The sequence below is a fragment of the Azolla caroliniana genome, unplaced genomic scaffold (assembly GCF_043228905.1).
Source record: "Azolla caroliniana isolate FFs.n. ecotype wild unplaced genomic scaffold, voAzoCaro1.0.p SCAF_7, whole genome shotgun sequence".
Lineage (NCBI taxonomy): Eukaryota > Viridiplantae > Streptophyta > Polypodiopsida > Salviniales > Salviniaceae > Azolla > Azolla caroliniana.
Window position 1 is genome coordinate 5,699,612 of NW_028230442.1, and position 114,709 is coordinate 5,814,320.

Consider the following 114,709-nt stretch of genomic DNA (forward strand, 5'->3'; position numbering starts at 1 on the left):
TTTTTTACAATATTGATATACCTAAATAAGAAAGCTTATCGATTACAGTATGGCAATATATATGTGGTATTCTTTATATTACCCTTCAATTCAATTATCAAATGATTATGAAAAGTATTATGAAGTCTTTTTATTTTTTTCCCAAAAAGAAGCTACTTTCCCATTAGTTAGGATAGATTATTATAGAAAGAAAAATTCGGGAATCACCCTCCGATCGAGTTCAAGAATATGAGACTACGTACATATCCTTTCAAGTTGATTACTTAATGTAAATAGGTACCTATAGCTAAAAATGTGAACCATTTCTCGATTTGTGTGTGTCATCCTTGCGCAGGGGCCATGCTAATCTTCTCTGTATCATTCCAATTTTATCAGATGTCCTGATGGGACTATTATGAAGTTTTTTGTTTGATTGACCCACTCCAAATAGATGGCAAAGAAAAATAATACCTATACGTATGATTCTATGAAATGGCTTCTCTATTTTTTTCCAAAAAAAAGGAGCTACTTTCCCATTAGTTAGGAGAAATGGCTTCTCTATTTTTTTCCAAAAAAAAGGAGCTACTTTCCCATTAGTTAGGAGAAATGGCTTGTCTATTTATTATTAAGGTTTATCATGTCATATCGGTAAATATATACATATAAATATCAATGGATATTCATGTGAACAAGGCAGTGACCTTTAAGTAGGATTGCCTCATGGTTATATAAGCTAACAATGCATATTGATGTAATTATATGTTGTATTGAATTATCTCAAGGAATTCGGTAGGAAATGATAATCGGTACTTTAGTGCAATGCATGTGCCTCAAAAATGTGGTACGTGAACAACTTGATTAGTTTATATTTTGGTGGATGGGTGAGGGTATGGGGAAGTTGAAGTGATGAAGCTACTTCATTGAGAAAGAAATAGTAACTTGTAAGTTAATTTTATAGTAGAGAGAAATGGAGATTACTCATTATAATGTTGTTTTGATTTTAATTCCTAATTATCAAGCTCTCAAGAGACACCTAATGTCTTTGTGTCTTGACCATGTAGATGGATATCAACCTTGCCCTTGAGAATGCAAGATCATGTCAATTTCGGTGACATCAATACTTCGTATGAGTTAGAAATATAGCCATAGTTTGACTTTTATTAAGATGGAGCTCATTCTTCATCAATATATGTCTCTAATGATACAATATAACTAGGGCCTTCCTAACATAGAATGGCATGTATGTACCTTAGCATGACCATGATTGGAACATTTGATACTATTGCACCTTAGTATGAACATGATTAGAACACATGATACTATTTGTTCATGATACAATTCATCAATAATTAATAAATGTGCAATTGTGTGTACTAAGATGATGATCGAGTATAAAACATTTCTATTGTGGGGAGATGGTAATACGATCCTTATCGTGGTCTTCATCTAATGAATATCTAATAATATTCATCTGGCATAATGCTACTATATCATGATATGTATGTACATGATATTGTGATAGGGAAATGATCATTAATTGTAAGAGTGGAATAAATAAGGGTATCTCTATTAGAGCATCCAACTTCATGGTTAGAGAATGACCTATATTAATCAATGTGGTATATAACTTTACATCTTCAACGATGTCAATTGATCACTAGAGTGAGCAATGTTCATGAGTTTGAGCCCTGTCATGGTGCAACACTGAAAGCATTCTTCACTTTTAAATATAACAAATCTTGTAAAATATGACTAATTTAATACATATACAATCCATCATTAGCACTTCCAAAACTATTATGGTTGCATGTTGGCCTACATTATTTCCTCTTTGGTTTGTTCTATCCCCCTTTTTCCTAAGTTTGGTTGAGCTCGGTGTCTCTTGTTAGCGCCACAATCTCCACAATTGGTGTGCCGAGTGCTGGATTCTTAACAATGGGGAAAAGACAATTAATTGATTAAAAAACACTTACAAGATTCATTTGCCAAAAGCTACTTTGCAAGAATTGAACTTGCATCCTTTCTTTCAAATGAAGGGCTTTTGTGGTAAACCACTTACTTTTCTTTGGGAAGGATTGCACAAATCATCTTCACAACTTTCCTTTTTTTGCAGCCTCCTTGACGCCACACCTTCTTCACACTTGCGAGCTCCTCCGTTCTCTCTTTCCATGCCTTCTCCCACAATGGGAGAGGGGCTTTTATGGGGGGCCAAACCACCTCTTCTCCCTTTCCCACCCTCCTTAAGGTGGCTTGCACATGCAGTTGCAGTTTAAAAAAAATTGAAGTTACAAAATTATATTTTCCTCAAATTACAAAATTGACCTTATTTAATCTTGACCTCCCCCTCTCTGACATAACTACATTTTTATCCCTAACAATGTCGAACCTAACACTATCCTTCTAGAGATTGTATCTTGGGTTTTCGGTGTCCGATTCACGAATCGTAAAATCCTACACACTCCTTGACACAAGCTCCAGTTTCACATTGTTTTGATATCCTGAAGCCTCAACTTCATGATACCTTGTCCAATCAATGCAATGTTATTTGGTCATTTTTGGAAAAGCGAAAAGTTTTCAATCGAGGGTAAACCTATTTCACAATTGGGCAACCTAGGGATGCTAATTAAAGGGGTTCCCATTTCACTTGAGCCAAGCACGAATGTTGGCAAAACAAAAATCTTTTGTTACGAGGACATATATCGTATGTACATACATATCTTGGTGAACCATTTGAATTTTTTTCCCCCAGAAAAGATACTACATTAGTATTAGAAAATGCCATAAGGCTAAACATACATGATATACCACTGATCCCCTATGTTTTTCTAAATTCTAACCATCGGCTTAAATAAATACTTTGGTGTTGAGTAAAACCACTCCACCTTATCAAAAAGCTGTCTATAAAATATACCTATGTCCCAAATGGCATGAAACTCCAAACGCTTAAGCGTTGCTTGATGCGTATTACCTTTTATACTATCCAACAACCCTCTGAGATTATGCACAATCTCTATCCAAATTCCCGAAATTATTTGGCAAGTCTTTCAATCACATTTTGAAATACCTTCAAACATCGAGCCTTCCAAATATACCAAATTGTAATACTACTTACCAATTGCCATATTTGAGGTTTATCAGTTTGTATTTGTGGATTCAAAGGGATCAAATTTTTTACCATCAAACCATGTCTCATCACAATAGCATCTGCAACCTCCTCCTGTTCATATACCATAGGTTTATCATGTACAACTGCCCATAATATTGCATCCCATGTATAGACCACTCTAGGATATACTAGAGTTAATAATTTTATGATTCGTTTCCTTATGTCCAGATCAAAACCACAACTTCACAAACAATGTTTAGCAGTCTCTATTACATCTGTACAGAAAGGGCACATCTTGTCTACATTTCCTTTTCGCCACCCATTAGTTGGTATAGCATTATGAACCAACAACCATCGAAAACAAACAATTTTCCTACTCATCTTTATACCCCATGGCCATTTCCAAAAGTGTTTGAGATGTTGTGGAGAAAGTCCATTTCGTCTCCAAACAACATTTGCAGTTGGTTCTTTCCATGATCTAGCACCTAATATTTTCCTAACCAATCTTCACATAATATTGAAAGAAAGGTACGTATTTGATGTGATCTTGCACCCACACCTTCCAATATAGTTCTCCAAGATCCCAAGTTAATCTAGATATTGGTTTCCTTTCCATAATCCAAATCCTCTAAAAACAATTCACCTTTTGAGGATCTGGGTCTAAGACCCAATTTGATCCATCATTTGCAATCACCCGCACTTCTTTATGCAAACAAAACCTAAACAAATCATTTTCCTTAGGTGTAAAGATTAACCTACCATCATCTTGTACATCAAAACTCATACACGCTTGTTCCCCAATATAGGCTTTAACTCTAATTAAAACATCCAATGGAGGGAACCATTTGATTTTTCTCCAAATAGTTTCACAAATATAGTGATACCCTATTCAAATTTGGTTGGTCTCTCTTACATGTCCATTATGATATAATACTTGACTTTTTTCGAACATGTTTCACAATATTCTTGGTCGGAATTCGAGGTTACAATCACATGGTCTTAAACCATGGTAAAAAATGGGAACATGCCTTTGACTTATCTCGTTCATCAATATACAAGGTTCTTAGATCGCCATATTACTCATCTAAAGAGAGACCAAATACGTCATGATGTGTAGTTAGTATGTCACAAATAACCCATACCAAATACGTCATGATGTGTGAAGCTTTATAAGAGAGATAAGAGGGAAGAACAACAAAAGCTTTTAACACTTGGCTTTGCTAGATGTGAGTCTCATTTCAAGCATAGTCCATATTTTGATAGTTCTAAAATTGCATTCAAACTTGGACTTTAATTGCGTTGTGCACAATAAGGATCTTAAAAAACCTTAATAACGAAGTTGAGATTTGACTTCTTATAAACATACTTTGAGAATGTGGCGTAAGAGCCCTTGGCTTATATTCCTAATCAAACACAGTTAATTGGGAAATACAAGATACCCAATGATTCTTTTACGCGGCTCTAAATGATTTACCAACTTCCTTCAACATTTATAAAAGAAGGGGCACACATTCTGTCTTTGTGGAAGAAGAATTGTAACTCGAGGGAATAGGTTGCCTATTCGTATATTATGGAAGAAAGATAAAAAATGGATATTGAACCCACATCCAAATGATGTTAACAATCTCTATGATTTATGGGTCTATGAGACTAAGCCCATTGATCGCCTTTTGTGGCATCCTTGTGGGTGGAAATGGCAAATCAGATCAGCGCAAGGAATGTTAGGTAAACAGATCCCATTTTTTTAGTATTCGGTAAAAATGGGTAGAGGAATGCTAAGGAGAGGTGTGACTGTTACACCAATAGCTAGTAATTTTTGGAGATTTTGTAATGTAATAGATTCTTGGTTGAATGCTTATTGGAAATGGTTATGGGCCATGCAAATTCCTAAAAAGGTTGTGTTATTTATATGGTTGTTGACAAATTATGGCATTCATGTGAAGTCATGGATGCGAGGACATTGTCAGGATTTTAAAATGTGACAGTTATGGTTCTCCCATTGAATCGGTTTACCATGTTTTATGAATATGTCCTATTGCTGGAGCAGCTTGGAAAAGAATGTTGAGAATGTTATATCCTATTTATGGTAGGTAGGTGTACACATGGGGTTTTGTGAGATGGGGAAGATTGGCTAAAGAAATTCAAAACTATGAAAAGGAGTATGGTGATTTCTTTCTCCTCTCCGATGGAAGACATGTATTGGAGGTCTTTGATATTACATCAGTCTGTTGTTTGGAAGAGGATATGGTCTGTTTGGTCTACGATATCTTTTCAAGTCATTTGGATATTGTGGAAGGCTAGATGTAATTGTGTATTTCAGAAAGTTAAACAGAATGCAGTTGAGTTAGTCAAAGAGGTATGGTTAATGCCGTACACATTTTAAGAGGTCAATATGATGCAATAATTGGTGAGCCTGAGGTTGTGATTCGGAGACAACAACAATTTAGAGAAATTTGGAAAAACGATGAGGTCTTTGTCTCTTTTGGAGAAAGAATAAAGTGGAGATATGCTCCACCAAGATGGCTTTTTCCACCCCCCATCTTGGAACAACCTTCATGAGGGCTTTTGATACTTGACATGCTGGTTGATGTGGATATGAGGGTTGTAACATATTGTATGAACTCATTGTAGCCTTTCGACATCTTTCCATTAATACCAAGGTGAACCTTCTTTCAAAAAAAAAAAAGAGCAATGGCAGAAGCTCCAACAAAAGCATTAAGAGCAAAAGGCTATGCCTCTAGACCTTTGTCCAATCTTGAATTCTTGAGGTTTATAATGGACATCTAAGTAACTTCCTAATCTTGCCAACCTCATTTGATTTGCTTCCTTTGCACAAAATTATCAATTGATCTAAATTAGTATAATTCTTGTTTGACTTTGGAAGTACTATATTCAATGTGTTATAGGTCATCTATTTCAACTCCTAATGTACATTTTTTTCGTGAGCATTCTAGCTCCCAAGAAACAAAGATTCTTTAGTACTCTTATAAGAGTCTTGAGATGTTTTTTAGACAACTGCCACCTACGACACATAATGTTGTTCATTATGATGATCTCATACATGGTGTTATACATGTTTTTATTCCTTCGTATTAATCCAAACATGAGAAGATTGACCCTCAATATGAGGATTGTTAAGAATGGATACATTCATTACACTATGGCATTCTAGAGTAAGTCAGTCCCATTAGACATGAGTATGATGGACCATGGTGACTATGTATCAACTGTCACCGTTTGGATAAAGGCTTGGCATACCATCAAATTAGAATTTTTGGCAAATGATGTTTTGACATTAGTTACTTAGTCTGGGCATAGGAGTGATGGGTACAAATTCATCTTTCTCATATAGAGAAAGTGAAATTCTAGTATATCCTTTTTCACATTCAAAACTTTCTGCATTCCTTAGTTATATTGAATCATTCTAGAAATCTATTTGCAATAACTCACAATTGACTACGTTGTTTGGTAATTTCCTACAAGTCAACAAGACTTAATCTTACCTCAAAAACATCTGTCACAATCTCCTTCATCTAAATTTTCATATCCATTTGAGAGTAGGAAGTTTTCTTCTACTCATTATCCTTATTTAGTTCATGAATAAAACTATTTGAGACTTAGAATGCACAAGGATATAGGGAGATACTACCTTTATGGAAATCATTTTCGAGTAACTACGAACCAGTAGTCCTTTAAATATTATGTGTCCAATGGAACCTTGTGGGTTTTATGACCCAATGGGAACCCTCCACAATGATAACAGTCTGCTCAATTGTATTGAAAAGGTTTGTGTTCCAAATTTGTTTGAGGTCAAAAACATGATTTCGTTTTACACTCACAAACACATCTTGGAATACATCATAAACTTGACATTACTTATTAATGTGGCTAAATGTCACCATTGTCAAGTTATCAACAAGTTATGACGCTATTATTGATACTAGTGAGAGGTTCATAGAGATGAAGTTGAAAGGATCTTATTTCTGTTTAGTTATGTTGAGTGCAAACAATTAGAAATGTAATGGTTAAAAACTACGAGGTAGTTTGAGCTGCTTCGGTTTAGTATGTTGAGTGTGGTGTTGAAAACTTCATTACTGGCCAGTTGGATGGACTGTCTCTAGAAAACTCATTCTTAAATTCCAACGAAAATATTGCAGGAATTGATTGTCTTCATGACATAATTAGAAACTTTGATCGTGTTCCTTCAAACTTTTTTAATTGTGTTTAGAGTAAAAACTAACCGTTTACTAAAAACACTCCATGGATGATTGATCAAATTGGATAGGTAACCTGATGAACTTTTTATTTGTAATAAGACTCCTCACAAAGTCTTAATAGTTTTATGCAAGGCTTTAATTACCGTGATGTTCCCATGTGGAGAGTAGATTTTGAGTTGCAATCTCCTCAGTTGACTGCAATTCTGCTACACTTTTTCTTATGATAACCAAATTTGGCTCTTCATTGCACAGAATCTTGAGAGCCCATTATCACATACTCTCTTCGATCTTTATATAGGATATTGGGTGCTTGGGGATGATGCCTTATATATGTTTGATAACGTTGTGTTGATTTCCATCCCTTTTGAGAAATAACTAGGAAATCGACATGCTTTAAAGTTCTTTTTTGCAGACAAAGGTTTATCCATAAACCATGATAGAATGTTGATTATTCAATACCTCCATGGTACCATGGTACATGTATACGGAAGTATACCAGAGGAGCAACGACAGTTGCATTCAATTGTATATATAATATTGCATCCAAAGTGACTCTATAAATGTATTTGAGTATGGAGAACCATCCACAAACATTGGAACACAACATCTTTGAATTCCAAAGTGAAATGATGCCCTTTCAAATTAGACGAATCTGACATACTATTTACTTACTACAACATAATGAGATGAATCAACACATTTGAGATGAAAATGAACATGTATTTCAAACACATGTAGTGGAGGATAGGTTGAAAAATGGGAGGAAATCATGTACAACAAATTATCTCAGCATGAAAAAGGCACAAAAAGATGATGAGAATAGACAATAATAAATCATGAGGCATGCATATGACATTATCTTGCATTATTACCTTGCATTTGTATTGTCATCTTGTTTTAATATATACCCTAATTTTTTTGGGTTGAAAAATGCACAACAAATTATCTCAGCACTAAATGATGATAAGAATAGCCAAGAATAAATCACAAGGAGGCATGTATATTGCATTAACTTGCATTTGTATTCTCATATTGTTTTAATATATACGCGACTTTTTTTCTCTTGATCTTTTCCTTCAATATTGTTTGCAATATATTTGTTCCCTCAATTTCTTTTACATTTACATACATGGATTTGCATGTGCATGTTGTAAGCTAATGTGAGCCTTCCTCTTTCTTCTTTATTTTTTGATAGGTTTGATACATGGATTTGATCTAATATGTTGCTAATGCGAGTTTACAATGTTTAGAAAAGTGAATTTTGTTGACAAAGTTAGTAAACGTTTTTTGAAATATATTTATTTGGATCCAAAATTTTGCAATTTATTTGATTTGGTAATATGCTAAAAATAATAATTTAACATGTTCTGGTTGACATTATCGATTGTAGGAAAGTGGCTGGTTAAAGTTTTTAAATTCTGGTTAAGATCATAAGGAGTAGGAAAATTTCCGCTAGGGGCTACTAGGTAGAGACATTGCCCAACACTACGTATAATCCCCCTCTTTTTATAGCCCACCGCCACTTTATTACTTATAATACACATACTTATATAACCCCCCCATAGCCAACCTCCACTTCTTACTTATCAATCCTTTCCCAATCACTATTCCCCTCTTCGCTCTCCCCTCAGTAACTCTTATTCTCTCTCTCTCTCTTTTTATCGTAATTAGCTTACCCTAGTGGTAAGTCGATAACACTACAAGCATTGTGTCTTGGGTTCGAAACCCAATTTCCTCACCTCTCTATTATATACTTCATATCTCTATTTCACTAGATGCCACTGTGAAATGTAAGGGTTGAACCCATGACCACCTGGTCTCCATTGGGCAACCTTACCAACTGAGCTACATCCATCTGGGCTCTCTTTCTCTCTCTCTCTCTCTCTCTCTCTCTCTCTCTCTATATATATATATATATATATATGTATGTATGTATGTATGTATAGGAATGGGCTATTTGCCCCCCTAAAAAAAAAGAAAAAAAAAACTTTTTGGCCCCCTAAAAAAGAGAAAAACTTTTTGGCCACCCTATTTTGGCTTGATATTTTCCCCCACAGTAGCACTTGAAAGTGACTTTTCTATTGTCACTATGCTTATCCACCACAACAATTATATTTTGAGCACGGAAATGGTCCTTGATAAAACTGATTAGAGCCCCTCTCTCACTGAAGGTTCTATTGATAATTGAAGCCGAAGACAGTTGGGGAGACATGTTGTGAAGCCAAAATGGGGGGCAAAATAGCCAAAATGTTGAGAAGTACCAGAAATTTGGGGGGCAAAATAACCAAAATGTTGAGGACTACCAGAAATTTGGGGGCCAAAATAGCCAAATTGTTGAGAACGACCAAAAAATTGAGGGGCAAAATAGCCAAAATGTTGAGAACTACTAGAAATTTGGGGGGGGCAAATAGCAAAAATGGGGGGGCAAATAGCCCATTCCTATATATATATAATATATATATATATATATATATATACACTCATATTGTAAATGACCTTGGAAGTTGGCATTGTTGAGGTCTACCTAGAGCGAAACTAGTTTGCACGAGGTCTTTCTAATGAAAATTGCTTGAGCCATTTTCTAACTCGCTCTTCTCTTCTCCTTTCATCCGATTCTCTCCTTCTCTTTTACACTTGTTCACCTCTACTCTTACTCACCTTAGTTTCACGTTTACGCCATTTCTTTATTTCTTTTCTTACTCGTCGAACATCATCTCAATCGTCGTGCTAGTTCGCTTGCGCTCCTTGTCACGACCCGTCGGTCACTACAAGAAAACGTTTCCTTGGCATATACATACTACAATGGTACCCTTGTTGGGGGGTGGGGGGTAATCTTGAGAAATATGCAAAACATGAAAGCTTTAGAAAGAAAGAAAGAAAGATATATTAACGTCTTCTAAGGCCAAAATTAGAGTATTATGTAATTGGGGGAGGGGTATCTTCGGAAAAATATGGAAAACTTCTCTGTCTCTGTCTCTGTCTCTCTGTCTCTGTGTTTTCAGGAACAAAAGCCTGACAGAACAGACCAGCGCAGATCTCTCTTCTTTCTTCGATCTTCGGTTTTCTCTTTCTTTTTCTTTTTGCAGTCATGGAGGTGGAAGCCAGAGCTCCAGGTAAAGTAATCCTCACCGGGGAGCACGCTGTCGTCCATGGATATGCTGCCGTCGCTGCATCCCTTGCTCTGCACACTCGATGCCACATCAAGCGGAATGCCTTCAACTCCTCAGGTTTCTTTTCTTTCGCGATCTTCATTTCAGTTATTCTTCTTCGTTACCATCATCATCGTTAACATCAAGCTTTTCCTTTTCCTTTTCCTCTTTCTTTTCACCATCTCTTAACATCATTTTCATCTCATTGAAATGCGTTGTAACCTCAGGTTTCTTTTCTTTCGCGATCTTCATTTCAGTTATTCTTCTTCGTTACCATCATCATCGTTAACATCAAGCTTTTCCTTTTCCTTTTCCTCTTTCTTTTCACCATCTCTTAACATCATTTTCATCTCATTGAAATGCGTTGTAATAATCGTCAAGATTTTCGTTCTTTTTTTCACGTAATAATAATCTTCTTCATAATCATCACATCCTTAATATCATATTCATCTCATAAGCCTTCTTCGTGCCTTCTTCTGATTTCAGCTTTTTCTCTGTAATAAGCCTGCTTTATAATTTTCAGTTAATAGTTTCTGTTTTGTCTTAATCTAACGAGAAAACTTGATCCTATCCAAACTTCCGATCCTAACCAGTATTTTTTCCAAAGATGATGGGATTAGCTTGAACTTGCTGGATTTGAACCTAAATTTACATTGGTCACTGGAAGAAATTAAAGACCTGGCAGCAGTTATGCAGTCTCATGCATCAATTCCAAATGCAAATTCTGAAAATATCATTTCCAAGCTAAAATGCCTTGTGGATGAGAAGCTCCTACCTGAAGCGAAGATTGGAACCGCGTCTGGTGTCATGGCATTCTTATTTATGTATAGTTCCATTATAGGGTGAGTCTTTGTTACAATGTTGGTTTAATTCCATTCATAGGAAATGATCCCATATTCATGTACTTTCTCACTGGATGTATATGTTTAGTTTATTTCCTTCTGCAGTAACCATATCCTCCAATCTTCCGATCGGCGCAGGGCTTGGATCTTCTGCTTCTTTTTGTGTTTCATTGGCAGCTGCAATGCTCAGTATGGCAAAACTTTATGCTAATGGTGAGGGAGATAGCATTGATGACATTACTGATAGTGTGCATAAGTCACTAAACATAGATGAGGACAATCTAGAGCTCATCAACAAGTGGGCATTTGAAGGCGAGAAGATCATACATGGTAGACCTTCAGGAATCGATAATAATGTCAGCACTTTTGGTTAGTCCATTTCCTATTTGTGTAGTACTAAAATCTCACTAAAGTAAACCTGGATTACGTATACACATGTATGCCTGGTTAGAGACTCTTGAGGAAGAGAGAGATTAGTGATCCAGAGCTTAGTACTAGGTAGGGTGCGACTCTAATATGAAAAGAAAATGTCATATTATTAATCCTCTAAAGAGGCAATCTATTTTGTCAAGACGTTATTGAAGTGTTTTTAGGAAAGTCACATGTTATTTATAGACTACTCCTAAGGAATATATTTAGGGACTAGCTAATTCCTCCACGTAATGACTTGTTCAGGCTATATTGTCAAACTCAAGAATGGTAACTTGACACGCCTTCAAAAGAGCATACCACTCAAAATATTACTTACAAACACTAAAGTTGGAAGAAACACAAAAGCTTTGGTTGCCGGAGTTGGAGAACGTGCTATTCGGCATCCAAAACCTATGACTTCAGTATTCGAAGCTATTGATGCTGTAACTGTAGAAGCAATAGGAATCCTACAATCAATTTCTGAATGGGAAACAAATAGATGTGATCAAGAAGGAAAGTTGGAGGAACTCGTGGAGATTAATCAAGGTTTACTCCAATCAATTGGAGTGAGCCATCCATCAATTGATGCTATTTGCAAAACAACATTGAAATACCAGCTTCGATCCAAACTTACTGGTGCCGGTGGTGGTGGATGTGTTTTGACTATCATACCTGATCGTATCCTCTGAGAAAAAAAACATTGTTATTATCATTTTTCCCTCAGTTTGTGGATTTCATGAATTTGAAAATGTATGTAGACTGTAGATATTATCATTATCATACCGTAACAAATTCCCTTAGAGATAACTTCTAAAACCTTGAATAAGATCAAGTTTGATCTTGAAGCGCAAGGTTTTGATTGTTTTGAGGCTGCTATTGGAGGACCAGGGGTGCAAGTGACTGCTGGGTTCTCACAATAACTTTTTATTTGTAAGTGTGAGTCCTTCGATATTGTTTTTAGGCATATTGATACATGCTACTCATTCATAGCAGTGTGCTAGCTTAAAAGAGAAATGTGAGTTTATTTATTTGAGTCTTTCATGTATCGATTGCTTGTTGTATGCTCCACCAGTATGGAACCAAAACTTGTAAAGCCAAATAATTGCTCATTCAATTGTTTCCTGTTTCTTCTTTATATTTTAGTTTTTTTTATTTTATCTAGTTATTTTGCTTTTATATAGTTTTCTCAACCTCTAAAATCTTATGAAGAACTTCCTCTGATTGTAAACCTATATTCGAGTTACTGACACCAGTCTAATCTAACTTTTTGCGGCTCTTTCCAATGAACAGAGATGCAAATAGAAGACATATCCGAGGGAAACTTCACAAACTAGTAGTCAATGAGGTGATAATGTCATTTATCAATATGCCACTGATTACTATCAATGTGGTCATTCCATGATCTCTCGAAGATTCCTGTAGCACGATCAGGATGTGGTGCCGAGAATTACAGGAGAGCAGAAACTGAAGCTGTGACTACAACAATAATGAGATATTCCAGAGCACCGGCTTGCATTGAATCTTAACCAATTATGCCATGGTTGAATGTTTTTATCCATTCACTATGTACACATGAAACAAATTTGTACTATTGAAAGTGCCATATGCATTGATGGGTTTCTAGTTCAGATTCCAGAATGGTATCGATAGCTGTAGCAGTCTTTCCAATTTGTGGGAAAGTGCCATATGCATTATTGATTGGTTTCTCGTTCAGAATGGTATTGATAGCTGTAGCAGTCTTTCCAATTTGTGTGTCGTTAATTATCAGTTCCTGTTGACCACAACCTCTAGGGACATCTGCATTTGAATATTGTGATTCTTATGCACGCATTAAGGTATGAACTCTCTTTGGAGGCTTTTCCCAATGTTCAGAAAATGTACTATAATTTATTCAAATTCCTGTTGAATGTTGAATGTTGTCATCTATAATTGTTTTACGCATAGAAGGTACCATAATTTGCGCAAATTCCCACCAATTGTTTAAAATTGCAATCAACAAATATTTTAAAGGTAACTGAATGTGAATGGCATTCCTACCATCATTATTTGCCCGTGTGAACTGATGTATTTGAACAGAACTATTCATTTCCACGCACATGGTTTGTGTTCCCATAGAACTCTTGAGTAAACTTGCTTTTACATAAGTCTAAAGAACTTCAAAAGTGTCGTTTGGAACCAAACATGATGAATTATGTTAACCATGAGTAACGGTTAAAACCAAGGAAAGTAAATTACTTCTCAGGTGGATGTATACTTTAAGTTTTAAACCAAGTTTTTGATTTGCTGTATATATATATATGTATATCTATATTTGACTATTGTGGGAATTTGGGAAGAGTATCAGATTATTCTGGGTTTAAACAAGTGAAGATATATTGGAGGAAAAATAGTGCATAGTTATTGATAACATAGGTGTATGATGTAAGTGCTCTCTGTCCCCTCTCTCTTTCCATTAATTAGTCAGCAGTTGCTTTGCTGTGATATACTGCTGTTAATCCATCTCATTCAACTAGAACTGGTCTCCCATGTATGCATGCTAGTATCTCTGATCTTTCATGCAAGGCTCTTGGTCTTTATTGGTATATACAACGTAAATTCTGATACTTAAGAAGCTATATTCTGGCATCACAATTAGGTTTTCGTTACTCTGGGCTTATGTAGGCGAACGACCATCAACGCTAAATTCTTCGCGGCTACTATAGTATCTCTGTATATGCAAGTATATGCTGCTTCATTGTTTTCCTTCTCTGATTTTCCTAGTGAGATCTTAGCTTATTGACTAATTTAGATTATTAGGATGAGACAAAGTTCTAACTACCTAATTGACAAAGAATCTTTAACTATTAGGATCATCGCGAGCTTATATGGGGAGGAAATATGCGTCTATGTTCTTCACTTTCGCTACATACTTATGGACTCTCATACTAGGCCCTCTAGTTTGATATTTGAGGAACATCACCCATGATCTACCTTTACACATGTGACGAGAAATGGATGTCACTTAAAATGCTCAACCTTTTTTCATCATCTTTAAAGGCACTACATTTTGATTCAAATATGTACGTGGCAACTTTGTCCACATGTTTCAGTAGACTTTTTATGCACGTACCCCGATTATGATTGGCAAGAATGTTAATGCTTAAGTATTTGAAATATCTCATAAATTTGGTTATTTCATCCATCTAAAGCATGAACAAACACATGATTGCTTGGCCGTGACTATCATTTATGTATTTTTGTCAACATATTTCAAAAAAAGGTCTATACATGTGCCCCAATTATGATTGTTGAGAACTTTAAATGCTTAATTGTTTGATAGATCTGACAATATTTGTAGCTTCGTCCTTATAAATCACGAATAAACATATAATTGCTAAGCTAACCTCATTACAAAAAAACTTTTTAAGTGTTCTATGCTTTGGCCATTTAAAGCATGAAACCTTGCTTTACCATGGCATATGTGGTTTTTAACACACCATTTGCTCATATATCGATGCTACAATAAATTTGTATTTGTTAGGATACAAAACATACACAATGTTCTTCAAGTACTCCTTAACGTACTATATCAAAAGATTTTTGAAATACATAAAGAAATAACAAAGAATTTCTTTCCTTATGACCTAGAGGATAATGAAATGGTATGTTGTGGATTGTTTATGTTGCAAGGCCGCTTGCCCAATGAATATTTTTGTGCATTGGTTAACTACTCAATGTTTTCTTTCAATATCATATTGTTTGGTATTTGTAAAGGCATCGGTTAAGTGAGGTTTGTTAAAAACTTGATGCTAGTTAGAATTCGGCACAACAAAATGTTATAATTGGGTGTTTGGAATTGTTTGTGTTGTAAAATTAGATCTTGTGACCGACCTTCCTTTACATGATATGCAAGAAGATCCAAGCAAAGAAGACAAACTTGCAGGTAAAGATGTTTCATGGGGCTCATTTATAATGAAGTATGTTAAGTTTAGGGTGTGACCAGGGCATGTTCCACTGTATGGAGCGAATGCCTGCCATATGCATGGGGGTATGTTCCCAAATGGCTGACATGTGCTGATAAATCCAAAGCATTTGGTAACATGAGCGCCATAGACATGGCCAGAGAGGCACATGCTCCCATTGCTTGCAGGAGGGTTTGAGATTGAACCTCGTGTTGTGTTGCAAATGCATGGGTTCATTGATCTGTACAGTGCGCCTCGCTTTTTGCCTCGTGCTACATCGTTGACGTATGGCTTCGATCGGATAGTGTTGGCTTTGTGGAATATGCTGATTTCCGGATATGGCTTCCATGAGTTTGTTTGGGAGGCCCTCTGCTGATCGAAGGAAATGAGATGTAAGGGTGTCCCGCCAAATGCCGTCACTTTCATTTCGAGTTTGAAAGCATGCCGTGATAGGGGAGCCGTGGACCAAGGAAGGGAAATACATGCCGAGGTCTGTATGAATGGAGCTCTTGATGGTCATGGTCATGGTGATGACAATGATGATTTACTTGGCAATACATTGCTTGATATGTACACCAAATTCGGCCTGCTTCAGGATGCACGATATGTGTTTGTTAAGCTTCCTGTAAAGAATACAATCTCATTTAATACATTAATTGTGGGATATATCAGGTGTGGTCATGGTGAAGAGGCATTAAAATGCTTTGAATCCATGGAATCCAATGGCCTATGCCCTTCTACGGTTTCATATGCATGTACATTAAAGGCTTGTGGCATGGCAGAATTGGCTGACAACGGTCGGAAACTGCACTCTGAAATTTGCATAAAAGGTTTAGAGACAGATATTTTCGTTGGAAATTCATTGGTCTTTATGTATGGGGATTGTGGAATGCTCATGGATGCACAAAAGGTATTTGACACACTTAAACTTCAAGATGTAGTCTCTTGGAATGCATTGATGGGCGGATATGCAAAACATGGGCACGCCAAAGATGCATTAGAGTGCTTTAGAAAGGTGCAATGTAATGGCATCATCCCCGATTTCGTCACATTTTTATGTGCCTTGAAAGCCTGTAGGGAGATGGTCACTAGCATCAAAGGCATTGGAATACACATGGAGATTCTTAAGAGGGCTTTGGACAACGATATTTCAATCGGAAGCACTTTGATCGATTTGTATGTGAGTCATGGGCTGTTTGTTGAAGCAAATCAAGTGTTTGAAAAGCTTCCTCATCGGAACGTTGTCACATGGAATGTGATAATTGCAGGTTATACTAAGCATGAACTTGGTGAACAAGCAATTGATTGTTTCAACCAAATGCAGCGTGATGGAATTCATCCAACTAGAGCAACATTTATTTTCGTATTGAAAGCTTGTATTTGTGTAGCATCCATTGACAAAGGCATTGAGATGCATGGAGATGTCGCCAGAAGGGGGTTCGAAGGAGACCTTCTCTTAGGAAGCACTTTAATTGATATGTATGCCAACTCTAAAAGTCTTGCTAAAGCACATGAAGTGTTCGAGAGACTACCAATCAAAAGCATTATCTCATGGACATCTCTGATTTCCGGTTATGCCGAAAATGGATTCGGGCTTGAAGCACTCAAATGCTTTGAAAATATGCGATTGCATGGTGTTGCCCCAAATAATGTAACATTTATTTGCAGCTTAAAAGCTTGTGGCAACATAGGGTCTATAGAGAAAGTAAAAGAAATGCATGCTGAAATAGCTAAATGTGGATGGTTGGAGAGAGATGTTGTGGTTGGAAATGCATTGGTCGATGCATATGCTAAATGTGGCTTCTTATGGACAGCTCGACAAATATTCAAGAAACTTTTAACTAAAGATGAAGTATTGTGGAATATGCTACTTCTTGGATATGTCAACCATGGATACACTGAAGATGTGTTGGTTCTTTTTGAGCAAATGCAACTAGAAAAGGTTCTCCCAAGTACTATTACATTTTCCTGCTGCCTTAAAGTCTGTGGCACTTTGGGAGCTATACAGAAAGGTCAAGAAATGCACCACGATATTTCCAAAAATGGATTGTTGGATGGAGACCCTTTACTTGGGAATGCATTAATTGAGATGTATGTTAGATGTGGTTTTCTTGTAAAAGCACAAGAAGTGTTTGACAATCTTTTCCTTAAAGATTGCATTGTCTCTTGGAATGCATTAATCTTTGGATATGCTGAGCAAGGAGATTGGGACAAGGTTCACTCTTTGTTTGACATGATGGTTTACGAAGAAAGAATATCACCAGACACAGTCACATTCCTTAGCTTACTTGGTGCATGTAGTCATACAGGTTTGATAGACAAAAGCTACATATATTTGAGGGCTATGTCTGATGACTATGGCATTACTCCAACACTCGAGCACTATGCTTGTTTTATTGATATTCTTAGCCGAGCAAGCCAAATAGATATGGTTGTAATTTTCGTTGAGAAAATTCCGTTTCAACCTAATTGTGTGTTATGGCATATTGTATTGAATGCTTGTAGAAAGTTGGGCCATATGGAGCTCGGAAAGGAAACATTTGAGCACGTAATGGAACTCAATGAAATGGATGATGCAGCTCATGTTTCTCTCAGTAATATTTATGCGGATCTTCAGATGCATAACAATGCAATTGAGGTTCAAGCAATGAGAGTTAAAAAAGCAAGCAAATGAAAACAAATTGATCTGAGTGTAATAGTTTTGGATCTTGAAATTCTCATTTGAAGGGCAAGCAAATTTATGTGCAAATCCATTGGCGTTTGGGAGAGGAAGAATGAAAGAAAATACTCCCTAGTGGACAGAATCATGATCTGGAGGGTGGAAAAAGCTTGACATCCAGATTGCATGAGAATGTGTGACCAGTGAGTACCACAGTACACCTTGCCCCAAAAGAAAAGAAATGAGATTAAATGAATTGTCAATTCAGCATCTTCAAATGGCCAAAACCAGTTAGTTGTGACCAAAGAAATTAAATCCAGAGTGAGATTTGATACAATCTGATAGTGAAATGAACATAAAGTGGAAATAGGTGTAGCACGTACGAATTCAGCAGAAGTCTCCTGGCATATTACTATGGCTATTCATACAAAGACAATGGGAACTCATCTCATGAGATCCTGTAACATAGGTCTCTACTCTACAACAAGATCAAATGTACTCCACAGTAGATCTGTTTTTGGTTGGTACATTCAGATATGGTGACCGTCTCTCAGAGTCCTTGTAGATATGAGCCACAATTATCTTTCATCACAATTCGATCTAAAGCTCCATAACATTCTCCAACCCACTCTAGAAAGGACAATGAAAACACCTTCGAATCAATGTAAGAGTGAGTGCATCCAACAAGTACTGGACAGGTCTATAGTAAGTCCACGCAGCCCAAAGCATGAACCTTCCCATCCATATGGTCAGCTCATTTGGAACTGTCAAATCCAAAAGTCTAAATGTCAATCTGGCTCAGACAACCGCATTGAAACCTTTGGAGAAAACTTCAAGGCTACAATATTTACTTCGAATGACCTCCTAGTATGACCACTTAAATGATTGTCGAAATGTTTGACGACAATACAGTCCATGGTAAAGAAGCTTCTCCTGAAACCAGCTTGGGTGCCTTCTCTCTCACCACATTCCTGAAGGACCAATCATGATATTTTTTTTCCCATAAAAAATATCCTCCATTGGTATTAAAATAGTCCACTATTACAATGAATATTGCATGTGAATGTGGTTGCATCAGGTCTTAGACCTGATTTCAGCATACATTTGAGACATTGGACAGCCATATATCCATCGTGGTTTATTCCAAGGACCAATCATGATCTTGTGTAAGCTAGTCAGTAGATGTGTGTCTTCTAACACAGGCAAAATGTTGGCATTTGTCCACATCTCTAGAAATCACTCACACATCAACTATGTTAAACATAACACCGCAAAGAAATCTGGAATGTGATGTCTAACATGCCTAAATGGTGTCCCACAATTCCTTCATGAATAGCCTTCTTGACCAGCCTCTTTGAAAAAAGTACAAGTATGGGGAGGACAAGGCTCAGATGTCTCTCATAAAATGATATGCTCAGGTACAACGTGTAAAGAGACTATGTATGCATGCTACGTATAAAAGGTAGAGATACTGAGGCATGGAGTGTTCTATAGTTGAGAGAGAAAACAAATAAGGAATGTCTTGGACCGATAAAATACACACAAATACATATACATACATGTGTGTGTGTGTGTGTGTGTGTGTGTGTGTGTGTGTGTGTGTGTAGAAATACATATGCGTCTGCATAAGTTAGTTTGTAGGAGTTCAATTACTCAACTTGTCCAAATAAAATCACTTTGCATACCCATCATCTTCCACTTGTCCGCGACAGTGTATAGCCCATGACCACAATTTTCACCTACACATTTTCAATCAGATTTTTTTTTACATTTTTGTATACCAGAACTCTTCCATTCTGCAACTTCTTTCACAAAACACTTATGTAATCCCTTCTGGATGTCCTTTACTATGCTCTTAACATCATCGTTCAGCATTTTTGTGTACATTGGTAACTTTGTAATAAAGTGGGCTACCAGTAGAGGAGCCCATTTTAAATGAAGTATTTTCAGCAGAAATTAGAGCTCATATATATGTTCATGGACTATAGACATACGTAACCATGGAACTCAAGTATCGTCATGTTCAGCATGATGATAACGAAAACCATGATTCCATGATTTGTTAAATCCCATTCAATAATTATGTCACAGAAAATCTAATCTCCACATGGGAATCATCATATTAATCAAAATATGCACTTTGGCTTTTCATATTTTGATAGATCTGCAATAAGATGAGTTTATTCACATTCCAATAGAACAAGAAACAAAGCCTTCCTTGGAAAGAAGAGAAAAATAAACAAAGTTTTTACAATAACAAAGTATCTTCCCCTCCTTTTAGACCTATTTATTGCCTTCAAAAGAATCAATCCTTTCAAGGAATTTGTTTTCTTTCGTCCACAGCTTTGCATAACGTTTTCAGCTCATTATTTATTAGACTCCCCTGAAGTCTAGAGCAAAAAGTTTGGTAATCTCAGATTGATTTTCTACAATTGTTAGTAAAAGACACTTTCTCAGCATATGAACATCCTTTCAGCCCTTATTTAGACGTGTACACTCAAGATCATTTTCTTCGCTTTCATTCTCTTGTTGTTGGAATATCAAATGTATTGGTGCTGCAAAACACTGACAGTTACTCAACTGTCATTCTCTTATTATCAGAATATCAATATACTGCTGGTGCAAAACACTTGATCATCGTCTTGGCCTTCATTCATCACCATCAGAATACCAAATGCTACTCATTCTACTGGTCCTTTTTATACCTAGATCCATGTCTAGTTTTCTTGGCCTTCCCCTTCTTACTATCAAAATCAGATGTTCTTATGATAAAAAGCAAAGTCTCTACAAGCATCCCAATTACCATACCAAGGATACCTCCAGCAGCATGCTGCAGAGTTAACATACTATTAGTAATTGCACCCATATCTCCCCTCTTTTCCAAACAAAAACATTCAAAGGATCATAAGAATTGATACATACCAGAACAGGGCTTCCACCCAATTGAGACCGGAAGAAAGCATGTCCAACCAAGTAGCCAGTAAACATTATAACTATAACATGTAACCCTGCAGCATAAATCCACATTTTAAAATGAAGAATAATAATGATCGATATATGCCGGACTCGTGTATAAACATGATGAGTAAACATTCAATCCCAAGAAACATGCAGCATTAAGTCACATAATGGTAGGCATTATCTTTAAAACTACAACACATTACTGAATGATACAACTATAAGCCTGATATATAGTCCATGGAACACAATATGCATAGTGCTTGTCAAGCATGTCTTTGGCGCCATTGCTCCTAATGCTACAAGTCAATCAAGGGAATAAACTGGAAAAATGGTTTCTTTGTTGATAGTAACTTGTTTAATTCACACAAACGCCTTACATAAAACTATTAAGACTTTGTGAGGGTCTTATTTATAGATAAAAGTTCATCAGGCTACCAGTCCAGTTTGATCAATCATCCATGGAGTGTTTTAGTGAACGATTATTTTTTACTCTAAAACACAATTAAAAATGTTTGCAGGAACACAATCAAAGTTTCTAATTATGTCATCAAGATAATCATTTCCTCCAATATTTTCCTTGGAATTTAAGAATGAGTTTTCTGCAGACAGTTCATCCAATGGCCAGTAATTTTCACAATAAAAAGAAGACCTTTTAAATGGTGCACATTTGACATATCTACACAAAAAGACATGCCATTCTTAGACCCTCTCCAGTAAAATCAGCTATAGCTATATTCTCTCCATCATAAATATGCAGTTTTCAACACCACACTCAACATACCAAACCAAAGCAGTTCAAACTACCTCTTAGTTTTTAACCATTACCTTTCAAATTGTGTGCACTCAACATAACTAAACAGAAATAAGATCCTTTCAACTACATCTCCTTGAGCCTCTCACCAATATCAATAATAGCTTTATTCTTTCCATTATAAAGTGTGGTTTTCAACATAAAAAATTCAACGTACCAAAACCAAGTTGTTCTTTGTATGATGAGAAGTATTCAGGCTCCCCCCGTTGGTTCCATGCAACATCTTTGACGAGTTCATTATAAGTTTTAGCATCTGCTATTTCTTGGAGTTTCGTAAGACGTTCTTTCAGCTCATCACTCTGAAAATAATTGAAATGCCAATATTCAAATCACACAAAGATTATTTCAAGAAAATGAACTTATGCACAGAAAGACTAATCAAATATAATCTCTCCACAGTTGGAACACAAAGATCACCTAAAGAAAGATTAATCTATTGAGGCACAGCACATTGAAAACATGTGTCACAAAAACATGAAAGAGAATGAGCCTTGTTGACAGAGAAAAAATTTCACGTCTATAAGAAAACTATGAGAGGTCACAAGCCTTGTGAGTGTGCTGCAGAAAACAAGCTCAAATCTGCATATAAGAGCAAACGAACATATGGCTGAAGCTAGATCATAGTTGGATAAGAAAATAGCAAGGGAAGGGGCATTAATATAATGCCCCAACTAAGAGTAGTTGCCTCACTATAGCTCTCAATGGATGGACAATCCTTGAGCTGCAAGACTCGAGAAAGGAATTGCTCATGAGGATAATGATACTGCACCTCAATATGTTTGGTATAGGCATGAATGAAAGGATACTGTGCAATGAAGAGCGAAATTTGGTTATCACAAGAAAAAGTGTAGCAGACTGCAGTCAACTGAGGAGATTGCGACTCAACAGGAAGTCAACACAAACCCTAAAATTACATACAGAAATTTACTCCTGTTTCTGGAATAAAGCTCACATGTAGAGATTTCAAGTACTCTCCAATAAACATATAAAAAAGGAGATCAAATCAGCTTGCAGATATGCTGATTTGAACACACTAAAATATCTCACCATTACCTCTAAAGACGGATTTTCTGTTCTACTCAAAACAGGTTTGTTTGGATATCGCAAGTCAAGTCTTATGCTACCAAGTAAGACAAGTTTTGTTGTGCTATGGAGTGTCAAGTCTTCAAAAACAAATCATAGTTCACTCAGCTATCCACTCATTCATAACTTTTCAATGTCCTTATGCACTGCCTAACCTAAACCTTATAAGGCATAATGTTACAATCAGATTCACAAACCTCTAGATACATCAGGAACTAATGCTAACTAAACCAACCACATGTCAATCACGGGACTGATCAAATGGGGCTCCTCCAGTCTGGGGACGATTGGCCCCCGTTCTAAATTGGCCATGTAACATTGGCTTACCTGATTTCCAGAAACTCATGAAAGCAAGTAAAAAAACTAAAAATAAAATTGCTAATGGCCAATGTCATCAAAAAGAGCAAAAAAAGACTTCATATTCAGCCTAATTTAGAGTATTGGACTGGTTGGTCATCATAAATGGGGAAGTTAGTGGGAATAGGCTCTCACCTAGCTACCCAAAACGAGGGTAATTGACTGTTATAGGTCCCTTTTAACTTCATAATTGACAAAAATATGCTGGCAACTAATATGGCAGTAAATACCCCTAATTAGGTGGTGGTTGTAGCACCTGAAGTGTTGGGCTGTAAAGGCCCAACTGTAATCAAAGCACAGAAATTTAAGCATATTGAAATACAAAAGTAATCTAATCATATACATTTTGAAAGACTAATCTAATCTTCTGGATTTTGAAAGAGAAATCAAATATAACATTTTCCATCATATTGGACTCAAAATCCAATCTGACCTTATACACAAAGAGAGAAAATGAACCCCCTTCACAGTTCAAAACGCAATGATGCAGTGATGAAATCTAACCTTTTCACGAGGTCTTGGACTGACGAAGACGATACTTGATCCTGAAAGGAGACGGCGGAAGCTGGGACGAGCAGAAGAAGGGGGGGCATGAATCCACGCATCTCTGAGCAGCTTGTAAGGCACGGCATTGTTCTGATCGAAGTCTCCATAATCAACAGCGTCGGGGATAGGGAGAAGGGTCTGATGGGATCTAAGGAAGTCTCGGATGGTGGGGGTGGATAGGAGGAGCAATCCATGAGCATGAGCATCAGGAACAGGATCAGGAACAGGAACAGGATCAGGATGGCCGTGGCCGTGATCAGCCATAAGCTTTAGGTCTTAATTCTCGTCGTCTGCGCAACACACAGACAGACAGACACGAAAGAACGAACGTACGACACTCCTTAGGGTTTCCTTAGGCTGTGGACAATGAGGCCTTCGGGACTGACACAACAGAATATGACATATACGTTTGGAATAGTACGTAATATACTCGAATGCATTGGCAAACATTCTTTTCCCCATACGAATGCGTATGTTATAAAAAAACATTCTTTATGTGTGTGTTTTTTTTTCCACTTTTTGCCTTAACTTTCTCACTTTAAAAAAAAACAAATTTACCTTATCGTATATAATATATATAATGGATACAAAAGTATGGTATATTTACCATACTCCGTTGGTGTTTACCATTCTCGAATTATTAGAACCATTCTCGAATGCGAATGTACGTATGGTTGATACTATGCATATAACATTATGATGGTTGGTGCTAGCCTTCTAAAGAGAATAAAGAAGAATCTATGTATGGCCAAATTAGTGAGAGCTTTAGCAATACGAAAGCTCATATATACTTTTCGGCTTAATTCCTATGAAAATTGTGGGGTTTTCACACATTACCCCCCCCCCCCCCCCCCAAGAGAAAAGGTGGGAGGCATGATTGCACACTTTGCTACTCTCGCGGAGAGGAGGCTTATCATTAGTTTTACCCCCTGAAGAATGCTTCTTTTGGTTATGTTGAAGAGGATTGGAGAGCTTTTCTTGGAGCTTTGAAAGCCATAAGGGAATGTATTACATGTATGTATGTATCTACATATATAAGAGTTGAAATCAAAGAAGCTCTTAATGTTGTTGGATGGACGATCCAACAACTAGATATGACTTCTACCAAGTTTGACTACTTGAGGCTCATATAGAGGTTGTTCCTATGGGTAAGGCTGAGATGAAAATATCTCTTTTCAAGTATTTGCTCATTAACTACTTACTCTGTGGAACCTCCTCCACCCTAATATGTATTTTCATCATAATTAATTAATTTACGATCATAATATCCCTTTGATGTTCCCTTGCATTTTTGCTACATCATGTTAATGCAACTCTTTCTTTGCATTTATCCATTTGTTAATCGCTCATGATGAGATATGTCTATGGTAGAATTAGTGTAGCAAACTCACAATTTTGGATGCCAGGTCTATGGTGCTTTATTACATGTTTTTTGTGTGCTTGAATTATGCCACCAATTGGTTTTTTTTATCACTAATATATTATATATGGGATATTTTTGTTGAATGATTAGAGTGCAAATTCAGACATTTTCACCTCATGAACCCTCATGTTTGTATAATCAATGTCATCTAACCATTTGAGTGAATGAATGCATATAGTTAAACATAAAATTTTCTACATGCCTTCTTCTTGTTTTCCAAAAAACAAACTACTTCAATTAGTTAAGGCGATGTACATAGGATAATATACAACTCATATCTTACAAGCCAACTTGCATGTTGAAAAGAAAACAACACGTGTAAAGGAAACAACAAAAAAACTCCAAAACACCACATTATTCGATGAGCATAGCATTACTCGATCGCATACCCTCCACGTGAGCCTCATACAACCCAAATTCAACATAGACATCCTCCACTCTCTTCTCATGGCAGCACCCATCTATATGTTAGGTACACTTGGAGGGAACAACCACCGTGGCGGTTGATAATTCCACTTCATTTTGCCATCCACCATCTGCAGCATCGAAGAACCGCTCCATTTCAGAAGGAACCGAGCTCTAGCTTCTTCACTTACGTCTGAGGGCCCTTGAAGGCTTTCAAACTCTCCTTGTAACATAGAAATAAGATTAATTAACCAGATTATCATTAAACTCTCAGCCGGTGGGGTTTGCTTACTTGAGAAAGTCTCCTTGCACCTAGATACCCACACTTGCCAAACTGTAATGCCAACCACTAATAATCATATGTTCACATAGCTCAATTTCCAGGTATACTCGGAGGGAAAATTCACTCTTTTTATGCGTAATATGTAAGTTAATGACATTCTTATGAGCATCCTTCTCTTGTTTCCGAAGCTATTTGTAATGAAGTTCTAGAAAATAGTCATTATATTGAATGTGGACAACTTAACCAAATAAATCCCCAAAGTAGTGATGCCACAAGGTTCTAAAACCTTAGGGATTATTTAAATGGATGTTTTTTGTGGTTTCCTAACAAGCAACAAACTCAAGTTCTTTTTATTGAGCTTCATGCAACCTTGGGATTTCAAAAACAAGTCATTGTTATTTGAACCATATATTGCCATTAGCATAGGTGTACAATGCTTGCTTTAGCAATCCAAAAAGACTGACCTATGTTCAAATAAAATAGAATTATATACTTAAAAGTTAAAGGTATCATCAAGTAGCTTACAAAGACTAGTATGAATGCGACAATTGGTCTACTTTTTTAATATATTAGGATTTAGTTCCAACCGAAACAATATCTTCATTTGGAAGAAGCTTAATATCATTTGCTAAGGATTGAACGATCCCCAAGGGACCCACACTTTTCGGCTAGGAAAGTAAAACCATCAACAAACACGCACGCACGCACAACCAAATTATCCCTTGCATTAACAAACACCAATGGGCGGGTCGGTTCAGTTTGGTTTGAGAATTTCAAACCCAAATCGTTAAAAAAAAATTGAAACTTAAACCAAACCAAATCAAACCATGGAACCGTTTTAACCAAACAATTACAGAAAATCCAAGCTCAAACCAAACAGTTTTAGAGATTTTTAAACCGTTTAAACCACGATTTCATGGTTTGGTTTCAGTTTTCGAGTTAGGTCAACATTACAAATTACAAAATTTAATATTTTAAAGATTTTTCTTAGAATGTCAAAATTAGGCTTAAAAAGAAAAAGGTTGTTCAAAAACATATTTAAGAAGATAATTAAGTGTCAGCCCTAAACCGTTAAATTGGAAACCATTAAGCCGAACCAAACCAAAACCGTTGAAACAGTTAAGCTATTAAGACACAGTTTTGTGGTTCGGTTTAGTTTGCTACCTTGCATCATCTCATCATCCATTATTAAAGCCTAATATTATGTTATGTCAAGCCATGGCATGAAAATGTGTGAAACCCATCAATGTTGTTATACCAAAGGAAACAAATACGAAAATACATAATTATTAAAAAAATATCTAGAAAGTCCATAAAGACTTCATTATCAAGTTTGTGTTAAACGATCAACCCAACCGCAAGAAAACAAATATAAAAACTATATCATTATGTTTTTTTGGAAAAAAAAAACTATAGCATTATAATATAAAGTATAAAAAGTTGGTAACATTCCGACAAAACTAATTGATGACTTTTTACTGAGTTCCATCAAACTTATCAATTCGACAAACTTGATAGGAAAATGTAGAGTCAGCAAAAGATAAACCTTGCGATTGTTGATATGGACATTTTGTATCCATACATACTGTGACAATCATGAAACATTGTGTAACTTAATCCTTTTCTGCTACTTCATGAAATTTGTGTGAGGCTCGTTTGAAGCTAGTATATCTTCGATTCTCGACATGATTTATATTACATTGGATGTAACCGAGAATAAAATATATCAAGCGACTACCCATGACCAATCATCATATGCAAGAGAATTTTCCTTCTCGCAATCTGGCCATTGTCAACGTAAAGGTACATTAATACGGGTGGCAAGATGAGCCGTCCATATATATATATGTACTAAAGCACCACCTCGTCTTCTGAGTGACTCAGATAAGTATATAATTTGATGTGGCCAGAGATGGCATGAAAATTGATATTAGACGGGGGGGGGGGGGGGGGGGGGGGGCATCTATACAAGAAAGAAAATAGGGGATAAAATTAGTCGACCACTGTCGTGTCAAAAACCCTAGAGATCGAAGCAAGTGGTATGCTCAGCTCAGCTCACGAAAATCTCACCAAATCAGCGGCCAGAAAAGAGACAAAATCCGATCCGATTGACGACTACTCTGATGGCTCCTGCTTCGACATATCCATCGCTTGTTAAAATTTGCTGGTCCACGAGATCTCCCACTTTGCAGCATGGCATATGCTTGTTTCATTGTTTCCGACTCACATTGCACTCGTGGAGCCGTGGTGTGCAGTGCGTACGGTCAATAATTTGTCCGGCACGATGGCCCACCAGCATGGACAAGTGTGAAACCGAACACATCTCTAGGCACTAGTGTGAATGAACCCAAGAGATTATCACTCAGACCTCACCATAGCTGAACAACCTCACCTTTTAGGTACACCCCCTAACCCTAACCCTAACCCTAACCCTAATCCTGTAAATTTCTGCATATCCTACCCCCAAATTCTAGCCGTCTCTCTGTCTGCCGTGAGCCCTCGCTAAATACTCTTCTAAACCCTAACTCTCAACCTTACTCCGACCTTCTGCTCCCTAGATCCTAACCCGAAATCTTCGTCAAAAACCCCCAGAGCTCTGTTCAAGAACCCCATTTCTTAGCTCCCTGTCGAAGGCCTGCCCGTCTTAACTCCTGTGTCACACACCTCTAACCCTAATCCTACTAACCCGCGTTTAAAAACCCTAACCTTTGGTCCAGACGATCCTCTGTTTTTGAACCCAAAATCTAACCCTAACTCCATGGATATGCACCCGTCTGGTTTCCCTGGCTTGGTAGGTCCTGAGGGGGGATCAGGGTTCAACCATTTCGATATCTCTTCGCATTTCCGCATCCTCCCAAACACAAGCTCCAGTGATAGCAATCACTCAGCTCAAGACTCCCTGTCTCTGCGATCAATGCTTCAACCTCCACATCTCCAAGCATGTCGTTCGTCCCCACATCCGCCATCTCCATCCTCTTCTTCTCAACCATCTTCTTCTTCTTCGTCCATTTCGTCGTCGACAATTACTTCTTCCTTGACCATGCAACCTCTTCGTCTGGCTGAAGAGATCTGCCATGGAAGTGGTAGTAGGAATGGGAGCCCTCGCTTGTCTTCCCCTCCTTCTCCTTCTCCTTCCCCCTTTCTTCCTTCTTTGCTCACTTCGTCACCTGGTTTTGCAACATCTTCCAAATCCGCGGCTTCTGCAGGTTCTCCCCCATCAGTTCGTCTTCCAAGTCAAGAGCGTGATTCAGATCCCGTCTTCCTCGAGGAAATATAATCGAATTGAGGTCAGAATTCTTGCTTTCGATTCTCTCTTTTCTGTTTTTAAGGTAGCCATTCTCATAGGCATGGTGTATCTTTTTTCGGTGAAACCACACAGATGTATTAATTGTATGTAAAATCCACTTTAGTCTCCTCTACCTGCCTAGTATATGTAGGGAGAGGGACGGACCTGTAAAGCTAATATAAAACCTGGTATAATATGGATTTTCACTCGAGGAAATGATCCCTACATGCTCTTAACATCCAAAAATTCCACATAAGAATGCCTTTCATCGTCCACATAAGAAAAGCATTACGCACATTCCAATTGTCTTGCATGCACTCCCCAATATCGGTAAAGTTGGAATGATATCTCCAGCTCGTCATTTGGACCAACAGATGGTATATCTCTCTTGGGTGGTCTTTGTGCCTATGTGAATGTGTATGGATTTATAGCTGGTATGCTCATATGGATGTATGTCTGTACGGTACGTAGGTCTGCTATATTTAATTTCACACATGTATGGTGGATGTATGTATCTATGTATTGCATACATTTGTTAAGAGTATGTGCATACATACATGAAACTCTCTATGGGAATGGTGGGTATATGAATATGGTGTATGTCTGCTATACATATACATGAATTTACATGATTAATTATGTGCATAACATACATACATACATACATATATGAGCTATCTATGTATGAACCCACATGCCCCATTCACACATGCACATGTGTGTGCTCATGCTAACATTATGTATATAAAACGCAAAATGGTGTCCACACAAACTTCACATATGATCCATTTCATGTAATTCAGTTGGTACTGTAGTGTTTATATGTATCTATGTTTTCTTAATATACATGTGTGCATATATATATCTTTGTTTTATTTTGTTGTGCGCAGTCGATGTTTGTATGCGAATATGTATAATTTTTTGTTACACAGTGAATGAATGCATGTATGAGGTATGTAATCACATGCTATGATGTACTCTAAATCCATCATATTGATGATACAGGTTCCTGTCAATGTTTGATGCTGTTCAGGGGTTGGCGTGTCTCCTCTACAGACACAAATGTGTACATATATTCTCTTTAAATAGGGTCTTTTTTTTATTAGTATTAGTTTGTCATGTGTTTTTTTATTATGGCAGAAAGAGGTGATATCAACACCTTTTACATTATCCTAAATGCATCAAGTTTTTCTTACCACCAAGAAAATGCATCGATTTGTATAGAGTTTTTCATCAACTTCTGTATAGAGATATTTGTCGACAACCAGCAAAAATGCGCTTTGTACAGACCTTATTGTCGCCAGCCCGACTCAACCTATCTTATGTTTTGGATATTTATGATTAAGAGGTTTTTTGTAATAGTAATGTTTGGAAATGTGTCTTTGTTCCTTGACTATCATTTTTTTTATCTGCCTTGCAAAAATGATTGGATTAGTTATGTAGGAATTAACATGAGAAATGGTAGAATGTTTTCACCAAAGCAGGAGATATGCCTAAATGAGCTAGGCCAAAGTGCTAACAAAAGAGGGAGAAAATTTGTGATGGGTGTTGGCAATATTAGTATATGATTTTAGTATAGCCGCAATGGATATACTTCATGTTCTTGCGATTCTCTGTCAATACAATGATGTAAGTCAGTATAGTTGCAATGAATAATTCAATGCCCATGAGTAACGATCATTGGCAACTTTCTTGTCTGTTTCTTTATTTTATTGTACGAATATTCTTACCAATCATCAGCCTTTATGGTTTATTATGGTGCAGGGGCTGATGACTCTTTTCACATGCCTTGGAATTCCCTCTCCCTCTACGTCTCATGTCACGATTGGTCTTTTGTGGATGTTAAGAAGATAAATTATTATGTCGTGAATTGTCAAAGTCTCTGTTTTTTGTTTTGCTCAACATTGGGAAACAATTATTTGATGATATTGCCATATTGTGGCTCAAAAGATCCTGACAGAGTCCATTAATTTGACTTCTGAAGTCTACGTTCTGAATTCTTTCCATTGTCTACTTCATGATGTGAAGTATAATGTAATTTAATATAACCAGTTTGCCAAGTGATTGGATACTTGCTAATCGTATTGCAATTAGAACACAGGATTGAAGGCAGGTTGCAGTTTGATTTACATTAGGTTGAAAACTTATACCAAAGGATGTATACTGTAACTTCTTCATAAGCTGGACATTAATTAATTCAAGAAAAAAATTCAAAACATCTAGAGAATTAAAAATCAATTTTTTAGAAACTTTTGTATAGCTGGAAATGCCTCTTGTTAAGATAATTCATATTCTTGCTATGTTTCTAAGACTTCCCCTCATTTGTATTGTAGAAAATCAGCCAATTCAATGTTCTAAAACTATTTTTGGAATGACTAAAGCATTATGAGTTTGGGCCATGGAGAATTTATGATTGCTAATACTCTTATCAATCAACCGTTTCACATACATGTGCCACGTGAAACGTGGCCTTAATGCACCCTCCAAATGAGCTTTAATCATCTCTATATATGTGCTAAATGCAATGGAGAAGCTTGAACACATTCGTCGTGCCCTTGACAACTTGTATGCAACAAAAGATAGGGAGAATGTGAACACTAAAGGTTATAATTCTATCAATTTGAGTATAACAGATTTTGTACCAGAAAAAGAAGATGATGGCAGCTAATGCGCTGAAAGGGCTGATGGAGGAGTAATATAAACACACAGCAGAAAACTATATGTAGTTTGGGCACATATGCATGAAACGTACCACATATCATTGGATGTTAAATGGGAGAGATAGAAAAAACCAGCACCCCTGCAAACAAATGGGAATTTGGACAATAAAAATCCCTACATTATGAATGAATGAAGCAAATGTAACTGTCGCCAATTAGAGATCTGTACTTATGAAATGAGACACAACAATCTTATAGTACCAGTGCTAAAGGTGGATAGTATCCATGTATGCTTATGTTAATTGATTATGAATGAAATATGAATGATATATATATATATACTTGAACCCAATTCACATGATTAGATACTTGAGTTTGATTCTACACCTCATCTCAAACTTCTCCCTAGTTTGTTTTAGCACTTCAGTCATGGGGAGGCACTCTAAAGGCATCAAGTACTTCTATGCATTTCTTTCTACTTTTACTTTTACTCTCTCACACATGTTTTCCTATTTTAACTTTTACTCTTTCATCGCTCCTTTCTTCTATGGACATGAGATCACAACCATATGTTCCATGATTTCATCTCCCTATCTACAGCTTACATGACAAGAGCTTGAATAGGAAGGACCAGCTATGCACCCTCAATTATAGATTTGATATTTGGACTTTTGATGTATTGCTTTTGTTGAACTCAATCTGATCTCATGATCGATCTCCATAGGTGTCAAACATGGATTCACCTCCAGTTCCAATCTTCTCATAATACAATGTGAACCTAACCTTTGTATAAAGACATGGTATGGCCATCAATCAAGGCATTTCTTTGCATTTAATAATGGGGAAAAACAAGGTGCACCAGAGCCATGGGGGCTCTTACTTTTGGAGCAATGTTATTCAGTCTCATGATTTCAATACTTTTTGCACACTCATGCATGCCAGAAGCTGTGTAAATATTGGCCATACAAATATATGCAGTTATGTTAGTATTATCTAGTTGTATTGCCTTTTCAAAGGCAAATTTCCCGAGTCTCACATTTGCCCATTTTTGGCATGCACCCAACAAAGCACCCCATATTGGAAGATAATCAGAAGATGGCATATTCTTTATGACTTTCATTGCCTTGTCGAAGTGTCCTGCTCGACCAAAAAGATCAACCATACAAGCATGATGCTCAAAGTCTGGTGCAACATTATAGTTTTGGCTTATAATTGCATAGTACATTTGACCTTCAGACACTAAACCAGAGTGACAACATGCATTCAACACACAGAGATAGGTAACTGAATCTGGAGGAAACCCCTTGCCTAACATCCTTTTGAAGCAATCTATTGCTTCTATACCATGACCTTGTTGTGCATATCCCGAGATTAAAGCATTCCAAGTGCCAATAGTCTTAACATGAAGTTCATCAAAGACTTCTTGTGCTTTTGTAAGTACACCACATTTAGCATACATATCCACCAAAGCAGTATGAAGGACCAAATCTTTTGCCAAAAGCCCCTCACTCATAATCTGAACATGAATCTGTTTTCCTTTCTCTATGGCACCTGTGCTTCCACAGGCCTTCAAGAAGCAAGTGAAAGTGATTGCATTCGGAAAGAAACCCTCACCGTTAATGCTTCCAAGGCACTTCAAAGTTTCTTCATCACCTCCTGGTTGACTACATCCTGAGATTAATGAATTCCAAGAGACTATGTCTCGTATGGGAAGATCATCAAAGACTCGTTTTGCTTTTTCAATTGCCCCACACTTGGCGTACATGTCCACCAAAGCATTGCCTAACACAATCTGCTTATTCAGTATTCCCTTACTTAGAATCTCAGTATGGATCAATTTTCCTTTGTCGAGTGACCTGATGCTGGAACAAGCCTTCAAGATCGAGATACATGTGATGGCATTTGCAAAGATGCCCTCATTTTGCATCTGTACATAACAATACAATGCATCTTGACCGTGCCCCTGTTGGGCATATCCTGAGATTACTGTGGACCAAGAAACTATATTCCTCGCAGGCAGTTCGTCAAGGACTTCTTGTGCCTTTGCAAGATCACCACATTTTGCATACATATCCACTAAAGCATTACCAAGCACAATATCTCCTCCCAGAATCCCCTTACTGACAATGTCTTCATGAAATTTTCTTCCCTTTTCAACTTCTCTTATGCTTCCACAAGCTTTCAAGATGCAACTATAAGTGAAAGCATTTGGAGAAAAGCCAGCTTGTTGCATACATGTAAAACAGTCCAATGCTTCCTCACAATACCCATGCTGGACATATCCTGATATTAATGCTGACCAAGAAACTACATTCTTTGTAGACAGCTTTTCATGTACTTGTTGTGCTCTTAGCAACAAACCACATTTAGCATACATATCCACAAGTGCAGCACCAAGCATGACATTTCCTTCCAACAAGTCTTTAGCGATAATCTCTTCATGAATTTTTACACCCTTCTCAACAGCTTGTATACTACCACATGCCTTCAATGCACAAATGTAAGTGATCGTGTTTGGACAGAAGCCTCTCCATTGCATCTCTTCAAAACAACGAAGTGCATCCTCACCATGCCCCTTCTGAGCATAGCCTGAGATTCGTACATTCCAAGAGACTAAATGTACATCTTCAATTGGAAACTCATATAGAATTTTCTGCGTTTTTGCAAGAGCACCAAACCTGGCATACATATTCACTGAATTGCGTCCTACATAAGGGCTCTTCTAAATAAACCGTCTTCTTAGAATATCAACATGGATTCTAGAATCTTTATTCATATATTTTCCTTCAAATATTAGCATGCATTTTAGCAGCTTTACTCACATCCTCTGCTTCGAACATCAGGACGCATTCTAGTACCATTACTCAGATTTTGGTTTCGATACAAACCTTCGGTGAAGCGACAACACTTATAATTTCTCTGGTGGATATGGTGGAAACCCTCTTGTTTTCTAAAAGAGAACTCTCCATGTTTCAATATGATGTCTTGCAAATCTTGAAACAAACTCTTCATGTTTCAAGATAATCCCTTGGAAATCTAGAAACAAACCCTCCTAGCTCCGTCTACATCGTAAAAAGAAACGACCTTCATTGTGGGGATAGTAAAAATCCTTTAGGCCCTTGGAATTGTCGTATGCTTCCATTTCATTTAGAGTAATAGATGAAAATTTACCCTAATTTTTTTTTTTCTGATAATATTTAAATAAGTTAGTGAACCTTTTGTATAGAAAATCATTGAATATCAAAGGGTGAAGACTTCACTAACTTTGCGAATTCAAAATAAATTGAGAAAGCCCACTCAACCACAGCATTTAGCTTTGCCTAACATTTCTAAATAATATCAATAAGAGAAATGTTAGTACCTTAGAGGAAACCTTGTTTCCAACACAATGCTCTCCATAATATCTGGACCCTGAATCATCATAATCTTCATCTACATCTTGAAACAAGAACTCCTAAGCTCCACTTACATTAGTAAATGGCAAGTAACTTCCTTGTTGAGATGGTTAAAAGTCCTTCTTGTTTGCCAACACATGGGTGTCCACATTTCAATAACTCATCTTGGAATCATCATGCTCTTCCATTTAACATCTTGAAACAATCTCTCCATATATTACATGTAAATCATTAAACGAAATAACCTTGGAACTATTTCACCTTGGAATAATCATGATTGATTCATTACTCTTCCACATATTAGAAACAGAGATTACCTCCATATTTCACAGCACATATTTCCATTTGCAGCTTGAAGGAAGCTCTCAAATTCCGTTTTCATAAGGAAAAAGGTATTTTAACTCCCTGGTGGATATATGGTGAAAATTGTTTTGCTTCCAATATCGCACTCTATTCGGAAATCGGCATGATATACATTCATCCATTCACACCACTGAAAAAAATCTATCCAAGTAGTTCAATTTACATCATAAGAAAACGAGAAGAAAGTTACTTCTCTTGCTGATATATACTTCTATTTCCAGTATCTTACATTTGGAATCATCATAACTCATGGAAAGAAAACTTGAAAAAAAGACAAATCTCCGTAAGGCTTCCTTCCTTTTCCTTTTAGTCATTAAAATACCTTGGGAAACATCACATTCTGGACCATATTTACGGTGTAGTTTCTGTGAGGTTTCTGCCATTGGCATCGCCAGTTGTTTTCATCAGGCAGCAGGAGCAGAGCAGCAAGCAGAATATTATTATTTTACTCATTGTTTTTTTTCAGAAAATACCCAGAATACCGCTGAGGTTTCAGTAAATTATGAGAATACCCTTCATATTAACATTTACCACATAACACCATCTCTCATCTGGCATCTTTATTCTCAATAAGTCTATGCTTCTTACCAATGCTAAGTAATAATTGAATTCTTCGAGTGCACAAAGTTAGTATAGACGAAAAGCCGAGCAAATTGATTGTGTTCTTAATCGTGCTTTGATGAAATTGATTAACTTAAATGAGCCCCCATTCGTAGGGGCTCAGTTAAGTTAATCTGTTTAGATGTAACAATACCCCGAGTTACGTGAAACATACCATTCTGACTCATTATGCACTTATACTGTAACAAGGATAACTAGAAAGATTAATCAACATAATATTTTGCTACGAATCGACGCCATTAGTCATGCTTTTAATACTTTGATTAAGAAAATTAATCACATTATGGATTAAAGGAGTTGATTAGAAAGATTACTCTAACTATTGTTATTACTACTATTTGTTATGGGCCACCATTCCCTAATTAGCCATCCGTTACCATTGTTGCTAGTCTTAGTAATGTTGACATGAATTAATGAAATTAGGGTACTTTGGTAAATTAAAAATTTGAAGGTTGTTCTCATAATGTGTTAGAATGTTAATGTTGTTTGGGAGTCTTTTTATTGGTGTTTCAATGGTTAGATGCATAAGCTTGACTTCATGAAACAAAATTTCTCACTTTCACTTTGAAGTAAGATTAGGTGTTAGGTCATTGACGGATGCCTCGTTGACTATATGCATGTTTTTCCCAAAAATGTTCATGAGATGACATTGGAGTATGCTTTCCCCACATTGTGAACAATTATCTATGATCTGTGTTTTGTGCACACACTTCTCTTTTGGTCATGATGTGCACCCTCAATTTAAATTTTCATTACTAAATATTTTGAACATTGAGTCTATTATCAACTCGACACAGACTGCATGAAACTGTTTCACCATGGGCCCATGGGTTATAGTAGACCTGGCAACGGTTCGGTTCGGTTACCGAGTACTACTAGACCTATTAGGATAATGATAATAAAATCAATCCATAAAAGTATGGTGTATAACACCACCATCCCTTTCTCTTTGTTGGAGTTCTATCTCCCTACCAAGGTTGCAATGCAAGACTAGACCATCATATACCCTCTAGTCATGACATGGGTAGGAGTGGTTAGAAATCATGCCCTTACATCACCAATGATGGAAACAACAATTTACAAATTGGTCACCAAGAAGACTAGATGTGATTTTAGCAATGACATCGGTCTCAGAACTAGACATTCAACGGTTGTAAGTACTTCAGTACCTTCATTGATGATTATTCACAACATACCCGTATATGCCTGATGAAGACAAGAACTGAAGTCTTCTCTCACTTTCTCATTTTAAATAGTCATTTGGAAAATGAGATGAATCACAAGGTTCTATGCTTACAATCCGATGGTGGCCAAGAATACTTCTTAGATGAATTCACTTCCTATTTTGAAGAGAAAGGGATTCATCGTAAATTCTCTTGCTGGTACATGCCAAAACAAAATGGTGTTGTCGATTGGAAAATCGCATGATTCTTTAGATGGCCCACGCCACGCTGCAAGAGAAGAACATGCCAAAAATGTATGGATAGAGGCAACTATCATGGTTGTGTATCTTGTTAGTCACTACACAATTTAGGGTGCCCACAACATGACCCCTCATGAGAAGTATTTTGGGAGAAATCCTAACCTTTCATTCATGAAGGTTTTCAACAACATTACATAATATCCACGTACCCAACGAGGAGAGGAAAAAACTTGAACTAAAGTTGGAGAAGGTGATCCTCGTTGGGTGCTCTTTAGAGTGTTTTAACCTTGTCATGATAGTCGTGGATAAGCCGAGATGTAGTATTTGATGAAGCAACATTGTGATATGCCTTCACATTAGTAACCCTTGTTGTGCTTGTGTCAGGAATAGTCCTAAAGCAGAGATGGAATTAGTACTAAGAAGAGTAGTACTATTAGTACTAAGAGGACGGGAGATTCTCGAGAGAGGAAGTGAGAAGAGGAGAGAGAGAGAGATAGCGAGGATGAGAGAGAGAGAGAAAGATGATGACAACAGCTAATAAATTATGTGAAAAGATAAGTACAAAGCGGCTGAGAGGCTTAAGACTGGCGTTGAACCAATTTGGTTCAACATAATGCCTAGTGCCTTCTTTTATAGTGTTGTCAAGAGTAATCATGAAACTTCTAGAATGTTCCAGAGAAATCTGGAATATACATTACTTTCTTATAATAAAACATAAATGAAAATAATATCCTATGAATTACAATAGATGGTGTGATGGTTAAGAGCTCGACCCATATACCATAAGGTCATGGGTTTGAGTCTTGCCATATCATGACAGCTTGAGACTAAGCAAATCTAATGCATTGTTGGATAAGTGATGGTGGTGTTGAGGACTGAAGCAGATTTTTATGAGGGGATGAGGACAACACATTCACTCTATTTTTGTTTGTATAGAATTTTGGTGGTAAACAAAGAGATGGTTGATGTGGAAAATGAAGCACATTTTCTATTTTTGTAAAGGATGAGTGACAATGGTGTCAGGGGAACAAGCAGAATTTAATGAGGGGATCATGAGAGTAGTGTCATTATGTTTTTTGGTATGTACAGAACTTCGCTAGTCTACAACGAGATGGTTCATCATGTGGACTTTGGTGGTAATCGACGACATGTTGGATGGGGAAAAGGAGACATATTCTCTCTGTTTGATAAGGATGAGTGATAACGTTGTCGAGGGCTGAAGCATACTTTCATGAGGGGACAAGGACAATAGAATCATTTTCTTTTCTAGTTTATGAATGTTGGTGTGGAGTTGGAAGCATATTCTTGTCGGTCGACGAAAGTACATGCTTTGAAGATCGGAGATTTTAATGCTATCAACAACCCTTTACAATTGTTTCTTTGAAAACACTTAGTACACACCAACACATTGGAATACATTGTTCGACTCTAGGCATTGGAAGTCATTGGCAAAGTTTTCACACATTCCTGGATTTCTAAAGCTGGTTGATTTTGTAGGCATGTTTGTGTGAAAGGTTGAGGCGTGCTTTTGAAAAGCTGGCTATTTTGCTAGTTTGTTTTTTCTGGAGGTTGGACTATTCATCGTGTTCATTTGGAGAAGGATATGGCTTCATTGTATTTTCTTTGTCTCTAAAGATTGACTACGTGTCTTTCTTACTTATCTTTACCTACAAAGATTGACTACGGTCATATGTAATATTGGACTATTTTGTAGTAAGGCCTTTGGCCACTGTAATTCTAATAACAATGGAGGATATATTTTCAAGAAAAGAGAGAGAGAGAGAGGTCAAGGGCCATTATGGGTAGAGACTCAAAAGAGGGTCTATGCTCACTCCGGCTAACTCGACCTCAAGTAGCTTCAAGCAATAAGACTATTGCTCTACAAGAAGAAACTTTTGATGTTTTTGCATAAATGCACGTCCGTGTGTTACTGAGGGGGAGTAAAAGGGACTTGAACTAAGGAAGATGCAATGTCATTGGAGTGTTCTTGCAGTGGCTTTGTCGTGATGTTATGTGTCCAGGACTTGAACCAAAGAGGATGGGGTGAGAACTTGAATTCTTGTGTTGAGAGGGTTTTTCTTAGTGCTTTTTGACTATGTCATCCATCATACATAAGATTTATCTATGAAAAAATTAATATTCAATAAATGTTACCCTCTATTTGAGACGTTATTAATATAACGTTGATTTCTCTATAGGTGTAAGGTTCAAATCTCGCCTACACACTTATTAGTTTTCTCCTTATCCAGATGTTGGCGAAGGAGAACATTCGAGGTAGAGAATGTTTGAGGATGAGGAGAATGTTCGAGGAGTAGAATGTTGCACGATGAGAATGTTCAACAAGGAGAATATTGGAGAAGGAGAATGTTGGTAGGAGGACAATGTTCGAGGTGGAGAATGTTAGACTAGGAGGAGAATGTTTTAGTTGAAGAATGAAGAATGATTGAGGAGGAGAATGTTGGATGAGGAGAATGTTTGAGGTGGAGAATGTTAGACAAGGAGAATGTTTTAGTTGAAGAATGAAGAATGATTGAGGAGGAGAATGTTGGATGAGGAGAATGTTTGAGGTGGAGAGTGGTGGACGAGGAGATTGTTTGGTGGAGAGTGTTGAACAAGGGGACTGCTCATGGATTAATGGGCGCTCACATAATGAATGGGCACTTGTGTAATGAGTAGTTGCTCATGGAATTCCCTCATTTAATTCCTTCTATGGAATCCCCTTTAACAGTGTTTTCAATATTCTCTCCCGACGACACAACAAGATTAATGAAGTTTAAGACAAACCATTTTCATTATAAAGAATATTAGATTAAGAATAAAATCCTTAGTGTCTTGGTTACAACGAGATAACCAATTTAATATAGGGTTTGAAGAAACAAGATTAGGAAAAAATTAGGGTTAATGACAAAGAAAAGAACAATTTTCTTGAGTTTTGGCAAGGCCGGGCTGGAATCACTGACTACATTGCATTTTGTTGATGTAGGATCCAAATATCTTGTTTTGACTTCCAAGTTGTGGAATTCCACCTCTCTTGCTCCTTTACCCGGAATGAGTTGTCCTAAACCAAACCTAAACTAGAGAAAGAAGAAGTTTGAGAAGAAATGGCCCAATATCCACTCTTCCACTAAACTCTGAGATCCCTAAGAAACATTAGAATAAGAAAAGAGATTACCTAGAGGAGGAAGAAGAGTTCCTCTCTCCACTAAGACGAAACTATCAAAAACTAATAAACTCCAAAAAACTTGAGACCCCCAAAAACCAACCCTCATTTTGTCTCCCGCCCCTCCCATTTTATAACGAGAGGAGAGAGAGGCCCACCTACCACAATAAAAATGCCCACAACGCTACATGTTGAATTTATCATACAAGTTTGCAATGATAATGTGTAAGTCCATCTCAACATCCCTCACTCGAAATATGAAGGTAAGTGCAGACTCGACGAATTAGCTACTTGTTCATCACCCAAGTAGACCTCAACTACTCAATTGAGCTATAGAGGTGAAAGGTTCAAATATTGCTTGTCATAAATATATATTTGTGGCTCTTTTGGCCTATGTATTCATATGCTATGAGTCTCTTTGTCCTCCTTTGGGAAAATATGTAGAATGAGTATTGTTCTCAACCACTTGTTAGTCAAGCTTCAATAACATACATGTATTTCAATTCTTTATTAATTTGATTGTGTAAACAATGTCAATTTGTGGTACTATGTTGGGTTATTATTGACTCATTGCTCTTCTTGTTTTTGCTAGTTAAGGAGGTTGGGATAGCCACAAATCAAGCGATTCAATACACCTAGCTAAAACCCACAATGGTGGTAGAAAATAGTCATTAACATCATTTACCACAACAAAGATGCTCAAAGGGTAGCAAAAGAAGGCCACGTATGTATGACAACTACAAGGAGACAATATTCACTAAGTTGACCCATCTAATGGTGGATAACAAGTGTGGATTGTATCATATGTTTATTTTGCACCCAACTCTTTCATCAATTCAAAAACATCAAGCTTTTTTCGAAACAATGTTTTAGATCATGGAATTCGCTTAAATTCAAAAGAAAAGAGCCGAAAATGGTGCACACAAACAAGCAACAGATATGTATGTATACAAGGGCAAGATATCAAATTCACGGAAGATAAAATAAAGAGTTGTTCACATTCCAAAATTCCAACATAGATAGACGGCATCAAAGGCCATGTGGGCTGGTTATATCATATAATACATCACATATCCAAACTTCGCACAAGAACACAAAAACATCTAAACAGAGGTGACCCATTATATCACATAAAACATTGCAGCAATTTTACACATTCCAGAAGCTCTAACATAAGACAATGTCATTCGTACAAGCTGATTTTGCTTTTCCTATAGATTTGACTTAATAGAGTTATGTTTATTGCAAAGACAAACTAAGATATATTAAGGAACCCTTAGGGTTAACACCCCCTTTAATCCTTGTGATGAGCAACTTATTCGTCAACCATCCTCATGCCACTATCCACTTCTCGGCAACCATCCTCGTTTATAATGAAATAAACCCCCTACAATGATCTGAAACCATAAATCTGTAAGTGCAATTCTCGAAGCTATAAAGATGAGATAAACCAACATCGAGCAACTAAGGTTATGATCTGTTGTTGGATGCTTGCTCATTTTCCCTCAGATCATTATCCTGGATCTTAGCCAAACACTGAAAATTATAGTGCGAAAGAATCCATACCATGTAGTGGGAAAAGCTGCTAGTCGTGGGTAACGTCACATGATTAATTTGTGTGGGAAAAAATTTAGTCCATGATTATTTCTTTGGTCAAGGTAATTTAATTATTGGATTCAACGTGCTTACCTGATTTTCACATGTGATCAGGGGTCCAACTACTCCAACAGGTTGTCTTGTTTAAGCATGATGCTCTCCATAAGGGTAGAGGGGAGGGGTAAAAAGGGGTTGTATCCTTAGAGGGTTCATATATTGATAGTGCACTTTGATTTGTCAGCGCCCTCACAACACAACAAAATTCCCTAAGTATACATTTGGAAACACCTTTTCTTTTCACCAAGATATGTATATCTTTCTTTTTACTTGGTTTTTCAGGATATGAGAAACAAACTGCTATATACACATTGATAAGTGCACATAATGCGAATATATATACAAAAAGAGACTTATAATCTACGGAATTTGAGATAGAGATAACATATTATATCATATAATTGCTTCCACATTCAAATATATTGCTAACGATGCAAAGCATATCGGTATACCAAAGCCGTTCGATACATGGTTGCCAAGTGAAATAACACAAAGAGCATCATCAACAAATCATCAAACAGCCCAATGATGCCAAACATACCTACAAAATATTTGAAAATTAGACGTGGCTCAAAATCAGGCATGAATTTTATTGCAATGAGAATTGGTAATAGAAGAACTTGCAATGGGAAGAAAAACAAAGAAAGCCATCAAATGCCAACGAATCTATATGAACATATTCATGAAACAATTGAAAAGTTCTGGGGAAACTCACAAACTAAGAAATATTTTTTTACAAACAATAGGTACCAACTTTTACTAACCATTGATACCAACAGTAACAATGAAGGTTATTAAAAATTTCCCCTGGCTACAATGTTAAAGCGTAATCTACAAGAATTTCTATGTGGATATTCCAAAGGAATCAGCGGACATTCTCTATTACTATATTAGGTTATATTACTCCATATAATTGCAATGCACTCTACCTTAATCCATTCAGTACAAATGAGATTGAGCCTGTGAGGAAACCTAGAAAAACTACTCGAATCAATAACTGGAATCATTTCGTTTTTACCAGAGTTGCGACGAGTGAATAATTACCTTCAGGCAAGATATCCAAAGGACTGAGGACATAACAAACCAGCAGCAACAACTGCAAAAATATAAAAAGGCATATTTAAAAGGTTTGCTAGCGTGCTATGAGAATATCAAAACAAAAGCATATTTGAAAGACAAGATACATTTGGTAGGCTTGCATGTAAGACTGCAGCAAAGTCCTCTTAAAAAATATCTGAAAAATTAAGTACTTTTCCAACAGTAACTAAGGCTAAACATTTCATAAAAGCTATAACAGGAGCCAAATGGTACAGGATGGTAGTGAAATTAACTACAAATCTCTATGCAATTACAGGGCATTCATTTATTATTTCTAAATAATTACCATTATTCTGACTATACAAATGTCTAATTCTAATGCTTTCTTTATCAAAGCTGCCAACAATGGCATTCCAAATATTAAACCCATTCACAGTTTCATTTAGTGTTCTAGTAGTTCAGTAGAATCACATTCATTTCGGCCTTCAAAGCTCAAAATACTCCAATCTTGTGCCATTTTAGACCGCTATACATTCAGAAATGAAGGCCTTCATCTGGTCATGCTATTTTCAACATAATCTTAGGCACAACCTAGAGTAGAAACCCGTTTATTATCATTAAGCTCACTAAGAAGGGGGAAAGAAGGGAAGAAAGCCACCATGAAGATCTCTCAGTTTGTCCTTTCTCTTCCTTTCCCGTTTCAGAATTTTTATTTCATTTTATGCGCTGGTTCAACCCACACTAACATTGCCATGTTCATCCCATTGTTCTTGTTGCTCATTCCCATCCTGATGAGCTTCTGATTTTTAAATCCTAAGATTTTAATTGCCAACTTAGAAGGTAATGTTTTGTTTTGGCCCTAGCGGACATAATTGTCTGCATTTATTCATGCATAGCACGGACTGGGTACTATCCATGCTCACATTCATGAACTGATCACCACACTAAGCAAGCACTGACATGCTGAATGACCTTCAAGGTGGTACATTATCTTTATAAGACCAAAATGTTGAGGGCTTTAAAATTTTGTGTCCATCCATTCAATGAAAGATAAATAGATTATATTATCATCTTTGAGGTCAAATATGACCTATGAAACCAAAAATATTACATTTCACGTGATATGTGTGAGAGTGAGTACCGACTCTCGATATTCAAGAACTTTACCAATGAATGTTGCAATTGAGACTGCACATTGTGGTTATGAGAGAAATTCGTGCAAGGATTGGGCTTGGTCGAAGTTATGTGGAAAGCATGGTCGAATATAATCAAAGGCAGAGCATTGTATCAAAGTGTGATACTCAAACTCTCAAACTTGTTTAGGGCAAAGAGTGCATAGTCGACCACTCTCATCACTTGTGCCCCAACACCCCGTCTCACATCACAATGCATGTGAGCTAAGTCGCATGGAAGCAATGGTTCGAATGGAAGATAACGGGATGGGCTCTAACATGTATCGATGTGTATGGTTTCCCCGTTCCGTGAAAAATATGGTTTTGTAGTTAGGTGCAACATGTGTAGTATAATGTGTTTAGCGTGAGCCTCCACATTTGTCCCATGTCATGATACATTAGCATTGCAAAAAAGCCTCATTTACAGAGGAATCTAGTTATGCATCATGAAGCAAGTGTATTGCATCCCATCTACCAAACCATTTTTCCATTTGCATCCAACCAAAACACAAAATTTTGCTTTTATGCATCTTTTGGATCTTTTTGCTTGTTTCCCATGCGATTCTAGGAAATCGATGTGAGGGACTTTTTTGAACCTTAAGCATGTATTCAACAACCCTTTCCATGGCCATGATCTCAATGGGAAGTGATCCCGTCTCAAGGAGGGTGTGAGGCATTTGTTTCTTAACTTGCAGAAACTTTGTAAGAAAATGTTTTTGGACATTTTTGAACTCTTTCCACGTAGATTTAGCGATTCTACCGCCCCATATTTCCATTCCATAGAGAAGCACCGTGTCACCAAAGTGTCGAAAAGCTATTTCTTAAGGACCCAACACTTAATATCTCCATGATTGGATGTGTTCTCAAATGCATAATATGCTCCCTTACCTGCCTCTAAGAGAGATGATATGATATTTATTATCGTCAATGGCTGGCCAATTGATCCATTAGACCAGAACAGAACTCGGTCTATGGGAGAAAACAAAAACATGCATTATCCATTACGTTCCGCTTCAGGGTGCCAAATGCCATAGAAAAAAATTTGAATGGGACATTTAATCAACACTCTCCTAAAATTTGGGTATAACGTTTACCAAGGCCAAAGTCATCCTGTGAGATAATTCAGAAGTGCAAGAAGTAGTGTCCAATAAAGGAGAAGTAATGGAGAAAATAAATGAGCAATGACAATACATGTAATACGAAACTATATCATTACCACCATTCAACTTATGGTGGAGTACATTATCAGTGTATCAGGTAGGGCCATTGGACCACTCTGTGTACAAGATCCATGATGTATTAGTCAGAACGAGTCTAAATGTCTCTGGATTGTTTCTGTATAGCCTGGTGCTCAGTAGCCTGGTATTCCTGGCGTACCTGCCAGATCTTCGCTATCCCCATATATGATATAGTCAACCTAATCTCTGGAAGAGATGCTCTTTGGACACTGGATGGAACACTTTGCAGAAGTCCACAAAGCAGCGGTGATCAATCTGGCATCCCAAAGTAACAATCCACTGGTCTATAGTGGAGAAGGTTCATCTGAATCTTGCTTGTTCATGTCCCCAGCATTCCATCTCTTTATATCTGCTCGGTCTACCTCAAGCACAGCTCCGTATAATTGGCAAGCATGTGACCAATATGATTAGTTTGATAGTTTCTTGGCTGAAAGCTTGGAGGGGTTCACCAAATTTGTGAATAGGCAAAATCATGTGCATGGTCCATGAATAGTTGGCAAAACCTTGCTCAATGGTCCTCTTCAACATATGAGCAATGCTGGGAGTTCATGTGCATGCTGCACATATGAGGTGCTCACGCTGCAATTCTGTGGTCTGCTGATCTCTACTGTTGTTGACGGATGGCTTTCTTGACCATGAAGTCAGTGACGAAATGAGATTTAGTAGGTTAGGATTATGGGAGCTTTGATATCAAGGGCTGACATGTATATGGTTCTGTTGTGTCATGTGTGAGAAGCTACTGATAGCCGATGAATATAGGATACTGGATAGTTGTACAGTCAGCATATCAAGGAGGACAGCTGGATCCATGTGGAAGTCTCCCTCCCATACACAATAGAGAGAGAGAGAAGGAAAGATGACAGAAGCATATTATAAAATTATGACAGCTGAATTTCTATAAAAGGAAATGATTCTGTTTTATGGGGGACTGCAACTCTGGATTACATGAAAAGACTCTATCAAGAAGCAATTTTTTATTATTATATTGAAGTTTAGACTTTGCATCAACTTGGCTACTGCAAGCCTAGCATGGATTCATGATATGATCTTCAGAATCAATTACATAGAGAGCCTATGTAGTAAAATAGTATAACCAACATGATACAAGGTATGTAAAGCATATACATACATGCAAATACATGACTTACATAGATTATGATGCGTGTCCGATGCAATAGTGGAAGACCTCGCTGAGGATCCATCAAATCCTCTACCATACGCCGCAACAACAATGGCATGTCTCGCATACGCTGCAGAATAGATTGGGTATAAAATATTCATACATGAAGTGCATTGCAAAAGATGAAACAGAATTGAAGCTTGAGAAAACTCTGTTGGTATCAGCCCTGTCTTTAAACTCCATTTTAGAAGTGCATTTCAATTGCCAATGATATTTTTCACAAACAAATAAATGGTCACCTTATGTCATACAAGTAAATAATTAGAAGTTGAAAAAATGCAAGCAAAAAAATTTGAGTTCCATAAGGTACCATGGTACTAACTTTCTACAGGAAATCATAATGAAAGGTTTATACAGATTTTTAAATGTGGGATTTCATTAAACACTTGAGATCCTCAACAAACTTATGAGCAAATATTGAAATAAGATGGTGATTCACCTGCATAATTCCGACAGAAACTCTACCATGAATACGGTTATAATTTGCAACCTCTTGCAATATTCTTTCAGTTTCTGGTTCTTCATTTTGGCCACAATCGGAAGGTATAAGAAGATTGATAGGTTGCCGACAAATTGGGCATCTGCAGGGCTGTAGGGCTAAGGTATATTGCCAAACCTGAAGTATGCAATCTCCTACAAAAGCCAAATCCATGACATAACAAGAAAGCAAACATATCAATGTTATTCTTCCAGAAGAGGGAGGGTTGCCCCCCAGCTGATAACCTTTGCTCATTTGTCATTTTTTTAATCTTTTTTGCAAATAATGGTACAGTTGTGTGAATTCTTGTTGACCTTCATTATATTTTAATTCGCTGTGTTTGCTACAAAAAAAATTGTTTGAACTCCAATTGTCCAGGGCAATGAAACTGTTTCTCTTTTATGTTGCCTTCATTATTAACCAATTAGGACTGATTTGTCATTTTTTTTCTATACAAACTAATCTCATGCAAAAGAAATCCGCCCAAATATTGCTAGCCTTAATAGTACACATACCACAAAACCAATGGGCGCAATTGGCTTGACAAGGAAGATGGAATGGATCATGACAGATTGGGCAGCAATCATTTTGTGGAGGTGAGACCAAATCTGTATGACTGACCACATTAATTTCAGAGGCTGTCATTGCATTATTTCGACTCCACATCATATTCCAGGCTCTTCCAACCCAGTTTCCAACAGTGAAGAAACCTTGTTTCAAACGATATAAGGTATGTGACCTATCAAAAGAAAAAACTAAACTTGCATTTTAGCATACATTAAAAACTATTTACAAACATCAAATAAAAGCAAACTACACCATGCACTAGAATATACCTCCATGATGACTGGATTATTATAGCAATTGGAGCAGCAGCAAATAATGCTGCATATATTATCTCATTACCAACACCTTCGATGAAGATCATTTGACAGTTATATGCTCTCTGTTCAAGCCTGCAAAGCCAGCAGTAAATTATATATCAATCCTGAAGCGCTCAATCAGAAAAATGTGTCCTTATGTAACAACTCCATTTAAGAAACCCAATTGTTTGAACTTTCACCTCCATTCTTCCCTCTTATGTAATATGTCCTGCTAAACTAAGGATGCGAAGAAATCCCAAGGGAGTATTCAGAGGAATAGTGCATTTGGTAAAGATAATGCACATTCACTAAATGGAATGCCATTGTACATTGTACAAAACCCTTACAACATGGAAAGACATATTCCTATACTGATATATTGTAAGATACAATGGCAGAAATAATTCTTTGAAATTCACATGAAGGATTGATATTTGGTTGATGGTTAGCAGAAAAGAAAACCCAACAGGAAAAATGTCAATAATGACTTTCTGAGTCCAACTTTTATGCATGACAGCCACTCAATATTAAATACATCATGATAACAAAGTACGCAGTGTTATATTGTTAGTGCATGAACAAGAGATGACAGCATATTTATGTTTCTTATTCATCTGCACGTAGGAGCCAGATCATAGCATCACCACAGACAAAATCATTTTAAAATGGACATATACTTTATTGTAAAAAGAGAAATTATTCTTATTATGGGCAAACCAAAAAAGTTGTATTCATAAACAACAAAAAAATGATATATTTTCTTTTCTTCATAATTGCTAGATGAGCAAATGATACTAAGCCTGATAATTATTTACTTCATTTAATTGCATTATGTACAGAGTTAAGCATAACTAGTTTACAAGATTCTAACAAATAATCCAGATAGAGAAACATAGTCAATTAAATGCTTAATGCATGATAGAAACATAGTATATGCCAAATGGGTCTATATGTAACCTTCAATTTAACAGAACCACCTTGGAATGGATGCATAAGTGGGTGGTTATTCACACTATATGCCTAATATAGATTTTATTATATCCACTTAACGAAGCATAATGACTGCAGGAATGGATACATAAAGGTCTACCTGTCCACAATAAATAGCTGATGGGTCTATTTCTAGAGCTTCGTGGAATTGCGTAATGCAATAGATTTTTAATGAACTTTTAAATATCAGAAAATCCTGACCTTGCAGGATTAAGACAGCCAGTTACTAATTAAAATCTAATAATGATTTGGTGATTATCAAAATGAGTTCACTTCCCGTGGTGGGATTCAGATAATTAGTCCTATTAGATTATTGAGAATATTTGATTTACAGAATTTGATGAGCGAGAATGGCAAATTTAGGAATTGCAATAAACTCAAGTGGTATCTGGATAAGTCATTGAAATTGTCGTGAAATTGAGTGGCATTTTACAAAATAGAGTAAACCAGATAGGAATTTCAATAATTTGCCCTCACAATATTTATGCATTAAAAAGCAACATAATATAGCTTTCCCATAAACTCATACATTTCCTTGATGTCGAATTTACTGAGAAAAATATTCACAAAACGGCTTGAATGGCATAGATCTCACCCACACAGAGGCAATTAAGGGAAAGGGCTCTGGAGAAATCAAATCGGGAACAAGGGACGCGTTGACATCATAGCTACAAAAAGAATCTGATCAGGGGTGGATAGGTGGAAGAAGCAAAAATGCAAGAGAAGGCGAAAAAAAAATCAGACAAATAAATAAACATCAAAGAGGATAAGCGGGGGTGTAGAGAGAGAGAGAGAGAGAGAGAGAGAGAGAGAGAGAGAGAGAGAGAGAGAGAGACCGACCTGCGAAACCATGGGTGGGGAGGACGGTGATGCGATCGATGGGAGGGAGGGAAGAAACTAGAGCATTTTCTCCTTCCTTCTGCTGCAGCTTATGTGATAGAATGAATCACTTCAGTCAAATGAATGGATTGGGGAGACAGTATGTATGTATGTATAGTGATTGGAAATAGGAAGGATAGATAGAACTTAGAAGGATAGATATATCATGGTCATAGTTAGTAGTTTGTAGTTTGTAGTTTGTAGTTAGTAGTTAGTGGGGGCTAATCTTTGATAACATTATATATGTATAGAGAAGTGATGGCCACCACATGTGCACCGCTAGGAGAAGGGTGGGGGTTTGCATTTCCATCCACGGGCGGTCCTCGCCCCGTCCTCACATGATACTACTGCACTCCAGAAAGTCCCCGGAAAAGATGGCCAAACAAAGTTAGTTGCCCTAGAGCAGTGAGGAAGAGTGTGTGTTGTCGTTGCCAAAAAAAAGGATAAGTTGGAGAGAGAGAGAGAGATATTATATTATCGTCTTCGGAGGTCAAATATGACCTATGAGACCAAAGAGGGCGGGAGAGAGAGAGAGAGAGAGAGAGAGAGAGAGAGAGAGAGAGAGATGTGTGTGTGTTGGCGAAAGATGTTGGAGAGAGGGAAAAGATGGGGTGGGAGAGGGGGAAGTGTGTGAGAAAAGGATTGTGCACTATTGAGGGATTGGATTCATCACGAAAGACTCCCTGACACATCGGCTCCCATCCATTTGTTAGAATCATGACTTTGCACGCGTCTGAATGTATATTCTTACATGAAACAGTGTGTGCAACTACCATGGTTTGTCTAGTTAATGGTATCTTTACCCTTGATGCTGACATTGTAAGATATTTTTTATTTTTACAATCGCCTCATTATACAAATTGTTTATTATAATTGGAATATCGTAATGTGAAATGTTGTTATAAAGCCTATATTTCGTGATGAAAAGTAGGCTTGCCTTTTCTTACTTTTAAAGGTAGCTCGATGTACAGTAGTTTCTCACCTCTACTTTTCTTCATATATTTTGATCCACCATAATCCATCCCCTCTACCATTAGACCGAAGGACATGCAAGGGTATGTCATGTCATTATTATGGGGAACACATAACTTAAGACTTGTTGACTTAGCAAACTTTAGAGGAGATTTTAATTCTAGAAAAATGGCAATAAACATCACGACCGAATCAGAATCTTTAAAACATGTGATTGGTGTAAATCTTCACAATATTACTTTTCTTCTTCCTTTTTCTCAAAAATAAATAAAACAATGCTTGACCCAAACCCAAAACTTTAAAATCCTTCATTTGTGCTCATTTGGGACCCTTCCTGAGGTAAGCTCGTGAATTGACAATTGATCATTTGGCTAGTTAGATCAAGTTGGATCATGATACTTCATAATTAAGGTATATAATCATCTTCACTCCCTATGGATCCATTGGATAATTGGTATCTATTTTTACTCAAAACTGATAATACAAGCAATATTTTTCAATTCCTATCAAATAGGCGTGCATATATTAACATCTTTGTGTAACCTCTCTATAACCATAAATGGGGGGTTTCAACAAATTACCCATGTATCAACATATCTTAGTTACTACTTACTTATAAATATAAAGCTTTCAGATAGGTCTTGTTGTACTGATTTCTTACATGATGCTCAAATAGGCATATCATGCAATAAGAACATGTAACCAATTAATCAATGGCACATAGAAAGCATGTAGTGATTGAACTTTGGAGGAAAAGAGATGTATAGATAGAGAGGTTGATGGATTAAGAAAAAGAGTGTCCTTCATGTCATGAGTGATATAAATGCGAAGTCATTCTCCCTTCGTCTCACATAATAACTATATGTGACTTATTCAAGAAGTCCTTTATTATTTCACATTCTATTGCAATAATATTTTTTTGATGACGAATTTGATTTCGTTCACTTAATATACTAGGGGTTAGATAATGATTTTCACAAGAGAGGTAAGCTAGCCATTCTTCCTAGCTTGTGTTTGATGCAGTGTACGTTGTGCACACCTTTTCTACTATGGATATTGATCAACAAATAAAAAGGTAATGTTGAGTGTGCCATTAGTAGAGTGCAACTTAATAGCTCAACATAACATTGTGTTCACAACTTATTCAAAGACAAACGTATTGGCTTACGACTCCTCAAAAGTTTCCTAAAGCACTCTAGCAATGTTGGTTGCTTTTAGTATGATTAGTCATCTTGTAGAGTTTAGATCGAGTCGAGAAAAAACAAGATAGATATGTGTATATATACAACAAAATATAACTTAACAAATGTAGCATTAGGGACCCATATTCCACATTAGATCAACCTTTGGGAGTGGTCATTACAAAATATAGATAGGTGATAACTTTTATTATGGTTCTCAAAGGTCATATATGAACAAAAGATCAAAAAGGGAAATGTTTTCAAGTGACATGTGGAGTTGAGTAGTGGTTCCCAATGTTCAAGAATTTAATTATTGCATGTTCCAAATGCGAGTGCACACTTCGACTCATTATAATGTGTAGGTAGGGATTGGACCATCTTGACAAAGTGTGTAGTAGAGCAAACTCAAATGTGATCAAAGGTCTCTTTGCATTGTAACAAAGCATGATACTTAGACTCACAAACTTGTTTAAGTTAAAAAATGTATAGTTGACAAGTCTACTTGCCAATTACTTCAACACCCATTTTAACATTTAAAGAGAATGTGAAATAAGTCGTATGAAGCAAAGGTGTGATGGTGCGCACAGAAATGAGCTCTAACATGTATACATGAGTGGGGATTTTGCATTTGGAGAAGAAGACAATTTTATACTAGTAATCCAAGTGTGGCTCCATATCTCTTCTACTTTTAGTCAATGATATACTCTTCACATACTTTTGGCCTCAAGCTTCTATTGTGGGGTGACCCCAATTCTTGATGCAATATGATGATGATACAAAGACCTTGGATATCGTATGTCGAACTCCAAAGGTCATTTGTCTTGCAAATGGAACTAAGAAAACTAGACCAATCATTTTGTTATCTAGATTCCAAGTTGGTATTTTTATCTCTATAGAGTAGCAAATTGCTCTATTTGTGGATTCCCTTAAGAGGGTTTGCCCATTGGTTTGCAATTCATTTTCCCTCAAAAAAGAGCATTTGTAGTTAATGGTGTTATTTGCAATGGCTTGGAACACAACTTCTTGCTTGTCACTAAATGTTGCAATCATGTCTCAACCATGTGTTTAGTCCATAACTACCTAGGGCTGGAAGCGATGGCTCATACAATGTGATTTTGCTCTTCTTAGTGCATGTCAATGGCTTATCATATTGAGCTCCTAAACTTTCATGTGATTCCAACTAAAAGTTTGGAATTGCTTATGTAGTAAATCGATGCCCCTTCCTTTAATGAGTTTTAAAGCCAACCATTGAATTAGAATAAAAAATTTGAGGGTGCCAACATGGAGAGAGTATGTGAGCTAGTGAAACTATTCTACCATAATCATACTCCCTCAATTCGTAGCTACTAGACATCATTTATTGGGCCTCTTGGGATGTTTGTATTGTGCCTCTTTTGAGCTTTGAACTCTTGTGAGGTGTTTGGAAGTTCACAACAAGTTGATAGACCTCACCTATAGTGTGGATAAGCATGCCATCCTACCCAATGAGCCATTCTTCTCCCTTACAATTCATATAAGGTCGATGTAGAATGATGGAAGCTTTTATAAGAATAGGAAATACTAGCTCATTTGGGTGATTTAATTTTCTCTATTTGGTTACGTCTTCTTCTAGATTATGCCTTCAAGATACTAGTTGGGATTAGAGTGGCTGGAAATCAACAAAGTCTGCCAATTTGATCCTATTATACCTCACTCACAATGTCGCATATTGATTTGTCAAAGCCTCAAATCTTGTTTACTTATGGTTCCCATAGAGAGGTGCCCTTCAACCTATAAGTACCCAAGATGAGACAACCTATGTCAGTGCATCAACATTTTCCATAGGATTTTCTACTTTGTGTTTGATAATTGCACATTTTAAGACAACAGTTGGTCAAACCAGCAGCATTCACTTACCTACCCCTTGCAATTGTCCAACTATGTATTAGACACTCAGCCGCTTCTTCATATGCATGTAGTACCAACATAAAAGGTTTATGCACAATGCTTTGTATATCCTCTCCATCATACTTGTTAGCGGTGCTAGTACCTCAAAACTTTTTGTAAAAATAAATACAATTGGTGCTTTGACACCCAAGGTTGAATAAACTCATTTCAGAATAAAGATCCATGGAGTTTTTGCCATAGTTTCTGCATCTAATACAAACCCCACATCGCAACTTTGCTAATTGGAAGTTTGTATTGTCTCCACCAATGGGATATAAAAGCAATCTCCCTCATTCAAGGTGGGGATGCATCTAACACTTGGGACATTCAGTTCAAATACTTACCCTTTGTTGGCATATGTGAAATAATTTGTGCAACCCAAGTTCACATTGACCATCCCCCTTCTTGTCTATAGTATATCCAAAGCTAAGCGTTGACATATTACCACAATAACATGTTATTGCATCCCTACAATAGCTTTCTACAGTGGAGTGAAAACAAAAACATCTGAGCCCCGCCCTGTTTTAAGTTACTGGTTTATCAAAAATACACAAAACGATTTCCAAATATACAAGGGTGTAGCATTCTGTAAAACTGAGTTTGGAAAAACAAAGAGGTACATCCAACAAATGTTGCATTGGATACAGCCATTTATCACATTCTCTATCTATCTCTATCTCTCAAGTAAATTGAGAGAGACAGAAGTCATTCATTGTTATGGACTCTGTCCCCTGGTGATTGTTAATAATATATCTAAAAGTATACATCTATCTCTCTATCCAAAACATTTGAAGTTTTTTGGTATCAATTTAACTAAAAACACAGACAATAGACCAGTTTAGCAATCTGTGAAACCAACTTTTGATGAAATGATGAGATACAAGAAAATTATTATTAGGTACAGCCATCTCCCTCTTTCTCTGGCTATTGGCTAGGCCGGTAATCAAAAGTCTTCAGATTCAGAGAACCCAAGTTAAATACTTGCTTTTGGCTCAGCCCCATCCTATCAATTATATCCAGTCTCCCATGGACATCAAAAAGTCTATTTATCAATCTCTCTCTCTCTCTCTCTCTCTCTCTCTCTCTCTCTCTCTCTCTCTCTCTCTCTCTCTCTCTCTCTCTCTCCAAGAGAAGTTAACACATCTTTCTTTAGCAATTTATAAAACTGAGTTCAGTTAAATGATGAACTACATATAAGGAAAGTAACATTAAATAATGCCACTCTCTCTCTCTAAGAGACAGTAATACACTTTTCCTGCTTGCTCTTGCTCTCTCTCTCTCTCTCTCTAAGAGTCATTAATACATCTCCCCTTCCTTTCCAAAACCTAGTTTCTTTATCTATCAGCCACTCTACTGAAGCTTTAGAAGAGTTGGTTATCCGCAGCATCGGCCACAAATGGAATGCGAAGAATTTTCCCAAGAATGCAAGAAACCATTCCAAAAACCACAGTCACAAGAAGCGAAACAAAGACGGCATTGTAGAACAAGATTAGGAGATCAAGACCAAATCCACTCTTTGGGCTGAGGATCCTCTGAACGATGAGAGGGATAACAATAAGTACATCCAAGACACATGCTTGCATTGCATTGAACCTGACATACCTCGGAAAGCTGGGGTTTTTTACAAGAGCAAGGTAGATTGTGAAGAAAACCACAAAATTTGCATATGGGATGCTCGAGTAGAGACGGAGGAGGGGGAAAATCGGTCTGAAGATGACCTCTATCGAAGGAAACTGTGAGAAGAGGAAACGTCCATATTGCATCCCATCAAGCAATGGTAGGAAATATCCAACCGCCGATAACACTCTATCTATGGCAGGTGTACGGCCACCATTGAAACCTCTGTTCCCTGAAAATGCCTTTACAACTGAAACTTTCGCCACTTTCTTCTCATTCTTCTGATTGTGTTTCTGGTCATCTATGGCCTCCTTCCTCCGACCTTTAAACCGTAAGCCATTTCTTTCTGATACGAGACCATGGAAGAGAGGGAGAAGACTGACCTGAGACGGTAGTTTCTGATCAATACTTGCAGACATAGTCGAGTGATGTCTCAACGAAGCTGTAAAGGAGGAGGAAGAGAAAGAGCTTCTGTGAGGGGTAACGCCAGGGGATGATCTCTTTGTTTCTGCAGGTGTTCGGATGAGGAGGAGGGCGGGGGAAGGAGAGAGACAGGCCGCCATAGCCACGACCTCTGATCCCTATACTCTCTGTTTCTTTCTGCTTTCTTGCTCTTGCAATCCCCTTCCTCTAAATTTAGCAGAGAAAACAGAAAACATATGTTTATCAAACTCCTCTATATGCTAACTCTAAGTAATGTTTTCAATTTCCTTCCCTCTACATTTAGCAGATAAATTTTGGGAAGTAAATATGTATAGACTATAGTTATATTTTTCATACTCCTCTTTGCTTATGTTTCATTGATCTCTAAACCCTAAACCCTAAACTTAATGTTTCGTCAATCTCCTACGTAAAGCCCATGGTAATTCGCTTGGGGGTGCACGAGCTGACTTTGAATGTTAAACTCCACGATGATCTCCCCCCGACGATAATACTATTTGCATCCTGCTCTGGCTTTTGGCAGAAAAACAATGATCACGAGGTGAATGGAAACCCATGGTGATTGTGGCATGATGAATAACTCTCTTTTTTATCAGTCGAGGAGGTTTAACAAACAATACATGTGTGAGCTACGAAAATCCACAACAATGTGGCACCACAAAAACACTTTCTATGTGCATTGATGCTCGGCATGTATGTATATACAAGCAACAAATTTTATGAATGATACAACATCAAGGAAAAACTCTTCGTGCTCATTGAGATTCATCACAAAAAAAGGTATAATATACGAGCAACGTAGATATTTCATGGGGTGGCATGGTGGAAACTCCCTGTATCTATCGAGGTTTAATAAGAAACCATACATGAACAATGTAAATCCATAATGTTTGTGGGAGGAACATAACTCTTTCTGGGTGTTGAGGTTTAACAACAATTGTTTGTATGGGATACAGAATCCCGGGTGATTGATAACTTTGTATGCAAGTTGAGGTTTAACGAAAAAGGAATTAATGAGAGTCAAAATTCTTCAATGATGTGACACAATTGGGAACTCATTGTGCATCTCAAGGTTTAACAAAAAGAGAGAGTACATATATGTGGGCATTGAAAATCCATGATTGTGCTTCCTAGGTTTAACACAAAAGGTATAGAAGCAAGTAGTAGGCTAACTTCTTAATTCGGGAAATGGGCTTTTGACCAAGATTGTCAAGCTTTTTAATGTTTATTTTTTCTTCCCTGTAACCAAGTATGCATTTTCCCATCCAATGCTTCAAATTCCATCTTCATATTATTCAACTAATCCAAATTTCATACTTAAAAGTCAACATTAATGGCAAAGCTACCAATTTTCATAGGCTAATGTCAAACCTATATCTGTTCACATTGTTGAGTGTTAGCATGCAAATTGAGATAGCACTTAGCGCACTTGTGTGATAACTTATTCGAAGCACCCACAATATTCTTTGACATGCCATCACAAGCCTTGTTCATTTATCAACAAGCACGTTTCAATCATACCTTTTTCCATGCCTATATTTTTGCACATTTGTTGATATTCTCTTTGGTCTTTATTACCTCTTGATCATCCTTCACTTTCATCATCATTCTCCTCTTCATACCCCTATTTTCATGTTCCATCTCATTGTTTGTGATCCTTTAGCTTGGCTATTGGATATTGTTTTGAATATCAGTAATGGTCTTTGAATTTGTCCTCTCTCAACTCGACTCATTTGGCCCCACTCGATGATAAACTCTCGACTATTAGCCATTGTTTGACTCTCAAATAATGACTATAAACAATCCATCCAATCATCATTTGACTTGGACTCAACTCAATGTTGCATGTAAATCTCTAATGTCAATTATCAACTAGAATTCAACAATTGGGCATCATTTAATTGTCATCTCACATCTTTATTCTCTTCTTTCACGTGCAACTTTTTTTGCCTCGTTCTTCATCCCCTCAACGAACCCACTTCTTTGCCACCGTCTCCTTTGTCACTTGTATATTTAACAATGATGTATCATCGATGAGAACATTCCAATGGCATGAGTGGGGGTAGTGATTTCCCACACAACAATAACTATGACGAGGCCCAATTGCAACACCATACCCTTTGAGAATGGTAAGCCCCATGGTAGCAATGGCCCAAATCTAATGATATCATTGGCGAGATTAGGACATCGATTATGGAAATATGGATGTGTGTTGACTCTAAGTGTTCACACTAAGTTCATGGATTTGTATCAATGGAGTTGTATCTCCACACTGGTATTGTTAGCCAAGTTGTCAAACACTCTCGAGCTACTAATATTGCCTTTTACCCTAGTCTAGTGAACTATCACTTGACACCTCCTTTAGAAATGTTAACCTCACTAAGAAGTTCACTATTACTCTAATGGGCTATATTGTTATGTACGTATGGTAGTAAACATAAGCAAAGAGGTTGCACACATAAGAAGTAACCATCGTTCATTTGGTATAAGTGCACACAACACATACAATTGGAGTGATAAGGGTTTGGTTAATAACACTTAACCTTGGTCACTCAACACCTGATTGGTATATGAGAGAGAGAGAGAGAGCTCTAACTTTTATTACAAAGGGCTTCAGACGAAACATTTAGGAGGAAGCTAAAAAAAGCACAAAAGGGATTTTTATAGCTCATTTACAATAAGGTTTTCCTTTTTCACATTGGGGTGGCCATTAGGCCTAAAGATCTAGAGTCAACTTTGTTCAATTCCCCTTTTCTTGGTCTTACACGTAATCTTTACCACTAATATTGATGTCAATGTCTTCATGGACCGCGCTACACATGACATGTACTTAACAAAACGATATGAGTGGCCCAATCATGGGAAATATTGTACAATATATGACACAAATGTATAGAAGGAAGGGAAGCACTCACATAACAAAGGGTTTGTCATGTTTGTGTATGGTAGGATTTCTTACTCATTGAATAGGTATAGAAGTATTGATCCATTGTGACGGGGTTAGGGTTCTTGTGAGTTGATACTCCAAGGGTGCATTGTAAGAGGAGGTTGTTAATCTACTCTCCAGTGGGAAGGGAAAGGTGTCAATGTCAACTATATTTGACTAGGGTCAGTCGATGCCTTTGCCACGTAGATAAGGGCATCAATTTTGTGGTACAATAGCCAAACACAAAGGGTGTTAAAGATAGTCTTTTGGGGTGGAGTGCCATCCAACCAGGTGACATGAATAGAGGTAGAAGAATAACACAACTACACATATGGGGTGGGACAAGAGGTTAGGGTTATGAGCACCCCTGAGCGAAGGTGAAATGCAAATCTGAGTTCCCAATCAATGTCCCATACGACCGAGTTTGTTCACACAAATTTTACCTTGGGTTTGAAGAACAAGGAGGCACACGTGTATAAAGTTAGAGCTTTGACACACTATCAAAGTCCGTATTAAAATACTAGAGATGATCCCCTTTATGAAGGTAGCTAGCCTTCATATATAGCTCAAACCTTAGGCCTTTGTTTGTTTCGCACTTGACAACTTTATTATAAGTGGCAAACTGACGAAACCTTCTAAAGTTTCATCTCATTGTATGATTGAGATAACTCGGTCTTTACCCTTCGTTCCTTTTGAATAAGCCCATGCCTAACCTTAAGGTCAGAGAACTATGGTTATGGTTATTCTTGTAACATTAGGGTAGGGAGAAAAAGAGGGAAGGAAAGTTTTCATTGTAGGGTGAAAAGAACTTGTGAAGTGGAAGTGGTTTTTAATGGCATAGATGTCCTATATAGGTTGGCGTTATGAAAATGAGACGTTAGTTCATGATGCGGTTATAACGACATATAAGAGGCAACGGAGAATTGGTGTCAGTTTCTTACATTCATCAGACTATTCCATATGGGTGGTGATCCATGATCGTCTCATAGATAAAATACATGGGTGAAGCATTGTGCATTGAGGGACATCATGATTGGGTGGGGGTAATTGTTTGGATCCTTAATACTAAGGGGATCACAATAGTGTTGTAGAAAGGAAAAAAAGATATGCTCAAACTTCCATGACACCACTTAATATATTGTACGATGCACTTTCCCATGAAGGTTTTAAGGGCACACGACAACCCTTAATGTGTGGCATATTGCACACTTCATAAGACCTAATGATAATTTATTATCCAGACATCCCTAGCATTAGGCATTGTTTGCATGAGGATGATTTTGGACTCCTTCCAACACATTGTCCCATTGTAACCCTGTCACTTTGACCACACCATGTGAACAATTGTTGCCCGTTCATGATTTGTCCTGTCATATGTGTTGGCTCAATTCCTTAGATAAGGACCACATAATGAAGCCTAACTTTATCATGATTATTGAAACAACCATCATGATTCTTCATACCAAATGGAAAGAATACAAAAATACCCTTAAAATTTCTAAAGTTATTGAAGCAATGCCACAAAGCTTGGGACTAAATACGAGTATTCATGGCTAGTTGGGTATTTACCTCTTGGGTATTTAGGAACCTCCTAGCTTTTGGGCATTTACTAAAGGAGTACTTTAGAACTTCCAAAATGATTAAGAGTACTCGTAGCTTGGAAGGCATTTCCCAAAGGGTTACTCAAAGATTTCAATAAAACTTAGAATATCATAGCTTCTATGGACTTACTAGGTGGTTAAAGTTTCCAAAAAATCGAGAGTACTCCTAACTTGTTCAAAATCTACATACCATAAGGATATCTTGAGACTTCTAGAAATATCCTACGTTGTTCAATATTTACCATAGGGATATTTTGGGAGTTTCAAAAAACGTAGTTCATGCCTAGCTTGTTGAGAATTTAGCAATGTAGTATTTTGAAATTTCCAAAAACTAGGGAGCTCATATCTTGTTTGGTCTTCACTAGAGGGATTGTCCTAGAGATTGGAACTTCCTAGAGTCTTATAGGTTGTTGGATATTTACGCGAAAGGTATTTTTGGGCTTCCACAAAACTTAAGATTACTCCCAACTTGTGGGATGTTTACCAAAGAGGTATTTTAGGACTTCCAGAAAAATCAAGAATGCTCTTACCTTGTTCAATATTTAATAGGGGTATATTCTAGGATGTTTAGAAAAACTGAGATAATTCCTAGCATGTTGTGTATTTATTAGAGGGGTAAATTTAGAACATCTAAAAAACGGAGGGTGATCTTAGCTAAGTTGGGTATTAGTGAAGCAGGTAGTTTGGGACTTCTTGAGAGCGTAGAGAGTACAACTAGCCGATGTTCAACTAGAATGTCTAGTATTTTTTCTGAAAAGGGTCTTCATGTACAAGTTTTTTTTTGCGTGGGCGGGGGGGGGGGCTAAATACTTATCTTTCCCTTGTTTCCAGACTGTTTGGTGCTGACGTTGTTGATGACATGACCAGGAAAACAAGGCAAATGAGATGAGGCACACGAGTGGATGATAATTTTGTCAAATTGATTTTAATAGAAAGATCAAAGTATTGATATTCATACATACATACATACATACTGGCATGTCTATTTGTCACCAAATCATAAAGAGGCATGGTGTGGGAATCACAGTCATGGACGGTGCAAGGCTCGTGCATGTTGGCATAAAAGGCCTACTCCTTCCACTTTGTATCCTAGAGCATGAACACGTCCAAATAGTTAGGGCTTAGTATATAAGCAATAACCTAACGTTGTAACATGGGCTTCTTGATCATTCTTTTATCTCTAGTCTCTGAGAGAGAGACAGAGAGAGAACAAAGAACCAACGAAAGCTTCCATTAATGTTGAAAACTGTGTATATGCTTCTGTCTATTCTCATGCCTTACTTTCTGTGTTGTTTGTTGAGCACATAACCGACATGTCCCTACATACTTTTGCACATATTCGAACACCATATCCATCGATGCAATTTGCATTGTCATATCAATATCCAAGTCGGAATTTTGATCTTAGCAAAAATTTCAACCGGGTTAGTCGATTACCTTTCACAACGTCGGGTTATTGATTACAGTTCCAGGTCATCGATGACAATCGGCCTACAAAGCCGGGTTATCGGTGATAGTAGTAGGGGTAGAACAGGGTTATTTATCGCAATAGAGGGGTATAGCCGGGTTACTAGCAAGGCGAGCCGCGCCCATTTTTGGATAAAGATCTGACGGTGCAGATCGCACGCGCCCTTCGAAACGCGCCTTGCATCATCTGTGGCCGCGATTCCCTCGCCAAGCCTCTTTATGCAAATAGTCACATACATACATACATACATACATACATACATACATATGTACATACATACATATGTACATACATACATACATACATACATATGTACATACACACATACATACATACATACATACATACATACATACATATGTACATACACACATACATACATACATATGTACATACACACACACATACATACATACATATGTACATATACACATACATACATACATACACTATTCATATATACATATGCATACATTCATACACATACACAGAGATACGCACAGAGAGATATGTATACAGAGAGAAAAAGAGAAACACAAAATTTTGTTTCTTCCGCGATAGCTAGCAAAACTGAAGAAAGCGTTCTTCTTCTTCATTCCTTTATTCATTTATTCTTCTTCTTCTTCTTCTTCTTCTACTTCCTCCTCCTCCTCCTCCTCTTCTTCTTCCTCTTCCCCCTCTTCTTCTTCGTTTTCTTCTCTCTTGAGGTCTGGAGATTCTTCCCTGATTGATTTGTTTCCTCGCAATGCTAGATTTCTTATCAATGCGTCTTGATTTTTCTTTCATTTTGTTTCCTTATCTACAGATCGCTAAATCTTTGATTCATCTGGAGACTGTATGCGTCATTGCTGCTGCCTAGAGAACCAAAATTTAAGATTCTTCTTCTTCAGCTTCGGTAAGCTTTCATTTAATATCCAGTATTTTCTAATTATTTTCTAGGTTTTCAAAGATTCGTCATTCATTATATCTCTAACACATTTTAATTCTGTTAAGTTTTCTCGATTTCCTCCCAAAACTTTGATCTTGCTGGCATGAAAACTCAATAATGCTAATTATTTGTTCGATTCATTAATTATTGATCATCATCATCTAAAATTATTCACCCTATTCATCAATTATTCATCATCATCATTGTCGCTGATTCATCATCTGTCATCAATCATCAACATCATTCACTCATCATCATCATCCATGTCTTTAGCACCAATACAGCAGTAATGCCTGAAATAAGGTTGTCAATCCTGCCAATTAGATTTCTGCTAGATTGACCTTGCAAAGATTTCTGCAATTGCGTATATTATTCAATAAGCTTTAGCCGTCACATATTATTGTCATTTTGCATCACCGTGATAATGATCTTCACTTTTTGCATCAATGCAATGTTATTTAAATGAAGGCTGTCTACACTGTGGCAGAGTTAAAATGCAATTTCTGCATTTAGGTATTTGAACCTGCAAAATTTTCTGCAATTTGCATCAGATATAAGAGCACAGCATTTGGAAGTTATTTGGACCTGCAAAGCTTTCTGCAATTAAGGTTAAGTTATGGTTTGAATTGGAATAGATATCCAACTAAATTGGAAAGATGAGAATATTGTTGGGATCTACCCATTAGTTTCACCAGTTTTCTGAGTAACTTGAATCTGTCTCCACCATCATTGTCATCAAAATCATTGATTTATCAGCATCAGCATCATCAATGATTCATCACCATCACCATCACCATCACCGTCATTATCATCATCATCGATGATTCATCACCATTGTCAGTATCGATTCATCACCATCATGCACAATCATGTTGCAACTTTCACCTCCATCTATATTTCATCATGAGAGCTGCGAAGTCATGTATATCTAACAAGGGGCTTAATCATGAAAAACTCGTGAAGAGTACAATCTATTGGCAAATAGTGCAATCATTGCCTAATGATGATCACCAAGGAAACACAACCTGAGAATCAGAAGAAAGCAGAAGATAAGAGCTATGAAACATATGCTGATGAAGGCAGCAACGAAGAGTTATTTGAACAATGTGATGGCACCTTCAAAACACCCTCTTCTCCCCCAAGAGTCTACCGTAGAGTACTTAACAAAGACAAAAACAAGAATAAGAGAAGTCCTGTTGTTCCTTTATCACATACAGTCTTCAAGGATGAACTCTGGCATTCTGATGATGAAATGAATCAGATCAGTTTCAAGGATTATAACACTATGGCTGCTGAAGCTAGACGTAAAAGAGTGGAAGCTCGATTTGCAGAGAGACCAATTGTAGCCGTGGGTTTTGCACCAAGACATCATAATGAAGTTATTAATGCCGATATGTTCAAAGCTATAGATCCGAAGCTCATTCTTGGAACGATTCTGGTAGAGAGACTGGAGATAGCGTCACCTTCTATACGGGGTGATGCCCTAGAGAGACCCTCGCCCAAAAAGCTCAAACTCATAGAAAATCCTCATATGACTAATGTGAAGATTGAAAAATGTCATCCTTCAAAGCTAGCAGGGTATTTGACTTCCAGAACTTCTAATGGAAGAAATGGGGGTGTACATTTCTCTGTGAAGGAATATGTTACTGGACAAAATATTCCTGTGAAATCGAGTTTGCTCTATGATCAAGAAATGAAAGGTTTTAGGTCCTCAGAGTTCAGGGATAGTCCGTCATTATTAAATGCTAACAAGTTACTGGTTGTGGAAGATGCACTTTCTCGGCTCAAATCTCAAGTATTGGTAGACAGATATAATGAGGAGGCAAAAGAATCATCACTACACTCAGCAAAAGAATCCATTGTCTCTTCACGGCAGTTAGGGCATACTATGAACATAGCTTATGCACAACACTTTGAGCAGGATACCTCTTATTGGGAACAAATAAATGCAACTAAAAACAATGGCCATGTGCAAACATCTGTAGAGGTAATTTCTCATACTTAAATGTGGATGCATCAACTTTGTGTGTCTAATGCATGAGGAAATTCTTATTAAAAGAGAATGATTTTCCTTTGTGTATGTACTATTGTTGGTAATATCACCCCCTATGGACATTAATATATCATCATCATCATCACCTTGGCCAAATGCGTGAGAGATAGGCAGGGTTACCTGTGGCAATTTTACCAATTTATTATTTTGATTTGTTGTTTTTTGAGATGGGACTACATTTCAGCCGCTTAAGAGATTTTAATGTATTATTTTCTGTTTTTTTATTTCTCCGACATGTAGAAAATCCAAATCATTTTAGGATTTTGTAGAGATTCCCTATATTATATGAAGTGTTCACAAATTTAATCACCTCAACATGCAGGAATACAAGAGACCAAATACACACTCACCACTTAAGTCAGAAGCAAAAGGTGTCCCAGATGCAACTCAAGTTTCGAAAGAACTTAAAATAGGTCAGGGAGTGAGAGCTATTCCAGAAAGAAGAGGTGAACCATATACACACTTGAAACAAGATGATACTGGAAAACTCAAGTCACAATTAAATATAGTAAGCAAAAACAGAATGAAGAAGGAGAATGAACAGGAAGATATTACAGTAATGCAGAGCATGAACGAAGTATGCTCCCTTGACCTGCTCCTGCAAGCTGCGTCTGGTATGGAACCTGAGCCCATGGGTTCGACCATGGAAACCCAATGGCAGAGTGAAACTTCTACAATATTATCGCATAAGAAAAAGACACATGGGAATGCTCATATTCTGGAAAAAAGTGGTAAAAGGATTAGGAGTACTGTAGCAGATTATCTGGATAATGATAGAGTAGATACTGCATCAATGAAATTAGATAAATCACCTTTTAAAGAGGCATCCACAGATAGAAAAGTCTACAAAGATGAGGAAGCAAGATCTTCTGCAAGTGATTTGAATCAATCTACAGAGGCTATCATATCGGCACCGATTGTTTCAACAAAGAGAGGCAGAGCTCAGGTCCTTCCATCAAGGTTTAGAGATTCAATCTTAGAACCATGGAAGAAAGGGCAGAAACGTCCTTCAGAGGATCAGGTATCCCTTAAGAGCGTTCCTTCAGAAAACAAAGTGAGGAAACCCGATAAGGTTTCACCCAGAGCACACAATCCAACAGATGAAGTCGAGGACATGATGATTTTGGCTAGGAAAGGTTCTTTGAACGATTTTCATTCTACTAGAAAGCTTTGGATTTCAAGCAAACGGAAAAATCCTTTCAAGACATTACACAAGAATGTTGAACGATGTAATGTGGAAAGTAATAATCATAAGCAGAAAATGTTTTCTAATGGAGAGTTTAGTGAAGCAGCTCAATTGCACTCTCAAATGTCTTCAGGATTTTCTTCTTCTGGTCATAGGACTTCAACTGGGGATGCTACCCTGTCGGCCAGTATTAATTCCGAGTCAAATGATGAAGTAAGTTTGGCAGCAAATGGTAGAACTGAGGCAACGACAGGTCTCTTGTATAGTCTAGAAGATTTTTATGTGGGAGATATAGTATGGGCCAAGTCTGGCAAAAGAAATGATCCTGTATGGCCAGCAAAAGTGGTGGATCCCGTAAGAGAAGCACCTGAGTTGGTTCGTAAAGCTTTTGTTCCTGGACGTTTGTGTGTGATGTTCTTTGGACCTTCGGCTTCCAAGGGAAGAGATCGGGTATGTACTTCCTTCTCCACCTTAAATAAGTAGTCTTCTTTTTGGGTTTTTTTGTATGAAAGAGAAATAAACTCATATCAATCCATATACAAACAGGACTATGCATGGGTACGCCAAGGCATGATTTTTCCGTTTCTTGACCACCTGGACAGGTAAGATTTTTGTGTAAGGATGCTGATTTTCACCTTCTGAAAACATGTTATATTTTGAGAAGATCACAGCTCTATCTAACTCACATATGGAAGAATGAACTCATGAGGAGATGCATATTTTAAAAATGGTGCCTACTTGGGCCATCATTCCCAGATCTACAAGGATATCCGTCTTCTCACCTGCATCTTATTTTTTTGGGTTTCTTATTTGAGCGTGTTACTTTAAGTAGTTTCATCTATCCACTTTTTCAGACACAATATCTTTAGTGCCAATGATGATCTCCACATTTCTGGCACATGATTTCTGACAGTAAAATCAGGTCGTTGTAAATAGTTAAAGCAATGTAGATGGAAGGGAAATTGATTTACTTACAGTTTTTGTCAGTTGTGAACGAAATTCAAAGAAATTTGATAAAATATGACTATTCTGAATTTTGCTTGTTATCTTAACTGCTCAAAAGCTTCCCTGGTATTTGAAAAGAATCAATTCCACCTTGACTCAAGACTATGTATTTGGAGATTCAGATTCTTTTGATGGCATAATATAAAAGCAGCTTACTGATTAATTCTGTTCAAGGATCCAAAGAAATCACAAATCTAAAGATAGGGAATGTCAAAACTATTCTATCTGGCTCCTTTTCATCCAAAGTTGGCCTTCTTTAAGTTGGCCATCTCGGAAATCTCGGCATTTATGGGGTGCTATAGATAACTTATTTAGTAGGTATGGGAATAATGATCTCATGCCTAATGATGGCAGTAATTATCACTTGGTGGATCCAACACACTTATAAAAGAGAACTCACTGGATTGAGTTTCTTATCAGTGTATGCTCTATGTTTCTATCACCCTTGACTCCCGTCATTCCACGATTTGCAGTCCAATACATTGCCATTTCTGTTTTAGATACTTTATTAATTCACATAGTTTATCTCTAATATTTAACTTGTTCGATTCTTTATGCGGAATTGAACCTTTACGAAAAGTACAGTGTGCAGACGGAATATTATTATGAGCTAGGTTGATTGATTGGTCATTAGATGAATGTATTGTCTTTGTTGCCTAGATGATTTGATTCCTTCTATTTAAATAGGTGTTCAAATGAGAGTGCATGTGATGTGTGATTGCATGTGCGTGAGAGTGCATCCGATGTGTGATCGCCACTTGGCACATGTATTAAGGTGTGATGCATGAAAGTCATGTTGCTCATTTGAGTCAACATGTAGTGCAATAATAAGAGTTCATGCACACTCTATGTATTGGAGCTGTCCAACTTTAATCAGTGAACTTCGTGATAACCTTGCTCCACTGCACTCACCAACATTGGATACATCTCCTCACCACCGCTCCTTCCATACATAGATAGTAGTTATGCATTTCAACCTTGTAAAACCATCTCAAGAATCATTAACCGATTATAAGGACGCTTCACACATTAAGATCATTATCATTATCTTTAGGAAACCTAGAGCTTTTATTTTGCTTCAATTTAGATCATTCAAATTCATTCATAGTTCTAATTGATTTGTACCATAGGATGTTGCCTGCCTCAAATAGATGTGAGTGCATCTTTCCTTTTATCTCAAGATGGCAAGGCTGCAGATTAACTTCACCTATACTCAAAAATGCTAAAATGAACTAGCCCAGTGGTTAAACAATGGGTACATGCATTGCTAAATCAGGCAATTACACAAGGTATTCCTCAAGATCAGCAAGGTAATTGGTTCGAGACACTAGGCAAAGGAATTAATAGAAATCAGCTCACTCAGCTGAACATCAAGGGAAAACTTTGAACACAATTCCAAGGGCAAAGTTATCATAAACATGAAAGCAATGGTGACTAGGTTATACTAGCCATTAAGATGCAAGTAATGCTTTTTTGGCGAGTTCCTGAACATCAAGGGAGTGAAACAAGGATGGTCACTATCACCCTTACTATTTGGTCCATGTATTGTCCACTAGAAGAGTTCAACCAAGGAGCATTTGGAGAACATGAGGAAAAAATAGTCATTGAACTTTTCATAGTATTTGTTGAATGATTAAAAGTTTTAACGGCTAGCCCAACGGCTAGTTAGCTCCAACAGCTAGTTAACCCAACTGCCAGATCTTGGCCTTTATAAAGAGGAACTTTCTCCTCATGTAAATATGAGCGATCTCTGTATTTTCTCCCTCCTGTTGTGACATACCAATGTATATTATTGAACAAATGTGCCTTCTCATTTTTCAATTTGGTATCAGAGCATATATCCGCCCCTTTGCAAAACCCTAGATCCACCCTTCTGCTGGTATGACAGCAATTGGAACAGCACTACCCTAGCATCCAAGAGAGGAAAGGTTTTTTTTTTTCTTTAGGGATGACATTGCTATGTGATTGAGAGGCGACTTGAGAAAAGAAGTCAGAAGAGGAGAGCAGAGATAGGGTAAGTTGAGAAGATGGATGAGGTGTTCTCAAAATTGAACGAGGATGAGGTGAAAACATTGAGGAAATACATGAAGCAGGCTGAGATTGTAGCATCTAGAGGTGTGACAGGAATACAACCACCACCTCGACTTGAACTCCTCTAGTTGAGTTCAATCTCGATGGACCAGCCACATAGTTGACGGCTACCTAACGGGAGAAGAGAAAGAACCTCCTGTCAAAACGAGCAATGAATGGAAAGCATGGAGAGCTACCCACATGTTTTTGTACACGTGGCTTCTCAACTCCATGGTTCCATCAATCGCCACAACTGTTGATGGAATTTTAAATGTGAAGGAGATTTGGGAGAAATTGCAAAAGACGTATGCTGGGAGGGGGAATAACATGAGAGTATTCCAAATCGAGTAGGAGATAGATGCCGTCTGGCAGGGAGATAGGATGATTCAGGAATATGCCATAGAGCTGGAGCGTCTTTGGGCAGAATATGATCATTTCTCGCTTGTGACAGTGTGCAATGATCCTCAGTGTAGGAGCAAGGAAATTTCTGCTCAAAGAAGAACCATGCAAATTTTGAAACATCTCAACCCGTTGTTTGATCAACGAAAGGTAGTTCTTCTAGCCAAGGCTGAAATTCCCACACTTGATGAGGCAATTGCGACTATGATGCAAGAGGCGAGTAGAATGAAGCTGCTCTCTAACATTACCGAACTTCCAGGGGTACGATTGGCACTCATGGTGTCAAATTCAAGCGGAAGTGAAAATCGAAAATGCTACAATTGTGGTGAAGCTGGTCATTTAAAGAATACTTGCCCTAAACCATCTAATGAGAGAGAATATGGAGGACATGAACAAACTAGAGGTCGTGGTCGAGGGGGCCGAAGAGGTGGAAGAGGAGGTCACCAAGCAAACCTGATGGTAGCAAAAGAAGAGGAAGGAACTAAGGTGGTGTTCACCGAAGAGGATCAAGCTCTCTTAGATATACTTTGGAGGAAGCAAAAAGCCGCAGATGATACTTCGTTCATGTCAAGAGGTAACATTGCCACCTAGCTTATTTGGCCACAAGTACTAGCAACACAAATACTCTTGCCTCTGCACCAGAATGGATAATTGATTCTGGTGCATCTAGGCATGTGTATGGTAATGCTAGTGAATTCTCCTCGTATACTCACCTAACAATGCTAGAGAGCATTCAAATTGCTGACGGTACAACACAACTTGTAGTGGGTATAGGTACAGTAAAATATACCGACTCTGTGACATTGTCTAATGTGTTGCGTGCTCCTTCTTTCCTAGTAAACCTATTATCCATAAGTTCTATCATACAACAACTAAAATGTGTTGTTTCTTTTGATATTCCCAAGGTGATATTCCAGGAGGAAGGGACAGATCGGAGACTTGGGATTGGCACATGGCATAGTGGCCTATGGTATTTGGATCGTGATGGGCTGGATTCAGCATTAGCATCTATGGTAGAGGGAATAGATGTAAGGGGATCTAAAATGAGTTATGAGGAGTTGTTGATACTTTACAACCAACGTATGGGACATACCTCTTATGGTGTTTTGAGTCGGGTGTATCCACACCTTTTTGAAAAGGCTGATAAAACAAAACTTGTTTGTGATGCATGTGAATTTGGTAAGCTTAGTAAAAGCTCATATGCTAGTTCAGGTCATAGGAATTCCCATGCATTTGATGTGATACACTCCAATGTTTGGGGACCATGTTCCACAAGTTCTATTAATGGATATCGATATTTTGTCTCTTTCATTGATTGCTTCTCTCATGTGACTTGGTTATATTTGATGAGGAAAAAGAATGAAGCGTTTGCTTGTTTTAAAGATTTTCATAGAGCAGTTCAAACTCAATATGGTTCAGTAGTAAAAGTGTTGAGATCTGATAATGGAACAGAGTATGCCAACATCACATTTAAGGCATACCTCTCATATCAAGGAATACAACATTAAAACTACATGCCCATATACACCAGAACAAAATGGAGTAGCAGAGAGGAAGAATAGACATCTTCTAGAGGTAACAAGAAGCATGATGATTTCTATGAATGTCCCAAAGCAGTTGTGGGGACGAGCAGTTTTGACAGCTGCCGCATTGATCAATAGAATGCCCTCTAGAGTATTGGAGTGGAAGTCTCCATGTGAGTTGTTGCAAGGCAATAACTCTGGAATCCTTCCTTTGAAGGTGTTTGGATGTGTGTGTTTTGTAAAGGACAGTAGACCATCTGTAGGAAAACTTGATCCTAGAGCTGTGAAATGTGTATTTGTGGGATACTCTGCCACACAAAAAGGCTATGTTTGCTGGAGTCCAATAGAAAGAAAGAAAGAAAGAAAGAAAGAAAGAAATATTAACGTCTTTTAAGAGGCCAAAATGGCCTATAAGACCAAATAAGAGATTACATCTTGAGTGTTGTCTCGTCTTTGAGAACAAATCAAAATAAAATAAATATTACACAGTAAATATAAAAGTAAATAACATGAAAAGAGAAGAAACAAGGGAATCTGGTTTTTGGCACATGTGAGATTCTCAAGTTAGGTATATTGTAGCTTTTGTCTTCGAAAGATCTCTAGCATAGGTCGATCTAGAATGGAAATGTCTCCGAAGCGAGGGAAGCACCTACGATGGCGGGAGATAATGACTTTTATTTGTCGATGACAAGGGTGTCGTGGTCGTGGTCCATGGGGTTGGGGCCTACGTGCACGGCAAATTGCTATTGCCCGATCAATTGTAACCCCTTTGTTATGTCTTGGTCTGGAGCCCATTTGTGTATCCTGTGATGGACTTGTAGGATTAGTAGGAGTGATGGGGCTAAAGACAGTTGTGATTGTTCTTTGTGGATGAGCTTGTGTGCCTGTATTCCATTACCTTGCGTAGTGGGCCAAAGCTCTATTTAAAGGCAATGGTATCTCCCTCTGATTTCATAAAAGACACTACAATGACAAACATAGTGTTCATTAGATTCCACTCCTTGATGACACAATTGGCAAATTCTCTCTTCTAGAGGTAGTCGTGTATATCTGCCTACCTCAATCTGTAGCTGATGTGATGAAGTTGTTAGCTGCCCTATCACACTATGCAGTGCATAGGATAGATGTATGTCCATATAAGGTGGCCTGATGACGAATCCATCCTCCGATGTATGTAAGAAGTGCGTCTTATAGTGGGCCATCTTTGTACCAAGTGGTATTTTGGGGCTGATCCATGTTATCTTGTTTTCCAAGTTAATAATATCAGTTCGAATCACTCTATTCTTTTGCACTTTGGTCATATTTAGGTGGGGACAGTCCAAGCTATATTGGAACGACGGTAGTGCATTTATACTCATGCCATGTGACTTGAATCATTGCTGCATTTCAGCATACCAACAAAAGATTATTTGTGAGCATGGATGTTCATTTCAGAGAGTCAGAGCCATATTATAAACAAGAGGTAACTTCACCCTTTGATGACTTAATTGAGACTGAAAATATGGGGGAAGGAGATAATGGTGAGAGGTTGCTAAAAATAGGATCAATTCCTTTGCTGATCCCTACATCAACTGAGAAACAAGTGAGCGTAGGAGATAAGGATGAAGAAGGAAAAGAAGACGAGGAACCTATATGTGTTGGGACTCAAGGTGAGGGGGAGCTAAATGTGTATACACGGAAGAGGAGGCAGAAAGAAGGAAATATGAACACGTCTTCAGTGCCACTTGTGCCATCAAGTTCCATGTCCCGACCTGCCTCGACTTCTGAAATAGCTATAGAACTCCCAAACCCAGAAATCACAGGTGATATGATTTCCTCTCCTTCTCCTATAGAGGTTAGGAGGACCTCTTGCAATAATGCAGGAGTCCCGCCTGATCGTTATGGTTTTCCTCATGATATTGCTCAGTTTATCTCTTATTCTAACATATCAGCTACACATAGAGCATTCATTGCATCATTAGACTCTGTCACTTTACCCAAGTGTTGGCAGGTTGCTAAAGAAGATCCAAAACGGAAAGCAGCCATGCAAGAAGAACTCAGAGCTCTTGAGAAGAACAAAACTTGGGAGATTGTGTCACTACCACCAGGAAAGAAGGCGGTTGGGTGCAAATGGGTGTTTACAATAAAACAGACCCCAGAGGGAAAAATAGATCGATACAAGGCATGATTGGTGGCTAAAGGATATAGTCAGACATATGGCATTGACTATGATGAGACTTTTGCACCTGTAGCGAAGATGAGCACTGTTAGAATGCTTATTTCCTTAGCAGTGAATAAGGATTGGAAATTACATAAATTAGATGTAAAAAATGCATTCCTTCATGGAGAGTTGATGGAGGAAGTGTACATGGATGTCCCCCCAGGTTTTGGTACAATTCAAACAGTAGGTAAGGTTTGCAGATTAAGGAAGTCGCTTTATGGACTATAGCAATCTCCTCGAGCTTGGTTTGACAGGTTAAGAAGGGCTACGGTGGGTATGGGATACCAACAGACGAATGCAGACCATACAATGTTTTTTCAACAACACAAGCAGCATACTACATTACTTGCTGTGTATGTGGATGATATGATTATCACGGGTAACGATGAAGGAGAAATTGCGCAACTGAAGGGGAAATTGAGTAAAGAGTTTGACATGAAGGATCTAGGATTGCTACGATACTTTCTTGGAATTGAGGTAGCTCGTGGAGCAGAAGGAGTTGTTCTATCTTAGTGAAAATATGTATTAGATCTTCTCACAGAAACCGGAATGTTGGGTTGTAGGTCCGTAGCTTCTCCAATCAACCAAAAGATCAAGCTAACTGAATTTGCAGGAGAGAAAGTTGATTGTGAAAGGTATCAAAGAATGGTAGGTCGGCTGATTTGTTTGACTCACACCCGTCCAAATATTTCATTTGCAGTAAGTGTGGTAAGTTGCTACATGCATGATCCGAGGAAAGATCATATGGATGCAGTGTACCGTATTCTGAGATATCTCAAAGGTGCCCCAGGGAAGGGATTGATCTTTAGAAAACATGGACATTTTAACATTGAGGGCGATTGTGATTCTGATTGGGCCAGTTGTGCTGATGATAGGAAATCCACATCAGGATACTGCATGTTTGTTGGGGGCAATCTGGTCTCTTGGAAGAGTAAGAAACAATCAGTTGTAGCAAGGTCAACAGCTGAAGCAGAGTATAGAGCTATTTCGGTAGGATTTGCGGAGATGTTATGGCTGAGAACTCTCCTAGTAGAACTAAAGGTGAATAAAAAAAATCAGATGATGCTGTGGTGTGACAATAAGTCAGCAATCAGCATTGCCAACAATCCAGTACAGCATGGTAGGACCAAGCACATTGAAATCGACAGATTCTTTATCAAGGAGAAGCTTGATAATGGAATATTAAAATTGAGTCATGTTTCTACTGAACATCAAGTAGCAGATTGTCTTACAAAGGGACTTGGGCCAGTAAGTCTTACTAGATTGTGTGACAAGATGGGCCTAGTGGATATTTTTCACCCATCTTGAGGGGGAGTGTTGAATGATTAAAAGTTATAACGGCTAGCCCAACGGCTAGTTAGCTCCAACAGCTAGTTAGCCCAACGGCCAGATCTGGCCTTTATAAAGAGGAACTTTCTCCTCATGTAAATATGAGCGATCTCTGTATTTTCTCCCTCCTGTTGTGACATACCAATGTATATTATTGAACAGAACAGAACAGAACAGAAAAAGAGAATAGGAGACTATATTGTATCAACGAACGTGAAACCGAAGAGCATGTCACTTTGGAATTTCCAACAGATGAAGATATGACACATGATTTTCAAGAGTTCTTACAAGTTTAAGAAACCTCAACAATTTAAAAATCTTCATCTCATTGCTGAGACGAGTGCTTTGTAACGTCCCCCTATTGATGTTAATATATCATCATCATCATCATCTAGTTGGAAATAGAGATAGGTTGATATAGGGATGTACTTCTTGGACGACAGAGTATATGTTAGTTATGCCGTACAGAGCTCAAATCTGAGGAGTACTATGTATGCATCTGCACAGTTTACTGAGATCTGAGGATGCTTCCATTGCCTCTTTAGGAAGGGATTTGGGCCATTCTCTTGGGGCATGGACTTCTATGATCAGAGGTATTTATGGCTGTTATGTAGGGAAGCTACCTAGTTTAGATACAATTGCACAAAAAAGGGGCTGAAATCAATTGCAGATCTGGTAAATGGCCGAGATCACCTATTAGGCTTCAATGACATGACATGTCGTTATAGTCTTGGGCCACATCATCGCCTTATCTGGAATACTTTCCTTAGTACCTGTGCCACCTCTAGTTGGAGATCGCAAGATTCAGGATTGGATGTTACAAAAAGGCAACATTGTTATTCCAATGAATAAGGTTACAACACATTCAGTGTATATGTTGTTGCAACCTGCCCTGTGGTTTCACAAACATGGAAATGCATTATGGCACCTACACAAAACATAGTCTTGGTGGAAAAATAGGCTTACAAAGCTTATGGAGTTATGGTCTTCCACTTAAGCAACGGGTATTCCTATGGAGATGCCTATTGGGTGTACTCCCGACTGGCGAATCTTCAAAAGTGATCGATAGCCTCACCACACTGTGCAAGATGTGGTGGTCGATTGGAAATAGTCCCACACTTATTATGGACGAGCATTCACTACAACATTTGTACAAAGACTAAGTGCATCTCTTTCTCACAGATTTCCTGGTCGAAGGTTTGGGAAACACTTTTGGCTATTTGGACAAATTCCGTGCGCCTTATCCAACGATGCCTATTTTCTCCAATTGACAAGATTTTGGGCACTCTGGACCATTTGGACAACTCGCAATAATAAGGTCTTTGATCGAATCCAACCGCATGAAGTTAGCTTCAGCAATCCCTCAGGCAATCTCTATTTGATTGTCTGCAACTTAGAGACATCACACTGCAAATTTACACTCTTTACTTTGAGTGCTTTTAAGCTCTTTAGTGTCTAATCGACACTTGTATTTTTCTCTTTATTCTTTGTGGGTTTTCACCTCACTTTGAGGTTTCCCACTAGTAATAAAAGTGTTACTAGAAAAAAAAAAAGCTACGTAGTTTAGATACAATTTAATTTTGCTTGCTATGACTTCTAAACACATGTTTAATTTTTGGCCCCATATGTCGCTTTGAGCTTATGAAAACATTTCATTCATCTCATTCTCACTCCTTGTGCTAATGTTTGTTTTCCATTTCTGTACAATCCAACAGGGGATTGATATGAAATTTTCACATGAGGAATCCTGAGTGCCATAAGTAGATTACAATTGTGTTGAATGAATCTGTACAGCTGGAAGATTCATTTGGATGCACATTACTTCATTATCCTGCAAAAAGCCTTCTTGATAAACTTGTACATTGTGGAAACTCACAAATAAGAACACATTTTGGATATTTTTACAAGACAACAATTTCAGTTAAAATGAACGATCACCAAACCTGTTTGCCTTTAGCCCCTCGTGATTACCATTATTCATAGTCCTTTAGTGATAGTGCACTTAAGTCAATAATATGGGTTTCTGAAGATTGTGTGTGATATTCTACTTTTGCTGATTAAAGCTTGTTGTCTCCAGATTTGCAGAGCAGACTTTACTGAACAACAGTCATATAAAGGATTTTAGGATCGCAATTGCTGAAGCAACATTTTCAGATTATGGTTTTGACACACAGTCTGAGAGAACTTATCCCTGTGAGATTAAAAAGGGACAAGTCTTACGTAGTTCTGATAAAGTAGAAATGGATGATAATTCTGAAAATAGAGAACTTCGTTCAGAGCCTTCTTTCAAAGAGGTTGAGAAAACCGAATTACCATTCATATTTCCTTTTTAAGAATATTGATAATGGTCATTAATCATTTTATTGTACTTATTTTTTTCTTAGGCTTCTAATGCGAAGAATGGAAAAACAAAGTGCTCCAGCTGCGAGTCACCTATTTCTCTGAAAAACACCACTATACGACACAAATACAGTGATTTTGAGAATCCACCTCTCTGCACATACTGCACGAAGGTTTCTTAACATTAGCAAAGCAATTCATATTTATGACTCAAACAATTATCATCCACTTAGTTCTCACTCTTGAATCAATTCTTACTTGGCAGCTATATAATTCTCGGCAATACTGTGGAGTATGTAAAATAGTATGGCATCCTACAGACAAGGGAAATTGGGTATGCAGTTCATATGACACTCTCTTCTTTCTATGTGGCTTCAGTTATTTGAAATCTTGATGATGGGCATTTATTTGAAGAGAGAAGATGGCTACTTGATGATATGAACTTGATTCCAGGTCCAATGCGATAAATGTAAAATCTGGGTACATGCAGAGTGTGATAAAATTAGTAGCAAACGTCTTAAGGTATACAATCTACTTTCGATAATCTTTGGTTATGTGTATGATAGGGAATAATAGGCATTCAAAACTATCTCTGGCCATAATAAAATAATACCTGTAAATGTATGAAGGAATCTGTTTATGTACCTTTGTTGTATAGGGTGATTCTTTCCATCCCTAAATTCTACTGATCTTAAATGAGAGGTCAGGTTGCAAGTGATTTCCTGCAGAGACTAAATAGAACTTAAGTTTCTGAGAGTTGTTGCATGGATACAATTTCCTAAAGACAAGAGGCCATAACTTTGAACAATACCCTGCCATTTATTACATCACTGCCATCCAAATCACTTTTAGAATTAATATTGAATCCCTCTTTGTATGGTGCAATGAGCTTGTCAAGCCATGAGTATCTTCATTGTTGGGCATTCGGGTATGTGGTTGCAGCATATCACAGTGTGTTTGTTTTCCTGTTCTTCGTATTTTTATACTTCAAAAGAAGGTTTCTATCATATTCTGCTCTGATAACAGCAACATACTGAAGGTTTTAAAATGCAAGGAATTCGATTAAGAACCTTTAATTCTAGATAGATCCAACTACTCTAGAGTTCGAAAAACAGCTGAGTCCAAAGCTCCTAGGTATAGTTAGCTTCTGTGTAAACAGAAAAGAGTAGAGTCTAATGTATGATAGTTTAATTGCTAAAGGCAGTTTGAAGACATCATAGTAATGATGCCCTCATTGTCATTGATGAATGCATACCTTCATGTTCAAATTATTTTCATCTTATAAGTCATTACCTAGCAATAACCTTCTCACACAACAACTTTTAACAATCATTACATCACACTGGATTGAATGATTAGGAATTATTATATTGAATTTATTTATGCATCTAATTATGGCTTTGTTTTCTTAATACATTTCTGTTCTGTGAAAGTCGTAACAACTTTTATTTATCTAACTTTGGTTCCAGGACTTGGGAAACGGTGCTGAATACTACTGTCCTGATTGCAAGAAATGTCATAGCATTCAAAATGTGGCAAAGCATAAGAGAACTGATGAGTAAGAATTTCGAACTAGGTGGAATCTTAGCTTGCTCAATCACTATTTTCTATTGTACTTTGAATTTATTTACATTCAGTTATTTGTATCAGTGCTGTGCGTACTGAAGTGAAAGTTCCAGATTCTATCAGTGTGGTTTGCTATGGAAAAGAGGCAGAGTATCATCCAAAGTTGCATCAGTGAGTAAAAAAGAGTGCACTATTAAAGTAGTTTCTGTTCTGCAGTTGTGTATTTTCTGATGACCATTCTAAATTGCAGGGTTCTTTGTAAATGTGTTGAGTGTGAGGGTGGACGGATGATGGGTCCTTCTAAATGGGAGAGACATACTGGAAGCAAGAAAAAGAAGTGGAAAGAGAGTATTAAATTGAAAAATTCTAAGAGGACTCTCCTATCATGGGTAATATTTTGCTTTCTCTTAAAGATGTTAATTTTTGTTTCTTCCTTTCTGCAGACGTGCTCTATATACATAGAATATTGTATATTACTAACAATTTCTATCTGGTTGGATAGATACAATATATGATAAAGAAAGGCACAGGAAAGCTTGCTTATGGGGGATCTGAAGTACGAATGCCATCTCGCCAATTGGAATGGGAGATAAATGCATGTCTTAAAGGTCAGTACCTACCCTTTTTTGTAGGATGACCCCTTAAAGATATGAATTCCTCTTCTTCATATTAGTTCCTAGCCCAGATTGTAATAGAGTGTGTGTATTGAAGGGTATAGTGTTGAACCATAAAAAAATCCTTTGTGGATTTCCTGATTTCTTTTAGCAGTTTCTCTTTATGGCACTTGATCTATAGTAAGAACACTCCCACGCTACATGCATGTCTTAAAGGTCAATATCTACTCTTTTTTGCAAGATGACCTTTTGAGGTTATGAATTTTTCTTGGATTGTTGTGCCTTCATGTTGGTTCCCAGCCTACATTGTAATAGGGTGTGTGCATTGAAGGGCATATTGTTGAAGAATCATCTAAAAATCCTTTGTGGATTTCCTGATTTCTTTTAGCAGTTTCTCTTTATGACACTTGATCTATAGTAAGAACACTCCCACACATCCTTGCCTTTCTAATGCATTGCGTTGCAGATGACCTAAAGCCGATTGGGGAAAAGAAATGATATCTTCCCCTTATTGCATAGTAAAAAATGTGATAACAGATATAAAGATCCTTGTATTCCACCTCATGATGGAGTAATTAGCAGATATGATTCTCCAAAGCTCCGTGTTTTTTGACCCTGCCTCTATTTGCAGTTGATGTTAAGATATCCTGATCTGCTCTATCACAGTGTGAAACACATGGGAGAGGTGAGTACCTATGTAAGAGTTGAATGATAAATCCAGTGGTGATATGTGGGGATTGCTATATCAGGTTTGATGAATAAGTTTGGATCACCGTATTCTTCACCAGGTTATGTCAAGATGTGCGCGATCAAAGCTATCTAGAAATGGGGTAATGTGTCTACATTGAGTGCATGGAATTGAAACTACTCGTGCATTTGGCCAACCAAGTTTGAACAATGAATGCTCCCTTGTTCTGCCAGCTGTGTATCCCATATGTACCAATCTTTAATATCTCAGCCTTGGGATCAGGTGAAAACAAGTCACAGCTTGAAAGAGTGCCTTGTAAACTAGTGGGGCTGTACCAATCTCTTCATGGACAATGCCATCCCGCATCAATAGGTTTCTGTGTGTTGTGTGGGGAATCGTCTAAACCAATGCATCTCCTATATCTGGTGATTTGTGTAGGAGATTCTGTGCGATAAATATCTCCATTTTCAAACTATTTCATCTTAAATGTGTTAGTAGTTATTGAGGTTGTACATGTTCAGTCTCTTGAGGATACCAAGGGCTGTATATCCTTGAAAAGTTATGCATATGCTCTTGTGAATGTGTACCCCACGCATTCCCATCCAATTAAGAACCAATCATCTAGATGCTGACCTTGGTTTTATCAAGGTTCAGCCACAAATCTTTGTCTCTAATCCTTCAGGACAACTTGAAATCAGTACCGTATAATTTCCACATAGTAGTATTTGATATGGCAAATGTGCTTTGGATGCTGAGCAGAACTCGGAAAAACGCCCATCTAAATCAGGTCAACATGTTGAATCCAAGTCGCAGTGTGGGTATTTGAAACCATCCAACTACAAAACGTGACTAATTAGTACATGCATACATATGTTTACACTATATATGAAGGCAAACCAGCAGTTGCCTGAGGATTAAATCCAAGTTGTTGTTTTGCTGCTTGAAATCATCCAATGACGAAACTGGGCTTGTTAGTATATGCATATATATGTTTACTCACATTTATCCTCGTTGTTTTTACTAAAAGAATAGGAAGAAAGTGTACATAAATCATGCTAGTAACCTTCTGTACGATAATATATTTACCTGAAATAGTTATCTTCCTGTTCAGGACTGTATGAGCCAGTATTTTTGAACTGGACACCAGAAAGATGTGCAATTTGCCGCTGGGTTGAAGATTATGACTACAATAAGATTCTTATTTGCAACCGGTATTCCTTTTCAAAAGTTTACATATTATTAATGTTTTAGACTTGAAATTCTATTGGTGATTTCTGAAGTTTCAATATTGATGTTTGTAGGTGCCACATAGCTGTACATGAAGATTGCTATGGAGTGCGAGCATCCGAGTTAAATGGTGGATTCACATGCCGAGCTTGTGAAAACCCTGATGTTGAACGTGAATGCTGCTTGTGTCCAGTAAAAGGTTCTGTTCCTATGTAGCAAATACTTTACTTTTGATCATCTTTTGCAAGACTTTGCTCACTCACTGTTTTAGTTTTCTTCCATCAGGTGGTGCATTGAAACCTTCCACTATCCAAGGCCTTTGGGTTCATGTGTTTTGTGCTTGGTTCATCCCGGAAATGTCCTTCCAGAGTGTGTCGAAGATGGAACCAGCAGATGGCTTGTCAGATATCAATTTCACTCGGTTTCACCAGGTTGCAATTTGAGTTTCTTTTTTGCGAATTTTTATGAACACTTCATTATTTTTCATTTTCAATTTGTTGGAGACACACTCTATGTAATTGGAGACAGCAGTAGGAAAGAACCCTGTGCAGTTGAACCAAATTAAAGGAAAAGAAAGTATTTGGCCTGATCTGGTCTGACGACTCCTTTTTGCTGCTATTTAACTTCTATGAATTGTTTTCTCTCATGTCGGCCTTTTTGAGAACTCTAGGTTGCTTTTGCAATTTAGTACAAGTTCTTTTAATAAGTCACAGATTTTAGGTTGCAAACTTACCTCAATGAGTTTATACTTCCCATAGATCAGAATTTCAATGTTTGCAAGAGCTTCTCACCATGCTTGGAAGCTGTAATAAGACATTGATTTCCTTAACTTCAGTTTTCTGGTTCCTACAATTAGCCAAAATAGGAATTTTCTGTTTCTCTCATATTTCCTGTCAAAAGGCATGTCTTTGGCCTAACTTTCTTGGATTTTGGATTTCTGTAAAGGTTTGTGCAGTCTGCAAGCAAACACATGGAGCATGCATCAAATGTGAGGATTGTGCTACCACTTATCATGTCACATGTGCAGCAAGAGCTGGCTACCATATGGAAGTAAGTTTCTACAAGTACTTATCACTTAACATGTGAGATGTGTATGGACTGTGATTTGTGTGACAGCAAGGATATATGCATGATTTTTTGGATGGACAAGGAGACACACCAATAGTTTCTGTTTAAAAGCATTTTGAAAAATCTGGAAGCTGGAATATTTGTCCATTGATGCTTAATTTAGATTCACCAAAATAATTGTAACAAAGTAAATAAGTAAATAACATTAAATATGGCTAAAGAATCTCGATCGATGCATGTAAGATTCTGAAGACAGGTAGATTTGAAAGATCTCTGATTCTCTAGCATAGGTTAATCCAAAATGGAGAGATCTCTGAAGCGAGGGAATCACCTGGCAAGAAAGAATAAGAAAGATATTAATGTGTTTTAAGAAGCCAAAATGGCATAGAAAGTGTATGTGCCTGTAATTTTTTCAGATCCAAACTCTTAAGCACAAGGACATGCAGATCAAGAAAATATCCTATTGTGCAGAACACAGGTATTTCTTGCAGTGTACCTGAAGATATTCAAACTGTCTTGTTTCCTTTTGTCAATCATTTGAATGTGTGCTACTAGGGAACCAAATCCAGATGCAAGATTGGCCCTTACATGTCCTGATGGAGATGCAAAAATAGGGGATAATGCTGACACAAAAGAACCTGACAGTGTAGTTGATCTACTGGAGACGAGCACAGTGATGGAAAATGATGAGACATCATTTTTCAAATCGTGTTTAACACCATCTACTTCACGATGTTGTGAATACAACCCAGAATACAAATCATATAAGGTATTTTTCTAGCATTGCCGTCCAGAAAGAAATAGTGATTTGCATATTCAAGTTAAGATCAAATCAATGGTTAACCTGAATTGATTTATGTCTAAATCAATTGTCAGAGATCACAAAAGGAACCTATTATTCATCGAGCTGCTGGTTACTCATGGCATTCACTGGCATTGATTGATAGCTTAAGAGTAAGTTGTGTATGTCTAATATTATATATGAAAAATGCCGAGAAACCCCAACCCATTAAGAGGGTTGATAATTTTGAATATCTTGAAATGGATGCATTTTTCTATTTGTTATTCAAGCATGCTTTCATTCTTGTGAATGCCTTGCAGGAAAACTTCAGCTTCAAGGAGATGCCCTCACTTGAAGAAAAGCTGAGATATGTACAGGTATGCTATGTTGAAACTAATGTCATATCAATAGTAGCTTGTAATACTGTACTTGAGTCATAAGTGAATTCTTCAAAGCAGGTTAGAGAGAATACCATAGTTTGCTTTGGAAGATCAGGAATACATGGTTGGGGTTTATTTACAAGACGCTCTGTCCAAGCAGGAGAGATGGTAAATAAAATAGATGCTTTTTGCAGAAACAAAAGCCACAATCCAGTTCACTATCTTTGAAAATTTGTGATTGCTTTGTAGGTTGTGGATTATCGAGGGGAGGTGGTAAGACGGAGTGTTGCAGATCTGCGTGAGAGAAGATATCGGTTAGAAGGAAAAGACTGCTATGTGAGAATCCAACAAAAGTTTGACTATAACTCCTTTTTTTAAGTCTTTAGATTCCTCCTTACACATTCCCTTCCCAACCTACAATTGATCCGGATAAGTTCATTTGTGTGTCAGCTCTTTAAAATAAGTGAAGAGGTAGTCATTGATGCAACAGAGAAAGGGAATATTGCTCGGCTAATCAACCATTCGGTACATTCCATTTCATTTTCCTTCAAAAGCATAAGATGAAACACAAGTTGTATATGTTGGGACATTGGGCATGTAAAGTTTAGTTGAATCTATGTGCATTTCTGCACATGATTGATGCATCTTGATTTAAAGAATGTATCTTATCTAATGAATGTTTGTCCAAAACAGTGTGATCCGAACTGTTATGCACGTATTATGCCGATACAAGGAGCTGGAGAAGCATGCATTGTGCTGATGGCTCGAAAAGCTTTAACGGCTGGAGAGGAGTTAACGTGAGCTCCCCGTGCTATTTATGACCTGTCTTCTAAGAGAGTATGTATAGTTTACAATAATATTTAATTAAGTCTTGCTTTTTGCAGGTATGATTACTCTTTTGATACAGAAAACAAGCAAGTTCCCTGCCTTTGTGGTGCACCTACATGTAGGAAGTTCATGTGTTAAGATTTATGTGTAAAGTGTGTTAGTTCCTGTTAGAGATCTGAAGTCTCCATAGTTCCCTTCACTGTTCAGGAGTCTTTTAGAGGTTGTTATATAGAAACCTGTATCAATAACACAATTTTTTGAGTTATACATGTTCGTCACATTTATTAACCCATACACACGAGAATCTTGGGGAAGAGACTACATCACTGTGAAACATGGAGAAAGCAAAGGTATACATGGTTAAATACTTTACGGACGAAGAGATATGGTGGATGCATGATCTAGAGAGAAAAAAGATCATTGTGAAGCACCAGTATTATTTGGAAGGTTCAATGGTTAAAGACTGCACAGATAAGATTTCCATGGATTTCATATTATAGAGGTTCTCAAAATTCTCTCATCATGCTGCTATCCATACCTGAAACCCTAAATCCCCTCCTAGACACAAATTCTGTTCACATAGTTGTGGAAAAATGACTTTGATCTACATCAATCTTGTAAAGTAGTATCCAAAAGGATCTATGGCGTATGGAGATGGCTTGACCTATCTATCTATTTGGCTGTCTTGTTAGGAAATTTGGGGATGTCCAATACCTACCCAAAACATATCTATCACAAGAAAATTTTATTTGATCTGCAACCTTGATGAAATATTTGTATCCTACATCTCTAACATCATATGGAGTTCCTCTTTCTATTGTGAATAACATGTAATAGTGGAGGTGTTTCACATGATGACGAATTAGCCTTTTAATTGTGTCCTTGTAGTCAGTTGTACATTAAGACTGGTCTCCCATCTAACTTTTAATTTGAAGTTTTCACTTTTCCATGTTACATGGATATATTGAGAGAATAGTCAAGTAGCATTTGTGAAACATCACTTTTAATGCATCATTAGGACTATAAAATGTAACAAATATGATTGTACTAGAGCACTATTGATCATTTGTATGAAACATCAAATATTATTGCAATATTTGATTGAATGTTGAGCATTTCTTTTTTTATGCTTTATCAAAGTCTTTCTCTTCATCCTTCAATTTAGATATTCTTGTTAAAATGTCATGCACAACATACTTCTTTATAAGATGCGGTACAATCGGGAAAAGTGTGTTAGTATCACAATAGCTTTTTCTACACAATTCCAAGTACAACTTTAGGCATGCCACTTTTGTTTTGAACCATTTTTGTTTCCCATTAAATTGGGCCCAATTCTTTATCTTGCACTATACGTTCTCTTGCATGAGAATTAGAGAATTGCACTATACGTACTAGAATGACATGAGTTGGAATATCCTTTTACAGAGATGTAATGGATTAATACAAAATGGTTATTGCATTCTTTTCTTGCCAATGAGGTTGATTGATTTTTGCATTATTCATTCAAAGACATAAGTTAATTATTACAATTATTAGTTACTAAAGTGATTAGTGGGGTTTTCTACATGGATGTAATTACACAAATGCTCACCGATTTTATATTTTATAGATCTAATGCCTACACTAGCAAAAATGATAGGAGTATTAAAGCTCATGTCATTCTAGTACAATGTTTGAAAGAATTACATGCTTGCCTACACTTGGTATGATTATCATGACAATTGAGAACCAAGAGAAAACAACCTTTATCACAAAATGAGGCATATACGTCATCATTGTCATGATGTTTAGCCTCAAGACAACCTCTACCATGTTCTAGTGCCTCATCATCACGATATTTGAATTGTATATATCTAGCTTCAAGAAGATATTCTCTATGACTTTATCATGTGCAACAACTAAGTCAACCACCTATGACACGAGTCTTATTGAACACCAAGTGATGGTATTATACCTTAGCCCGTATTCAAATCCATATTGAGCATCAGGTGGGCTGAACCCCTTATTCTAGGAGGCACCACCTTCTTGGTAGATGTTTACCACATCTTGCAAACGGGTGTTGGCTCGATCATAGTGATGGATTTAAGATTAGGAATATTGCTTGCGAGAATGAACGAATATGTGTTATGCAAGTTCTTAGTATTAGCCACCATGTTATGAGATATTTTAATGGTAGTCTTATGTGTTGGATATCAAAGCACAAGAAAACCTCTATAGAGTTGTTAAGTGTTACTAATGGGGCCACATATGGACAAGGATGTAGTGGATGATGTGACTTGTTGCATTCTTTGTCAAATCTTAGTATACGAGATTTTGTTATCCTAGATTATTGTAGCATTTGCATGTTCAAAATAGGAAATGGGAAACCATGTTTGAAGATTTTGTTGTGAGCTTGTCTTGCACTCAATGCCAATATAGCATGGTACTATTTGCCATTGGTTATTTGACTAAAAAGGCACACTTTATTCCCACAACAAAGGAAGCAATTGCTACATAGGGAGTTGATCAATTGCTAGAAGGCCAAGTAGATGATGACGACCTTATCTCAACGTAAGTTGGACACTTGCATGTAGAGTGATACTCATCCTCTATCTCTATGTGACATAATCTACATATCGTTTCCTCTCTAGGGACTCTATTCACATGATCATTCTCAACCTCAAGTTGGTGAGTCGATACTCTAAGTTGTCCAATGGCAACCCTTAATGTATTTGGTAAGAACATATCTAAATATTTTGGTCGTATAATAAAACCTAACTTAGAGAAGTGCATGAATTCCTTATAGTACAACATTTTAGGTGGGAATGGTTCTAGTGGGTTGATCCATTGATGTCGAATGTGAATTTTCCATATTTCTTGGCATATTACTTTATTACAGTCCTCATGAGAGATTAAAGTTTTATCAGTTGTGGTTGTACTTGAGAGGAGGTAGGTTATTAATGTCTAGGCCGTTTGCAAAAAGCCAACTTACCATAGTGCAATACCCCTGTTATACCAAGAGCTAGTGTATCAGGATTCATAAAGTGGTTGAAATGCCTCAAAAGCTTGACAAGATCTCCTATCTTGTGATTGACTATGTATCCTATTAATACATGCTAATAATTAGGTAATTAATTAAGGATTAATTAGTAACTAATTATGCGAGTAGTTAATCACATATGTGATTAAGCAACGAAAGATTATGTGATATGTGGGTGAGAGGAAGAGAGAGTGGAAGATACAATTATGATTCATGAATAATAAGATAAATGGGGGATGATTAACAAGAGTGTAGTTAAAGAGCTTTCTCTATATTAATAAGCATAAAAAAAACAAAGATACCCACAATAAGGTATATATACATCTCATGTGCAAGGGTGCACATATGTGAGGAGAATATAGGTACAAGGACATAAGTCCTATAGTTAATGAACTTGGTGGTGGAGGATCTAGAATGCATCCCCACTAAGTACAAAATCCTATTTAAGGCTTTAACGTCAACACTTCTAACTAGATTCTAATTATGTAACTACTAAGTTACATGGCTGACTAAATAACTAAACCTAGTTGAGCTTGATATCTCAACAATACAAACTATAAGTTGAAAAAGTGCTTCTATGTGCCTTGGGGGGGGGTAAAAAGAACTATGCTCTAATGATGTCATGTGACACTGTCGATTTGCTTTAGAGTTGACGTGATAACATCAATGGTCTCTATAATTGCGCTCACATGAAAGGTGGTATCCCTGGAGCCCAAACCATTGATGCATATTGTGGGCATAAAAGGCTTACTCCTTCCAAATTGTATCCGTTCGAGTGTGAACTCGTCAATAAGTTAGGGCTTAGTATATAAGCGAATACCTAACGTTGTATAGTGTGACGAGTGGAAGAGAGACAAAGAGACAGAGAACTGATTCTCTGGTTCTGTGTATTGTATCTTAGAGAGAGAGTGAGAACGAAGCAATAAAGCTTTCCATTAGAGTTTGCACTATATAAGTCTACGCCTATTCTATTTTTCTGTCTGCATTGTTTGTTGTTCATAACCAACAACAGATCCATACACGTTTCCGCAAAACACACTCGTTGTCAACAATTGGTATCAGAGCAAATCTTTATTGTTCGGCAGCAACAAACAGTAGAAGAAGCTGAAAGAAAAGACCATGTCAGAAATCTCAAGTTCACAAAAAGAATATGGTTTCAACATCTGGAACAAGAGTTGAAATCAGAAAATTCGACGGCAAAAACTTTTCCTTGTGGAAGGAGATGATGCAGGATGTATTGACCATTCAAAGACAGGTCGAAGCCATTCGGCACAGAAAAAAACCTGCTTCAATGACAACTGAGGAGTGGAGATCAACGAACGAAATCGCACGCTCCACCATCCAAATGCATTTGGCCGAAAACGTCTATTTCAGCATGGCGAAAGAGACGACAACGTTCTCATTGTGGGAGAAGTTGCAGGCCGTTTATGTAAAGAAGTCATCATCTTCGAAATTGATTTTGATCAAACAACTGTTCAACATGAAGATGAGAGAGACCGATCCAGCAACCTCCCACATCAACACCTTCAACCGGGTGTTGTCTAAGATCTCGTCACAAGGGATCAACTTCGAAGAAGAAGTGAAAGCCCTTGCCCTCCTATCGAGCTTGCCGGCGAGTTGGGAGGTATTCTGCACGACATACACCAATAGCCGACCGATCCTGAATCTGGACGAAACAATCGGCCAAGTGCTTACAAGGACATTCGACGAAAATCAATGGGACTAACCATCGATGAGTCGGTAGAAGCCCATCACTCGACCGAGTCAAACGAAAGAACAAGCCGACAGAACCGGTCGACGCTACAACCGATCAAAAACGAGGGGAGACCGACAACGGTCGAAGTCAAAAACAGGCTGATCAAGCGAGTACTACACACACTATAGGAAAGTTGACCACAATATTTCCAACTGCTGGTCAATAAAGAGAAAAGAGAGTGGTCGGCGATCCAAGCGGAATTGGGGACGTTCTGACTCAGACCACTCTCCAGTCGGCAACCAGGTCAATGTTGCTGAAACCCGATTTGGAGAAATCCTCTCCTTAGAGGACTCAATGATCGGAGAAGTCCTCTACAGTGCAAAAGTTGCACACACGTGGATACTAGACTCTAGTGCTACAATTCATGTGACCCCCAACATTGAATGGTTCTTGAACTATTCAGCCAACGCCAACGGCACAGTTCGACTGGGAAACGAGCAATAGTGCAAGATAGCCAGAACCGGAGAGGTTCCCATCATATTGCCATCGATCTGATCAAATGGCAACATCGAGTTTGGCACATATCCGATCTAAAGAGGAGTCAGGTCTCCATCGACATGTTAGCCGAAGACGGGTACAGAATGACTCTACATGAGTCGACATGGGTGATTAGCCGAGGAAACCTCAAAACTAGTAGTGGGTACAAGTATAATAATCTATACCCATTGATGGAGATCAGCCCTGAAGGGGTCATGAACGTAGCCAAGAAAACCGACCCAAACTTATGGCATGGCCGACTTGGCCACATGTCTCAAGCCGGACTTGATCGGCTGATGTCGGTTGGCTACATCCCGAAACTCCAAGCGAAGACAGACTTCTGCGAGCATTGTCGATATGGGAAACAAACCCGAAGTCCACACTCTCTCCACTACGAGATGGTACGACAACCCTTAGCAGCCCCTAGAGCTCGTGCACACAGACATATGTGGGCCCATGCCAGAGCGATCACTAGGAGGCTCCCGGTACTTCATCACATTCATAGATGACTATACACGGAAAGTTTGGGCATACTCCATCAAGTCCAAAGATGAAGCGCTTGAGTTCTTCACTCAATGGATATCTGAAGTGGAGAATCGGTCGGGATACAGAGTGAAGACACTCTGATCCGACAATGGAGGTGACTACACCTCTAGAGCCTTCAAACAGTACCTCTCCGGAAAAGGGATCCCACACCAAAAGACTGTTCCCTAAACACCCATGCAAAATGGAGTGGTAGAACGGATCAATAGGACGATCCAAGAGAGGGTGACGACAATGCTCTTGCAATCGGGACTGAAGCTGGAATTCTGGGCCGAGGCATTGCAGACGGCAGTGTACCTGATAAATCTGGCACCGTCAAAAGCAATCAAACTCAAAGTGCCATAGGCACTATGGTCAGGAAAACAAATGACCTACGATAGGCTCCGTATATTCAAATGCAAAGCCTATGCGTTCATCCCTAGGGACAAAAGGACGAAGTTGGCACCCCATGCAACAAAGTGCATATTTCTCGGTTATGGAATCGATGGGGACTTCGGCTATAGGATATGGGACCCTAAGAACCGGAAACTGATCCGGAGCAGTGACGTGGTCTTCAATGAAGACTCTATCTTCTCTCAGAGGAACCAACAGAAAACAGTTGGTAAGAAGGTATCCTTCAAAGACGACAAAACTATCGTAGAAGGACCGTCCCACCGGGCTGAATCAGAGAGTCAAAAGACATTTGAACTCCAACCAGCTGACTACTTCCTTGCTGACAATGAATCGTCGAACTCAAAGAAAAAAGTCATCAAAGACACAACCGAATTGACAAGGATCGACAAAGGCAGAGTCACCAAGAGGCAAGTCAGAAAAGAGTTGACGACAACCACATGGGAGAACAACCAAACATCGTCGAAATCCCAAACTAGGGGTGAGACACCTAACAAGACTCCGTCGAAATCCCAAACCGGGCCTCGGCTACGTCAACTACACTGATGCAGGTGAACCAAGCACATATGAAGAAGCTATGGCCGCACCGGATGCCGAAACATGGCTATAAGCCATGAAATTTGAAATGGACTCGATTCATCAAAATCAGACATGGGAGTTGGTCGAACTACCAACTGGAAGAAAGCCGCTACCTTGTAAATGGGTGTTCAGATACAAGTATGTATTCGACTTAGAGAAACCCAAGTACAAAGGTCAACTTGTTGCAAAGGGATTCAAACAGGAATACGGGGTCGATTACGACGATATATTCCCACCAATAGCCAAGATGACCACCCTTTGACTCCTATTAGGAGTTGTGGCAACAGAAGACCTCGAGCTCGAGCAGATGGATGTAAAGACGGCATTCCTACACGGAGATACGGAAGAAGACATATACATGTCTCAACCGGCAGGCTTCACGACGACAGGGGAGGACAGTCACCTCGTATGTCGACTAAAGAAAAGTCTATATGGCCTCAAACAAGCGTCGAGGATGTGGTACCAGAAGTTTGACTCCTACATACGGCAGCTTGGATACAACAGATCAGACTCTGACCCATGCATGTATGTTCAGCAACTAGCCGACGAGTCCAGGATCCACCTGATCCTATATGTTGATGACATGTTGATTGCAGGGAGCAATCAAGTAGAGATCAGTAAGCTGAAGCGGAGCCTTCACACAAAGTTTGCGATGAAGGAACTCAGAAAAGCCCGACACATATTGGGCATGAGGATAGAGTGAAATCGGACGACCAAAACTCTTTGACTCTCTCAGTCCGAATACATCCGCAAGGTGTTGAAGCGCTTCAACATGGAGAATGCAAAGCTAGCATCGACACTGCTTCCAACGTCAATCAGAATATTGGACAAAGACTCTCCTTCAACGGACAAGGAGAGAGAGCTTAATGGAAAGATACCCTACTCATCGGCTGTAAGAAGTATCATGTACGCAATGGTGGCGACCCGACCCGACCTAGCCTATCTCGTAGGGGTGGTCAGCCGGTACATGTCAAGCACATCCTTAGGTATCTGAAAGGAACCACGGATGCACAACTGACTTTCGGACTGACAACCTCAACCGAAGTCGAAGGCTACACTAATTCCGACTATGCTGGAAATACAGATAATCGGAAATCGACATCAGGCTACATCTTCACCTATGGTGGCTGTGCAATATCATGGAGGTCAAAACTCAAGAGTGCACGACCTTGTCCACCATAGAGGCCGAGTACGTAGCAGCATCGGAAGCAGTTAAGGAAGCGATCTGGCTGCACCGACTGTCTGCAAACTTCGGAACTGCAAGCCGAATCGACCGACCAGCGCCGACCATCTATTGCGACTCACAGAGTGCAATACACCTCATCAACAATCCCATCTACCATGCGAAGACGAAGCACATTGAGGTGTTGTATCATCATATCTAGGAGCTCGTGACCGAGAAGAAGCTCGAAATCCAGAAGATCGACACTAAGGTGAACATCGCCGATTGCCTGACGAAGCCACTCCCAGATCAACACTATGGAACACTAAGGACGAAGATGGGACTACGACAAGCAACCACGCAGAAGAAAGCCAAACGAGGAGCAGCAGGTAAGAGTTGATCGACACTCATACTATACCTTTGTCGACTCGACTACTTGCCGACAAACTTGTCACATAAAACTTAGTTCAATTTTGTAATCTAGGTTTACGGGGGAGATAACCCCAAGCACTTGTATATGTATGAAAGAGTAGTCCTTTTACGGGGGAGTTTGTTGGCATAAAAGGCCGACTCCTTCCAAATTGTATCCGTCCGAGTGTGAACTCATCAATAAGTTAGGGCTTAGTATATACGCGAATACCTAACATTGTATAGTGTGACGAGTGGAAGAGAGATGAAGAGATAGAGAACTGATTCTCTAGTTCTGTGTATTGTATCTCATAGAGAGAGTGAGAACGAAGCAATAAAGCTTTCCATTAGAGCTTGCACTGTGTAAGTCTACGCCTATTCTATTTTTCTGTCTGCGTCTACGTTGTTTGTTGTTCATAACTGACAATAGATCCATACACGTTTCCGCAAAACGCACTCGTTGTCAACACATACATGAGGAAGGGGTCACTAATGAGTCGAAGAGCCACCCCTTAGTTTGTTGCTCTTGAAAGTATGCCTAGTGGCATTGTCCCTCTAAGAGTGAGACGGATGCATATCCTCTTGTTAGTCTACTTTGGCTACATGTGTCATCAAAAATTTACCTCATCAAGCATTGAAAGTGACTCCAAGCTATACATATGGTCCAACTACCTCAACTAGTCTATGAGATAGTGTTAGGTGACATTTAGTCCTAACTTGAGAAAATGTGTGGAAGATAAGGACTTTAGTTTTCCTTAGATTCACTACAATGGTCTTTGTGTGCAAAAGTCATAAAAGGCATTAAGGTGCCTTTGTAGGTCATGTCCAAACTCAGAGAGTAAAACTATGTTTTCTACACAGAGCAAGAGATTAATTTGCATATCCCCTAGGACTACTCCATTGCCTCCCTTATGAGCAATAAAATTAGTGATATCATCAATGTAGATCCCAAAAAGTGTCAGTGATAGGGGACACCCTTGTTTTATGCCAATGGTGCTAATAAAGCAATTGGATAGGTCAACCTGACATTGGACACACCAAATCATGACATCTAATATCTCCAAGCTTTTAAGCCTATCAAACAATCACTCTTTAGAGATTGTGTCAAAGACTTTGCGGAAGTCCACAAAACAACAATATAATTTCTTCTTGTGAGCCTTGGTCTAATCAATTAAGCATCTAACTGTGAAGATACGGTCAATTGTAGAGGAGGCTCGTCTAACGCCCACCTGTTCAAGTGCTCGAGGATTTAATGTCTCAAGTAATCATTGAGTTATGCTTCCATTATTATACCATATAATTTAGCAAGCATATGACGAATTATAATGGTCCTATATGTATTTGGTTCCATGGGGTCCCCTCTTTGATGTATAGGGGCCATTGTGTTTATGGTCTATTGTGGTGGAAAACCCTCCGCAAAGGCACTCTCCAACATATATGATATGTTCAACCTGCAAGCATGTGTTATCCATGGACTTCCTATGTTGTAATTTCTTTATGACCTTAGTGACCCTAGAGGTCATGAAAAGTGTCCCCATGGTAGGTCAAGGTGTAGAAGGCATAGGAATGGGTGGCTAGTTCGGGACTTGGTAAAGTCTCTCTATATATGTGTACCAAGTGTTAGGATCCTCAAATTATGGGTGTTTGTGATCTTGGTTCGTATAGTATCTTCCATTCAATGGCGCAATCGCTACTGATGAGCATGTGGTAGAGTTCCCAATATTGAGATGCCTTCCATGCTCATGGGTGAAAGCATGTGAATGGAAACATTGTTATAGCTAACATTTAGCTAAAATGACCACAACTAAGTAGTTTTTTTATAGCTAATTTTTAGTGGGAAAATGTTAAAGATACATATCATTTCTAATGGGGATGGAAATATTACCATTTATGGTTCACATCATTCTAATAATCCCTAAAATTGCCAAAATATGCAAATTACATGCAACTTTTTGCATAGCTAATTAGTTATGTCAAGGACACAACTAATTGCTCCCATTCCCATGCTTTCACTGAATCTCGTATGACATGGCATCTTGCGCATTTCTTTGCGAGCCTATACTGAGGTAATCATGCCACTAAGTCGTGATACTCTATATTGTCTATATAAGTCTCTATAATCCTCATCATATCATCTATTTTGTCGTATAGACCCTACTCTACCTTGCTTGGAGTGTTTCGTGTGTGGGAAACTACTGATTGTTGCAGAATGAAGGATGTGTGTGAGTTGTGTAGTAAGATTCTCTAAAGGCAAGGAAGAATCAAGTGAGGAGAGATAAGGTTGAACATGCTGAGAGTAAATATCAAAGTGATCATGTGTGAAATGTATTGTGATGTGATGGCTTGGTTAACTGGAGTTGGTGGCATTGGAGATATCACTTTTTAGTTCAAAGTATAAGAAGTTATGGTCAGCACCAATAGGACATGGGGCCACCTAAAAGGAGTTAATCATGTGGACAACTTCAGGGCGTCATATAAGATAATCGATTGTGCTTCCCCCTCCTCCATGTAGAAAACATGTGAGCTCTTCGAACCCTGGACACTTTACTAAATCATTATATATGATCATCTTGTGTCAACTTTCAAGTTCGCGCTGTCGTGAAGAATTTCGGCCAGAGGCGGAAACCGGGAACATTGGCTACATCGGCGGGGTGCAGCGTGTGTACGCACCCATGTACATTTAGTGTGAATATCGAGGGCGCCTTTATGGCGCCGAAGAGTAGTCAAGTCGGGACAGACGATCCCATGTAAGTCGGGATTTGTCCCGCATTGTAATGCCTCCCTTTCCTTGTTCTATAAAAGGAAGGGAACGCCCTTTGTAAAAGGGTTGCCCATTTTTGCATTAGAGGGTATACCGTTAGGTTTAGGGTTAGCTTCTTCTCCGTCGTATTCGTTTAGGGTTTGCTGCAGCTCATCTCCTGCGCAAGACCCCGCTCGGCGCGACGAGCCCGTGAGCTCCTCGACGGCAGCTTGGCAGCAGACGACTACTGTAACCTACCTCAGTCCGGCTCGAAGCCGGGAATGTATTCTTCATATATATATACATACATATACGTTTATGTTTGTCTGTGTATATTCGCGTCGTTGTTGGCGTCGGGTGCTTACCCTCTCCTGCGTTTCCTGTACATAAGGCGTGAGTCGGGTTGAGCTGCGTGTGCGTGTGCGTGTGTGTGTGCGTGAGTCGGTGTTAAGCACGCTCTCTCTCTCTCTCTCTCTCTCTCTCTCTCTCTCTCCCTTCGGTTGCTTCCGGTGTGTTTCTGGGATGCCCCAAAAACAGTGAAGCACGACTCCCTACGCTCCATCACTCTCTCGTCCAAGACCCCCGTGGTCCCGCCTTTCTCCACGCACGCGCGTAACAACGCGACAGCGCAGATGATGGCCAAAGCTTATGACATCCGCACCTTGGACAAGAAATGTAAATAAATACTCTTATGGGTATGTGATCACAATAACATCATAGGATATGATATGCATATATACAAAGGATGAATGTAAATATGAAGAGTGTATCTTGAAATCTCAATTTTATAAATCGATTAAAAAGTGTTGTTATTGGTCTCTCCTTGGACAATGTCATAGGTTTCGATAGATACATTCTAATTGGTCAGTGTTACTCTTCCAATGGTTGAATCTTTGTGCGATATGAGTCCATTTGTTTGGTAGATTGGCCTCACGCAATATTTATAAGTCAATCTCCAAGAGATTTATTGGTCTTGGTCAAGTTGCAAGAGATTTCATGGTCTTGGTCAAGCTGCAAGAGACTTCTTGGTCTTGGTCAAGCCTAACTAATAATATAACATTCCAATACAGTATGTACTTTTCCTTCTCCTGCTTCTTCTTCTTCTTCTTCTTCTTCTTTCTCTCTCTCTCTCTCTCTCTCTCTCTCTCTCTCTCTCAGAGTATGGCGGCCTCCATCGACGACGCGGAGCTTGAAGAAGGAGAGATCCCTAGGGCCCCCAAGCATCGTTTAGAGCATTCCTGGACTCTCTGGTGCGACAATTTATCAGCAAAGGTCACACAGAAGACATGGGGCAGCTCGCTTCGCCCTATCTACACCTTCTCCACCATCGAAGACTTCTGGAGGTTAAGTAAACCCTTCTTCTTCTTCTTCCTCCCTCTCTGTGCATATACCTTTCTTTTTCTGTTTTATAACGCCCTATGCACCTACGTATGTATGTATGTATGTATATGTATGCATCTGTATGTATGTATGTATGTATGTATGTATAGACATTTGCATACATGTATTCATCATGGAAGACATTTGGAGGTAGCTTCATTTTCTCGGTGTATACATTCACGCATACATACATACATGTATACAGATATATCTGAAAATTATACGTTTTTCTTGCTATATACACTGACTATTTACCATGAATATATGACTCTCTCTCTCTCTCTCTCCTTTTATATATATATATTATATTCTTCTCCGAATGTGAAGGTTCATGCTCATCTTTATCTCCTTATTTTTCTATATTCGTAACTATTCACCATTGGAGACTTCTAGAGGTACTTAGACTCTTTATCTCCTTTTTTTCCTTTTCAATATGCACAAGCATTCATTAAAGAAGCCCTCTGAAGGTAATTTCATTCTTTTTATCTCTTGTTTTTTTTTTCTGTGCATGTACGATTATCGATATGTTCAACTACTACTATACCTTTGTGATTGTTTTTATACGGTAATGCGTGGATTCTTATAAATTAGTTTTTCTTATAGTAGATATTCATGTTCTAGACCTGAAGCTGTTGTAATTTTCTTGGAAAGGACTTCGTTTGATGTGTAGAGTGTACATACGTGTACAACCTAAAAAATCGTGAAGGAGACATAGGTGTCTTGAAAATGAGTTCTTTTCCTAGTCAGATATGTATGTTCTGATTAAATACTGTTTATTGGAGTAAATATCCATATTGGAAGCCTAAAATGGATGTGATCAGTTCTTAAAAAAATGCAAAAATTCACATTGAGGTTGTATATTCTAATCAAGATATTCTAGTTGTAGTTTATATCTAGTTTTGAGACCTGGAAAATGAGTAAATATCATATTCAAATATGATTCTGATGAAATTCATTACCCGGAGAAGACATCTATGTCTGAAACTTCAAACAGATGTACATATCAACTCAATCCTATTTAGACGTGTATTCTGATGAAACGTTTGTTGCCTGTATGTCCAAGACTGACAAATAAGTGCATGCATCTTGAAAATGTGTTCATTCGCTACTCTTGCTATTCGGATGCATGCATTCTGATGGAACGTTTGTTTCCTTGTCTCCCTTAATACATCTGGGACCTCCTATGGATGTCGAAAAAAGTTTTATAACCTGGAGCAGGTATCTAAATCTGAGTGTTGACACCTGAAAGGGATGTAGCCATCTTGAATATGAGCTTGTTCCGAATTCTTATTGGCCACTCAATAGTGTTTATGCATTTAACTATTATGAATTAGATGGAAATAGGGTACAAATAATGCTTCATTTCATTATTATTGAAAAAAAGATGTGTATGTATTTACATGTACGTGAACTTTATATCATGGAAAAATAAAGGAAATGATTTGTTTATAATTCGAGTTCTAGTAAGGTTTAGAAAGAAAGATAGCAATATACATTAATGTCTCTTAGGAGGGCCAAAAGTGCATGTGAGACTGAATGAGAAAGTATCTGAAATCGGTATCTCATCTCGGAAAGCAACAAATCAAAATAAATGTAACTAAACTAGTAAAACCTCCCAAGGTAATTTTGCTAAGGACATGATATTGTGAGCATAGTACCTTCTAAAGATCTCCAACATCCATCGATTCAGGATGGAGAAGCCCCAGAAGCAGGGAAACCACCTTCAGTGTTGGGTGGTTATGGTCTTGATTTGTCAATAAGAAGGCTGAAGAGGCTGTTGTACTAATGGATGTGGCATTAGTACACCACAGATTGCCTCATAATGCGCCATCTTCCTCCCAGGCAGCACTGTGGGGGCGATTCAGATTCTTTTATCATCCAATCTAATGAAATCAGTTCAGATCTATCATGTTTATACCTATATCATATGATTGGAACAATTCCTGCATTTCAGCATACCAATAATGACTAATAACTATCATGCCAATCATGAAACTGGGATAAGAGAACCTTTCAAGGTCTCAAATCACTGAACGTTTTCCTATTAGGATCACTATCTTTTTTAATGGAATCGATCATCAACCAAGAAAATTTTCATACCTCGTGTTGTTAGATTGCATTACTTATACTGTTTTGATATATAAGACATTGAATGTTTTGCTTCATTCACATGCAGCATATACAATAATTTGGTACAACCAAGCCAATTGACTATTGGGATTGATCTCCATTGTTTTAAGGCGGGGATTGAACCTAAGTGGGAAGATCCATTATGTGCTCAAGGTGGAAAATGGTCCATGAGTTCCCCCAGAGGAAAAAGTATGACTGATACTTTCTGGCTTTACACAGTAAGTAACATTTATCTTAAAAAGGTGCAATTTCCTCCTATATGGTTATTAGGACACTTGTGTATACTCGAGAAATCTACTTTTGAAATGTGTCGAGATGACTGGTTGTAGGCAGAGCCATGCCATTACTCTTGATCATATGCTTCATAATGGAGCTCATTGGGCATTTCTTGAACGTTTCTGATATCTGAAATTGCAGGTTTTGGCAATGATTGGTGAGCAATTCAGAGAGAGTGATGAAATTTGTGGTTCCGTTATAAGCATAAGAGCTAAACAAGAGAAACTAGCTCTTTGGACTAAAACAGCCTCCAATGAAGCAGCACAGGTATCGCCAACACGTTTTATGCACATTTATCATTTGAAGTTCAATTTGAATTGCATTTCTATATATACCAAGTATTATCCAAGATTCATGTAGTGCAACATTGGAAGCAGTTCAAACTTTAGTTTCAATATTTGCTAGAACGGTTATGAAAGTGTACCTCAAGTTTTTATGGTGTCATTTCTCATGGTGATGCTTGCAACAACTTGCAAGTTGTGTCTTAAACAGGTCTGTTGTTTTCTGGTTGGAAGTCCATATAAACTATATCCTATTCAACCTGTTAGAAATATATTATTTAATCAAGATAGTCATCCTAAAGATAGTGTAAAACTTCATGAGTGCTCAAAATCTCTTGAAATGTATGCTGTGGTCGTGTGGAAAATGTATGCATTTTTAAACTGAATAACTGGGGATATGATTTCATGTTAGATATTCAAGTCTCAAGATTGTATGGCCAACCATTTGTATTTAGTATGTCCATGAGCTTGCTTATTTGTTACCCTGATTTGTAGGCAAGTTTATCAATTGGCATGTTTGTTTGAGCTATGACTTATATCCTTGCCAAGTTCATATTTATAAACGTGCAACTCAAGTAAGCTTGGTGGCTCTTTTTTCCCAAGCCTGTATATGAGAGGATGTGATGGCCAACTTATTGCACTCTATATCCTCTACATAGTGATCATTTGTTCAACAGAGATCACACTAGTTGATGGGGACTCAGTTGATTTGATTCTATTCGGGCAGAAAAAATTGTCAAATGGAAAAGATGGAACATGTAAAATGCCACAGGACTGGCTAAGACAGGTTATCCACTTGTAAATTAAAAAAGACAATTAACAAGTAAAGAGTAAGAGTGAGAAAAAGAAAGTTACAAGTACATTATGCATTATGTCGTTCATTGATAGTATTTATTTATTTCAATGAATCGGAGTGGAACTCTGAAATGAGATCGTGAAGCCATGCAATGTTTCTTGTAACACTGGAAGGGCTATATGGTTGTTTCCAATTCATAAATATGTTTTAAATTCTTCCAGAAACATCAACTCCAATGGGATATCCCGTTTGATAGCCAAGGTATACCAAGCGCCTTCCTATATGTACAATGCAAACTGAATTTCACAGGTTAATCCTCAAATAAGAGGCCAAATCTCATAAACCTATTTTACCAATGTTTTTTCCGTGGAAGCAAGTCTGTAAAGAAATCACTATTTGATTGATGTTTGCTTTATCAATGGTTTTCTAGACGACAAGAGACTGTTACAATAAGGTGGGTGTCCATATCCAAATGGGGAAATGACTAAGATACATCATATTAAGCTCATAGGATCTAGTAAGTGCAGAAATTTGAACAATTGTGCTGTGGACCAGTTTGAGGAGTCTATCTCTGGCTGAAGTTGAAGTTTGAGGAGCAAGGAAAAGTTGGAATTTGATGATCTGATTAATTGATATGGAACAAATTGCAAGTAAATCTCAATCTATTAAGCAGTAAATTGAAATGGCCAAAAACAGAGGAAAAGCGGGAAAATAGTAACCTTGTAAGTTGTTGTCCTTTAAATGGAAAATATCTGTCACTAGCAAATGGTGGAAAATATCTGTTTTGTTTCTCAGGTGGGAAATGCTCATGCACTGCTTTCGCTATACACAACCTTGTCTCATCAATGTAGGTGACGTCATGGCCTGCACATTGTGCAGGATATGGAGTGAGACATTCAAGATATGAAGCAGAATGCTCCTCTGTAACTGTCTGTCCCCTAATTGTAACCATTGGATGTGAAGGTTGTCAGCGGCAGGAAAAAAGGTTGTTGAACCAATGGGAGGCCCGAAGGGAGGATTGAACATGAGAGAAAACTGAGGTTGAAAGAAGAGCATGGCAAAGAAGGGCCAGACATTGTCTCATCAATGTTCCCCATTTTTCCAAGTTATGAATCCCTTTCATACCTTGCTTCATACCTTTGGGTGCCAAACATTTTTACCCTTTCTCCAAGGCTTTTTACATTCATGGAAACTCGGCTCATTAACTATGCCATCCTAGTGTGACTGAATGAAAGAGCGCAGTTCTGCATAGCTTACACATAGAAGACGTTTTATTTTTTGTTATAATGTATGATCCATCATTTAATAATTCGAAAACTTGCTTTCTGCATTATTAGGATTTATATTATGTTCTATGAGGTGATATAATTTAATTATGTATGTATTGACTGGCTTACATGTATGTATATCATGCAAAGTTTAGCCATTTTGCTTGCTTTTTACTGGCCAAAAAAATTAAACCATCAAATTCAATAGGCAAAAAAGTTCTATTTAACTATCATACCTGGAACCCAATACATACATGCATGCATGCATGATGCATCTACATCTACATACATACATACACACACACACACACACACACACACACACACAATATGTCAAAAATTACTACAGTCCATGTAAACAATTAGAATACTTCTTGGTGAACTTGTGGTAAAAGTCTGCATTTCCAATTAAATTTCTCTCAAAAGGTTGATTTTTATTGTAGTTAAGCATTGGAAAGCAGTGGAAAGAATTTTTGGATTATCATGACCGAATAGGTTTTTTAGTTCATGTAAGTCTCTTATGTTTCTTTTCTTTCATTAATCCATTTTCTTGGTCTTGGAGATCATATTTGACCTCTAGGACAATAATAAAATTTATCTATCTTTATTTATTTGATTCCATTTTTTTGCACCATGCCATAATTTTTGTCAGGAGGATGCTAAGAGAGTTGATAGAGCGGCCAAAAATAGGTATACTGCATAGGGCTAAGATATCTTCATGGAGATGGTTTGCCAAATTGAGCTGCACTCAATTTTATCAACTTCGTCCAAATGATAATGAGTAAGACTATGGCCAAGACTTTATTTCTAGGATTGGCATTCTTTTCGATACATTGCATTGTTGTTTTAAGTTTTATTTTCACTATATAGAGTGAAGGAATTTCAGTGGTCCTAATTTACTAACAAAAATTTGAATAGTTCATCCTAGCATTATTATTATTATTCCAGGAATAAGCTTGTAGACCATTTATCATCTTTTTTTCCTATATGGAGATTTTCCCAGTTTTCATTGTTTTTGTAATGAGATTGCAATTTGTAATTTATTAATGTGTGATTGAATCAAAACACTTAGTTCGCTTTCTGTACTGAAATTGTGTGCTATGTAGATATGTTCTTTAAAGTCCATCACGCAAAGTTGCAAAACATTGTGCATAAGATATTTGCTCGTGCATTCTTTGATATCATGAGTTTCTGTGGGTTTTTGTCTGCTTGTTGATAATTAGTTTTCATATTGGTGCGACAATATACTACTAATATTCATTTTGATTGTGAAAAGCAGTTGTAATTCTCAACAGGGAAGGGATTTGGTGTGGAATTTGGTGTGGGATTATGATGGGAGAGTTAGTTATATGTTCCAAATATATGATATGAAATGGTTTGGTTTTATAAACTATGAATGGATGGTTTGAGAGAAAGGATTATTGTCCCAAAGATAAGGATTAGGTATATGAGACTAACATGATATGAAAGAGGCAACTATGTAGCAGGGTCAAGCATTATCGAGAGCTTGTAAATCTGCTGAACTTTATCAAACCAATAATCCTCCCCATTGATGTTGTGCATGCATTTAGAGTATAGTCTGATTGAAAGTTACTTGTGGCGCTCACTCAGTGTTCTTGTAAAATTCATGCCCTTGCACTAAAAACATTGTCTGATGTGGCTTCACTACTTCCGTTAGCGCCATCTTCTTCTGAAGTTATTTGGTTTGCTTCTGCTATTATGTTTTCCATGCTACAAGACCCAAGGGTATCTTATAATCTTTAGCCCAAGTTTATGCTCATCTGTTTATAAATATCCGATTTACTTGCCCAGAATTAATCATTTTATTAAGGCTTTGCAAATCTTTGGTGGCTTGATAATCTCCATTTTCACCTCTTTAAATACTTTTACTTGGAAGTTCTGATGTCTCAAACTCATGTGCCCCAAAATTTAATCCAAACCACTTTGGTAACTGATTACATAATTTCATTTCATTTTCTTCTCGGAACTATTGTAGGGTAATGTGATGTATTTTGTAATTGCCTAATGTAAGCAACCTCAAGGTTTCCAAAATCTGTGTTAAGCATTAATATGCAGTTATGATAGCATATTTCAAGTATGGTATGTTGTAGTCATTTCCAACTTTAGAACTTCATTTGGCTAATATTAATATAACATTTAGAGATGTGCAACTTAAAAGTGTGACTAGCTCTTTCAATCGTGACACGTGAAAGTTTGGCTATCTTAACAATCTTCATACTCTACTTGCATGCACAACATTACAACCAATCATCCTCCCCATTGATACAATTGGTCATCAACACATAACCTTAGTGTTAATTATTGATGAAAGTGTCACAAGTGTCAAGTGTGACACATGAAAGCTTATATTATTGTCATCATACTTCTAAAATCAATCATCAACACATCTAAAGTAGTGAGAACAAGTTTTGGAGGTTACAAATCATCATGAATTATACATGTACTAATTGATACAGTCACAAATACTAGGCACTGCATTTTATGTGCTTGGCATGTGATGTCTTGTGAAATTTAGTTTTTCCCTTTAAATTGTACATTCTTTGTACTCATGTTCGATATGGATCTAGTGTTAACAACTCAACATTTCTTAGAAACTTAATATTTTGCATTTAGAGGTGGATTAATATGAAACATATACACTAGCAAATGATTTTATTATAGAAAGTTAAATATTTGTTTGAACTCAATTTTAGGTAAAAACATGGAATCAGCTAGATATATTTACTGGAATAACTAAGACCCCTCTTGTGCAAACATGCATAAAAATATGCTATTGATGTGAGCAAGGTTAGTGCAACAATAGTATTGATATTGTTCATGGGTGCAACCAGTTCCCTATGGGGTAGTTGTATTATTCACCAAGGAATAGTTCTGATGAACGGAATCCAAAGGAGATACTCTTCTTCCCACATATGGGTTCTAGTTAAATCCCTAATTGAATTCAATTGTCTTTTTAGGACCACAGAATAATCTGAGTTCCAACATTTTTATAAGGGAGATACTCTTCTTCCCCCATATGGGATCTAGTTAAATCCCTAATTTAACTCAATTGTCTTTCTAGGACCATAGAATATTTTGAGTTCTAACATTTCTATATTTGAGACTACGATGGTGTATATAAGTTGTAAGAAACCAGACAAAATACAATATTCTAAACAAAACTCACATTAAAATGCCTAAAAACAATGGAAGAAAATATTTGGATAGCACTACATATTGCAATTTGTTTACATATGCTTACAAAAAGCAAGTTACAGAATGTTTGAAAGTTCAGAAATACAAGAATGCCCCCTTAAACTTCCAACAGCCATAGCAGCAACCCAGTGCGTGCGTGGATGGTGAGTTCACTGTCTGATAGAGAGACGAATAACTGTGTCAAATATAATTACTAATAAGAAATTTACAACACAACCATTTGTTTCTATACACGAAAGTCATATTTGCACAATCTTTCCCGTAGGTGTTTTGATCCAAACTACTGATCAATCTTAGTGACAAGAATTTCCTTGGAATAATCTCCTGCAGCCGTCAGAAAATCCAAGCTACCTGCAGCATAGAACTGCAAAGAACCAAGAGTTACAGTATGCTGGCCATGGAAAACATCAGCGGGGAACACCAAGCCTCGACTATTCATATATTGTTGTTCTGGCTGGCCCAGCCATAATCTCCGTGCTTGAATTAGCTCTAATGTCCATTCAAAAAGCTGTAACACATGCATTATTGGAAGTATTGTGTCAGTCTTTAATACCAAGCTGCTGCAATATTACAAACATCACTCCATTTAAAGGATTCAACAATAAGAGTATATACACATATTAGTACATTTAAATGGGTTTACAGCACACACATCAATAAATGAAAGGACTCAAATGTTCTGAGCGTATAACGTACATGCAATGATGAATTCATAGAGGTCAATGTCACAAGCAAATAATGTACAACAGTACATGTAATGATTCCAGTTAAAGGAATAAATGTTACACGCGTATAGTGCATACATAATCACCACATCAAAGAAGTCAATGTAACAAGCATAAATGTACAGATTATCATTATGTCAGTGTTACTTGCACACACAGGTATATATATGTACACATAACCATGGCATGAAATGACTCAATGTTATGAGCATAGACATGTACTCATTATCATTACAGTTGAAAGCAGTCAAATGTTACAAGCATATGCTAGTACAAGTAATCATTACAAATTTACATTAAAGGAATCAACATTAAATGCATACACTTAATGTAAAGTAAAAGTACGCATATCAAATAGGCCAAAGACACATACATCCATGAGCTCAGTGGATGAATGTTTGATCGGTCACAATCTGAATGCTATGGTCTGGATATAGACCTAGGTTAATCAGGAAATTTGCGAAAATACCACTCATTTTAAAGAGGTTCTCAGAATCTCCTCGGTACTTTAAAAAGTCCCAGAAAGATCCTAAAATCTATTACCATTTTATTATTCGGATAGAAATAACAATTGCACACAGAGAGAGAGAGAGATTCATGAAGTATCATGGGTAATTTGGGAAATTCATAAAAAATGGGCATTAAACAAAAATCCCTTCATATAAATAGCAGCCTATAGTGGAATCGATCCTTCATTCTTTCCAATTTATGCTATGAGTATGGAGAACTCCCTCTCCTGTAGTAAGGTTTTATTACAAATTCCCAGGGTTCTCTCATGCACACAGAGAGATTGGACCTATATTAGGGTCCTCTCATCTAGACTTGTCCCACTTCTCCTGTAGTATTGAGGATTTGGTTGAGGATTCGTACATATCTCCAGCCTTCTCTTCTTTAAATCTATCTTTCATTACTATGATAATAGTGTGATATCCCTCAAATTGAAAATCAAATAACGGAAAAGGAGAATGAGGTCTCACACCTGGGCAAGGCGGTAGCGAGGCTTCTCTAACTGATGACAATGGACTTCAGCACCTGTACCTTGACATTCTGGACAGAACAGAGGTCCAGTGTTTGCAGCTGAAGACTTTGACTTACCACGTCGTGGCTTCTTACTGACTTGACCCCTCATTCTCCGACCATCCCTCTTTATCACACGAGAACTCCAAAACTTAGACTCGCAAAGTAGGATCCAATCTACCAAGCATGACATGTGAAATATATGGAACGCCTGTATGAACCACAAAGAAGAAAAAAGAAAATTTTACCCTGCATCTCTTTGAACAATAAGGCATCTCTTTCCAAACATTATACCATCCTGATAAAAGGATATTCCTCAGTTCAATCATACACTATTGAGTTCAAGCAAAAGAAATCACAGCTTTTTGGATTCTGCCTCGTTTAGACTGTTCTGAATTTATCCTAGAACAGATGAATTTCATAGGATTATATTAGATATGCCCAACTCTATTGGCATGCATTTTCTAGAATTATAAATATAAAACAGCCTCTTTAGTATGCAATAGATTTTGTCAAAAGGATCTGAAATGAGCTTTATTTTTATGTTTACAACTTACGTCCATGGAAACCCTAAAATAGTTTGTCACCATTACACAGTGAACTTGGTCAGGGTGGGCATGTCCAACAAGATAATTTGGTAATTGCAATGCAATATTAGAGCTAAGTCTTGAAAATATGAAATTTCTGATGATCTTCATGCACCACTCTCACGCGTTTATATTAAGTTGACCTTATTTTTATTATTATAATTTTTATCCCTAAAGTTCCTCAGGAAACTTAATCAAACCTGTGGAACATGGTTTGGTCAAAGATATCTTGGATGGATATTTTAGAAAAATGCAACTGTGTTGCTCATTAAAGCTAGGACTTAACTTTAATCAGATTAAATATTTAAAGTTTGAAGAACTTAGGTGATTGTCAATATCAGTCCCTATGGACAGGTATAGGCTCCAGAGGATGATGTCAAATTTTAGGGCACAGAATTTAAAGTCTGTGCATTTCATGGTTACGTGAGTGCAATCTACCACATTCTTTCGGGAAGAAAATCTTGTCATGATGTATTTATTTATTTTTCGTCTGGCTATCATGTTTTTTTGGGTTTAGTATCCATAGAAAGCTCGGTTTTCATATCATTGATTTCTTGCTATGCAAAGATGAGTTGATGACTGGCCAAACATTATTTTCTGTAGTGATTGTGGTTTTACTCTGATTTCTCAACTCCATCCTCAGTCCATTTTATTCCATGGTCATTCTCCTAATTCAGGCACACAAATATGGCCAATACAAATGTGGCACAGGTTCAGTATAAATCATCAGGCCAGAGCATTCTAAAGTTCATGTTCGAAATTATTTACATAATTTCATCCACATCACTGTGAAAAGAATCTGAAAACATTCAGAATAAACATTAAAAAAAGCCATGGGTTTCCCTTCACGGTAGGGGTGATGGGATTCCAACCAAGATCTAGGCTGATAATGAATATTTAAACCAAGGTCTATGTTGATTAGAAACATCTCAGATATGTCAAAACTATATTATGACTTTGCTGCAATAGTTGAAAAGTTCAATTTCTCAATGACCCGGCTGCCCATTTCAATATGATATTTTCACATAAAGCCTTGTGTCTTCATTCTTGTTATTTTTCTTTTCACAAGGGATGAATATCCCAGGTGCAAGAAGACTGATATGGCCAATAAAAAATCTGGTTATTCTGGTGAGTAGGCGAAAAACCTCTATGTTATTCTCTGAAGCAAGGAATTGCTCATTCATAGGATAAAAAGTTGCATCGCATCATCCTCCCATGTTTGGTTTTCCTCTGAATATTCATGTCCATCGAAATATGACGTTGCATAGTCAATCAATTGCCACATAGGTGAGAGCCTCAAAAGATTAGATTATTGGTTGTATGGTAACAGTGAAATTTGTCCAACTTCCTTGAATTTGCAACAGGAATTAGAAAAAAATCTAATTGACATCTAACATATTCACCAAGTCAAATGTATATTTTGTATCATCCATCACCTTGATACGAAAAGAGCATAGTACTTATTTTTCCAGGTCTATTTTAATTTATAGGTATCCATAAATCAAGAAAGCATGCACACACATCATCCTGACACTAAGAGAAGACTAAATAATACCTATCTATCCAACTCTATTTTTTCAAGTTATACTTATCTGTAACTCCAGAAAGCCTAAACTCAAGTAATTGAACATATTTTTGCTAGTTATCATTCACATACCCCTCTTTCGTTCCTGCTATTGCACATCATTTGGCCTGTTTTCAAGTTCAAGAGCGCAGACACAGGTCTCCCAGGAAGCATCTGTTGATGACAAATGAAACAAAACCTCTCCATCAAATTTAGTCCCCTCCTTTTAAGTGCTTTCCGCAATGCTTTCTCTGATAGATCTTTTGAGAAGAAAAACCCCAAGTGATCATCTTCCTTAACAATATTGTTTCCATGGAATAAACCTTCTCTCATAAGAAGAGGAAGTAATAACTGATTATTTGCTTCAGTATCACCACTCTTTGGAATCTCCATCATTTGTTGTGACACGGTATCAGTTTGCCTGACGACACAACCTGGTTTCCAATCTCCGCGACGCCCTATTGCATCGCTACAAGGAAAAATTACTATTCCATATGTTAAATCCTCGGTTGGTTTAATTTCTGGTAATAGGGTTTTTCCAACCCATTGGCACCATATCCCTTTCACTTGTTGGGAGATTTCAGATTGTACCTCAGAGAGAAAAACTTTCCCAGACCCAATCCATTCAAGTGAGGAAGAAGGGAGTATAACTGTTGTTTCTGTTAGTAAACCAGACTTAGGAACCGATGCACAATCATTCCTAGTTTTTCCTTTGATGCAACTTTGAGACTGAATTTTCTCACCAATTTCCTCTCCAATAGTAATAGGTTGCGTTGTGGACAGCGATAAATTTCCTATACGACGGGCATGTTGATTTCCTCTAAGGTGATCCACTAAAGTTGCATCATTATAGCATCGTGTTGAACAAAGTGTACAAAAGAAGATTATAGCTCTCCCATCACGTCTAAGCTCGACACAATGATGGCCATTCTGCCATGCATCCTGTAGAACTACCCTAGCAGCATTTTCCTTGTTTTTCAGAGAGAATTTTAACCCTTCCATCCACACACCCTTTTGATAAACCTCCACTGCTATACCCTTTTATACAAATAGTTAGCTTACCACATCAATGTGATGATTTTTTTGTACACCCTAATAGTTAGATTAAGGGGTATGTCCTTCAATGCACATACTCCTTTTGAATCTTGATGACCCACCAAATGGTGATGCTTGAGAGATATGCCGTATTCAAGAAAAGCTCAAATTGATTACAATGATTATACCAATCTCTCTTTGAACTATAGAGGAAGGTTGCTTCAATTGATCATTTAGCTCCAATCAGATGCATTTGTAAATGAATAGCTTAAGGCATCCGCTGCATACACAAAAAACTCAACTTCATTACCATGATTAACAAATTAATTTTTTTGTAATTGTATATTATGAAGCAGAAACACTCTATGAGATTCATTTTAATATACAATTATTAACTGAAGGGATGTAATGTATACAGAAAAATCTCATCTTCCTTAATATGATTAACAGCAATGTTTCTCTAACCGTAGATGAAAGCAAAATCTCTCTACCAGCTCCAAAATGATCAAATTTTGTATAGAAATAATTAAAATTAAGGGGATGTGTTGTACAGAAGATCAACTTCATTACCATCATTAACAACAATCTTTCTTCTAACTGTAGGCATAATGGAATCCGAAGACTTCTCAATCCCCTCTCTACAAACTCCGACTTGATCCTTGTATAATAGTTCTTTGATTAGATGGTACTAATAAACCTATCCTCCAGTGATTACACATTTGTTGTAAATGGTATTGGATGTAGTGGAAAGCTTTCATTGCGAGAATCTGTTTTTTCATCATCATGATTGTTGAACAATATGAAGAAAACAATGACGATAAAATCCTCCATGCCATCGCCTTAAAGAGCTTCAGAATCAAAAAATCTGTAACGAAAGGAAGGAAAATGAGAAATTTCACAGGCTTCATCAATAATTTGATTGCTAAAATTCTTTATATCTTTCTATTCCTAATGGATTTTTAGATTTACAGGTAGAAAACAAGAGACAAGGGATCAAATCATCCAAAAATACACAGAAAACAGAATAGACTAAACTGAAATAAGTATTGATAATTTGGGTTCTGCGGGGGGAAACGAAGTTAACATTGATCAATTCATCCAAATTTATAGAAAACATGAAATGAACTAGGCATCAAGTGTTTTATTTCTGATGGACTTTAGAATTCCCAAAAACAGTGAAACAAGATAGAACGCATGAAAAACCAACTAAGTAGTCGAAGAATACAGCGGTCGCTACAACCAATACTAATCATATTGGTCCTGTCGGAATTTCAGGGTTTCAAACTACGCGGAAACAGACCAAAAAAGGGGGTAAAAATGGATTAAATTATAGAAATCGATGTAGGAAAAAAAAAAAAAAACATTGACATGAAATCATCATTGATTCTTCTGTCTCTAAACTGGGTACATAGTTTTAGGGTGTACCAAAACAGAACACAAAACCCGAAAAAAAAGGGGAGGGGGGGAAACGATAGAATTATACATAAGAGGGAAACAAATGGAGAAAAGATAGACAGAGTTGTTGGATCGGAAGCAAAAATGGGCATCGAGGATGTCTTACCAAGAAGAAGAATCGAGCGAGCGATAAAGAAAGAGACCGGCGAAACGGGTCAGAGATGGTTGCGAAACGGAGGAAACGCCATGGATGGATGGGAAGGAAGAAGACAGGGTCTCTGCGTTTCCCCCTTTCTTTGATTTTTAATTGACTCCACACACGATCAAAAAAAACAAGTCTTTACAAAAAGAAGGAAATAAAAAGTATATGTATGTATGTATGTATGTATGTATGTATGTATGTATGTAAATTTGTAATTATGTATGTATCATGTATGTATGTAAATTTGTAATTATGTATGTATTTAAATTTGTAATTATGTATGTATGTATGTAAATTTTTTTACGGATTCGTTCGGCCGTCCGGCCCCCCTCCTCCTCAACAAGAGTAAAAAGAAAAAAAAGAGAAAACAACTCCTTCCCGTCAGTCTCGGCCCATCGATCTGATCGATTCACATGTGCCACCAGAGAAAGCTCTCCTCCGCCAGCAACTGGTCATTGCCTCGCTACTGAGCAACGGTTGGGGTCTTGTCAGGTCTCGACCAGACAACCAGTCGATTCGCTACCCAAGCATCAGTGGGGTCCACTCCTGCCCTTCGGTGGACAACCCCAGTCATCCAAGCATATAATTGTTCGACCAAAACAACAATTCAATAACAAACTCGATGTCAAACACTTTCTTCATCCCAGGGCAAGGAAAGTGTGGGCCGATTCAAAGAACCAACAATAATTATTACTTTTTTCAACCAACTGCTTGGCATTCCATTATTGTTCTCTTTTATATAATCTCCACCTTTTACTTCTCATTATAAAATGCCAATTGTCATGAATGTTGAGCAAACATGCGAGAGGATGTGAAGTTATGTGGATGGGAGTATGTTAGAGGATAGGTGGATCTGAGGAGGAAGACTAAAGGCGAGACCGAGTTGTGAGGGCGAGACTAAGAGTGGATCAAATCATACGAGAGATAAAGTGGATGAGTGGATTGGAACGGATAATTAGATGAGGACAAGGGGAAAGTGCATGAAAGAGAGAGCATTGGGTGAGTGGGTGAGCAAAGTCGAAATCAAAGAATGGATGCAAGCAGAACATGTTGCTCAATAAAGGCATCACACAAGTGTCACCGTAGCTTACGTGGGTTTGATAAGTGATTTATCCCTAATGCAATACTTGAACGTGGAGCAAGACAACGAAGCGCATATAGAGAAGTCAACGAGACAATACAATATAACAATAAAGATGTGCCCTTCTTAGCCCTATAGCTTTTAATTCTTTTATAAGTAGGGTAGAAGGGTTTGTATTGGGCTGACCAATTGGCCTTTTCACCCTTTCATTCGATATGCATTTATTACAACAATCTCCTACCAAATGCCATCTACTTGGCAAAGAAAAAAACTAAATGTACTTATCTATTGATTGATGACTTCACCTATCAGAGTATAAATACGTATATTTCCCATCTCACATTGATGGGCATGCTATAGAGATTTACATTAAAAATAGATCAACTCGCAACATTAAAATAAACAAGCCATTATTAGAACCTTGGTTAATGCATCCACATTATTTTCCAATGTATGTACCCTTTTTAAAGTGATATTGTTGATGGGTTAGGGTTGAGGGTGATGGTGTGATGGCGTGATGATGAGTGTTGTGGGGTAACATATACAATGTTTCTTAGACAATCTTGAATGAAGTGGTGTGTGACACACTTTCATATGCTTTGGGTTAGCACAAAGGATCGATTTATCGCCAAAGCAATTGCATTCTAGCCATCATTGTGGAGGATTGAACAATTGTTTTGGCTATATATGTTCTTCATTATCCCCAAAGCCTTTGAAGAATTATGAAATATATGCAAACACTTTATAACAATGAGACATGAGATATTGCCCCACCTCAGTCACATAAGAAGGCCACTAATTCTTCAAGGATCTACCAAGTTTATTACAACTCTTATGGCTCTATCAATCTTGTGTAAGGTTGGGCTCGCAACAAAAGGCTACAACCAAATACATGACCATGACTACATTGACACCTTTGCTCCTGCGAAAAAGATGACAACCGTTCAGACGTACTAGCATTTATCGTGGTGAAAGGGTGGCACATCCACCCAATGGATGTGAAGAATGTCTTCCTCCAAGGAGAGTTCAAGGAAAAAGTATACATGGTACAATCACTTGGGTTCAAAAGTTGGAGTTCCACGTGTGCATTGTATATGGACCCAATAATACATTATATGGTCTCAAGCAAGCACCGAGGGCGTCTTATTCAAACAACACACAATACCTACCACAAGTTGCATTCTCTTGTGGTAGTTTGAATTGTAGTATTCTACACACGAGGATAAAAGTCTGAGGGTTTACTGAGAGTGTAAAGAAGGGAGAATTCCTTTTAATGTTAGGAATTAAGACAACACATAAGGGCCAAGTGTGAGCTTGATTGGGGGAGCCTTAGGTCTGGCTATAAATACGAGGCCTAACTACCCTCATTAGTAACCTTATTCGACTACGTCAAGATTGTGATCTCGTGGTGAACAAACGCTTGTAGTGAGTGCGCCAATACCAAGTACAATTCCATGCCATGGCGGTGGTATGTGACACTGATATCAAGGGGTTGCAATCCATCTCTATCCCTTCGCTCGGGGGTGGTCGGGAGGATCGACACCCTTCTTTCTCGCTCTTTTTTTCCTATTATCTAGCTATCATTTATTTCCTTATTTCACGTTCGCATTAGAAATAATCTACTAACACTTAACAATCCGTACACTCCCTGTGGTTGTAAACACACCGGCATCTCGATAATTAAACCACATGTGAACGAGTCTTCAGGAGAATGCGTACATGGGTCTTGCATGAGGGTTACAGAGTTACTACTACGGGAGCTGCGGGAGGCTCAATGGCATGCATGGAAGTCA

At 37.7% G+C, this 114,709-nt stretch overlaps 9 protein-coding genes, 1 long non-coding RNA gene and 1 other non-coding gene across 15 annotated transcripts; 4 read left to right on the forward strand and 7 right to left on the reverse strand.

Annotated features, from left to right (window-relative positions):
* Nucleotides 1-288: 288 nt before the first annotated feature.
* On the reverse strand, nucleotides 289-390 carry LOC147861676 (U6 spliceosomal RNA). Its single transcript, XR_015530064.1, has one exon. It is a non-coding gene; the product is annotated as a U6 spliceosomal RNA (small nuclear RNA).
* Nucleotides 391-10,343: 9,953 nt separating this feature from the next.
* Nucleotides 10,344-13,611, forward strand: LOC147861677 (mevalonate kinase-like). Of its 2 annotated transcripts, none has more exons than XM_087322858.1 (6): nucleotides 10,344-10,529; nucleotides 11,059-11,293; nucleotides 11,382-11,662; nucleotides 11,969-12,382; nucleotides 12,506-12,634; nucleotides 12,978-13,611. In XM_087322858.1, the coding sequence occupies exons 1-5, from the start codon at nucleotides 10,391-10,393 to the stop codon at nucleotides 12,622-12,624; spliced, it is 1,188 nt and encodes a 395-aa protein (XP_087178984.1). In that variant the 5' UTR covers nucleotides 10,344-10,390; the 3' UTR covers nucleotides 12,625-12,634; nucleotides 12,978-13,611. The 2 variants fall into 2 exon arrangements, with proteins under 2 accessions (XP_087178984.1, XP_087178983.1); XM_087322857.1 differs by having other exon boundaries at nucleotides 10,347-10,529; nucleotides 12,995-13,611.
* Nucleotides 13,612-16,141: 2,530 nt separating this feature from the next.
* On the forward strand, nucleotides 16,142-18,319 carry LOC147861678 (pentatricopeptide repeat-containing protein At3g03580-like). The gene has a single exon (XM_087322424.1). The coding sequence runs from the start codon at nucleotides 16,142-16,144 to the stop codon at nucleotides 18,317-18,319; it is 2,178 nt and encodes a 725-aa protein (XP_087178550.1).
* A 2,089-nt stretch (nucleotides 18,320-20,408) lies between these two features.
* LOC147861679 (uncharacterized) lies at nucleotides 20,409-24,408 on the reverse strand. The gene is made up of 4 exons (XM_087322907.1): nucleotides 24,021-24,408; nucleotides 22,234-22,375; nucleotides 21,227-21,312; nucleotides 20,409-21,134 (listed from the first exon to the last, which is right to left on the reverse strand). The coding sequence occupies exons 1-4, from the start codon at nucleotides 24,324-24,326 to the stop codon at nucleotides 20,991-20,993; spliced, it is 678 nt and encodes a 225-aa protein (XP_087179033.1). The 5' UTR covers nucleotides 24,327-24,408; the 3' UTR covers nucleotides 20,409-20,990.
* Nucleotides 24,409-32,824: 8,416 nt separating this feature from the next.
* LOC147861680 (pentatricopeptide repeat-containing protein At2g03380, mitochondrial-like) lies at nucleotides 32,825-34,808 on the reverse strand. Its single transcript, XM_087322425.1, has 3 exons — nucleotides 33,629-34,808; nucleotides 33,000-33,547; nucleotides 32,825-32,902 (listed from the first exon to the last, which is right to left on the reverse strand). The coding sequence occupies exons 1-3, from the start codon at nucleotides 34,806-34,808 to the stop codon at nucleotides 32,825-32,827; spliced, it is 1,806 nt and encodes a 601-aa protein (XP_087178551.1).
* Nucleotides 34,809-43,020: 8,212 nt separating this feature from the next.
* LOC147861681 (uncharacterized) lies at nucleotides 43,021-50,662 on the reverse strand. Of its 2 annotated transcripts, XM_087322225.1 has the most exons (7): nucleotides 50,534-50,662; nucleotides 48,677-48,796; nucleotides 48,356-48,579; nucleotides 47,802-47,995; nucleotides 47,331-47,432; nucleotides 43,779-43,830; nucleotides 43,021-43,275 (listed from the first exon to the last, which is right to left on the reverse strand). In XM_087322225.1, the coding sequence occupies exons 2-7, from the start codon at nucleotides 48,766-48,768 to the stop codon at nucleotides 43,160-43,162; spliced, it is 780 nt and encodes a 259-aa protein (XP_087178351.1). In that variant the 5' UTR covers nucleotides 48,769-48,796; nucleotides 50,534-50,662; the 3' UTR covers nucleotides 43,021-43,159. The 2 variants fall into 2 exon arrangements, with proteins under 2 accessions (XP_087178351.1, XP_087178350.1); XM_087322224.1 differs by lacking the exon at nucleotides 50,534-50,662 and having other exon boundaries at nucleotides 48,677-48,824.
* A 5,119-nt stretch (nucleotides 50,663-55,781) lies between these two features.
* On the reverse strand, nucleotides 55,782-56,873 carry LOC147861682 (protein TIC 20-II, chloroplastic-like). Its single transcript, XM_087323122.1, has one exon. The coding sequence runs from the start codon at nucleotides 56,829-56,831 to the stop codon at nucleotides 56,013-56,015; it is 819 nt and encodes a 272-aa protein (XP_087179248.1). The 5' UTR covers nucleotides 56,832-56,873; the 3' UTR covers nucleotides 55,782-56,012.
* A 6,415-nt stretch (nucleotides 56,874-63,288) lies between these two features.
* LOC147861683 (histone-lysine N-methyltransferase ATX4-like) lies at nucleotides 63,289-86,001 on the forward strand. 2 transcript variants are annotated; one of them, XM_087322353.1, is made up of 27 exons: nucleotides 63,289-63,411; nucleotides 63,510-63,599; nucleotides 64,146-64,240; nucleotides 64,389-65,619; nucleotides 66,008-67,321; nucleotides 67,418-67,473; nucleotides 77,475-77,691; nucleotides 77,782-77,910; nucleotides 78,003-78,071; nucleotides 78,191-78,259; nucleotides 79,207-79,295; nucleotides 79,388-79,474; nucleotides 79,554-79,692; nucleotides 79,806-79,911; nucleotides 81,717-81,816; nucleotides 81,907-82,031; nucleotides 82,118-82,263; nucleotides 82,778-82,882; nucleotides 83,317-83,378; nucleotides 83,456-83,669; nucleotides 83,777-83,854; nucleotides 84,002-84,058; nucleotides 84,140-84,229; nucleotides 84,311-84,397; nucleotides 84,512-84,586; nucleotides 84,755-84,858; nucleotides 84,946-86,001. In XM_087322353.1, the coding sequence occupies exons 4-27, from the start codon at nucleotides 64,633-64,635 to the stop codon at nucleotides 85,025-85,027; spliced, it is 4,587 nt and encodes a 1,528-aa protein (XP_087178479.1). In that variant the 5' UTR covers nucleotides 63,289-63,411; nucleotides 63,510-63,599; nucleotides 64,146-64,240; nucleotides 64,389-64,632; the 3' UTR covers nucleotides 85,028-86,001. The 2 variants fall into 2 exon arrangements, with proteins under 2 accessions (XP_087178479.1, XP_087178478.1); XM_087322352.1 differs by having other exon boundaries at nucleotides 64,101-65,619.
* On the reverse strand, nucleotides 77,781-83,521 carry LOC147861684 (uncharacterized). Of its 2 annotated transcripts, none has more exons than XR_015530023.1 (5): nucleotides 83,397-83,521; nucleotides 82,566-83,231; nucleotides 78,383-78,459; nucleotides 77,996-78,213; nucleotides 77,781-77,900 (listed from the first exon to the last, which is right to left on the reverse strand). It is a non-coding gene; the product is annotated as an uncharacterized LOC147861684 (long non-coding RNA). The 2 variants fall into 2 exon arrangements; XR_015530022.1 differs by having other exon boundaries at nucleotides 81,692-83,231.
* An 11,093-nt stretch (nucleotides 86,002-97,094) lies between the features above and the next one.
* LOC147861685 (eukaryotic translation initiation factor 4E-1-like) lies at nucleotides 97,095-103,179 on the forward strand. Its single transcript, XM_087322638.1, has 5 exons — nucleotides 97,095-97,306; nucleotides 99,520-99,691; nucleotides 99,891-100,016; nucleotides 102,538-102,603; nucleotides 102,747-103,179. The coding sequence occupies exons 1-5, from the start codon at nucleotides 97,125-97,127 to the stop codon at nucleotides 102,795-102,797; spliced, it is 597 nt and encodes a 198-aa protein (XP_087178764.1). The 5' UTR covers nucleotides 97,095-97,124; the 3' UTR covers nucleotides 102,798-103,179.
* Nucleotides 103,180-105,303: 2,124 nt separating this feature from the next.
* On the reverse strand, nucleotides 105,304-111,124 carry LOC147861686 (acyl-UDP-N-acetylglucosamine O-acyltransferase). Its single transcript, XM_087322326.1, has 4 exons — nucleotides 110,809-111,124; nucleotides 109,297-110,518; nucleotides 107,015-107,263; nucleotides 105,304-105,818 (listed from the first exon to the last, which is right to left on the reverse strand). Exons 2-4 carry the CDS (start codon nucleotides 110,203-110,205, stop codon nucleotides 105,591-105,593), a joined length of 1,386 nt encoding a protein of 461 aa, XP_087178452.1. The 5' UTR covers nucleotides 110,206-110,518; nucleotides 110,809-111,124; the 3' UTR covers nucleotides 105,304-105,590.
* Between the last annotated feature and the right edge of the window lie 3,585 nt (nucleotides 111,125-114,709).

What these genes read in the sequence shown, in the direction of transcription:
- LOC147861677 (XM_087322858.1), top strand. Translation starts at nt 10,391, where the DNA reads ATGGAGGTGGAAGCCAGAGCTCCAGGTAAAGTAATCCTCACCGGGGAG. An exon ending in ATGTATAGTTCCATTATAGG is followed by an intron (nt 11,294 to 11,381) that starts GTGAGTCTTTGT and finishes GTATATGTTTAG; the next exon opens with TTTATTTCCTTCTGCAGTAA. An exon ending in TTTGACTATCATACCTGATC is followed by an intron (nt 12,383 to 12,505) that starts GTATCCTCTGAG and finishes AAATTCCCTTAG; the next exon opens with AGATAACTTCTAAAACCTTG.
- LOC147861678 (XM_087322424.1), top strand. Translation starts at nt 16,142, where the DNA reads ATGAATGGAGCTCTTGATGGTCATGGTCATGGTGATGACAATGATGAT.
- LOC147861679 (XM_087322907.1), bottom strand. Translation starts at nt 24,326, where the DNA reads ATGGCTGATCACGGCCACGGCCATCCTGATCCTGTTCCTGTTCCTGAT. An exon ending in CAAAGAACAACTTGGTTTTG is followed by an intron (nt 21,313 to 22,233) that starts GTACGTTGAATT and finishes TTTATGCTGCAG; the next exon opens with GGTTACATGTTATAGTTATA. An exon ending in TGGGTGGAAGCCCTGTTCTG is followed by an intron (nt 21,135 to 21,226) that starts GTATGTATCAAT and finishes TTAACTCTGCAG; the next exon opens with CATGCTGCTGGAGGTATCCT.
- LOC147861680 (XM_087322425.1), bottom strand. Translation starts at nt 34,808, where the DNA reads ATGTATGCCAGGTTTGGTGCTCTTGCAAAAACGCAGAAAATTCTATAT. An exon ending in GATTCATGTTCAGATTATGA is followed by an intron (nt 33,548 to 33,628) that starts GTGAGGGGCTTT and finishes TACTTACAAAAG; the next exon opens with CACAAGAAGTCTTTGATGAA. An exon ending in TGAATAACATTGCTCCAAAA is followed by an intron (nt 32,903 to 32,999) that starts GTAAGAGCCCCC and finishes CTTTATACAAAG; the next exon opens with GTTAGGTTCACATTGTATTA.
- LOC147861681 (XM_087322225.1), bottom strand. Translation starts at nt 48,768, where the DNA reads ATGATCTTCATCGAAGGTGTTGGTAATGAGATAATATATGCAGCATTA. An exon ending in ATAATCCAGTCATCATGGAG is followed by an intron (nt 48,580 to 48,676) that starts GTATATTCTAGT and finishes TTCTTTTGATAG; the next exon opens with GTCACATACCTTATATCGTT. An exon ending in TTTGGATATCTTGCCTGAAG is followed by an intron (nt 43,276 to 43,778) that starts GTAATTATTCAC and finishes AATATTTTGTAG; the next exon opens with GTATGTTTGGCATCATTGGG.
- LOC147861682 (XM_087323122.1), bottom strand. Translation starts at nt 56,831, where the DNA reads ATGGCGGCCTGTCTCTCTCCTTCCCCCGCCCTCCTCCTCATCCGAACA.
- LOC147861683 (XM_087322352.1), top strand. Translation starts at nt 64,633, where the DNA reads ATGATGATCACCAAGGAAACACAACCTGAGAATCAGAAGAAAGCAGAA. An exon ending in CAGAATACAAATCATATAAG is followed by an intron (nt 83,670 to 83,776) that starts GTATTTTTCTAG and finishes ATCAATTGTCAG; the next exon opens with AGATCACAAAAGGAACCTAT. An exon ending in TAGAAGGAAAAGACTGCTAT is followed by an intron (nt 84,398 to 84,511) that starts GTGAGAATCCAA and finishes TTTGTGTGTCAG; the next exon opens with CTCTTTAAAATAAGTGAAGA.
- LOC147861685 (XM_087322638.1), top strand. Translation starts at nt 97,125, where the DNA reads ATGGCGGCCTCCATCGACGACGCGGAGCTTGAAGAAGGAGAGATCCCT. An exon ending in ATACTTTCTGGCTTTACACA is followed by an intron (nt 99,692 to 99,890) that starts GTAAGTAACATT and finishes CTGAAATTGCAG; the next exon opens with GTTTTGGCAATGATTGGTGA. An exon ending in GAATAGGTTTTTTAGTTCAT is followed by an intron (nt 102,604 to 102,746) that starts GTAAGTCTCTTA and finishes AATTTTTGTCAG; the next exon opens with GAGGATGCTAAGAGAGTTGA.
- LOC147861686 (XM_087322326.1), bottom strand. Translation starts at nt 110,205, where the DNA reads ATGGAAGGGTTAAAATTCTCTCTGAAAAACAAGGAAAATGCTGCTAGG. An exon ending in ATAGCAGGAACGAAAGAGGG is followed by an intron (nt 107,264 to 109,296) that starts GTATGTGAATGA and finishes TGGTTCATACAG; the next exon opens with GCGTTCCATATATTTCACAT. An exon ending in CTCGCTACCGCCTTGCCCAG is followed by an intron (nt 105,819 to 107,014) that starts GTGTGAGACCTC and finishes CATGTGTTACAG; the next exon opens with CTTTTTGAATGGACATTAGA.